Here is a 144,179-nt window from a genome sequence, read left to right as displayed (position 1 = left end):
CTTTTTAGTTCCTCTTCACTTTCTGCCATAAGGGTGGTGTCATCTGCATATCTGAGGTAGTTGATATTTCTCCCAGCAATCTTGATTCCAGCTTGTGTTTCTTCCAGTCCAGTATTTCTCATGATGTACTCTGCATATAAGTTAAACAAACAGGGTGACAATATACAGCACTGACGTACTCCTTTTCCTATTTGGAACCACTCTGTTGTCCCATGTCCAGTTCTAACTGTTGCTTCCTGACCTGCATACAGGTTTCTCAAGAGGCAGGTCAGGTGATCTGGTATTCCCATCTCTTTCAGAATTTTCCACAGTTTATTGTGATCCACATAGTCAAAGGCTTTGGCATAGTCAATAAAGCAGAAATAGATGCTTTTCTGGAACTCTTTTGCTTTTTCCATGATCCAGTGGATGTTGGCAATTTGATCTCTGGTTCCTCTGCCTTTTCTAAAACCAGCTTGAACATCAGGAAGTTCACGGTTCACATATTGCTGAAGCCTGGCTTGGAGAATTTTAAGCATTACTTTACTAGTGTGTGAGATGAGTGCAATTGTGTGGTAGTTTGAGCATTCTTTGGGATTGCCTTTCTTTGGGATTGGAATGAAAACTGACCTCTTCCAGTCCTGTGGCCACTGCTGAGTTTTCCAAATTTGCTGGCATATTGAGTGCAGCACTTTCACAGCATCATCTTTCAGGATTTGGAATAGCTCCACTGGAATTCCATCACCTCCACTAGCTTTCTTCGTAGTGATGCTTTCTAAGGCCCACTTGACTTCACATTCCAGGATGTCTGGCTATAGGTGAGTGATCACACCATCATGATTATCTGGGTTGTGAAGATCTTTTTTGCACAGTTCTTCTGTGTATTCTTGCCATCTCCTCTTAATATCTTCTGCTTCTGTTAGGTCCATACCATTTCTGTCCTTTATCGAGCCCATCTCTGCATGAAATGTTCCTTTGGTATCTCTGATTTTCTTGAAGAGATCCCTAGTCTTTCCCATTCTGTTGTTTTCCTCTATTTCTTTGCACTGATCACTGAGGAAGGCTTTCTTATCTCTTCTTGCTATTCTTTGGAACTCTGCATTCAGATGTTTGTATCTTTCCTTTTCTCCTTTGCTTTTCACTTCTCTTCTTTTCACAGCTATTTGTAAGGCCTCCCCAGACAGCCATTTTGCTTTTTTGCATTTCTTTTCCATGGGGATGGTCTTGATCTCTGTCTCCTGTACAATGTCACGAACCTCCATCCATAGTTCATCAGGCACTCTGTCTATCAGATCTAGTCCCTTAAATCTATTTCTCACTTCCACTGTATTACCATAAGGGATTTGATTTAGGTCATACCTGAATGGTCTAGTGGTTTTCCCTACTTTCTTCAATTTAAGTCTGAATTTGGCAATAAGGAGTTCATGGTCTGAGCTGTAATCAGCTCCTGGTCTTGTTTTTGCTGACTGTATAGAGCTTCTCCAATATTGCACGGGAACCTGGAATGTTAGGTCCATGAATCAAGGCAAATTGGAAGTGGTCAAACAGGAGATGGCAAGAGTGAACGTTGACATTCTAGGAATCAACAAACTAAAATGGACTGGAAAGGGTGAATTTAACTCAGATGACCATTATATCTACTACTGTGGGCAAGAATCCCTTAGAGGAAATGGAGTAGCCATCATGGTCAACAAAAGAGTCTGAAATGCAGTACTTGGGTGCAATCTCAAAAATGACAGATGATATCTGTTCGTTTCCAAGGCAAACCATTCAATATCACGGTAATCCAAGCCTATGCCCCATTAATCCTAGTAATGCTGAAGAAGCTGAAGTTGAACGGTTCTATGAAGACTTACAAGATCTTTTAGAACTAACACCCAAAAGGGATGCCCTTTTCATTATAGGGGACTGGAATGCAAAAGGAGGAAGTCAAGAAACACCTGGAGTAAAAGGCAAATTTGGCCTTGGAATACGGAATGAAGCAGGGCAAAGGCTAATAGAGTTTTGCCAAGAGAATGCACTGGTCATAGCAGACACCCTCTTCCAACAACACAAGAGAAGTCTCTACACATGGACATCACCAGATGGTCAACACCGAAATCAGATTGATTATATTCTTTGCAGCCAAAGATGGAGAAGCTCTATACAGTCAGCAAAAACAAGACCAGGAGCTGACTGTGGCTCAGACCATGAACTCCTTATTGCCAAATTCAGACTTAAATTGAAGAAAGTAGGGAAAACCACTAGACCATTCAGGTATGACATAAATCAAATCCCTTACAATTACACACTGGAAGTAGAAATAGATTTAAGGGACTAGATCTAATAGACAGAGTGCCTGATGAACTATGGATGGAGGTTCGTGACATTGTGCAGGAGACAGGGATCAAGACCATCCCCATGGAAAAGAAATGCAAAAAAGCAAAATGGCTGTCTGGGGAGGCCTTACAAATAGCTGTGAAAAGAAGGGAAACAAAAAGCAAAGGAGAAAAGGAAAGATACAAACATTTGAATGCAGAGTTACAAAGAAAAGCAAGGAGAGATAAGAAAGCCTTCCTCAGTGATCAGTGCAAAGAAATAGAGGAAAACAACAGAATGGGAAAGACTAGAGATCTCTCAAGAAAATCAGAGATACCAAAGGAACATTTCATGCAAAGATGGGCTTGATAAAGGACAGAAAGGGTATGGACTTAACAGAAGCAGAAGATATTAAGAAGAGGTGGCAAGAATACACAGAAGAACTGTGCAAAAAAGATCTTCACGACCCAGATAATCATGATTGTGTGATCACTGACCTAGAGCCAGACATCCTGGAATGCGAAGTCAAGTGGACCTTAGAAAGCATCACTACAAACAGAGCTAGTGGAGGTGATGGAATTCCAGTGGACCTATTTCAAATCCTGAAAGATGATGCTGTGAAAGTGCTGCACTCAATATGCCAGCAAATTTGGAAAACTCAGCAGTGACCACAGGACTGGAAGAGGTCAGTTTTCATTCCAATCCCAAAGAAAGGCAATGCCAAAGAATGCTCAAACTACCGCACAATTGCACTTCTCTCACAAGCTAGTAAAGTAATGCTTAAAATTCTCCAAGCCAGGCTTCAGCAATAGGTGAACCGTGAACTTCCTGATGTTCAAGCTGGTTTTAGAAAAGGCAGAGGAACCCGAGATCAAATTGCCAACATCTGATGGATCATCAACAAAGCAAGAGAGCCCCCAAAAGCATCTATTTCTGCTTTATTGACTATGCCAAAGCCTTTGACTATGTGGATCACAATAAACTGTGGGAAATTTTTCAAGAAATGTGAATACCAGACCACCTGACCTGCATCTTGAGAAACCTATATGCAGGTCAGGAAGCAACAGCTAGAACTGGACCTGGAACAACAGAGTGGTTCCAAATAGGAAAAGGAGTACGTCAAGGCTGTATATTGTCACCCTGCTTATTTAACTTATATGCAGAGTACATCATGAGAAATGCTGGGCTGGAGGAAGCACAAGCTGGAATCAAGATTGCAGGGAGAAATATCAATAACCTCAGATATGCAAATGACAGCACCCTTATGGCAGAAAGTGAAGAGGAACTAAAGACCCTCTTGATGAAAGTGAAAGAGGAGAGTGGAAAAGTTGGCTTAAAGCTCAACATTCAGAAAACTAAGACCATGGTATCTGGTCCCATCACTTCATGGAAATAGATGGGGAAACAGGGGAAACAGTGTCAGACTTTATTTTGGGGGGGCTCCAAAATCACTGCAGATGGTGACTGCGGCCATGAAATTAAAAGATGCTTACTCCTTGGAAGGAAAATTATGACCAACCTAGATAGCATATTCAAAAGCAGAGACATTACTTTGTCAACAAAGGTCCACCTTGTCAAGGCTATGGTTTTTCCTGTGGTCATGTATGGATGTGAGAGTTGGACTGTGAAGAAAGCTGAGCGCCAAAGAATTGATGCTTTTGAACTGTGGTGTTGGAGAGGACTCTTGAGAGTCCTTTGGACTGCAAGGAGATCCAACCAGTCCATCCTAAAGGAGATGAGTCCTGGGGTTCATTGGAAGGACTGATGCTGAAGCTGAAACTCCAATACTTTGGTCACCTCATGCAAAGAGTTGAATCATTGGAAAAGACTCTGATGCTGGGAGGGATTAGGGGCAGGAGGAGAATGGGACGACAGAGGATGAGAAAGCTGGATGGCCTCATTGATTCGATGGACATGAGTTTGGGTAAATTCTGGGAGTTGGTGATGGACAGGAAGGCCTGGCGTTGTGCAATTCATGGGGTGGCAGGGAGTCAGACATGACTGAGCGACTGAACTGAACTGAACTGAACTGATTTTCTCTTAGAAGAGGTGACTTTTTTTTTTTTTTTGTATTGGGGTATATCCGGTTAAAAATGTTGTGATAGTTTCAGGTGAAGAGTGAAGGGACTGGGCCATAAATAAAGTATCCATTCTCCCTTAAACTCCCCTCCCATTCAGGATGCCACATAACATTGAGCAGAGTTCTGTGTGCTATACAGTAGGTCCTTGTTGGTTATCCATTTTAAATATAGCAGTGTGTACTTGTCTGCCCCCAACTCACTAACTAACACTTTCCCCTGTTGCTTCCCCCTCAATCATAAGTTAGTTCTTTAAGTCTGGTAGTCTGTTTCTGTTTTGTAAATAAGTTCATTTGTATCATTTTTTAGATTCCACATATAAGGAATGCCGTAAGATATATATCCTTCTCTGTTTGACTTTCTTCACCAACATGACACTCTTTAGGTCTATCCATGTTGCTGCAAATGGCATTATTTCATACTTTTAATGTCTGTTTAATATTCCATTATATATATATATATATATATATATATATATATATATATATATATATATATATATATGCCATATCTGTCCACAGACAGAGGAGCGGATCAAAGTCGTCTAGCCAAAGCTATGGTTTTTCAGTTCTCATGTGTGGATGTGAGAGCTGGACTACAAAGAAAGCTGAGCACTGAAGAATTGGTGCTTTTGAACTGAGGTGTTGGAGAAGACACTTGATAGTCCCTTGGACTGCAAGGTGATCAGACCAGTCAATCCCTAGGAAGTCAGTCCTGAATATTCATTGGAAGGACTGATGCTGAAGCTGAAACTCCAATACTTTGGCCACCTGATGTGAAGAACTGACTGATTGGAAAAAACCCTGATGCTGGGAAAAATTGAAGGCAGGAGGAGAAGGGGACGACAGAGGATGAGATGGTTGGATGACATCACTGACTCAATGGACATAAGTTTGAGTAAACTCCAGGAGTTGGTGATGGACAGGGAGGCTTGGCATGCTGCAGTCCATGGGGTCGCAAAGAGTCGGATACGACTGAGTGACTGAACTGAACTGTCGATGGACATTTAGTTTGCTTCTATGTCTTGGCTATTGTAAACAGTGCTGCAATGAACATTGGGGTGGATGCATACTTTTGGGTCATGTTTTTCTCTGGGTATATGCTCAGGAGTGGGATTGCAGGGTCATATGGTAGGTCTATTTTCAGTTTTTCAAGGAACCTCTATAATGTTCTCCATAGTGGCTGCACCAGTTTACAGTCCCTTCAACAGTATAGGAGTGTTCCTCTCTCTACACACCCTCTCCAGCATTTATTGTTTGTGAATTTTTTGATGATAGCCATTCTGACTATTGTGAGGAGATATCCCATTGTAGTTTTGACTTGCATTTAAAAGTTGACATTTAAACATGTTCTTCAGTGATACATAGGGCCAACCAAACCCCTTCCCCCCACCAGGAAGTTCTGGTTCAGTTCTTTCCAGATTAACAAAACAAAGACAAAAGACAGATTGTAACAGGAGGGAAATGGGCAGGGCACAACTTTTGAAAGAATGACATAGCCCAAGGACACAACATAAACTGATTAGAATCAAATGAGTCCTGAGATGGCTGGCAAGTGACAACTTAGATTAGACCTTGATCCTCAATCAGCAAGCTAAATGACACACCCAGAGGTGCCAGGCTTTCCTCCTAGCTAAGTAGGTTAAGAATCTGCCTGCAATGCAGGAGACCTAGGTTCCATTCCTGGGTTGGGAAGTTCCCCTGGAGAAGGAAATGGCAACCCACTCCAGTATTCTTGCCTGGAGAATTCCACAGACAGAGGAGACCAGCAGGCTAGGGCCATGGAGTCACAAGAGTCAGACATGACTTAGTTACTAAAGCACCAAAGGTTCCATGACAGTTCTAAGGCACTGTCAAAAGACCAAGCAGTGGGCAGTGGCCCAATTCCTAGAAATCTCTACCCTTTCCCCAAAATAGTTGGAATAATCCTCCCACTCATTAGCATATGAAATTACCCAGCCTATAAAAAGTAACAACCACATTCCACTGCCACCTGACTTACCCTCTGTGATGGCCCACACTTTTTCTGCTTTGAATCTGAACAAATCCACTTCTTACCTATCACTTTGTCTCTCATTGAATTCTTTCTGTGATGAGACATCAAGAACCTGAGCTCATTAGGTCCTGAAACCAGATATCAAGTGTTTTGGCTGGGTTAGTCCCAGCCAGGTGGGTTCAAGCCCCAAGCAGGCTTTTGGCCAGGTTCAAGTCCCAGCACATGTGTTCAAGTCCCAATCTGAGGTAAATGGTTTCAATATCAAATTATTTCCCTTTGCTTTTTATCATTTCCTGAATTAATGATACTAAACAGGTGAACTGAAAGTTGATATGTTGCAGGATATTTCAAACCTCCATAGCACCAAATTTTAACAAGGAAAAATAAATATCTCTTTAACTTATAGAACACCAGAACTTACACAGGACTGGGGAAACAGACTCTGGGAGGGCACAAACAGAACCTTGTGCACACCAGGACCCAGGAGACAGGAGCGGTGATGCCACAAGAGACTGACCCAGACTTACCCTTGAGTGTCTAGGAGTCTCTGGCAGAGGTGTGGGTCAGTGGTGGCCTGCTGCAGGGTTGGGGGCACTGAGTGCGCAGTGCCTGCATGGGATCTTCATTACCTCCACCATAATTTGGCTCCAGGTAAATAACAGGGAGGGAACACAGCTCCAACCGTAAAAAAAAAAGTTGGATTAAAGATTTACTGAACATGTCTCTGCCCATCAGAACAAGGCCCAGTTTCCCCCTTAGTCAGTCTCTCCCATCAGGAAGCTTCCATAGGCTCTTATCCTTCTCCATTAGAGGGCAGACAGACTGAAAATCACAATCATAGAAAACTAACCAGTCTAATCACATGGACCACAGCCTTGTCTAACTCAATGAAACTATGAGCCATGCCATGTAGGGTCACCCAAGATGGATGGGTCATGATGGAGAGTTCTGACAAAACATGGTCCACTGGAGAAGGGAATGGCAAACCACTTCAGTATTCTTTTTTTGAGAATCCTATGAACAGTATGAAAAAGCAATAAGATAGGACACTAAAAGATGAACTCCCCAGGTCAGTAGGTTCCCAATATGCTACTGGAGATCAGTGGAGAAATAACTCCAGAAAGAATAAAGAGAGCCAAAACAAAACAACAACCAGTTGTCCATGTGACTGTGATGGAGAAAAGTCCAATGCTGTAAAGAGCAATGTTGTATTGGATCCTGGAATATGTTAGGTCCATGAATCAAGGCAAATTGGAAGTGGTCAAACAAGAGATGGCAAGAGTCAATGTCGACATTTTAGGAATCAGCAAACTAAAATGGACTGGAATGGGTTAATTTAACTCAGATGACCATTATATCTACTACTGTGGGCAAGAATCCCTTAGAAGAAGTGGAGTGGCCACCATACTCAACAAGAGTCCAAAATACAGTACTTGGATGCAATCTCAAAGATGACAGAATGATCTCGGTTCATTTCCAAGGCAAACCATTCAATATCACAGTAATCCAAGTAATTTAGCCAGCAACGTTGAAGAAGCTGACATTGAATGGTTCTATGAAGACCTACAAGACCTTCTAGAACTAACACCCAAAAAAGATGTCCTTTTCATTATAGAGGACTGGAATGCAAAAGGAAGAAATCAAGAAGTACCTGGAGTAATGAGCAAATTTGGCCTTGGAGTACAGAATGAAACAGGGCAAAGGCTAACAGACTTTTGCCAAGAGAATACACTGGTCATAGCAAACACCTTCTTCCAACAACACAAGAGAAGACTCTATACATGGCCATCACCAGGTGGTCAATACCGATTGATTATATTCTTTGCAGCCAGAGATGGAGGAGCTCCATACAGTCAGCAAAAACAAGACTGGGAGCTGACTGTGCCTCAGAACAGGAACTCCTTATTGGCAAATTCAGACTTAAATTGAAGAAAGTAGGGAAAAACCACTAGACCATTCAGGTATGAAAAGAAAGAAAGAAAGAAAAAAAGTGAAGTCGCTCAGTCGTGTCTGACTCTTTGCGACCACATGGACTGTAGTCTACCAGTTTCCTTTGCTCATGGGGTTTTCTAGGCAAAAATACTGGAGTGGAGTTGCCATTTCCTTCTCCAGAGGATCTTCCCAACCCAGGGATGAACCCGGGTCTCCTGCATTGTAGGAAGATGCTTTACCATCAGAGCCACATGGACCTAAATAAAATCCCTTAAGACAATACATTGGAAGTGACAAATAGATTCAAGGGATTAGACCTGATAGAGTGCCTGAAGAACTATGGACAGAGGTTCATGACATTGTACAGGAGGCAGTGATCAAGACCATCCCCAAGAAAAAGAAATGCAAGAAGGAAAAATAGTTGTCTGAGGAGACCTTACAAATAGCTATGAAAAGAAGAGAAGTGAAAGGCAAAGGAGAAAAGGAAAGATATACCCATTCAAATGCAGAGTTCCAAAGAATAGCAAGGAGAGATAAGAAAGCCTTCCTCAGTGATCAGTGCAAAGAAATAGAGGAAAACAATAGAATGGGAAAGACTAGAGATCTCTTCAAGAAAATTAGAGATACCAAGGGAAAGATGGGCACAATAAAGGACAGGAATTGTATGGACTTAATAGAAGCCGAACATATTAAGAAGAGGTGGCAAGAATACACAGAACTATACAAAAAAGATCTTCACAACCCAGATAATCACAATGGTGTGATCACTCACCTAGAGCCAGACATCCTGGAATGTGAAGTCAAGTGGGCCTTAGGAAGCATCACTGTGAACAAAGCTAGTGGAGATGATAGAATTCCAGTTGAGCTATTTCAAATCCTAAAAGATGATGCTGTGAAAGTGCTGCACTCAATATGCCAGCAAATTTGGAAAACTCAGCAGTGGCCACAGGACTGGAAAATGTCAGTTTTCATTCCAAGAAAGGCAATGCCAAATAATACTCAAGCTACTGCACAACTGCACTCATCTCACATGCTAGTAAGTTCAGTTCAGTTTGGTCGCTCCAAGCCAGGATTCAACAGTTCATGAACTGTGAACTTCCAGATATTCTAGCTGGTTTTAGAAAAGGCAGAGGAACCAGAGGTCAAATTGCCAACAGCCGTTAGATCATCAACAAAGCAAGAGAGTTCCAGAAAAACATCTATTTCTGCTTTATTGACTATGCCAAAGCCTTTGACTGTGCGCATCACAATAAACTGTGGAAAATTCTGAGAGATGGGAATACCAGACCACCTGACCTGCCTCTTGAGAAACCTGTATGCAGGTCAGGAAGCAACAGTTAGAACTGACATGGAACAACAGACTGGTTCCAAACAGGAAAAGGAGTACATCAAGGCTGTATATTGTCACCCTGCTTATTTAACTTATATGCATAATACATCATGAGAAACGCTGGGCTGGATGAAGCGCAAGCTGGAATCAAGATTGCTGGGAGAAATATCAATAACTTCAGATATGCAGATGACACCACCCTTATGTCAGAAAGTGAAGGAGAACTAAAGAGCCTCCTGATGAAAGTGAAAGAGGAGAATGAAAAAGTTGGCTTAAAACTCAGCATTCAGAAAACTAAGATTATGTCATCTGGTCCCATTCAGTTCAGTTCAATCACTCAATCGTGTCCGACTCTTTGCGACCCCATGAATTTCAGCATGTTAGGCCTCCTTGTCCATTACCAACTCCCGGAGTTCACTCAAATTCATGTCCATCAAGTCGGTGATGCCATCCAGCCATCTCATCCTCTGTCGTCCCCTTCTCCTCCTGTCCCCAATTCTCCCCAGCATCAGAGTCTTTTCCAATGCGTCAACACTTCGCATGAGGTGGCCAAAGTACTGGAGTTTCAGCTTTAGCATCATTCCTTCCAAAGAACATCCAGGACTAATCTCCTTTAGGATGGACTGGTTGGATCTCCTTGCAGTCTAAGACACTCTCAAGAGTCTTCTCCAACACCACAGTTTAAAAGCATCAATTCTTCGGTGCTCAGCTTTCTTCACAGTTCAACTCTCATATCTATACATGACCACTGGAAAAACCATAGCCTTGACTAGATGGACTTTTGGTGACAAAGTAATGTCTTTGTTTTTAATATGCTATCTAGGTTGGTCATAACTTTCCTTCCAAGGAGTAAGCGCCTTTTAATTTCATGGCTGCAATCACCACCTGCAGTGATTTTGGAGCCCCAAAAATAAAGTCTGACACTGTTTCCACTGTTTCCCCATCTATTTCCCATGAAGTGATGGGACCAGATGCCATGATCTTCGTTTTCTGAATGTTGAGCTTTAAGCCAACTTTTTCACTCTCTTTTTTCACTTTCATCAAGAGGCTTTTTAGTTCCTCTTCAGTTTCTGCCATGAGGGTGGTGTCATTGCATATCTGAGATTATTGATAATTCTCCTGGCAATCTTGATTCCAGCTTGTGCTTACTCCAGCCCAGTGTTACTTCATGGCAAATAGATGGAGAATCAGTGGAAACAGGGACAGACTTTATTTTTTTGTGTGCCCCAAATCACTGCAGATGGTAACTGCAGCCATGAAATTAAAAGATGCTTGCTCCTTGGAAGAAAAGTTATGACCAACCTAGACAGCTTATTAAAAAGCGAGACATTACTTTGCCAGCAAAGGTCTGTCTAGTCAAAGCTATGGTTTTTCCAGTAGTCATGTATGGATGTGAGAGCTGGACTATAAGGAAAGCTGAGCACCGAAGAATTGATGCTTTTAAACTGTGGTGTTGGAGAAGACTGTTGAGAGTCTCTTGGACTATAAGGAGATCCAACCAGTCCATCCTAAAGGAAATCAGTCCTAAATATTCATTGGAAGGACTGATGCTGAAGCCAAAGCTTCAATACTTTGGCCACCTGATGCGAAGAACTGACTCATTGGAAAAGACCCTGATGCTGGGAAAGATTAAAGGCAGGAGAAGTGGACGACAGAGGATGAAATGGTTGCATGGCATCACCAACTCAACGGACATGAGTTTGAATAAACTCTGGGAGTTGGCGATGGACAGGGAGGCCTGGCGTGCTGCACTCCATGGGGTAGCAAAGAGTGGGACAGGACTGAGAAACAGAACTGAAGTGAATTAACATATTACTTGATGTTCCAAAAAGGAATAGGTGAATGCTTTCTTATTAATGACTTTCTGGGGATTATTTGAATAATTGGAATGCTGTCTTTTGCCCTTCCCTCTTCACTTCCCCGCAAATTTCTTCTTATAGTTTAATATCACATCACTGAATTGACTGATTTATTTTCCTGTGGTTTAGGTATGTTCTAGTCTCATATCAGTGACTGTATTTTTACCTAGACTAAGCAAGGTTGAACACCCAATAAAATTAATGCCATTTAACATTTATGATATTCTAGTCCACTGTGCATATTTAAAAACCATGTTTTTTTATTAATGAAACTCCTGAAGCATGGACTGAAAAAAAATAAAGACTAGGCTTCCTCTGAAATTGGCTCCTGCTCTATTGCTTCTCATTTTGAATTATATTTCAGTAATCAAGAAACAAACAAATTGAACTTACACAGTATTTTATAACAATAAAAAGTAATACTTATTTAATATTTAATTTATCTGACATTCTATATAGCATTGTTCTACTTGAACATTAAAATTTATATTTCATAAAATATGAAATAACACTGGCCTAAAACTCATAATAATTCTCTGTAGAATTTACACAGCCTGCTTTTGGATATGGGTAAATTTTTCTTTCAATTTGAATTCTATTCCTGATTAATTAAAATCACAAACCTGAATTGGTGTTTTTTGTATACTCAAGTCTAGAATAGTAACTTTCCCATCTCTATGTTTCAAGATTTTTAGAAAACAAAATATGTAGAGAGTCCTATACCTTTCTAAAAAACTGGCACAATGTAAAATGTAAGGCATGCTGCCCTGAGCAGTGCCATTTAAATTTCTGAAATCATTCTCTCCTTCCTAATTTAACAGGAATTATGGGTTCTCTTTCTAGAAAAATGCCTGCACACAAAATTTTGCATTCAATTTTAGGGTATTCTCTAGTGACTTTCCTAGGGGCTTCCCAAAGACCTCCAAGTTACAAAACACTAGTCTGGAAGGACTGTTACTTTGCCTTTACTAGGTACTGTTTATAGCATGCTATAAAAGATTTAAAGTAGTTTATTTACCTTACAATTCACGTTAATAATTTAACAGAGCCTGTTTGAATAGTGGAGTAATAATACACTCATGGAGCTACAAATTAGTTAATTTATTTGGTAGTTGTCTCACTGTGGAGCTAGAATTAGACCTGGAAAATAACTCCTGAAATATGGTTTTAGCAGGTGCTGTTATTCACTTCACAAATATTTATGGAGCTTCTACTATGTACTAGGAATTGTGCTAGGCAATGAAGTAAAAAAAACTTGTAAAAACACACACACACACACTTTAAGGGTATGAAAACTTACATTGGGGTTAGAAGACAAGAGCAATAATGATACTAGATGATAGGTATTATCATAGGGTAAGTAAAGATGTCTAATAAAGTAAATAAGAAGGGCATCTGGAAGAGCAAATGAAGGCTTCCCAAATAAAATAAGAAACAGGTCAGTTCTGAAGGATGCATAGGAGTGAGCCCATACCTCTGACACATGTGCTTAAAAAGTCAGCCTTCTATGAAACCTATTACAAAAATGGCTGTCCTTCATTTTCTGCTCCCTGGAGTTAATATCTTCCAGTCATACACACAGACTCTGTTTATTTATCTATATATCTCAAAATTAACACACTTAATTTGCATTTCAAAGAGTTTGAATTTAGGTATTATCTTTTGATATCCTACTGATGAAGATTTTGCTCTCTTTAATCACCTTATCTTCAATCCCTTGCTCCTGGCCTTAGCACAAACCTATGCACATGTAAACACATCCTCCCATGCCATACCTCATCTTCCCATTTTGTCAGTATTTATATTATGCTTACATTATTTTGACCATGTAAATACAGTTATGTTGAGGGAGGAAAGGAATTTTCAGGAGTCAGGCAGAGCTGACTCCATCTTGAAAAAGAAGAAAACTTTTTGCACTTTCAGTGAGCTTTGGACTATGTGCCTAGTAGCACAGGAATAACATACCTACGGCTAAACTGGCCTCCTGTACTGATAAACACCAGATTCCATACCAAGATTTTCCATCCCCCAGAAAAATGTAATAATCCCCTATGTAGTCAATCACCTTTGTAATCTTTATGGCACCCATTTGTATAGGCTACAATGTATAATCAGCTGACCCTTCTGATTATGAATCATGGCTGTAACCTGATTGTATCTCCCTTTAACACTTTCTAGGCTAGGTTTAAGGAATTTGGGGATGTGGGCTTGAGCAGTACACTTAAGGTATAAAAGGTTTTCACAAAAGTCAGCTGGGGTCCTTGCCGAAGAGGAGACTCTGCCTTGGGCTCGCCGATGTAATAAACTGCACTTTACTATCCATGGCGAACTTCCAGATGGTCAAGCTGGTTTTAGAAAAGGCAGAGGAACCAGAGATCAAATTGCCCACAGCCGTTGGATCATCAACAAAGCAAGAGAGTTCCGGAAAAACATCTATTTCTGCTTTATTGACAATGCAAAGCCTTTGACTGTGCGCATCACAATAAACTGTGGGAAATTCTGAAAGAGATGGGAATACCAGACCACCTAACCTGCGTCTTGATAAACCTGTATGTAGGTCAGGAAGCAACAGTTAGAACTGACATGGAACAACAGACTGGTTCCAAATAGGAAAAGGAGTACATCAAGGCTGTATATTGTCACCCTGCTTATTTAACTTATATGCATAGTACATCATGAGAAACGCTGGGCTGGAGGAAGCACAAGCTGGAATCAAGATTGCCGGCAGAAATATCAATAACCTCTGATATGCAGATGACGCCACCCTTATGGCAGAAAGTGAAGAAGAACTAAAAACCTCTTGATGAAAGTGAAAGAGGAGAGAGAAAAAGTTTGCTTAAAGCTCAACATTCAGAAACTAAGATCATGTCATCTGGTTCCATCACTTCAGTTCAGTTCAGTGGCTCAGTTGTGTCCAACTCTTTGTGACCCCATGAACTGCAGCATACCAGGCTTCCCTGTTCATCACCAACTCCTGGAGTTCACCCAAACTCATGTCCATCGAGTCGGTATGCCATCCAGCCATCTCATCCTCTGTCGTGCCCTTCTCCTCCTGCCCCCAATCCCTCTCAGCATCAGAGTCTTTTCCAATGAGTCATCACTTCATGGCAAATAGATGGGGAAACAGTGGAAATGGTGTCAGACTTTATTTTTCTGGGCTCCAAAATCACTGCAGATGGTGACTGCAGCCATGAAATTAAAGATGCTTACTCCTTGGAAGGAAAGTATGACCAACCTAGATAGCATATTCAAAAACAGAGACATTACTTTGCCAACAAAGGCCCGTCTAGTCAAGGTTATACTTTTTCCAGTGGTCATGTATGGATGTGAGAGTTGGACTATAAAGAAAGCTGAGCTCTGAAGAATTGATGCTTTTGAACTGTGGTGTTGAAGAAGACTCTTAAGACTCCCTTGGACTGCAAGGAGATCCAACGAGTCCATCTTAAAGGAGATCAGTCCTGGGTGTTCATTGGAAGGACTGATGTTGAAGCTGAAACTCGAATACTTTGGCCACCTGATGCGAAGAGCTGACCCATTTGAAAAGACCCTGATGCTGGGAAAGACTGAGGGCAGGAGGAGAGGGGACGACAGAGGGTGAGATGGTTGGATGGCATCACCTACTCGATGGACATGGGTTTGGGTGGACCTGGGAGTTGGTGATGGACAGGGAGGCCTGGCGTCCTGCGGTTCATGGGGTTGCAAAGAATTGGACACGACTGATTGACTGAACTGAACTGAACTGATCTGCATTGTCCTTTTGAGTGAGTTTGTTTCCTGGAACGTGTGGCTAGAGCAATGTGCCAAGATACAATGGCCTAATCTTTGCTATACATTTTGCATCAATATTTGTCTGATTTGTATGTAGTTTTCCCTGTACTTAGTATTTTGTCACCTCTAAATGCTACCCTAGATATGTAAGTTTCCTCTGATGTTCAACACATTATTCTATCAAATTTCATCTCTGTCTTTGAGCTATCTGACCTATTCCAATTTGGATGGGTGGCTCTCTAGGTCTGTAGTCCAGTTGTCACGTTGGAACTGCCCTTCACCAACAACTTGGGATTTCAGTTGAATGAAAAATTATCATCTAGGAAACCATTCTAGATTTGATTTTCTTTTATGGCCGAATTTCCCTAGGATACATTTTCCAATGTCTTCCTTGGAAAGAGTACAGAGGAGGCAATATTTTGAGATTTTTGATATAAAACTGAGAGGGTAACAGGCAGGAAGGCCAGAGGTCTCCAAACAGAGGAAATAGGCTGCAAGTGTCAGACATTTTTTCTCTCTCTCTTTAGCAGCAGGAGGAAACAAAGGAATGTTAAAGAGTTTTCCCCCTTCTCTATACAAATTTAAAAAGAGGTTTCCCTTAAAATTCTGTGTTGCCATGATGACATCTGGCTCCACCTGAACTTAACTTTTCTCAAACCTTGAGCTAACCAATACGTTTTTCTTATGGAAACGTTTGTCTTAAGCTATGTTAATGAACTATGTATTTGCCCTAGACTGTGTCTTCAAGTCAGTTCCACCTAAGATTCAGAACTGACTTGACAAACCAGTATGTTCTACTCATGCATTGTTCTCCTAATCTATGTTAATGAAACTCTATATTTACTTGGAAACCTGCCTTTCTTCAAGATTCATGTCAACTGCTTTATGGCCTGGGATAACTCACCTGGTGCTAATGTTATCTCAAAATGCATGTTGTGGGTGAGGGGCCTGGTGCCACTCAGTTTTGAGTTTTGACACATCTCCTTTCTTTAATTAACAGCTTGCTAGTAGCTATGTAACATTCGGCTAAAGACTAGCAGGGACACACTCTCTCTGCCCCGTTCTGATGTCTATGTCAGAATCTTTCTCTATCTCTTTTATACTTTAAAGAAAAAATTATTATACAAAAGCTTTGAGCCATCAAGCCTCATCTCTGGCTCCAGATTGAATTCTTCTCCTCTGGAGGCCAAGAATACCAGCATCTTCGTGGTTTAGCAATGACCTTTCATCTTGGGGGATCATCTGGGATTCTTCAGGACAAGGTGAGGATGCTCAGAGGTCTAGTTCTTTGTTTTCCTAGCAAACACGTTTTCTGCTGTACTTTACTAACTTTACTAGCCAGGCTTCAGCAATACGTGAACCGTGAACTTCCAGATGTTCAAGCTGGTTTTAGAAAAGGCAGAGGAACCAGAGATCAAATTGTCAAAATCCATTGGATCATGGAAAAAGCAAGAGAGTTCCAGAAAAACATCTATTTCTGCTTTATTGACTATGCCAAAGCCTTTGACTGTGTGGATCACAATAAACTGTGGAAAATTCTGAGAGATGGGAATACCAGACCACCTGACCTGCCTCTTGAGAAACCTATATGCAGGTCAGGAAGCAACAGTTAGAACTGGACATGGAACAACAGACTGGTCCCAAATAGGAAAAGGAGTACGTCAAGGCTGTATATTGTCACCCTGCTTATTTAACTTATATGCAGAGTACATCATGAGAAACGCTGGACTGGAAGAAGCACAAGCTGGAATCAAGATTGTGGGGAGAAATAGCAACAACCTCAGATATGCAGATGACACCACCCTTATGGCAGAAAGTGAAGAGGAACTAAAAGGCCTCTTGATGAGAGTGAAAGAGGAGAGTCAAAAAATTGGCTTAAAGCTCAACATTCAGAAAACGAAGATCATGGCATCTGGTCCCGTCACTTCATGGGAAATAGATGGGGAAACAGTGGAAACAGTGTCAGACTTTATGTTTTGGGGCTCCAAAATCACTGCAGATGGTGGCTGCAGCCATGAAATTAAAAGATGCTTACTCCTTGGAAGGAGAGTTATGACCAACCTAGATAGCATATTCAAAAGCAGAGACATTACTTTGCTGACAAAGGTCTGTCTAGTCAGGGCTATGGTTTTTCCAGTAGTCATATATGGATGTGAGAGTTGGACTATAAAGAAAGCTGAACACTGAAGAATTGATGCTTTTGAACTGTGGTGTTGGAGAAGACTTGAGAGTCCCTTGGACTGCAAGGAGATCCAACCAGTCCATTCTAAAGGAGATCAGCCCTAGGTGTTCTTTGGAAGGAATGATGCTGAAGCTGAAACTCCAGTACTTTGGCCACCTCATGCAAAGAGTTGACTCATTGGAAAAGACTCTGATGCTGGGAGGGATTGGGGGCAGGAGGAGAAGGGGACGACAGAGGATGAGATGGCTGGATGGCATCACCGACTCGATGGACATGAGTTTGAGTGAACTCTGGGAGATGGTGATGGACAGGGAGGCCTGGCATGCTGTGATTCATGGGGTCACAAAGAGTGGGACACGACTGAGCAACTAAACTGAACTGAACTGAGCGACTGAACTGACTAACTCTAAGGTGTGCTTGTGTGAATGAATGACATGCCCTGGGCGAAGCAAGTTAGGAGCCCTGCTCTGCTGTTTTGAATGAGATGCCTCGTAATTACTGAAGGCAGCCTCAAAAAGGGGCACCTCATTGGGGGTTTATACCGACCTGCCAATGCCAAGGACATCCAACCTCCTTGTGAGGGGAGCAACCAGAAATGGACAAAGCATGTGGACCAAAGTCTCTTTTCTCGGTCAAGCTTTCTGGTCTCTCTGACAATTTCAAAACTTCTTGGGAATTAGAACTGCTAACCTCATCTGTCAGATCACAGATTTTCAAGGGACTTGCTGTCCATGATGTTACTGTGTACTGTCACTTATGTCCCAAACATGGATTGGTAGTCAGGAAGCGCCCAGCCTTGCTAAGAATCCGAAGTTCAGAAGCTAGATGGAGCTCAAGCTCCAAGAGCATCTCTCAGGTTAAAGATTACTCAGATAGGAAGTACAGCAGGCTTCTTCCTTTGGTAACACTAGCTTTTAGTGGGACCAGAGGAGGCTCTCCAGTAACTTTTGTCCCAACTACTCAGATATTCTTTCTGTGGAATCTTTGGGAATGAACTGAAGGACTGGGCCTAATAACTCAAGGAAAAAAAATCACTTTTTCCTCACTGGCCAGCCCTTCACCATCTCTTTTGCTATCACTTATACTCATGTGGTGACGCTTGGAAGGAACATTGTGGTTTTATGTTTGTATCGGTCTTATTGTGGTCAGGAATATACTCAGGGTCATACACTAGCACTCAGGTGATGAATGTTTTCCCTAGTGATCTTAGCTTGGGAGGCATTCTGGAAGGTTACTTTGATTGCACCCTGCGTGACATGAGAGGCAAGCAAGTTTTTAATGGTGAGAAACTGGACACTGGTCTGGGACGCCATCAGGTCTACCCCTGGTGCATCTCCACCCCATCTTGATCGTAGAGCCGGGAATTTCTCTGGGAATAGAGAAGTGGGCCAGTCTGTTATTACAAGCTCAAGGAGAGACGTGAAACCGGAATGTGCTAGCAAGTGGGAAAATGATATGCAAAAATGTCATCCTCATTTGGCTCTTATTTTACTGCTGCAGAGAACTAAAGAAGTTTGTGACCTGCTCCCCCCTACCCCATTCCACCCCACTTTAGCCACTTACTAAAAAGGGAAATTGCCCCTTTTCAGACAGTTAGTGAGGAGGGGCTATTCTTCTGCCTAGCACAGTGCCTAACTTCAAATCCAAGTTTGCATGCTCAGTTACTTCAGTTGTGTATGACTCTTCGTGACATCATGGACTGTAGTTCCCCAGGCTGGTCAGTTCATGAGATTCTCTAGGCAAGAATACTGGAGTGGGTTATCATTTCCTTCTTTAGTTACTTTAATAAGCCTAACAGTCTTCTGTCATTTCAACTAAAATATGTAACTTTAAATTCTGAAACATTTAAAAAAATAGTAGACCTGTACCTATTATTTAAATCAGTAACGAAATTTGTCATCTTTATTCAGCTCCTCACTTTTCTCTTTTAAAGCAATAACACATAAGATCTCTCCACCGTCACCCCTTCTTGCCTCCTGAGAAGTAATCATTATCCTGAAGTTGGTGTGTTTCTTTTATGCAGGAATGTAAACATAAGCACCATGTTACTGTTTTGTGTATTTTAAAATTTTAATTAAGTAGTAGACTGTTCCCTGGGTTGGGAAGATCCCCTGGAGGAGGACATGGCAACCCATCCCAGTATTCTTGCCTGGAGAATTCCTATGGACAGAGGAGCCTGGTGGGGTAGTCCACCAGGTCTCATGATTTGGAGACAATAGAGACTAAGCACAGCACAGCACAGCACAGCACACAGCAGACTGTTGCCAGACGTTTTGGAATTTACCTTTTTCACATAATTTGGGTATTTAGCCATGTTGATACATGTACATGTAGTTCACTCAACTACTACTGTGCAACAGTCTATTTTGATTTACAGAGGTGTTTCAGATTTTTTCTTTTTCAGAGAAGCATGAGATGGGATCCTCACCTTGGGAGAGTAGTAAGGGGTAGTAGGATGGGAAGGGAGCAGTGTGAGGGAGAATCAGACTGGAGATATGAACTCACTTGAGAAATACAATAATGCTGCTGGGTCCAATTGGGGTTTCTGGATATGAATGTGGAATTAAGCCTGTCCATTGGTATGATCTTCTCCAGCTAAGTCTAACGTACTCTGATGTAGAAAAAGGCAGACAGGTATTTGAGTTCAATGAGATGGAGTTTAGGCAAGTGAGAACAGTAGACAGGGGATCAATATTGTTTAAGGTTTTACTGGAGAGCAGTTATGATGGTTCACAGCATCAGAGTAAGGATGGAGGTAAATACAGAAGGGGGATAGCGTTGGTTATCTATTGCTACCTGTAACAGTTAATGTGTCAACTTGGCTGGGCCAGAGTGCCCAGATATTTGGTTAGATGTTATTCTGGGTCTATCTGTGTGTGTTTCTGAATGAGATTAACATTTCAATGAGTGGACAGAGTAAAGTAGATTGCCCTCCCTAATATAGGTAGGCCTCATTCTCTGGTGGTTCAGATGGTAAAGAATCTGCCTGCAATGCAGGAGACCTGGGTTCGATCCTTTGGTTGGAAGATCCTCTAGAGAAGGGCATGGCAACCCACTCCGGTATTCTTCCCTGGAAAATCCAGGGGACAGAGGAGCCTGGTGGGCTACAGTCCATACGGTTGCAAAGTCAGACATGACTGAGCAACTAAGCACAGCACAGAAGAGTAAGGCAGAATTCACTCTTGGCCTGCCTTTGAATTGGGACATTGACTCTCCTTCCTTCAAACTCAAACCCAGACTAGAACTTATACAATCAGGTCTCCCAGTTCTTAGGCCTTCAGATTTGGACTAGAACTACACCTTGGGCTCTTCTGAGTCTGCAGTTCACCAGCTGCAGATCTGGGAAATTGTTTCTCTGGAAAACACATCCTAAAACACTTCCTAACAATCCACCCCAAAAGGAATTTAGCAAGAGCTCAGCTAAGAGATTGTCTCTGCTGCATTTGAAGCCTGGAGTGATGGGCTTGAGAATCAATTTCAAGGTGGCTTCTTCACTCCATGTCTGGTATCTCACTTTCCAGTTTTTCCATGTGACTTTGGTTTTTCCAGCATGATCTCAGGGTAATCACACACCTTACATGGCACCTGGTATTCTAAGGAAGCAAAAGCTCCAGAGAGGAAATGAAAGCTGTCAGGCCCATTACAGGCTGTTGGAATTAGCAGTCACTTTTACTGTACTCTTATCAATCAAAGCAGCCACACTCTTTTCCAGAAAAAGGTAGAGAAATAAACTCCACTTCTTGATAATGGAGTGGCAAGGTTATACTGTGGAGAATATAGGATGAGAGATATTTTGCAGCCATATTTAGAAAACGTAATCACTGCAGGGATGATGGGCCATGGAAAAGGGTTGGTTGGAATGTAAGCTGTTCCAATAACTATGCTAAAGAACAGAAGCTGGTGGTCAGAATGAAGAGCTTTAAGTTGGCAATTTTCAAAGCAGATGCAAGTACTGGAAATGACAAAGGTCTACCACTTACCATGGAAATGAGGTGGCTGAGAAGGAATGGAGGAAAAGTTCACTGGAGATGAGGTGGTCAAGCAACCAAAAAATCAGAGGGTGGTGAATAGGTTAAAAATGATAATTCAAACAGGCCATTCCTTGAAGAAAAGTTTCTCTAACACAGATGCATCTTGGTCAGTATCTCTACCCTCACCTTTCTCTATAGCTTTTTCCCTGACAGCTGTGTTTTAACCCACTCACCTCATCCACAGAAAAACAGTGTAATCTAAAAAAGAAGAAAGCATATACTTGAACACCAAATTAGTTGACAGAACTGTTCAATTTAGCTAGTAATAGAAAAATTCATCTGCACATCAATATTTCAACTCTCGATGCATAAGTCATTTTTTTTAAGATCAAAAGTATGCAGAAAAATTTCCTGCTTGATGTTTAGATCAATGCCATGTATTATTTATGATGAAATCTTTTTAAATGACTTACCAATCTCCCTGAAGTATAGGCATAAAGATACACAGCTTCCTTAGACTTAATATCCTTTCTAATTATCTGGGATAGAAAGGAGGAAATAGTTTGTGGTGGGGATAGCCTTCTACAACCAAAATCAATTAATAGGTGGCATAGCACATAACTGGTAAATTGTACTGTACACTGGAAACACAGAATGTTTCAAAGACTATAAGAAGATCAATATCCTTCCCTAAACATTCTCAAGGTATGAAGGACATAATTGTTAAAAAGGTTCTTTATTTTAAATAATAAGAAATTCTAAGTAGGCAAATTCAGAATATTCATCCAAACCTTTATTGAGTGAATATTACATTGTCAATGAAACAAAAGTGAAGATGAGCCCTGGCTATGAAGCAAGGGATGCTCTCTCTTGTCTGCTTTTACTTCTTACTTCATCACATTACCTTCCCCCATCCCATGTTAACACGTCTCTTTGATCCTTAAAAGCTGTACTTTCATTTATTCAATTAACACTAGAATTAAAAAAAAAAAAAAAGCATAGTCAAGTCGAACAGAAAGCCATAACATCATGATATAAAAAAAGGATAACCAAAAGCAACCATACTCCAATAAAAATTAATTAAAAAAACGTGTAAGTACTGCTACAGTGTTATAACACAAACCCTGTAGAAACAAAGAAAAATCCATTTTGATTGGTAAAAGGGATGATATTCCCACAAAGTTGAAATGTAATTTTAACTGGTTGAATTTAAAGAATAAAATAAACAGACAAAGTCAGCATGTTTGAGAAATGCTAAGAATTCGAGTATGGCTAGAACACAGGATGAACAGAATCACAGAGGATAATATACATGATGGAAACAAGTTGTGCTGTATTCTGTAGGTATTAAAGGGTGATTACCGATTTCTGAGCTAGGAAAGTTAAGTGGTACACAAGTGATACAGCTAGATGTATAGTTTAGGTAAAAAACTTAACAGTGGACTCCGGGAAGATCCAAAAGCAGGAGATCCAAAATACAGGTACTATTAGTTAAGAAGTTCCTATAATAATCCAAGTAAGAAATAAAGTTGGTCAAAACCCCCAAATAAAATTTAACAGTTAACTGAGTTAGGTTGGAACACTCTAAACTGAATATACAAGTCAAGAGTATCTTAGATACTTGTAATATAGTAGTTTAAAGAAATACAACTAGTTTAAATTATTCCTGCTGCCGCTGCTAAGTTGCTTCAGGTGTGTCTGAATCTGTGCGACCCCATAGATGGTAGCCACCAGGCTCCCCAGTCCCTGGGATTCTCCACAAGAACACTGGAATGAGTTGCCATTTCCTTCTTCAATGCATGAAAGTGAAAAGTGAAAGTGAAGTCGCTCAGTCGTGTCAGACTTATAGCGACCCCATGCACTGGAGCCCACCAGGCTCCTCTGTCCATGGGATTTTCCAGGCAAGAGTACTGGAGTGGGGTACCATTGCCTTCTCCGAAATTATTCCTGAGTAAACTATAAATAGAAAATAACTATAATGTACACTTTATAATGACTTAAAAGGGCTATTTACATTTAGAGTATGTATTTTAAATATTATCAAAATGGAACTTAATATATCAACTTTATTAATTATACGTACATAATTTATACAAAAATGTTAAGGATTCCCCCCCCCATGGTTATAAGGATACCTCTGATTAACTTTTTTATAATTAGCTAACACACATTCATATGCAAATAATCACCATCCACTTAGAAAAACAATTAAAATACTATCTGCTGTGTAGTCAACTATTTATTGAGCACGACCTATTTTTCAGCACCAAAACACGTTTATTACCTTACAGAAATCAAAAAAACCATCCTTCGTCTCTTTCTTAGTTACCTCCCTAAGGTCATTACCATGTGCACGTGCTCAGTGGCGTCCAGCTGTTTGCAACTCCATGGGCTGTAGCCTCTCAGGCTACTCTGCCCAAGGAATTTTTTAGGCAAGAATACTGGAGTGGGTTGCCATTTCTTACTTCAGGGGACCTTTCCAACCCAGGGATCAACCTGCATCTCCTGCATTGGCAGGCAGATTCTTTATCATTGCACCACTTGCAAAGCCATGGTCATCACCACCTATCTATAATTTCTTTTAATAAAATACATGTAAGTGGGAAGGTATAATAATAAGTATTATTCTATTCTGGAATTTTAAAATGAGACATGCACACGTTTAAAGGTTATACATTTTAAATAGATATAAACTGTTAATTCCTAAAAAATATTTAAAAAATTAACCTCATTTTAATTTTTGGTTTATAAAAATAACTTTAATTGCAGGGTGTCAATTCAAATAACTGTGTATTATGATGGTCAGCTACATATAAGATATATATTCTTTCAAGTTTAAAGTACCTCTCCTAAGAACTAGGCTAATGGTTGATTCCTTATTTTAGTTCAACTGGAATAAAACCTAACAAGAGTATTTTCTGGTAAAATACAAAAAATATTAGTCGCTTAGTCATGTCCGACTCTTTGTGACCCCACGGACTGCAGACCTCCAGGCTCCTCTGTTCATGGGATTCTCCAGGCAAGAATACTGGAGTGGGTTGCTATTCCCTTCTCCAGGGGATCTTCCCAACCCAGGGATCAAACCTGGCTCTCCTGCATTGCAGGTGGATTCTTTACTGCTCGAGGCATCAGAGAAGCTGTATAATACAAAAAATTATAGCCCAAAGGTCAAGCAACACAGAATTTAATACACATTGAGAAGAACCTAACAGGTAATAGTAGAAAATTCTAGCCAGCATCTACTTTTGTGTAAGATTATCATTGTTCTATTAAAAAGAAACAACTATGTAAGAGATCTAGTTCAGTGCCCTCCTTCTACAAATTAAGAGACTGGGACTCAATCTTAAGTAACTTGTCCAAGACACATCTCAATGGTAGAATCAGGACTGATTCTGGAACCTGACTTCTATTCTGGGCTCTTGCTTACCATGTCTGTGTTCTCTCATTTTATGACTGAATCATATTACTTATTCACTAAGTTTTTACTTTAAATTTGGAAAATTAACAAGCAATGAAATGTCATCTACCCAACAATTCTCGAGTTGTTTTAAAAAAATGAGCATAATAAGAATAGGATGCAGTTCATAACATTAGAGCACTTGCTTGGCTTAAGGTTAAGAACTTTACACAGGAAAAAGTTCACTTTACAGAGAATTTGGTTTGGCTAACAGAAACCTTACATGAAAGTCACAAACCTGGAAACCTCTTAATCTATATCATAGTAACTTCATATGTCGTGAAATGGTTTTCTATAATCTTGACATTTTCTTCAGATAGCCAGTTTTCCTGTTTTAGCTGCCTTATAAGAGCTTCCAAAGACTTCAATCTCCCTAGAGTTTGTTGTTCCTGTAACTCAAGGAGAGTTATCTTTGAATGTAGTTTAGACACTTTCTGCCAAAGATGTTCCTTATTTACATCTTGTCTGCAGTAAGAATGCTCAATCTGTAAAACTTCTGTCTCATAGTCTACATCCTTATATGAGTCTTCGATGTCTATATCTTCTTCCATTTCCACTGTTTCTTTGGGGGCAGGTATAAAAGAATTAATCGCAGGTTTGGAATTTTCTGTAGGTACAAAAATGGCAATAACGGATTCTTTATCTGTGTTTAATTCTTCAACTGTTTGAGTAACTGTGCTGAGTATGAATGGATTTTCCTGTGCTGACTTAATTTCCACAGAATTATTTGTAAAGTGTGGGTTAGCAAGATGATTAGTAGTTATTTCAATCACTTCTTGGGTTTCTAAAGGCTGCTGAATGCCCTCTGAACTTGCAGTTGTCAAAGTAATAGTTGTAGAACTTAGATTCTCAAATGATGTGTGAAAACCACCTATACCCATGTCTTGGTTAACTGATGTTTCCAATATAGATTCTGGTTTTCTGGTACCTTGTTTAACTAGACTAAGAGTTAATATGTTATTTTGCACACTTTCTGCTTTTGGATCTGGTGGTTTTACCAAGGCAGATGATTCAAGTAATTCTGCATGTTCAGGGAGGAGATCTGTATTAACTGGATGCTTCTTTGGCTCATTTGATGCAAAAGATTCTTCTGACTTGGCTTTTAGGCATACTTCTTTCTCACTTTTCAATTTTTTCTTCTGAGATTTTTTTTTGGAAGGATCTTTCTCCTATAAAATAACATTTTCAAATTCTAAAAAAGATGTCCTTACTAGGCTTTATCCTCTTATTAGTTAGTGCTATTTCCATACAACTTTGAGTAGTATACTGACCAAACAAATTTAATTCAGTTAAAAAATGTTTTCAGTATGTTAACAGCTCAAAATGTATGTGAAAGCATTTTTTAAAAAAATTATGCATAATCAATATATAAAGAAAAATCTCAGATCATTCACAAGACTAGTAAAAAAATCTTAGATCATTAATTTACATTAAAAACTTAACCTGATAATTTATGTATGTGTTATCTTTGGCTCCTCTTAAGCTATGCTTCAGAATGGTTTATTAAAAAATTATCACTTTCAGTAAAAGTACACATGAGTTTTCCTTTCTTAAGTATGTGTTTTCCCAACAGTTATTTTTCACTCTCCTCCCCCTTCCTGACTATCTGCCACCCTGCAATCTGCCACCATACTCAGCATTAGCCCCTTCTCCCCTACTCCCTGCCTCCAATACCTGATTGTCTTCAGGCAAAGCAAATATTGTTGGAATTGCAGTTTGTTTCAAATAGCGAATACCCCATCTGATGTCAAGAGAGTCAGGAGTAAAATGGTCACTACACAGGAACTGGTATTTACTTGGAACCCATGAATCTCGTTTCATATTCTTTAACCATTTTTCAAGTCTTTCTTTGTCATGTAGAGGAAACCTGAAATTAAAAAAGGAAAACTTTGCTATATTTTAACAATAATGCCAGACTCCAGGCCTGTATATACAGGTAACCCAAGGGCCACAAAGACAACTGTTCCTACCATACAACAGCATCTTCATGACAACAACTGCCATATCACCTCTGCAGCAAAGAAAGCTAAGGTATGAGGTGTGCAGCCAAAGCTTTTGTCTGAGAAGTATAACTCAGGGTCCTTCAAGTAAAATATTTATGTTACTACAAAGGATAAAATCTATTCATATTTTCTATGGATTATGTCTCTTTTTCATTCTGTTGTATAGTCTGTAGAACTAGTAAAGAGTTTTGTTAACTAAAAAGTTCTATTCAAATATTCTTCATAGTAATATAACAAATCAAACCATTTCCTGTCTATAAGCAGCATTAAACCTAAGGCTTTTATATTAATATTTTTAAAATAAGGAGATGTTAATTCAAAAAATGGTTTAGCTAACATAAAAGGAATACTATATCTTATAAAACTACTAATATTCCATTCTCTTTACTGGAATCAGCCTCAATTCCAACCATCTATAATGTAGTCCAACATTTCTAGTCTTCTTTAGCTAGTGGTTTGGGAACTCTAAAATTCAAGTATTCAAGTTCTGAAAGAGAACTAAACATGTTAAGAGGGCAGACTCATATTTTATAATAGGAAACACATCGAAAAGACAAAGAAAGGCAAGAGAGTTCTTTATATATGTTGTTCCTGTACCAAATAGCCTGGATATTCAGAGTTGGCTCTAACACACTACATGTTTTAGGGTAAAATTTGGACTTGCTGCAGAATTTGACAGAAAACTTTATTCTACCAGTGTAAACAGGTTTGTATTAAACAACAGTGATTTATACTTCTTTTGAAGATTTTATAGGAACACAGTCCAAGACACATATAATAATCTATTTTTAAAAAGGAGTAACACAAAAGGTTCTCATACAAGAAGCAGCTGTTATACATTTCTCTCAATCACAACCATTTATGCTTTGTAGTAATAAGATCTTATAAAAAAATAAATATTGATAATGTAGTAAGATGCTAGATGAAAAGAATCTGGGTGCTTTGTAGGAAATAATTTTTAACCCTGATATCGTTCCACAGAAAAATCATATTATCTGCTTTTGGAAGTTTTTTTTACCATTAATACAATATTCATACACAGTTTGAAAAGTTTTTAACCTTACATATATCAGTAACTTATATTATAAATATGATAAACGTAATGAGAAAAGGCATTTAGTGGCAAAAAGAATTTTACTTTCAGAGGACTTAGAATAATCACTGGTATAAACTGAGCACTATATTCATTGAATTTCCTAATTAATATAAATTTATTTTGCAGCACGTGACAGTGTTAGCAAGAAAATTCTTCAAGTTGGATGCTATTAGGGGACTGAACACATGAAATTTTAAAAAGTCAATAAAAAGTTCCATTTCCAGCAAATTCATATTTTGAGGAATAAAAATCTATAATTGACTTTCTCTGGCCTTATTATTTTTCTCTCCTTAAAAATAGTAACTATGCAGTCTACAAGACTAAAGAAGTCCTAGTCTGAGGTTATGAGCCCCCCAAACCCAAGGCCAAATAAATATGGGAAACATGGTATTAAGTTCAACATGATTCTTTGCTACAAACCTCCTCAGAGCCAGTGACATTCATATACCAGAGTATGTTTATCCCCGTAAAATATCTCTGCAACCTGTGGAAGGGCTTCAAGGAAGATAACTGTAGAAATATGGCACATAGTGCAAATCATTTGGAGTTATCAGTTTTTTGTTTTTTTCCATTAGGTAAGATAATGGAAAGCAGCTGAGTCATTACTGAACAATGAGCTTTAGGTCTAAAGTCAAAAAAGCTTCACAAAATAGCTAGTGAAACTTCAAATTAACTTAAAGACACTCACATTAGAGCTAAATTATTTAGAATTCCACGGACAGACGAGCCTGGTGGGCTACAGTCCACGGGTCACAAAGAGTTGGACACGACTGAGCAACAAACACTTTCACATAAGAAATAAAGGAAATTATAGAATAGTCTAAACACGTTGATTTTTCACAAACACGAAGCATGTTATGAATGCCAAGTGCTATTTTATGTTTTTAGACGTTACGTGTGAATTCTGTACTATTAACGTGTCCACTTTACAGATGGAAGGTCTTGGGTAGCAGGGTTAAATAATTTACAGGTCGTTCAGCTACAAAGTGATGGAGCCAGGATTTGAACCTAAATCTGGCTTTGGAGCCGGGTATCTTACTAATAAGTAGTACACAATACTTCTTCCCTATTGTTCCAAGTAAAAATGAGTACTTTTGGGGTTCCTCAAAAAAATATTTCGTGGCTATAGTTATTTGGAATACATACAGTAATTTGGAATAAAATGGAATATTCCCTACTTTTCCAGAGTTCGCTTTCTGCCACTTCACTTTTAGGAAAGTTTGGTCTAACAGGTATTAGGGCCCAAACAAAATTTTCGCTTTTACAAAATAAAAGCAATTGCTTCCTCGCTTAGAAAAGGCTTCCTAGGAACGCTCTACGTTGGGAGAGCGGGGAAAACCTGTTAGCCCTTACTTACCTGCTCCCTGTACCAATGAAGAATTATCTAGAGCCCTGAGCAGGTGACAGATTATAATTCCGCCTCTGCCACAAAACTTTCAAGGTATGTTACCTTATCTTTTCTGAAAAGCCTGTTTTCTCAGGAGAAAATGGAATAACATCTACGCGACCTAACTCACAGGAGGTGTAAGATAAACTTGGAGGGCACCTTCCCATTCGGCACGTTTGATGCACCTGAAGTGATTCAGTTCAGTTCAGTCGCTCAGTCGTGTCCGACTCTTGGCGACCCCATGAATTGCAGCACGCCAGGCCTCCCTGTCCATTACCAACTCCCGGAGTTCACTCAAACTCACGTCCATTAGCGTTGTTCAATGAAACGAGGTCAGGGGAGGTGGGGAAACGCTCTGAAAACCAGAAGTGTCGCTCAAATTTTACCGCTTAAAATGCCCTATTAACACCCCCAACAGACCCCTCCCTATGCCTCGCCACACGCCCAGCGTCCTCCCTAGAAATGTCAGAACATTTCCAGGTAGACTCAACTCGCGCCTTCGCGCCCTCCTCCTGCGCAGAAATCAAACACTCCCGGAGAACCCAGGACAAATTTACAGAGCAGACAGGAGACGCCAAACCCTAACCCCAAACGCCACAGGACAGCGACCCAAAGGCAAGCTGAAGCTTCCGCGTTAGGGGCAACTTACGGGTAAAAACTAAGCTTCCGCTCTTTATTATTTCGTCCCCGGCGGTTCTTACAGCAAATCGCTGCGCAATAGCGGGGCATCCCTGCAGCGCTGCCACACAAGACCCAAGCCGCCAAGGGGCACAGGCGGGACTTCCTCACCGAGGCGGGGCTGGAGATCCTTGCTGCCCGAGGTATCGCGCCTGCGCCAGGCGGGGTGGAGTGGAAAGACTCGGCCACGCTGAACTCACTTCCGTTTCCGCCGGCTTCTGTTCGGCCCTTTAGGGGGTTGGAGCCGGAAGTGACGCATGGGCTGATCAGCAACAACAGTTTTCCACGTGCGCGTAGGGCGCCAGGGTCAGGTGGGGAGGCGGGAGCCAATAGAAAAGCGTTTCGTGTATGTCCTCCTGAGGTGCAGGCGCCCGCAGCTACCGGCCAGCCAGTGGGGAGCGGGCTGTGCGGGAAGGCGGTTGCGAGAGGCGTGTGAGGTCGGCGGACAGGAGGCAGTGGGCCCGTATCGGCTCACGGAAGCTGCTGAGGCCGGGGTGAAGGCCGAGCCGAGCGGCCGTGTGGAGTCGCTGGTTAGTGTCGCCGGTTAGGAGCAGCAGCAGCCGGAGGTTGTGGACGAGAGACGAGGCCGAGGTCTCGGGGAGGGGGGTTAGGCCTCGGTATCCGCTACGATCGCCGCTGGGGCTTCGGGCTGCCCGGTGTTCTTGAGGAAAATAGGGGAAAGGTGATGGCAGAAACACAGCGTAGTGCTGTTTGTCGTGGGGTTGTGCCGCGGGCTTTCTCGGGTGTGGGCAGCTCCTCTCAGGGCCGGACCCCGGGTGGGACCTCGAGCCCTTCAACCCAACGGCTGCATCTGGTCTGCTAGGGCGAGTATGGGTGAGGGCTGACGGTCTAGTCCAAGCAGTCACCGGTTCTGAGGAGAGACCCTCGGGACTGTCCGCCAGGTCCCTCTTAGGAATGAGGAGTCAGTATAAGGCAGTCAGTCTTCTAGGAAAGGATGGGATATTCACCTTGAAACTGTGAAATGAAGTTTATTAAACCAGGAAGGTACCTCTCTGCCAGTGTTAGACCCGCCCTTTGGCAACCGCCCTTTGGCACCGCAGTACACGCTCGGTTTGTGTTCGTTTAACCAGGAGTTTGTACTTGATTCTTGGTACCCGTGACTGTGACTAACTCTCTGGAAAGAAGTGATCTGTCTACTAATTACGTTTCAAACGGGCCACAGGAGAGGAAGGCAGGCAGTTTCCACAAACCAGAGTGTCTTTCGTCAGGCATGTTATGTCATCTTAGGTTTATAAGCACTCCTATATTCAAAAAACAGGATCAATTCTTTTTAAATCGCGAATCATTTAATCTGTAGTCTCGAGAATTCCAAGTTGTATTCTAGGTGGAAACTTCTTTGAGGTTAGAGAAATACTTTAATGACTCCTGAGAAGTTTGAAAGTAAATTTACCTTATCTGTAGTACAAACAATGAAAGTTCATTTTTTTTTTTTTTTTTGGCAGCCTTAGCAGAAATCCTAAATTTTGTTAATTACGAGTTTTTAACATAACATATATTCATGCTTTTGTATTAAATATTTGAGATCTTACAGTTTTTTTTTTTTTAAAGAGATTACGTTCTGTTGAGTTGTCAATATTATTGTGATACTGAGATTCTATAAGTGCAAGCCTTGGCTCCTTGAGATTCTATAAGTGCAAGCCTTGGCTCCTTTTGCCGAAATGAAAACTGAAAATTTCTTTGTTGCTGTTGAGTCATTAAGTTGTGTCTGACTCTTTTGCAACTCCGTGGACTGTCGCCTGCTAGGCTTCTCTCTGCCCATAGGATTTTCCAGGCAAGAATTGTGGTGTGGGTTGCCATTTCCTCTGGGGATCTTCCCGACCCAGGAATTGAACCTGCGTCTTCTGCTTGGCAGGCTGATTCTTTACCACTGAGCCATCTGGGAAGCCTGTTTCTTAAGGAGGGAAGGTTACTGCTAATTTAGACATATGGGGCTATTTACCATAGACATGTTTCCAGTTAAATTTTTTTAAACCCCTTTAGAATATACATCGGAGAAGGCAATGGCAACCCACTCCAGTACTCTTGCCTGGAAAATCCCATGGGCGGAGGAGCCTGGTAGGCTGGAGTCCATGGGCTCGCGAAGAGTTGGACACGACTGACCGACTTCACTTTCATGCATTGGAGAAGGAAATGGCAACCCACTCCAGTGTTCTTGCCTGGAGAATCCCAGGGACGGGGGAGCTTGGTGAGCTGCCATCTATAGGGTCGCAGAGTCGGACACGACTGAAATGACTTAGCAGCAGCAGCAGAAGCAGAGTATACATTCTTGAAGATTAGGATTCTTTCAAAAAGTATTTTGATTTTCCACCCTTTTTGCATTACTGCATTAGTGTACTTTAAATCCTAAAAGCTCACCCAGTTCCTTTTAAAAGAAAAATCTAAAGATTAATTCCATAATTTTTTTTCTTTTCTTTTTTAGGATATTAGAAATGGCTACTCCCCAATCAGTTTTCATCTTTGCAATCTGCATTTTAATGATAACTGAATTAATTTTGGCTTCCAAAAGTTACTATGATATCTTAGGTGTGCCAAAGTCGGCCTCGGAGCGCCAAGTCAAGAAGGCCTTTCACAAGTTGGCCATGAAATACCATCCTGATAAAAATAAGAGCCCTGATGCTGAAGCAAAATTCAGAGAGATTGCAGAAGGTATGTAAATGACTATTTCCAAGGTCTCAAAGGTATTAAGTAGTAAAGGAGAATGATAGGTAAGAAGTTTGTATGTATTTGAAGGTTTTGTGGGAGATGAGAGGTAAAGTGGGATGTATATGTAAATGTAATGAAAGTCTCAAGGCTGTTTTCTTATAACATTTTGATCCTGGATGTATGGAAGTATATACTTTTTTGGGCATTCAGATCTAAAAATGTTGAAAATGTATTATTTCATTCTTTTATTATTTATAACATCGCTTATTGTTTATGTTAGGAATTTTAGATACCTCAAATTTAAAGTTTTTATGAAGTATGGAGATTAAATATAAAACTATTGAGCATAAAAAAATTAAATAGATTTTAAATGTTTTTTTTTTCTTCCTCACTTGGTCTACATCTCAAAGCCACATTTGTCTTTAAAGGAAAAGTTTTAAACAAGTTTTGACTTAATACTAATTCCGAAACAGATTGCATCTCCTGAGCATTCAGTAGTTAATATTGGGTAGTGGTAACTGGGAGTTGGAGTTAAACATTTATTTCAGCTAGTAAGGAGGTGAAAAATCTGAATTCCTCTTAATTTGCTCATTAAATTCTTTAATGCAAGCAGTGATTTTTACACAAATAGTATGAAGAATAACTCTGAAATTGTTGCCCATATAATTATTTTTAGTAATGGTAGCATTTATTTAACATTTATTGTATAGATACTAGAGGCATAGCATACAGTGGGTAAGACAAAAAATCTCTGCCTTTTGTGACTTTTTACTCTTAGGCTTGTAAGCTTTCGTTTTATTTGTGCTGTGAAATCTTTTCATAAAATAGATAAATTTAAAAGGTTTGGATATATGTAATTTTGTTTCTCTTCAGTTACTAAAGTATTTTTATTTCTTTTCAGCATATGAAACTCTCTCAGATGCTAATAGGCGGAAAGAATATGATACACTTGGACATAATGCTTTTACTAATGGTAAAGGACAAAGAGCTAGTGGAAGTCCTTTTGAGCACTCATTTAACTTCAATTTTGATGACTTATTTAAGGACTTTGATTTTTTTGGTCAAAACCAAAATACTCGGTCCAAGAAGCATTTTGAAAATCACTTCCAGACACGCCAGGATGGTTCCAGTAGACAAAGGCACCATTTCCAGGAGTTTTCTTTTGGAGGTGGTTTGTTTGATGACATGTTTGAAGATATGGAGAAAATGTTTTCTTTTAGTGGTTTTGACACCACCAACAATGGACATACAGTACAGACTGAAAATAGATTCCATGGATCTAGCAAGCACTGTAGGACTGTCACTCAACGAAGAGGAAATATGGTTACTACATACACTGACTGTTCAGGACAGTAGTTGGTTCTTTTTCTGTTCTCATTAAACCCAATTAGGTGACTCCTCTTCAATATCTTTGATGCAGAAAGGATTTTTTTGTGAACTATTTTGACAAGTGCATGATTTCACTTAACTTAATATAGCTGTTAAATATATTTAAATTGTTTTTGACAATTCAACATCTAATTAGGAGACCAATAGCTAATTAATTTCCCTAATTAGACAAGGTTCTTTAAAAAAAAGATACTATAATTCTGCCTGGTCTTTTTTTCTCTACTTGTCCTTGGGCTTATTAACATGACCAATTTAAGGAAAGAATTGACTTTGCCTGATAAATATTTAAAGGTTAAACTTTAAAAGTTATTCTAGATTTAAATTATGTGAACATGAATGATTTTTTTTGAGTGAAACCTTTGCTAATTTAAAATTGCATGCTCTGTAGCATCTCTGACTTAGGTTGCAAAATGTATGTGAAACTGTATAATTCAGTTCAGCAAAGGATGGCAAGCAGTATCTTGTTTAATTTCCACTGAAAGCTTGAGAAAAGTATGGTTTAATATTTACCACAGAACCATGCAGAAGAATTGGAGTAAAGGAAATGATTGTGTTGCTCATAGTTTTTAAGACCAAAAGAAAGTTGAAAACTTAAATATTGTCAAGAGATTGTTACCTGTTTGATCCCTGGCTAATGATTTTGTAGTGTTAAAGTCATAGCTGTTTTACACATCTTTTCACATTTCTTAATTAGTTGTTGGCCCTCTAGGTCTTAGTGTGAATTTATGTATTTTTGTGTGTGTGTGGTTTTTCTTCTTTGCACTCATCTTTAGAGATTGACTAATACCTCATTCTGTTTATAAAAACAGCCAGTAATTTCTGTGCAACCTTATTATGTGCAATATTTTTAAATCCTAAGAAATGTGTGCTTTTGTTTTCAGATGGACTTATTTCTTTAGTTCTGCACTTGTTCCATGTTGTACTCCATATGAGTACTAATCCTATGGATACATATTAAAACTAGTAAATATCTCATACAGCTTTGTGAGTGAGAGAAATATAATATTTACAATATGATCTCTGTTTTCATTTTATTCTTAAAAGTCTATTCTGCAGTTCTGGAGGGTATATAAGCAATTGAGCTGCTAATACTGACCATAGACTATTCTAGAAGTTTGAAGATTTTGTTAATTATAATTTTGGTATATTTGCTTGCTAGGAGCGAGTATTCTTGCCACTGGTTCTTTCCTCTTCAGGCCTGGTTGGGAAAAAGCAGACTGCATGAACCTATATTTGTTAGTAATCATCTTTAATTTGAAATCTGTGAAGAAAATGAATGTATTATATTTATGTATCTTTATTAGTTCCTAAAAGTTATACATACTACTTTCATTTGATAATAAGAAAATCGCCTGCCTTGAATTTTGGTCTAAAAATTCTCTGTGGCCTATTAAACAGAAAAAGTAAGGCAAAAAAATAAGCAAAAAAAAATTTCAAATCACAAACATGAAGGATTATTTTATCTAGTTTTAAACATTCATTTGCTTGCCCCCCCCCGCCCCCCCTTTTTTAAACCTCCCATTTTGCTCCTTGGCATACTTTTTGCAAGGGAAAATGTACCATGAGTCATACACACTTAGGATACAAGCTAAATATAAAGAAAGATGCTTAGATAATCTAGGTATATGTGTGAGTAATTAGCTGTGTAAGCAACTAGAAATTAGACCAGTAATCAGTATAACAATTTCCTCCGTAATTTAGAATTTTTTTTCTTTATAGTTTGTATAGGTTGAATGTACAAAGAGAATGGTGAACTCCTGTAGTTATGCAATGACCAATATGATAGCTTAATCTGTACTCCCTATATAAGTCAACACAAAATCTGTCACCTTTTTTTCTTCTATATAAAATAGTAACATAACATGACTTTATGTTTTTCTGGAGCTAACTTGTGTAATTCTTCAAGTTTTGGGGATTGAGTATGTCTTGCATTGGGTACTGTAGTGCATGTGGTAAATTTGAAGTTCATTCGGTGCTGTAGATTGGTAGGCAGTTTTGTGCTCTAAATTTCAGATCCAATTCTGAGATCAGTTCCATGAAAATTTAGGTTGCCTAGTGGCTCAGAGGTTAAAGCATCTGCCTCCAATGTGGGAGACCCGGGTTCGACCCTGGGTCAGGAACATCCCCTGGAGAAGGAAATGGTAACCCACTCCAGTATTCTTGCCTGGAGAATCCCATGGACGGAGAGGCCTGGTAGGCTACAGTCCACGGGGTCGCAAAGAGTTGGACACGACTGGGCAACTTCACTTCACTTCACTTCACTTCAAGGTCAGTTAAGAATTTATGCATTCATGAAGTAGTTATTTTAATTTTTCTAAATAAAACCACACTAGGGGAAATGGTGCAGTGGCACCCTACTCCAGTACTCTTGCCTGGAAAATCCCATGGATGGAGGAGCCTAGTGGGCTGCAGTCCATGGGGTTGCGAAGAGTCGGACACAACTGAGCGACTTCACTTTCACTTTTCCCTTTCATGCATTGGAGAAGGAAATGGCAACCCACTCCAGTGTTCTTGCCTGGAGAATCCCAGGGACGGGGGAGCCTGGTGGGCTGCCGTCTATAGGGTCGCACAGAGTTGGACACGGCTGAAGCGACTTAGCAGCAGCAGCAGGGGAAAATGAGACCACTGTTGAACAGAATACAGAAATTTATATCAGGAATAGGTCTCTAAAATTTATATTGTTCATGTTAATGCTGGCACCTTCAGTTCCGTGTGACATACTGAATAAAGTCAGTCATGGTGGTTTCCCGCCTAGTTCCAATGACAGAATACGATGAAGCCATGGTTCAGTTGCTCAGTCGTGTCCGACTCGGCGACACCATGACTGCAGCATGCCAGGCTTCTGTGTCCATCACCAACTCCCAGAGCTTGCTCAAACTCACGTCCCTCGAGTTGTTGATGCCATCCAACTGTCTCATCCTCTGTCGTCCCTTTCTTCTGCCTTCAATCTTTCCCAGCATCAGGGTCTTTTCAAATGAGTCAGTTCTTTGCATCAGGTGGCCAAAGTACTGGAGTTTCAGCATCCGTCCTTCCAATGAATATTAAGGACTGATTTAATTTAGGATGGACTGGTTGGATCTCCTTGTGGTCCAAGGGACTCTCAAAGAGTCTTTTCCAACACCACAGTTCAAAATTATCAATTCTTCTCTGCTCAGCTTTCTTTATAGTCCAACTCTCACATCCATACATGACTACTGGAAAAACCAAGCTTTAACTAGACGGACCTTTATTGGCAAAATAATGTCTCTGCTTTTCAATATGCTGTCTATGTTGGTTATAGCTTTTCTTCCAAAGAGTGTCTTTTAATTTCAAGGCTGCAGTCACCATCTGCAGTGATTTTAGAGCTCCCCAAAATAGTCTCTTGTTTCCATTGTTTCCCCATGTATTTGCATGAAGTGATGGGACCAGATGCCATGAACTTAGTTTTCTGAATGTTGAGTTGTAAGCCAACTTTTTCACTCTCTTTCATTTTCATCTTGAGTTCTTTGCTTTCTGCTGTAAGAGTGGTGTATCTGCATATCTGAGGTTATGATATTTCTCCCAGCAATCTTTATTCCAGCTTGTGTTTCATCCAGCCTGGCATTTCGCATGATGTACTCTATAAATAAGGTAAATAAGCAGGTAACAATATACAGCCTTTCCCGATTTGGAACCAGTCTGTTGTTCCATGTCCAGTTCTAACTGTTACTTCTTGACCTGCATACAGATTTCTCAGGAGGCATGTAAGGTGGTCTGGCTTTCCCATCTCATTCAGAATTTTCCACAGTTTATTGTGATCCACACAGTCAAAGGCTTTGGCATAGTCAATAAAGCAGAAGTAAGTATTTTCTGGAACTCGCTTGCTTTTTCAATGATCCAACTGATGTTGACAATTTGATCTCTGGTTCCTCTGCCTTTTCTAAATCCAGCTTGAATATCGAAGTTCACGGTTCACGTACTGTTGAATCCTGGCTTGGAGAATTTTGAGCATTAGTTTGCTAGCGTGTGAGATGAGTGCATAGTTAAGATGTTGGAGTGCAGTAGTTTGAGCATTCTTTGGCATTGCCTTTGTTGGGATGAAAACTGACCTTTTCCCGTCCTGTGGCCACTGCTGAGTTTTCCAAATTTGCTGGCGTATTGAGTGCAGCACTTTCACAGCATCATCTTTTAGGATTTGAAATAGCACAATTGGAATTCTATCACCTCCACTAGCTTTGTTCATAGTGATGCTTCCTAAGGCCCACTTGACTTTGCATTTCAGGATGTCTGGTTCTAGGTGAGTGATCACACCATCGTGGTTATCTGGGTCATGAAGATCTTTTTTGTACAGTTCTTCTGTGTATTCTTGCCACCTCTTCTTAATATCTTCTGCTTCTGTTAGGTCCATACTGTTTCTGTCCTTTATTGAGCCCATCTTTGCATGAAATGTTCCCTTGGTATCTCTAATTTTCTTGAAGAGATCTCTAGCCTTTCTCAATTTATTGTTTTCCTCTATTTCTTTGCATTGATCACTGAGGAAGGCTTTTGTATCTCTCCTTGCTCTTCTTTGGAACTCTGCTCAAATGGGTATATCTTTTCATTTTCTCCTTTGCCTTTAGTTTCCCTTCTTTTCTCAGCTATTTATAAGGACTCCTCAGAGAACCATTTTGCCTTATGCATTTTTTTTCTTGAGGATGGTCACTGCCTCCTGTACAATGTCACAAACCTCAGTCCATAGTTCTTCAGGCACTCTCTCTATCAGATCTAATCTAAACGAAGCCATGAACATGCTTATAACATAAAATAACATCCAGGAGTTTTGAGGCATGATATAAAAGGGTATAAAGCAAAGAGCTTGAATTGAGAGGTAAATCTGAGAACCATAGTTAAGATGTTGGAGAAGCTTTTAAGTCTCAGATTTTTAGTGAAGAAATGGGCCAGAGCTCAATTATGTTAATTCATTGAAGAACTTCATTGGGAACTCTTGCCCTTTTGCTTTCAGGTAAACTGTTGACAGCTTTTTCTTAAGGTCAGAGACTCAGTGTAACTCTTCAAAGAAAAAGATTATTTCTGGGCAGGCTCCCCAATTGTGGGCATTGAGATGACATGATAGATTGAGCAGAGGTGAATTTTCACTTGGTGGTGGAGAGGGTGGTGTTGAATAATAGTAACACTCCAGTCCCAGAGTAAATAAAACCATATTTTGACATGTAGGGAGCAATAATTTCTGCATCCTGATTACATACTTACCTGCAGTTGCTTGCAGGTTGAAATACCCTGACAACTTACAAGAAACCATAGCTCCTATTGAAAAAGGAGCTGTAATGCAGGCATACGTTACTGTTGAAGAAACTGTTTTTCTCATCTATGCAAATTGAATTCCTTCATAAACACATACATATGCTCAAGGAATTCAGACATTTAAGGAAAACCAACAGTAGGGAATAGAAGCCTGGACATCAAACCCCGTATTTACTGGTTGACTATGTAGGCCTCATTGAGAAGGTGAATATACAGACTTGAGTTATATGTATGAAAGATGGAAATGTGTAACAAGTCCTAGGAAAAGTGAAGAAGCCGATATAGCTGGAGGTCACTGATAAGGCGGAGTAGTTGGAGATGAGTCTATAAAGATAGTGAGGTAGGTGGGCAGGACAGATCCTGTAGGGCTTTGTCAGCTTTTGTAAAGATTTGACAATGGAATGTGATAGCTGAGTTTTGAGCAAATAGATGACTCACTTTCATAGACTTTAGAAGGATCATACAGGCTGCTGTGTTGCTAGTAGACTGTAGAGGGGCAGTGGTGGGCTAGAGAGATCAGTTAGACTACCTTCATATTCCCGGATGAAAGATTAATGCAGCTCACACTGCACCAGTGGGAATGGTTGCCAGTAGTTGCCAGGATTATTTGCTTAACAATTGGATGTAGGCGTGAAAGAGGATAAAAAGATTATTCCAAGCTTAGTGTTTAGAGAACCAGAAGGACAGTTGTTGTTAACTTAAGATGGGGAAAGCTGCAAGAAGACATTTAAGGGGAAAGATGGGAAGTTCAGTTGGACATACAGTTTTGAAATAATGTATACACAGGGTTAGAGATAGGCCTGGAATTTGGAGAGAGATGAGCTGAAGATGTGTATTTCTGAATTGTCAAAATATAGGGAATATTTTAAACCACGAGTCTAAATCACCAAGGGAATATTTATAGATATAAAAAGAAACAATCCAAGAACTAAGCCCTCAAGTGCTCTAAAATTAAAGGCAAAAGAGCCCCTCCCCTCCCCCCAAAAGAAACATGAGGAGAAAATGAGGAATACACAACGATATCTCAGAAGAGGCAGCCAGTGTGTTAGGAGTTTTGTGTCTTGGGAGAAAGTGAAAAAAAGTTTATCAAGAAGTAGAAAGTGGGGCTTCCCTAGTAGCTCAGAGGTGAAGAATCTGTCTGCCAATGCAGGAGACACAGGTTTGATCCCTGATCTAGGAAGATCCTGCATGCCACAGAGCAACAAAGCCCATGTGCCACACCTATTGAGCCTGTGCTCTAGAGCCTGAGAGTCACATGCCAGTTTCAGTAGTTGCAGTGCCCAGGCTCTAGGGCACACAGTCTCAGTAGTTGTGGCTTGAGGGCCCTAAAGCTCATGGGCTCCAGGAGTTGTGGCACTCGGGCTTAGTTGTTCCATATCGAATCCATGTCCCCTGCATGGGCAAGTGGATTCTTAACCACTGGACTACCAGGGAAGCCCCACCATTAGAGATTTTTAAAGAAGACTGGGCTTTTCTCTTTGTACCCTGAACTGACAGCTGAATTTTTCAGTTAGGAATCAACCTCATCTTAAATGTTACAGAATCTTGGCATTGGTAGGTTTAATGTTTGTGGTTTCAACTATTTGGGACAGACTCCAAATTTCTATAATATAAGAATTTGTGATTTTTTGAGGTATAAAATGGAATTCCATGCCATATTAGTGTATTACTAGGTAGTAAGTAGACCTAGCCACCTATCCAATATCTACAAATCAAAGTATCTTTGAGTACCTCGTATTTATCATTGTGTAGGCATTTAAAGAAGGAAATCATATGCTAATGGTGTTGACTAAATTAGAGATATAAGTCTCTTTCTTCAAAGTTGAGGCTATTGTATTCTTTTTCATGTGAAGATTGGTTGCTACCATGATCCATTTACCGGATCAAATCTTTTGCTTTGATCCACTGCTTTCTATTCTGCCCCATCCTGCCACTGTCAAACCTCAATTTCCCTCATTTATTTGAATACCTGTTTTGAATTTTAACTACTGGCCTGGAGGGAGTCAAATCTACACCTGTTTTCAAATCTACATTGTTTTCACCTTCCCTCCACCAATCTATGCTGCTGACATCTCAAAGATGCTTCATGGTAGTCTTTTTTGGGTTATGACACATTATATAATTATCACTCACTAAATTAGCAGCTTAAAATAAAAAACTTTCCACTATTTAATTTTTTAAGCTTAATTTATTATTATTCAAATATAATTTCAAGTAATAATGATCACTTGAAAAATTACATGAGTGATTACACATATTAGGGAAAAGTCATTAAAATCATTCGCTGGTATTTTACAGTTTATTTTTAGTGACAATGAAATGTATTAACATGTTGGTATTATTAAAAGAGCAATAACATTTTCTTGTTTTAAATGAATTTTACTATTTTCTACATTATGTTTCATAATTAGAAATGGAATGAGTTGATGTTTTCTAATGCATAATTATTTGGTTATTTGTATTCATTCTTATCATTTAGATAATACTGATTCTCATTCCCTGACACACATCAGGAATATAGACCCACATACATTAGAGATGTAAGATACAGAGAAAAACATTTTCTTTCCTTTTCAGAGAGCGTTTTTGTTCCTTCACTCCGTTTCCTTCCCTGTTGTAGGTAGAGGTGCTATGTTAGTTGGAATAGGCTAATCTACTCTGTAATAATGTATCAGTCACATTCATATTCTTAAATATTGGAATAATATCAAAATAAATATGCCTAATGACTGTATTACTTAATGCTATATTTAAAAAAAAGAATAGCTGTAAACTGTGTTATTTGTGTGTTCAATGAAAATAAGTATGGGAAACACTAGTTTTCTTTATTCCCCTGAAGTGAAAGTGAAGTCGCTCAGCCATGTCCGACTCTTTGCGCCCTGTGGACTGGAGGAGGACTTTGCGCCCTGGAGGAGCCCACCAGGCTCCTCCATCCATGGGATTCTCCAGGCAAGAATACTGGAGTGGGTTGCCATTTCCTTCTCCCGGGGATCTTCCCGACCCAGGGATCGAACCCAGGTCTCCCGCATTGCAGGCAGACCCTTTAACCTCTGAGCCACCAGGGAATCCCGTATTCCCCTAAGACTTCTCAATTATTTTTTTACATGCATAGCTCCGAGAAGCAAATATAGTTTGAGGCAGTTCTAAAATCTATGATCAAAAAACTCTTTTTCTAGGAGCATCTCTCTGGACCAATTAAGTAAAAGAATTCCATGTAACACTCTGGAAACTCTGGACTACCAATACCTTTAAATCTAATTAAAGAACACACTTTTGTGGAAAAGACAAACTTTAAAACACTTTAAAAGTTTTCCATAAATAAGTGTTAGGATTAATGTCCCTTATAGCACTACTATGGGCAGTAGAGAAAATTAATTAGAAGAGTGATTTGAAGAGACAGCCATGTCATTGAAAGTGTAAAGCACATGTGTATAGTATTACTTTGCTTTTCTTTGTTATAAACATTACAAAGCTCTGGATTAATGTTAGATTTTGGTCATCAAGATAGAATACATATGCTTAAGAGATACATTATACATAGTAATGCACCTTAAGGGATCCAAGCCTAAAAGTCCTCTTTTTCTTATTCTCAGAATGCCCACTGATGTCTCTGTGTTGGTTTGCCACATGGAAAATGACATAAAAAATATGCATATAATAAACTAGTATTGGAGAAATCAGAAAATTCACCTGGATGGAAAAAAAAAAAAAGCGCAAAGATAAATGCATCCATGCTCATTCATAGCTGGCAATTTTCCTTCTTCATTGAGAAAATGGAAGAATTCTGAAAAGAACTCTCCAAGTTTCCTATCATCTTCTATAGAGGCTGCTCCACTTCCTCTGCCTTTCTATGAGCCCACTACCATCAGTAAACTCCCTATGTTCCCTCCTAAAGCCAACCCCTCCACCATAGACTGGATCACATCTCTCAGAACATTCAAAAATATTCTTCAGAAATTCTTCCCTCTTGTTCCTGTTATCAGTTTTTTTGCTTTCCATTTAATAATTCCTACCAGGAAACAAACCTTTTGCTAGTTCTATGTTAAAAATTTTTTTTTCTCTTGACTCTACTTTTCCAACCAGTTGCTGTCTAATTTCTTTGCTCATCTTTGTAGTGAGACTTCTTCAAAGAGTTTCCATTCCCACCAGAACTCTCTACCAGAACTACTCTCATCAGGGTCGCTGATGAGCTCCACATTGCATATCAATGTCAAATAACAAATAAATTGGCCACTTTTCAGTCCTCATCTTTACACACAGTTCAACATTCTCCTCCTTAATATATATCTTGGCTGAGCTCCCAGAACACCAAACTCTTGGTTTTTCTTATTTCTCATTGATTGCTTCTTAGTTTTCTTTGCTGATTCTTTTTTCTCTTCTTTGTGTCTTTTCAGTCTTGGTTCTTCCCTCTTCTCTTTCTTCTTCTTCCTCTTTCTTTCCTTCCTTTTTCTTCTTCCCTTCCCCTTTCATATGTTACCTCTCTTCTCTTCCTCTTTTTGTGATTTTAAAGTCATCAGTATAACTGCCACTTACAAATTTCTGTCTCTAGGACAACTCTTTCTCCTAAACTCCGACTCATATATTCAACTATCTACAGCTCTCTTCAGAATATCTAAAATAGAATTCAAGATATTCCAACTCAAGTCTGCTTCATCTCAGCTGATTGTCAATCCATCCTGCCAGGTGCTCAGGTTGATTCTTGGTTTCTCTCTTGCTCTTGCAATCCCACCGCATAGCCAATTCTACTGGCCATACCTTCAGAATCTTTTCAGAATCTCACAACTTCTTATCACCCTAATATTAATAACACCATCAGCTCTCACATGGATTAGTGGGGTCAAAGTGTTGACTAAAAAAGATGTACAGCTTGTGAGTTGCAAGTTAAGTTCTAGTTGGGGCAAAATGAGGACTGCAGGCTGGGAAGCAGCATCTCAGATAGCTCTGAGAGAATGCTCCAAAGCAGCAGTGGGTGAAGGTGAATATATAAGGTTTTGGTGAAGAGGGAGTTCAATACCATGAAGCCCTCATTTTAAAAAGACTTTTTTGTTGTTTTTAGTCATGAGGATGAAATCCCTTCATAACCATGAAGGGATTTAGTGCTTCTCTAGATATGAGGAGATGGAAGGATTGAGATAATAAAATCTGTTCCTAAAAACATCCAACTACCCAAAGACTTTTCCCACTAGGGATCCAATCAGTCAATCCTAAAGGAAATCAGTCCTGAATATTCATTGGAAGGACTGATGCTGAGGCTGAAACTCCAATACTTTGGCCACCTGATGTGAAGAACTAACTCATTGGAAAAGCCCCTGATGCTGGGAAAGATTGAAGGTGGGAGGAGAAGGGGATGACAGAGGATGAGATGGTTGGAAGGCATCACTGACTCAATAGACATGAGTTTGACCAAGCTCCAAGAGTTGGTGATGGACAGGGAAGCCTGGTGTGCTGCAGTCCATGGGGTCGCAAAGAGTCAGACATGACTGAGCGACTGAACTGTCCCACTAGATTCCCTGGAGCACAGAGTGCCTCACTCCACCCTGAAATCCCTCAGGGATTGTTGAAGGTCAACAGCCATAGCAGCCCTGGGTTCAATCTTCATAGAGGCAGATGGCAAAGGCCTCTGTTGTTCAGTCATTAGCAATGCTCTTGGTAAGTGCCAATTTGTAGTTGAAAAAGGTATATTTTCATTCTTTTTTCCTTATAATGTGTCATCAAATCAGCAACTAAGATTATCCTTTTAAAAGGTAAGTCTGAATTTGACGTTTCTCTGCCTAAAGTTTTCTATGTACTCCATTGTCATTCACAGTAGAAGCTGGTTGTTGTTGTTTAGTGGCTCAGTCATGTCCTACTCTTTGTGACCCTATGGACTGTAGCCTGCCAGGGTCCTCTGTCCATGGAATTTCCCAGGCAAGAATACTGGAGAGGGTTGTCCTTGCCTTCTCCAACAGTAGAAGCTAAATCCTTTATAACTGGCCACAAGGTCGTGCACAATCAGCCCATCCTCCTCCTTAACTCACTAATTTTATCTTCTACTCCTTTTCCCCTTGTTCACTCTGTTCCTGCCAAGCTGGACTTCTTAATCTTTCAGGAACGTGCCAGGCACACTTCCTTCTTAGGGCTTTTGCACTAGCCCTTTCCTCTCTTTGGACCACTCTTTGACCATACGGCCGACCCTTTCACCTCCTTTCATTCTTGGCTCAAATGTCACCATTTCGTTAGAACCTCCTGGGTCATCCTATTTAATATTATGAAGTGTCCCTCCTCTACCTTCCCCATTCCTTTCATCTCTTTTTTTCATTTTTTTAAAATGCCCTCTTATTTGCTTACTTATCATGTTGTCATTTTTCTTCTTGATAGAATATAAGTTCCATGAGGATAGGAATCTTTGTTTTGTTCACTCATGTGTCTTGTGTACCTAGGTCTGTGGCGGGCATAGAGTGGATACTCAGTATTTACTGAATGAATGAATTAGACATCTCAATAAGATGGCATATCACAGCAATTTGATTTTTGGAAACATTGCAGTATCTTTCATTTATCTCTTAGAAAGGGGTTAATCTGAATAGGGACATTTTGATTATACCAGATAAATGACATCTATTCATAAAAACATTGAGAATCTAATGTAGTCATCCAGTGGATTTTTTTTTTTTACTAAATGATAACATCTCTTTTGCTATTAGTTTTTTCTCATTATTTTTCTTTCAGACATTATAGTGTTAGAAAGTAATATTCTGTTCAAATACCATAGTCTCAGCTGTCAGAGATAATATCTCATAAGAAATTATTTTTGAAAGGAGACAAAATTAGTTTATATATTGATACAGTGGATCTTTAGATACTCAGAAAACTAGGACATGGCTCCTCACTTATAAGAAGATCAAAGAGGAACTTTAAAAGAACTTTTACTAAGCTAAGAAGTTAAAATCAGCTGTTAACTCTTTTTATATAGACACTCATTACTGAATGGGAATATGTGAGCTTTTCTTTCAAAAACTTTGAAAATGATAAATCTTCCTTCTTGAAACCCCTTTGAGCTGTGTGCGCAGGGACATAAATGTGCAATTTAAGTTTTACTTTAAAGCTATAATAATGGTGTACTGAAAATATCTCCTACGTGGTAATTAGAAATAAACAAAAGAATTCTATCTTTTTCAGCGCTTCTGGAAAATTTTAAAATTGATCATAAAATAAGTCAAAGGAAATCTCAATGAATTCATGTTTGGAAAATGTATAGGATGTGCTTTCAGCTGAGACTGTTAACAGGAAAAATGATGTCAACCTCATGCTGCCAAGGGCTACATTATGGAAACAGAGAAAGGGCTTCCATGGAGGAAGTTTAGATAAACAGATCCAGAGTCATTTATCCCTGGATCCAGCTATGCCTAAAGCCAATACTTCCCCTGGGGTCTTCGTTATGTGAAAAAAACAACAAAAAAGTCTTTTTATATTAGTTAGACTGAGGTAGTTGAGGTCTAGCAGCTGTCACACAAATCCTTCATTGAGTGTCAGGAGCAGTGAGGAACCACATTGGGTAGTCCCAGAGAAGAAAGGGGAGGACAGGAAGACAAAGAAAGCATGTGTGTGTGTGTGTGTGTGTGTGTGTGTGTGTGTGTGTGTGAGAAAGTCGCTCAGTCATGTCCGACTCTTATGCTTAGATAAAAAGGTGAATGTGTGCTGGCCTCATGGAGAGAGGGATCCTCTGAGACTGGAAGGTAGCAAGTGTGGCAGATTAAAGACGGCAGAACTTCCCCTCCCACTTAGTTGTCCTGGAAGACTTCATGGAGACAGCACATGCAGGTCTGTGGTTTGATCTCCTTAATAATGTTATGAAGTCTCAGTCTCAATGGCATTATTGTAAGCCCCGTGACCAGTCCTGTAGTCAATGTAGACTGCTTCCCCAAAATTGTGCTGAGGCATGACAGGGTTAACCAGTTGCCCCAGTATGCCATCAAATATTTTCATTTTCACTGAGTTTCATGATGTAAAAAAGACGTTTGAAAGCACTAGAGAGGATTACATTGTGGGACTTCTCTCATAGTGTTTGTAGTAGATAGAGTAATGGTCTTCCCAAAATGTTCATGTTAATTCCCAGAACCTAAGAATATGCTCAGGTAGGTGACAAGGGAGCATTAAGGTTGAAGATTGAATTACAGTTGTTAATCATCTTACTTTTACCTAAGGACGTTTCCTGGATTATCGAGGAGGGCCTAACGTAATCACAAGGGTCTTTGAATGGGTCAGAGGGAAGCAGAAGAATAAGAATCTGAGACTATGGTGTTCTGAAAAAGATTTGTCATTGCTGGAGCAAAGGGTTACTCATCAAGGAATGAAGGCAGTTTCTACAAGGTTTGAAAAAGGCCAGAAAATGGATTCTCCCCTAGAGCCTCCAGACTGGAACACAGGCCTGCCAACTCCTTGCTTTTAGCCCAGTAAAGCCCATTTTGGACTTCTAACCTCTGGGACTATGAGATAATAGATTTGTATTTTAAACTACTAAATTTGTGGTAATTTGTTCCAGCTACAGTAGGAAAATAATACAGGGTCCTGTAGAGGACAGAGGCTCAGTGCTTGATGGAAAAATAAAGCAGCAGAAGGTGGATGATGAAGACAGATGTGACTGAGGGCCAGGCCTGCCCCATTTTGCTGTCGCCATCTGAGTCCTGGGATTCTCATACATTTCTCAGAGGATGGCAAGGTGCACCAATAATGGTATTTACCATCCCATCAGCAGGTAGGTAGGAAATCCAAACCAGATTTAATTTTATTTGGAAAATGATGTACTGGTATCAGAAAATCATGGAACAATGAAAATGTTGTTTATCAATTGTATAACATCAATTTTGAATTTTGTTCATTTATACTCTTTTGAAGTCACTTTTTGAACTAATTACTAGTGTCAAGTCTTTACAACTGTGTCTATAAAACCCCTAATTGTGCTTTTCCTGGAGGATTTCTACTGTATGAAGTTCATGCATTTCTCCCTTTTGACATTATTTTCACCAGCAGTAGCATGGAAAATCCCATGGATGGAGGAGCCTGGAAGGCTGCAGTCCATGGGGTCGCTGAGGGTTGGACACGACTGAGCGACTTCCCTTTCACTTTTCACTTTCATGCATTGGAGAAGGAAATGGCAACCCACTCCAGTGTTCTTGCCTGGAGAATCCCAGGGATGGGGGAGCCTGGTGGGCTGCCGTCTATGGGGTCGCACAGAGTCGGACACGACTGAGTGACTTAGCAGCAGCGGCAGCAGCACTATTCCATCTTTGTTGATAATCATAGCCAAACTTTTATGAGTTCGTTTTTTCCCTGGTGGCTCAGATGGTGAAGAGTCAGCCTGCAATGCAGGAGACCCAGATTCGATACCTGGGTCAGGAAGATCCCCTGGAGAAGGAAATGGCAACCCACTCCAGTACTCTTGCCTGGAAAATCCCATGCACGGAGGAGCCTGGCAGGCTATAGTCCGTGGGGTTGCAAAGAATCGGACATAACTGAGTGACTTCATTTTCCTTCTTTTCCTTTTTCAACTTGCACCCACTTTGAGCAGTAGCCTACTAGTTACAAATCTCATCTCTTCTATTTTTTTTTTTTTTTTGCCTTGAAGCATTTGGGTTATTAGTTCCCCACCCAGGGATCCAACCCTCACCCCATGCAGTAGATGTGCTAGGTCTTAACCAGAAGCAGGGTGGACCAGCAGGGAATTCCCTCATTTCTTCTATTCTTGGCCTGTCTCTCCCACCTCAGTGAACGCTCTTAGGCCCAAACCCTCCCTCTTCCATCCTCATTTCTGAAGACATCCTGTTGTTATCTTAAAAGGCACTAATCATCATGAAAGATCATGAATTTATCCTCTCTTAGGATTCTAACTAGTCTTCATATTCTTTAAAGCCCACCCATTCTCTGACCTTTACTTAATTTTCTTCTGTTAAGCGACCAAGCATGTATGCATCATTTGTCTATCAGTTTCTCAAATTTTTAAATCTATTTGAAACAGCTTCTGCAGTTTCTGTTATATAATTAAAATGCAAAAGCAATTCAATGTCATTTCAAATGGAAACATATTACCAATTGGGTTGATAAGCTCATATATTGGTGATACCAGGTCACATCTTTTTTCTTTTCCCAAATACTTTGAGTAATGATAGGAACTCTCAGACATTTAATTTTACTTATTGACTGTGTCTTGGGTGATCAGGTGCTATTTTTCATATATTTTAAAGTATTCAATATTTTCCACATTAAACTGTAACATATAGAGTAACTGCAGTCTTTATTCTTGCTATTATTTCTTATAAAAAGCAATTTAAATATATTGATTGAATTGTAGTTTAAAATGTAGTCTTTGTTTTAATTAGATGGGTTAAAAAATATATTTCATCCAAAGGTGAAAAGACTTTCTTCAAAATGATTGTATGTTTCATTTTTTCCCACTATTATTAGAAACGAGGAAAAAATTACCTTTATTCTACTTAACCTACTGCCTGAAGGAGAAATTTTTTTCATTTATTTTCTCTGATGCATTAGTATTTGTGATACAGCAGAAGCTGGAACATTACAAATGTTTGTAATTGTTTGCTTTGCTGTAGGGAATATAATGTTGTTAATATCTATTACTGGACTAAATGAATGAATTAAGTAGCCAGAAACAAATATGATTGTCAAGCATGATTTAGTTGGCATATAGCTTTAACAGCTGCCAAATTTAATATGGAGGGTGGAGGAGGGTTTCATAACATTTGCAAGTAACATTTGCAATGTCAGACACCTCCACTTTTCCACTAGATGGAGGCCTTGCTTTGCTTTGAAGCCGTGGACCGCCTGGGTGCTGCAGTGTGTTGTAAAAATGAATAACATCCTACGGGCTTTTCTTTTTCCTTCTGTGTTCCATTGCTCTATTTTAATTGTTAGCTATCATCTGTGCCTTGTGCAAGCTTTTGGCCTTTGGAGTGGGCCATAAGAGAATGAGAGGATTAAGTCAGAAGCAGGGAGAGCAGGAAAATCAGAGGTTAAAACTGGTTCTACCACAAGTTGCACTGTGAGGAAGCTGAGGTATTCCTTTATTTCCTCCCATTTTGCTCATCAGTATCCACTACCCTGCTTTTGGACACACAGGATACACGAGGCCTCACTTCCTTTGGCATTCCTGATATATTTATCAAGACACCTTTTCAGTGTCTTGTTTCTTCATAAGGATTTTGATTCATATTTTGGTTCTTCTAATACTGTACTCATTGTTCCTACTCACTGTTCCTTCTGTGCTAGAAACTTTCACACCAACCATTTCATCTCATTCTCACCAAAATTCTATGAGGGCAAAGGTTATCGGCCATCTCTCAGCCAGATGGCTGTTAGCTATTCTGGCACTGTAATTTGCTAAAAGATTTTCCAAACTGATGTGCCATAGCTGTTTCCACAATGTTTCGATGTGTTCAATAAACTTGGAGAACATGGTGATAGACACTATAAAGAACCATGTATTCATTGCAGAATTTCCCTGAGTCTTTAACAATGACTCTGGCTGTGAGAAGTCTTCACTCCCTCACCTATTAATAATATTTCTGCTCCATGAGGGTGCTGGTCTTTCTTATGTGTCTGGTGTCTAAGGACCTCCAGGTATAGAACATTCTTCTTGGAGATCAACTGTCTTCATTAAAAATATTACTTGGGGTAACTCCAGCTCTAACTAGCATCCTCATGGAATTATGAGGAAGCAAGGGATTAGGAGTTAGTGAGATCTCTAGGAGAGCAGGTAAAACTTTGCCATCCTGGCAGTGAGTAGGATGGAAGCTACCAGCTGCAGCATCTCTTTCATGTCACCTTTCATTGCATGTGTATTAAAAAGTGAGTACCTCCTGGTACTTCATCAGGTTTAGACCAGTGGTGTTATAGAGGAGAATTCTTCTCTATCACCAGTTCCTGGATTATGGATTACATCTTTCATTTGCTCCAAGTTTTCTCATCTAATGGTTCATATTTATTGGAGATCATGAATATTAACACATACCTTTTAATCTAAAAGTTACATTGTATAATATATTAATAAATACTAATGTTTCAGTAAATTAAATATTCCATGTCACAGTGGGGCTCGTAGATCTGGGGAAAATTAAGCCACAAGTTTTCACAATTCTCCAAGGATAAGGATCTTCAGAGCTCTGCCAGCAGAAACGCTGGAGTCAGCCTCAGATGAAACCTGATACTATTACCCCACTGATTTACCTGACTTGGTGCTGGTCCCACTCCCTGGCTCTTTTCCTGTCTTTCAGTGATTTTTTAATCACAGGGACCTCTTGACTGTCTTTGGCTCTGACCTTTGGTCAGTGCCTAGTAGCTCAGTCGGTAAAGAGTCTGCCTGCAATACAGGATCCCTGGGTCAGGAAAATCTCCTGGAGGAGGAAATGGCAACTCACTCCAGTATTTTTGCCTGGTAAATCCCATGGAGGGAGGAGCCTGGCATGCTACAGTCCAAGGGATCCCAAGGCTTGAACATGACTTAGTGACTAAGCCACCAATGTAGTCACATATCTCGTTGATTGAATCTTGAGACAGAAGACTGAGATTTTGAGTCCTTCTTTCCTCAGAAGACCTCTACGCTGCTTACACAAATTTGTTCATATGTTCCAGCATCCTTCAGGAGTTTCCCCTACTATTATTTGCCACAACCTCCCCCCCACCCCAACCTACTTGTGTATTATTTATTTCACTTCTGCATCATTGAACATCTAATCGAAAGTCCAAAACAAGCAAACAAAAACCTCTTAGAACACTAGATGCAGCTCTTGCTTTTGCTTCAGAGGAAGGCAGAGGCTTCAAAGGCTGGTAGCAACACAGTAGATATTGAGTACTACCAGCAAAGGGCAGATGTGCTAAGACAAGATGAAGCCTGGTTCTGATCCCATTTTCCAATGCCCCCCTCTTGACTGGGAACTGGGAACTAGGGGGCCGAGCAAGAAGTTGAACGGAAGCCATTGGAGGAGTCCCTCAGCATCAAGAGAACTACAGAGAAGAGGTCCTGTGTATGAGTGCATGTGTGTTTCTCATGAGGAGTGATTTCAGAAAAGTCTACGAAAGCCTACCACCAAGCAATTCTCTTTGGCCAACTGCTCAACTCATTGAGCTCCAAGGCAAAAAAGACAGCTGGACCCAGACTTTCCTTCCCGCTCATCCTTCTCCTCTCACTTTGGTCTCCCTTGAAGGGCTCCAGAGGGTAATAGCAACTACAGAAAGGAAGATGAAGTGTTCCACCATATCCTGGGCTTCCCACTCCCAAGTTTCCTGATCTTAGGGCTGCCTAACCTGCAGATGGAACAAGTAGGGGCTGGGGTGGGTTTGGAGGAAGTAAAACTGAATAAAGAATAAAGTTTTAGTATTGAATTTGGCAAGATATTCTATTGCCCAAAATGCTTAGAGGGGTTAAATATATATAATATAAAATTTACCATTTTAACCGTATAAAAGTGTACAGTTCAGTGACATTAAGTACATTCACATTGGTGTGTGACTGTCGCCACTATCCATCTCCAGAACTTTTTCTTCATCTAAAGTCTATACCCGTTAAATGATAACACCCCATTCCCCCTTCCCCCAACCTTTAGTAATCACTATTCTATCTGTCTCTATGATTTGACTATTTGGGTATACTCTATATAAGTGAAATCATACAGTATTTGACCTTTTGTGAATGACTTATTTTACTTAGTATAATGTCTTCAAGATTCATCCATGTTGTAGCTTGTGTCAGAACTTCCTTTTTAAGGCTGAATATCATTCCATCATATATATATATACCACAAGTTCATCTGTTGATAAATACCTGGGTTGCTTCCGCTTTTGGTTGTTGTGCATAATGCTACTATGAACATTGGCCTACTGTTGAGCTCCTGTTTTTGATTCTTTTGGGTATATACCTAGGAATGAAATTGCTGAGTCATACAGTAATTCTGTTTAATTTCTTGTGTAATTGCCAAGCTGCTTTTCTCTGTAGCTGCACCACCTTACATTGCTACCAGCAAAAAAGCACAAAGATTCCAATTTCTCTACATCCTCACCAACAAGACTTTTTATTACCTATGCTGACATGAATATCTGCAGGACCAGCCCATAATTTCTTTTCAAGGACTCAGAAGAGCAAGTGAAGGATTGAGTGGAGTGTAACAAGGCAGGACCCTATGGGGTCTTCCCAGAACAGATGCCTCCCCTCGTCCTCTGCTGCTTCTCTTCTCCTAAGTACCTAAGATTGTTGAAATGCTGTAGTCATTGTTATGTCTGACTCTTTTTGTGTACCTTTGCATAATCTTTGCATATTACCTTAGTCCCTAAGATAATAGCATCTAATGCACATTTCCTGAGTTGTTTCACAGAAACTAAAGCCCCCACCAAAAGGAAGATGTTAGCTACTTGATGACAGTGCGCATAGCCCGCAGGCCTATTGGAAACTAAGGATTGATAATGTTAACCCCTGTGACACCGCCCTGTTACCTCACAATCAACCAATCAGGGAATCGTACACAAGTTGATCACTGACCCTGGGACTCCCTTCCCTCATCTGGGCTTTGAAAATGCTTCCCAGAAACCCATGGGGAATTCAGGTGTTTTGAGCACTAGCTGCTCTGGACTCCTTGCTTGGTGCCCTGAAACAAACACTGCAGTGTTAGTAAACAGGCTTCATTGGGGAGAAGACCCAAGTTTTGATTTGATAACCCCAGTGGCTCAGTGGTAAAGAATCTGTCTGAAATGCAGGAAATATGGGTTCAATCCCTGGGCCAGAAGGATCCCCTGCAGAAGGAAATGGCAATCCACTCCAGTATTCTTGCCAGGAAATCCTGTGGATAGTGGAGCCTGGTGGGCTACAGTCCAGGGGTCACAAAAGTTGGACATGACTGAGTGACTAAACAAGTTAGCTACTTTTTACTGCTCTCTGCACCCTATGGGGCCTGGTTTGGAAGCAGTCAGATGGCACTGACAATCAGGAAGTAGCTGAAGCTGGTTCAGTTTCCTCCATCAACAAAATCCTGAGGCACTGGCTTTTCTCCTTAAAAACTAAGAACAAAGGACTTCCCTGTTGGTCCAGGGGCTTAGGCTCCAAGAGCCCAATTCAAAGGGTTTCAGCCTTGGTCAGGGAAATAAATCCCAGATGCTGCAAGAGCTCCTATGCTGTAATTTAAAGATCCTGCATGCATCAATGAAGATGGAAGATTCTATGTGCTGTAACTAATAGTCAAATAAATGAATAAAAATAAATATTAGGAAAAAAAAAAAAACTGAGAATGCGGAGGGCCAGAGCTCTGGGCCATATTCCACCATTTTTTATCTTCTGTGCCTACAGGTGAGCAAAGTGAGTAAAACCAAGGCCTGCAAATGAGTTATTTATTTTGTACAGATTTGTCCTTCTTATTCTTCTCAAAAATCAGTATGAAAAGATGGGAAGAGTTACAGAGCCAGACCTTCACAACTCAGAAATTATCAATCCTCATTTGCAAGCAGTTAGTTTTTGTCTTCTTTTATCATATGGCTAGTTTTGTGGTCAGAATGAAGACTACTGAAACCTGCAACATAAATGTTCATGGATTCTTTTCCTTTCATTGTCCAATTTTGTCTTCCTATCGAGCACAGTGGCACATAGGTGCCATCTCCTATTTCCTCAGCTTTATCAATGGTAGAAATTAGTCCTAAATTAGCCCTTTTTATGAGCTTACTAACTTCTCATAAAATGTGTTGATAAACTTCTACAGCCATGGTCCACATTTAAGCAATAAAACTTAGATGAAATGAGCATTTTCTGGCATTAATAACTGAATGAAGTAGCTAAGGGCCCCAGGTGAAACCAAGGGTTCCCTATCCAGCATTAACCAGCAACATTAATTCATAATCCTAGCAATTATCCTTAGCACTTTGCAAGCATTAACTAGACCTTATACACTTTTGTGAGGCAGATATTGTTTACTCTATTTTTACAGATGAGGAAATGACCTTAAAAAGACCAAGAAGCAAATTGCTTAGAGAGTATCTGACTATATCTCTGATTTTCCAAGTTATATGGTGGGGAAAAAAACAGGGACAAATAGATGGTTTCTCTTTCTCTACCTTTCCTTCCTCAACTAAAAGGCTAATTGGAATTGCAAAAAATATTTTTGAAACAACATTATTATTATTATTTCCTTTTTGCCCAGGTCTTTGAAGAATTTAGAAATCAAAAAAATCTCTTTCTATAATTAAAATGTGAAGACAAAAGCTACGTGTAGCAGAAAAACATCCCGTTAATGTGATTTCCTTGTGGTGGATTGACAAGTTCAAAGCAGAAATGTATGTTGCCATGGCCACCAGATCATATTTGCTCTGCTGGTTCATTTGACTTAGCTGCTGAAGAAGGAGGGTAGCATTCAACCAGGAATCACTGAGCATTGTTAGGATAGATCTGTAATTTTTATGTAATACTTTCTCTTTATAGATCTACACAGATCACAGCTGCAAACTGTTTACAGTCACTTTGGGGGCAGAGTTTCAGAATCTCACAGGAATATAAGCTGCAGAAGGGGGCACAGGAGGATGCCTTTCCTCCCTTCTCAAACATCTCACCCATAACAGACTATAAATAAATATTTGTCAAAAAGATGGGGGATGGATGAAAGGATGACTCATTATCATGCACCAGCTGCCTGAGTTAAACTTTCGGTTGATGGGAAGGGAGGTTGGGAAAAGAAGTTGCCATAAAAAAGAAAGGGGAGGGAAAGGGGGATGCCAGGAGAAAGAAGGAAACAGACTCTCTGGAGCGCTTTGTAATCTTTCGGACACAGGGGGTGCAGAATGAAAGTTCTCCTTCTGCAGTGACAGAGGAAGAGAGATTAAGAGCAAGTGAGAGAGAGAGAGACACTTCCTAAGACCACTGAAGTCAAATACACAAAAAACAGTTAAATATTATGAGCCCAACGATGCTCCCCACCTCCTCCTCTCTTCTTTCACTAGGTTTACAGAGTCTGATAGTAAGCGAGAAAAGGGTGGAAGCTTACTCTCTGGAGGGACAGGAGTGGTTCCCTGGTGCTGAGCCAGAGTTTGAAGTTTAGCTTCATTTGTTTCAACTTATCAGGGCTAGGTGACTTTCATTTTGAATTATACGTTTTCCTTGCCTGATAAATGAAGCCTCCTGCCAAGGCCTTTGGATCAGGAAAGGCTCCTGCTCCTCATATGCAGGAGCAAGCATTAGCAATGTGAAATGATGGTTCCGGAATAGCAGTGGAAGTAGCAATATTTCATGGTGGTTTTCTCCCTCCCTTCTCTCTGTGTTCAGCATTGTCTAAGCAAATTCTGGTGATGTCTTTTGTGTCTGCATGATGCTTAAGTAAGCAAAAGGCAGGATAAAGTAAATGTCTTCCAAATCTTCATTTATCACGAACACAGACTGTAGTTTCAGCTCTTCTGCTCGATACAAGTAAGCTGACAGATGTTTATCATCTGCAGTAAATCTTATGACTGACATAGCTGTTGAATTTGTACCTCTGTTTTTCCTGGGGAGGGGTAAATTGTGACATAAAATCATTTGATGTTAATGCTCCCTGTCCTTTCTGCTTCAATTTAGCTCCAAGGCACACATTTTCAGAGCTCTAGTTGCTAGAGGGCTAATGGCTGGGCTATCCCAAGGTTTGGGGTATCCTGGTCTCAACTATCTGTTGAATTCCAGATTATTTTTCTCCCTTTTCCTCAACTTCCTTAACCACCACCTGCCACCAGTTACATCCTTTTCTCAGTTATTCCTTGACCCTTGCAGATAACTGTTTGATCACATACTAATTCATGTGCTGTGCTTAGTCACTCAGTTGTGTCCGACTCGTTGCAACCCCATGGCCTCTAGCCCACCAAGTTCCTCTGTCCATAGGAATTCTCCAGGCAAGAATATTGGAGTTGCCAAGAATACTGGTTGCCATGTCCTCCTCCAGGGGATCTTCCCAACCCAGGAATCAAACCCAGATCTCCCACATTGCAGGCAGATTCTTTACTGTCTGAGCCACCAGGGAAGGCCATAGTAATGCATAACAAGTATTAATGGATGATAATATTAATAGAAAGGAGTATAATTTCTCAAATGTTTCCACTAAAATCTTAAATTCACTACAGTGAATGAAAATCTCTAATGGGGCTGAGGGATGTAGGGTGAGAGGCAGGGGTGTAAGGCTGAGGTAAGAAAAGCAAGAGAGAAATTGCTTTAAAAATCTATTTTAAGTTATTTATCATTTAGGTTACTTAATGCTCCTGGCTTCCTTGGTGGCTCACAGGTGAAGAATCCACTTGCAATGCAAGAGACCCAGACTTGATTCCTAGGTGGGGAAGATCCCCTGGAGGAAGAAATAGCAATCGACTCTAGTATTCTTGCCTGGAAAATCCCACGGACAGAGGAGCCTGGCTGGCTATAGTCCATGGGTCACAAAAGAGTCGGACACGACTTAGAGACTAAACAATGCTCTAGCCTATCTGAAATTCCCAGCAGAAAACACTCTATACATACCTTGTCCATCCTGTGTGTGTGACTGTGTGTGTGTGTGTGTACACATGCTCAGTTGTGTCTCATTCGTTGCAACCCTTTGAACTGTAGCCTGTCAGGCTCCTCTGTCCATGGGATTCTCCAGGCAAGAATACTGGAGTGGATTACCATTTCCTCCTCCAGGGGATTTTCCTGACCATCATGTGCTTTTGCAAACTTCCAGCACACTGCTGTGTACTTTTGAAGGTGAGTAGGGATAAATCTTTAATTTAGATGAGTAAATTTCTGTTATCATTTATGTCATCCTTTAAACATTCTTATTAGTATTAATACAGTATAAAAGTAATATTTTTTTAACCTCAAATAATGTAGGAGAATATCAAGAAAAATGACTCCTCTTCTAATTTCATTCTTTTTGGAGAAAATCACTAATAATAATTTGCTGGCTATTTTTTTCAGAATTTTTTTCAAGTAAGTGCATATCATTATATGATCTATAATGTATTATAAATTAGTTAATTGTGCCTGTGTTTTAGCTTTAATCAATACCTTAGGGCTGATTAGTTAATCTTTGATATATGCTAATCAAGGTTAGGGTTCAAGGAATGGTCAGTTACCATTGAAGTTCTAATCAGAAGGCCCTACTTCAGAGAAACTAGTTCTCCAGTTGTTTATTTCTTATTTTTTAAATTAAAATTAAAAAAAAAAAATTTTTGTTACCCCAGATGGGACTCAAATATTTATTTTTTAGCATAATGGATGCTAGAAATAATATTCCCTTAGTAAGATTATTAATGTTTGAAATATGTGAATTGATTAGAAATATTATATTGGGTTCCCCAGAGGCTCATGAAGGAGACCCAGCTTTGCTCTCTGGGTCAGGAAGATCCCCCAAAGAAGGGAATGGCAAACCACTCCAGTATCCTTGCCTGGAGAGTTCCATGGACAGAGGTGCTTTGCGGGCTACAGTCCATAGATTCACAAAGAGTTGGACATGACTGAGTGACTAACAATTTCTTTCACTAGGTTTAGGATTTTGTTCTGTCTTGTGGGACAATTCTTTGAGCTAAGAGAAGTAAGTGTGATTTTATTTGTACCTACTAATAAATCTTTGTCTTCTGAGCTAAAGTTCTTGTGAGACCTGCTTTCATTGTACCAGATACCCACAGTGGGGACAGTTGTGGAAGAAGGATCCTTTACTATCACCTACTTCTAACCTTTAGAGCCTACCATTCTCTATGAAAAAGAACCTACGATTGTGAACAAGTGGGACTGGGTCAGTTCCCAGCACATCTGTGTATGTCCTTAGATGCTTAGTTGTGCTGACTCTTTTTGACTCCATGGACTGTAGCCCTTCAGGCTCCTCTGTCCGTGGGGATTCTCCAGGCAAGATACTGGAATGGGTTGCCATGCCATCCTCCATGGATCTTTCCAACCCAGGGATTGAATCCAGATCTCCCGCATTGCACGCAGATTCTTTACCATCTGAGCTACCAGAGAAGCCCCAACACTTGTATAATAAGATATATGAATAATAAGTAAATAGATTTAAAGTATATACTCATTAAAAAAAAGAAATGGAGTCATAAATATATACTCTTTGCTCGAGATAGTTTACTGTTGTTGAAAGTGAAAGTGAAAGTTGCTCAGTCGTGTCTGACTCTTTGTGACCCCATGGACTAAACCATCCATGGAATTCTCCAGGCCAGAATACTGGAGTGGGTAGCCTTTCCCTTCTCCAAGGGATCTTCCCAACCCAGGGATCAAACCCAGGTCTCCCTCATTGCAGGTGAATTCAACTGCTGTTGAATGAATTCTAATCTCAGGAATTTTGGGTACCTGAAGGATATTAATGAAAGAGATCTGGGGGTAAGATGGACTTTTACAAATCTTGTTAAATTTCTATTACATAAGTGCATATTTGTCCTGCTGATGACTTGAGTTATCTTTTCAGCTCAGGCTAGGCATTTTAATCTATTCACTTATTTTCTGATTTTAATAGTAAAATACATTAATCATGGAAAGATTAAAAAATTACAGAAGAAATAAAAATCATCTCTAATGGTCTTATTTGGATATAACTGTGTTATTGACAATTTGGTGTGTTTCCTTCCAGTGTATGTGTGTGTATACATCTGTACAGATATACATACAAATAAAATCACACTGTAAGTAGTTTTGTGTTATATTTCTTTCACTTAGAATTATATAGTGAACGTTTCTGCAAACCATTAAAATGACTTGAAAACATAATTCTATAATTGTCTAATAGTTATAGATGGACCATAGCTAAATCATTTCCCTGTCATTGGACACTTACATATCTAGATTTTTTGTTTTAATATTATCATATTATGACATATTTTAGACATAAAGATTTGCCCTAATTTCTGAGACTAGATTCTCGTGTATAGTTTGGAAACCAGTTTATACATGACCTATTTCATCCTTCTCATTCACCTGTTATGCTACAAAAATAAACAAAAAGAAACTCTGTGATCTCATACTCTGTCATTTAGAAATATTTGAGAGGCTTTTAGAGAAAAAAATTAGAATGTTCTAAGGAACGGTACTGTTGGTGTTGCAAGCTATGCTTTTGTTTTGAAAAATGAAAAAGCCACTTTATTTTCTAACGATTAGTTTAGGAAGCATGGGTTTAGGATTCTAGTCTGATGTAACCATCAGAGTAGCTCCTTGCTCAGCAACATTCTATCCCAGTGGATCTGGGTTGTCCTGCCGTTATAGTGCCATCTAAAGCACCAGCCCTTCAACCACTGTGCGCAAATGATTCCTCCCTTCTTCATTTCTGGTTTTCTGTTTTTTTTTTTTAGGGGAAACAAACATTTCAAGCTTTTGTGTGGCCCCCAGCAGGTGCTAGTGGCATTCAGGGAGCAGGCCAGCCTCAAGCTCTACAAAGGAGGAGTGAGGTGGTGCTAGCCATCTTGCTTAGCTGAGAAGCAGAGAGAATTCACAGCTGTTCACTGCTAGCCCTCTCATCTCAGGAGTCTGTGAAGTGGCACTTTCCATGGACTCAAAGTAGATGTTAGGAAAATTTTTGGAGTCCTCTCACCCTGGAAACTGCTAATTAAAGTGCCACCAAGATGCTTGCATTGGCTCTGAGCTGGTTACACATACATTTTAAAGAACTGACCTCTCCCCTTTCTGTCTCTTGTACCCCATTGTGAGTGCTCTGGGTGGTCAGCAAATAATAATTGATAATAACTCTCTCCTATTCTTTCAGACCCCTACAGAAATGCAAATCGCTGCCTTCAGAAGAAAGCACACAGGCATATGAATTTTATGTGAGCAGGGATTACCAGTGAGTCATGCTTGATGTTGTTGTATAAACTATTCAGGTGGGAAGGCTAACACTGCAATACGGGAACACGATGGGGAGTGTCTTTTTTTCCTGAATGTTCAATTATCAGAGAGCACACAGTACACACAAGTCCCAATCCACAAAAACAGACAATTACATAAAATGTACGCCAAAATCTCCACAGGGAGGAAAACTAAAGTCTTAAAAATCAAATGGTTATCACAATGCAGAAGAGAAAAACTCTGGAAGGTGGTAAGCAGAGTTAATACCTGAGAGGGAGCCAAACTCATGCAGATGTGTGTTATTTATGCCCTTAATTGTTATTTCCAGTAGGTTCCTGGCTGCCAGTGCACATGAGTGAAGTGCTGTAAAATAACAGATGTCACACATCACAAGAACAATAGGGAGTCAACATAAACAGCAGCATAAATCTGGTTACCTTAGGTACCAGGGAAAAAAAGGGAACATAGAGAAAAACGGATGAGCCTGTGGCTGTAATTTATAAAACAAAAGATCCCATACAAATATGTTCTATACTAATTATATACCTGCGTCAAATACACTAAGAGACAAGTCATCTTGGAATGAAACCTACTTGGGTAACAAAGTTTCCCTTCATTCTTAAAAGGACAAAAGAAAGGGGAGAAAGAGAATGAATGAGAGGGAACAGAGAAAGAGAACCAAGTCAGCCAGTGCCATTTTGTAGAGAAAGGCTTGTGGGATGTAAGAAAAAGACCAAGAAGAACTGGGATGTAAATTTTAAAACATCATCAATGATCCGGCAGAGAGATGTTCCAATAAGGCTTACAATCTAGCACCAAATAATGATGCTGAGAACACTACAGACTGAGATAGTTTACAAAGGCTTAAGGGAGCTCAGAGGCTTGAACCAAAAAAACAGGAAAAAAATTCAGGATACAACTGAGAAAAGTGAACACACACACACCTGGGGAACAAAATCTTAAGTAAAGATACCTATTTGGAGAAAACCTGTGTAAAGCCTGGATGTGGAGTGAAAGCAGGTAGCAAATACTATCAGAATTGCAAAGTATTACAACAGCTCCAAAAGGTGAGAGTTCCCTCTTGGGGTTTTTAATGCAGAGGTGTCTCATTATGAAGCATTGACAAAGGAGCTTATGTCCCTCTTTACTAACAGAGTGAGATCTTCACTACACAGCTGACCAAATGAACCTTGTTCACAGTACAGAGTGCACTGGGGGTCATGTGAATATGTACACGTGGCCAGAACTGTTCTGATTCTATCACTTCTAGTCAAACAATTTAACAGAAATTTGAATATACCAACCTATAATTTTCAGAACTTAAGGAACTATGTAAGAATAATAGCAGTTACTAAATACCAGGCATTGCTGTAAGCACTATACATATTTAACTAAATCCTCATAACCCTCCAAATAGGTACAATTGTTCTCCTTGTTGGATGGGGAAACCAGGGTGCAGAGCTTAATGAAATATCCCAAAGTCATACATTTTAATAAATGGTGATTCTGGAATTCAAACCCAGGAAGGTTGTCCCCCAAGTTCTTGTCCCTTTAGCACTACACAGAACTTCTGTCAGTGGGTAGAAAAGGAGGCTTACTCCATAATTCCTATCAGCTTGACAGATAAACTTTATCTCTGAACAGGACTGGAAAAACTGACAATCCAGGCCCAGCCTATGCCATTCATCCTCATGTTTGCCTGCGTGTTACTTCACTCCCAAATATGTGGTTCCCCTTCCAAAGGTGATCTAAATGGTCTGCCAAGACATAACTCAAAGATTAAAATTTGTGCTCCAGCACCTGGATTGTTTTCATCTTGGCCCACTGAGCTGTGATAGTCTTCAGAGACATAAACATGCTGGAGACTGTGAAGAGCCTGCATAGATCAAAATATCCCTTGTGGCTTTAGTCATTTAGTTGAGAAATTAAAACTAGTTAATTTTAGAGTGTTATTAAAAGTAATTGAAGTAATACAATTTTTGAAACACTCCACACAAGCATACATAAACATGTATTATTTATGAAACATCGGTTTCTTTGCAGACATTCTTTGTCACCCTGGAATTGTGAAGTACAGATAGTTGACCCCATAACAGTGTTGTGAAAGAGTCAATAAAATTGTATCAAAGAATACTGGGCTGCCATGGTTCTATTCTGCTTTCCTCCCCATCTTGAGTCTCCCACCATGAGTCAGGACTTTTTATTAGACAACAGAAGCACACTGCCTCTGAAAGAGCATCTTCATTCAAACCCTTGTGCAGGGACTTCTTTAGTGGTTCCGTGTTTAAGACTTCACCCCTCAATGCAGGGGGTGCAGGTTCACTCCCTGGCCAGGGAGCTAAGGTCCTACATGACTTGCAGCAGAAAAAAGAAAGCAAAGACAGAAGCAGTATTGTAACAAATTCAATAAAGACTTTAAAAATGGGCCACAGTAAAAAAAAAAAAAAAAAAAATCCATGTGCAGAGCATGGTGAGTATCTTGTAACTGATCACGTTCCCCTCCCTGTGTTGGCACCTGGGAATCTCAGAGTCAGGGTTCTAACCCAGCCTTGACAAATGTTGCTCTTTATTCTCTCACCATCTTTCCTATTCTTAACGTTTGTCCAATTTCTTGACTTATCTATTATTTTACTGTTATGGGCTGAATTGCTGCTGCTGCTGCCAAGTTGCTTCATCGTTTCTGACTCTTAGCAACCCCATGGACTGCAGCCTACCAGGCTCCTCCGTCCATGGGATTTTCCAGGCAAGAGTACTGGAGTGGGTTGCCATTGCCTTCTCTGACTAATATTTGTATGCTGACATCATAACTTGCAGTACCTCAGACTGGGACTATGTTTGAAGAGAGAATCTTTAAAGAGGTAACTGAGTTAAAATGAGGTCATTAGGGTGGTCCCCAATCCAATATGATTGGTGTCCTTTTAAGAGGAAATTTTTACACAAACATGTATAGAAGGAAGATCACGTGAAATTCACAGAGAGAAGATGGCCATCTACAAGCCAACTAAGGAGAAAGTAATCTGAGTTGTGAGAAAGTAAATTTCTGTGGTTTAAACCTTCCAATCTGTGTTGCTTATGTCTGCCTCTTATGGACTGAATTATGTCCCCCACAGCCAGGAAGACAGGCCCTACCAGAAACCAGTTCTGATGGCATCTTGATCTTGAATGTCAAGCCTCAAGAACTATGAGAAAATTAAATTCTGCTCATAATTAAATTCTGCCTTTGTTTCTCTGAGTGGGGCTTAGGAGTAAAGTCAATGGAAATGAATCCTGCTTTTGAGAAGAATAGGGCAGATGGACCAGAAAACTGAGTCTGAGCTTCACCTGGGCACTGCTGTGTTTGGGGCTTTTCTGCCATCCAGTGCAATGGGCTGAATATTTGTGTCCCCCCAGATTCGTATGTTGAAATCCTAACCCTCAGTGTAGTGGCATAAGGAGGTGGCATCTTTGGGAGATAATTGGGTCTCAAGCCCTTATGAATGGGGTAAGTGTCCTCATAAAAGAGGTGTTTGCTCCCTTTTTAGCCACATGAGGATGCAAGGAGCAGTTGGCAGTCTGCAGCCTGGACAAAGTCTCTCATTAGAACCCGCCCATAATGGTCCCCTGATCTAGGGCTTCCAACCTCCAGAACTGTGAGAAATAAATATCTGTTGTTTGTAAGTCAAGGCACACAGTCTACAGTACTTTGTTACAGCAGCCCAAACTAAGGCACACAGGAACTGCCTGAACTTAGCCTCTTCAACTCACGCATGGGAACCTTAGCCACGAGCCAGCCAGGCATGATCCAAAAAGACTTGTTTTAGTGTGAATCTGTTGCCAGCCACATCCACCCTGAACCAGAGTGTCTCAATCACTAGAAAAATCTTCTTTGGGACTGGGAGAATTGAAGATTAGACAGACTTCAGGCTTGGTACTGCTTATTGATTCTTTCACTTCATCTGAGAAATATCTTTCCCCCTTTCAAGAGACTGAGATTGAATTCTCAATTCAGTAGGTTTATGTGATGAGGTCAAAAGGATTATGCTCAACATTTTATCCTTGCTTCATGTCTCCTGGCTCATGCAGAGATCATCCAGAGTGAGAGGCTGGAAATAAGTTGATAGAATTAAAATGTAGCATGTGGCATATCCAGAGGAAAATAAGCTCTAAGACAGAATTGTGTACCTAATTCTGCCTACTACAGGTGTCTTCAATCAATCAAGTGAGATATCTGATATAGATGCATGCATGCTCAGTCCTGACTTTTTGTGATCCCATGGACTGTAGCCCACCAAGCTCCTCTGTCCATGGAATTTTCCATGCAAGAATACTGGAGTGGATTGCCATTTCCTACTCCAGGGGATCTTTCTGACCCAGGGACTGAATCCATGTCTCTTGTGTCTCCTGCCTTGGCAGGTGGATTCTTTGCCACTGAGCCACCTGGAAAGCCCCACTTGATATAGGTATTTAAGTATAATCATACTTAGACTTGTTATTTAGTTATATGTATTTATTATTTAGTATAGATAAATATTTATTATATATATAGTATAGAAAGAGAGAGAATGAGAGAGAAAAATGAGAACTTTTTGAAGGGATTCATCACAGAATATATTGACTTAGACATGAGGATGGCTTCTACGCAATATCAGGGTAGAAACAGAAAGCAGGGCAGGCAGGTAGGCCTCCAGGCAATGGAAACTGTCTGGCTATCTTTTACAGGCTCTGCTCCTGGAATGAATGTGACCCAAATTTTATTTATTTATTTATTTATTTGAACTATCTTTGAATTCTTCTTCTCAGTGTTCAAAGTCCATGGAGAGAGGGCTGCATTTCATGAGTTGGTGCCAAATCTGATAGGGGTAAGGTATAGTTCGACTAAGACTTCACAGAGAGGTGAAGAAGTAATTTTTCTAAAAGGAGTTAGGCTAACATAAGAAAGAGGGAATGAATCCTGTTTAGCAGAACAATAATAACAATAATGACAACAAATGTCCACTAGCTTCTGAATCCTTCTTGCTTCCTCAGAGCTGGTGATCCATCCAGGGTGACTCCCTTTCAATGTGTTTAAGGCTGCTCTTGGCACCCTGTCTGAGAGACGATGAATACCCCTTGCTTTGAAATCTACATACCTGATCATGCAGAGTTGTTAGCGTTATTTAAGCTCTGGCCCAGAGCATAGCTTTAAGGACTTAACTACCATCTGCTGATGTTCAGGGCATAGTGCTTTTTTCCCGGGTGCTCTGAGCAGCATATGGGATCTTAGTTCCTCGATCAGGGCTAGAACCTGTACCCTCTGCATTTGAAGTGAAGAGTCATAACCTCTGGACAACCAGACCAGTTCCCCAGGGCACAGTGCCTCATTACTATCTTCCCCACTGCACTGGATGCCTACTTTGCTAGTCTGTGAAGGAAGGAAGCAGGGCCCCATGGAGCTGCCCCTCTGCATCTTACCTTGTGTCTGTGTACTTGCTGCTCTCCTGTTGGACAATCAGACTACTGTGCCCCAGGGCTAGGTGATGAGAGTTTTCAACTCCTCTTGCTGGCAATGGCATTTAGTTTTGGGTTAGTCACAGCCTGCCCACATCATGAAGGCTAGCAGATGTTACTTAGAGAAGGAAGAAGATTCTGAGAGTTCATAGTACTCCTAGGAATGATTTTTGTCAAATTAATTAGCTGTCACTTTGAAGGGAGGTGAGGCACGGTAGTGATAAACTATGGGTGGCTAGGTACTAGCAGGAAGTGTACAGGAAGGCTGCCTTCACAGGTGCCCGAGCAGCCCCAGGAATGCAGGGTCTGGAATGGTAGGGCTTCCTCTTGTCACTGTCAGTTTTTATGTTCATTCTCACCCCTCAGCACTTCACCTCCCTTAATAAGTATCCAGAATCGTCATGCTCTTTTTCAGTTCCTGTTAGAGCAGACAAAAGGTAGCTTAATAAACACCCACACATACCAAGGTGCTAAGAACTGGGTGAACTGCTTTTCCAAGGGGAAACTGCACTTTTAAATGGTAGAGAGATTTATAACACAATGGAATCAATTCTTTCGGTGGGATTTAATTAACATAGTAGTGGAGAAGGCAATGGCACCCTACTCCAGTACTCTTGCCTGGAAAATCCCATGGACGGAGGAGCCTGGTAGGCTGCAGTCCATGGGGTCACTAAGAGTCAGACACGACTGAGTGACTTCACTTTCACTTTTCACTTTCATGCATTGGAGAAGGAAATGGCAACCCACTCCAGTGTTCTTGCCTGGGAAATCCCAGGGATGGGGGAGCCTGGTGGGAGCCTGTCTATGGGGTCCCACAGAGTCGGACACAACTGAAGCGACTTAGCAGCAGCAGTGGGGAAAATATCATTGGAAAATGGGAGTCTTCTTCATATCTTTAGAAATATACCTTATTGACCATTTCCTGATTCTGAACATGTGCACCTTTAGCTGGGGGCCATGTAGCTATTGTGAAGAGAGGAAAATAACACTGATCAAGAAAAGGGGCCCAGGGCTTCCCTGGTAGTCCAGTGGTTAAGAATCTGCCTTGCAACACAAGGGACACAGGTTCCATCCCTGGCCTGGGGAGATCCCAAATGCCGCAAGGAAACTAAGCTTGTGTGAACCACAACTACTGAACCTGCACTCTGGAACCTGTGAGCCTCAACTACTGACGCCCGTGCACCCTACAGCTTGTGCTCCACAACAAGAAAAGCCACCACAATAAGAAACCTGTGCACCACAGCAAAGACCTGGGCCAGCCGAAAATAAATTTAAAAAAAAGAAAATGAAAAAAAATGGTTCCCAGCTCACTTTGGCTGCAAACAAGTTCTGTGCTTCAAGGGAAGGGCTAGTGGAAGAAAACCTGAAAAAGCTGGTTTGAGTAGCATTTAGCTAACAAAACACCTTTCTTACCTCTCTTTAATCCCAGGAGAGATCACACTTTTTATAATCATACAATAGACCAAACCATCAATATATTCTTAGAAAGCCTATGAAGATTAGCCATAAAAACTAGTTAAGGGCAATGATTATACTTCAACTTATTTGTTGAAGTATAATCCACCTTCACTTATTCAATTCTTTTAGCAAACATTTATTGAGTGCCTACTATTTGCCAACATCTTCTGGATCATCGAAAAAGCAAGAGAGTTCCAGAAAAATATCTATTTCTGTTTTATTGACTATGCCAAAGCCTTTGACTGTGTGGATCACAATAAACTGTGGAAAATTCTGAGAGAGATGGGAATACTAAACTACCTGACCTGCCTCTTGAGAAATCTGTATGCAGGTCAGGAAGCAACAGTTAGAACTGGACATGGAACAACAGACTGGTTCCAAATAGGAAAAGGAGTACGTCAAGGCTGTATATTGTCACCCTGTCTATTTAACTTATATGCAGAGTACATCATGAGAAACGCTGGGCTGGAGGAAGCACAAGCTGGAATCAAGATTGCCGGGAGAAATATCAATAACCTCAGATATGCAGATGACACCACCCTTATGGCAGAAAGTGAAGAAGAACTAAATAGCCTCTTGATGAAAGTGAAAGAGGAGAGTGAAAAAGTTGGCTTAAAGCTCAACATTCAGAAAACGAAGATCATGGCATCTGGTCCCATCACTTCATGGCAAATAGATGGGGAAACAGTGGAAACAGTGTCAGATTTTATTTTTTTGGGCTCCAAAATCACTGCAGATGGTGACTGCAGCCATGAAATTAAAAGACGCTTACTCCTTGGAAGGAAAGTTATGACCAACCTAGATAGCATATTCAAAAGCAGAGACATTACTTTGCCAACAAAGGTCCGTTTAGTCAAGGCTATGGTTTTTCCAGTGGTCATGTATGGATGTGAGAGTTGGACTGTGAAGAAAGCTGAGTGCCGAAGAATTGATGCTTTTGAACTGTGGTGTTGGAGAAGACTCTTGGGAGTCCTTTGGACAGCAAGGAGATCCAACCAGTCCGTCCTAAAGGGAATCAGTCCTGGATATTCATTGTAAGGACTGGTGTTAAAGCTGAAACTCCAGTCCTTTGGCCACCTGATGCAAAGAGCTGTCTCATTTGAAAAGACCCTGAATCTGGGAAAGATTGAAGGCGGGAGGAGAAGGGGACGACAGAGGATGAGACGGTTGGATGGCATCACTGACTCAATGGACATGAGTTTGAGTAAACTCTGGGAGTTGGTGATGGACAGGGAGGCATGGCGTGCTGCGGTACATGGGGTAGCAAAGAGTTGGACATGACTGAGCGACTGAACTGAACTATTTGCCAGGCACTATGTTAGATGTTCTTTCCTGGTGGCTCAGATGGTAAAGCGTCTGTTTACAATGCGGGAGACCGGGGTTCGATCCGTGGGTCAGGAAGATCCCCTGGAGAGTGAAATGGCAATCCACTCCAGTACTATTGCCTGGAAAATCCCATGGACAGAGAAGCCGGGTAGGCTACAGTCCATGGGGTCGCAAAGAGTCGGACACGACTGAACAATTAGGACTTGATGCTAGACGTTAATCATTCTATATGATTAAGTTATAGTTCCTCTGCTTAGAGAGCTCAGAGTCTAGTGAAGGAGACAGATGGGCACACAGTAGTTTTAAAACGATATGTGAAGTGCATTCTTAGCTGTAAAAGTAAATTGCTCATATAATTGAAGAGAAAGAACGAATTCTGTCTAGCTTTAGACACAGTCTGGCATTTGAGCTGGTCCTTCAAGGACAAGAAGGTTTCTGAGTATCTCATTAGCTCAGCATCCTGAATATAGCAGTTTAATAAATGTCATTGTCTAACAGTCTCCGAGACGGAGGAAACTAGAATTCCTTGAAAGTTGAGTTCATTGTTGGTTCTCTCAGTTTTTGCTTGGACTGAGGTCGAACCAGTTCATCTCATTCATGAAACCCCTGTGTGGTTCTAGTGTGGCGTCATTTGATCACATAATCAAGGTTCCTTAGGTTATCATACAGATACCAAAGGAAGATAGGAGTTGAAAACTGGATGTATCATATATGCAAACACACTTAGGTGTTGAAATTGTCATTTCTCTCTCTTTTTTTGTTCTTTCACTTTTTTTAAGTTCTCAGTCTTGAAACCACTCTCACAACCCCAGTAATTTAGCCCAAGTTCATTCTGATGGGTGAATGAAATGTGTTGCTGTCATGGCACTTAAACTGCCACAGCTCCAGAGTTGCAAATTGTAGATTTTATAATGAAATTTTGATTAAACTGGGATTTCTGCCCCCTCCCCCCCCCCCCCCCCCCAGCGATAGCTATCTGTTAAGTAGTTCAGTATTTACAAAATAAATGGTGAGAAGCTCACCACACATTCTCCGTGTAGTTTTAGCGACTTCATTTTTAACAGTAACAATCATACTATTCTGAACTATTGAATTTCTTTTTTTCAGGCACTCTAAAAAACTAACAATTGAATGTTTGAAAAAATTTATTGATTGGCTGCTCCTATCAGTTGTTTTTGTCTGTATCTAGATAACGACTTGGAGAAGGAAATGGCAACCCACTCCAGTGTTCTTGCCTGGAGAATCCTAGAGATGGGAGAGCCTGGTGGGCTGCCGTCTATGGGGTCGCCCAGAGTCGGACACGACTGAAGTGACTTAACAGCAGCAGATAACGACTTATATCTAGGTGAAAAGCACACATTCTACAAACTATCAGGCATTTCAAAAGGATACAAAAACAATGAGAGGAATGAATCTGTCAATTTCTATTAAACTTGATTAAACCTTTGCTGTTGACTATCGGGGGACTCTTTTTGATGTCAAAAATAGTAAAATTCTAATTTCCACCACAAGGGGGAAGTAGAACACTAAAATTGTAATGAAATGGCGGCTAATGAAAAATGTAGTGCATTTGTGTTAAGAAGAAACGTAATATGTTGCACAAAAAATGAGAACTTAAAAAAAAAGTTGACTAGAATTTAGTAATCTCTGTGGCTTCATATTCACATTAATTTCAGCTCCTTCATATATGTGTGTGTGTATATAAATATTTTTAAAGAATATTTTGAAAGTTGAAATCTCTTTTTCAATAACTCTATGTACTTTTTGTTGTGCTGAGTCTTCACTGCAGTGGGCTCTTCTCTAGTCGCGGCAATTGAGGGCTCTCTCATTGTGGTGTGTGGACTTCTCTTACTGTGGAGGCACGTCTTATTGAGGAGCACAGGCTCTAATAGGCACTCGGGCTTCAATAATTGTGGTTTCCAGGCTTTAGAGCGCAGGCTCAGTAGTTGTGGCCCACTGGGCATAATTGCTCCTCGGCATGTGGGATATCCCCGGACCAGGAATTGAATCTCTGTCTCCTGCCTTGGCAGGCGGATTCTTTACCACTGAGCCACTAGAGAAGCCTTAGCCTCCTTATATTTTGTAAATTTTCTACCAATTTCACCTTTGAGCTAAATATATGGCTTACGAAATGGACAAAGAAAAGAAATAATAATTATCAGTGAAGGGAAATACTTCACTTTTCATCTTGAATGATAGCGTGTAAATTCTCAAATATTTTGGGGGTGATGATCAATTTTTTTTTTTTTAAACGGCTGGCTGGGAAGTATATATTTTTGAGGTTGCAACATCAATGGAAAATAGATCAGCCAAGTGGTTGAATAATATGGTTTAGTGTTTAAACAGAGCCTACACTTCTTTGAAAAGGTAAATGTTTAATCTGTTTTTCTGGTCTTGCTTGTAGTTCAGGCAAGCTCTTGTCAAGTCTGATTACAGATCCTCTTCCTTCAAGAAATATTCCTGATCTCGTTCCACCTTAAACAGATGACTTTTCTTTAGTGTGCCTCAGAATCCCCTGGAAAAGTTCTGAAAACAGATTGTAGCGTTCTTCCCCCAGAGTTTCTGGTTTGGTAAGTCTGGGCAGGGCCTGGAGAATACGTACTTCCAACAAGTGCCAGGTGGTGCTGATGTTGCGAGTCTGAGATCACACTTGGAGAACCATAGTTCAGCATATATTCATTCGGTTTATGCTTTCAAATATCGTCACAGCAAAGCCTAAAGAATGTTACCCATTTGTTATGCTGGAATTTGGTTTGGCTCAATATTGTTTGAAACCAAGTGGCTGCTGACAGTGGCTCAGGAAGTTTCCTCAGCTCTGCAGTTGGATATATTTATTAGGATTTGATGTGAATACTGTCCCGCATCTTTGGGCATACTGGTTAATCAAGACATTTTGTGTGTCTATATTGTTTTTCTGAGCACACTTGAAGTCACTCGAAGAGGGCTGAACCTTTTGTCCCGTGATTGCCCTTAGAGGCCCCTAAAGCTAATTACAGTGTTTGTTCTATAGCATATGTCTGCTGCTGCTGCTGCTAAGTCGCTTCAGTCGTGTCCGACTCTGTGCGACCCCATAGATGGCAGCCCACCAGGCTCCCCTGTCCCTGGGATTCTCCAGGCAAGAACACTGGAGTGGGTTGCCATTTCCTTCTCCAATGCATGAAAGGGAAAAGTGAAAGTGAAGTCGCTCAATCGTGTCCGACTCTTCTCGACCCCATGGACTGCAGCCTACCAGGCTTCTCCATCCATGGGATTCTCCAGGCAAGACTACCTAAACCTTAATAACTGAAGAAAAGTTGAAATATCAGTTCATAGGCTACTTAGAGAGTAATTCTTGCCAGAAACACTAATACTGATATAAAGTGAGAATTAGGGAAGGATTTAGTCTGAGTCTTTCAGCTTTTCTATCTATAATCATTAGTTAAATTAAAATCCTTAGTTGTCCATATTTCTTTATTTTTTGCCTCAGTGAAAGAAAAACATGAGCCAAAACTGTGCTGAGTATCAATAGACTTCTAGTTGTTTTGATCATGGGTTTAGTGGGTAAATTATAGCCATGTGGTCTTTAGCCTTCCAGAGTAAGATGAAAATAGTCACACTTCTGATTCACTTTGCTGTAAAGCAGAAATTAACACAACATTGTAAAGCAATTTTACTTCAGTTAACAACAACAAAAAAGAAATAGCCACACTTACCTAAACAGATCCATTTGTAAACATAAAGTGCTATAAACATATTTAGTAAAGAGAATCAATTCCATATTATAGATTTGACAGGTCAGAGCTATTTTTTACAAACCACACTTCTAGAAATAGAGGAATTATAAGTAGAAATGCATGGATCCACTGAGGACAATATAACACAATGGCAACTGCTTAAAGATACTGAAGATTAAAGCTGGCTATTTACCAGCATGACATAATGGGTGTAAGACTTTATATGGTACATGTTCTAATTGCTTAACAAATCAACACAGGAAATGCGATTAATCTGGTAGGTACACTCTACCACAGATGCTTTGATTCACAGTAAGTAACACATCCTTCAGAGGTTCTAGAAGTATGTGTAATCCCTGCAAAACAAACTGAGATTCCAGTTTCTAAATCATCACTGTCTTCTCTCTAGCCTTGGTGAAAGTACAGGATATCCCACAGGTTGTATGAAGGTACTGGATTCTCTAATATTCCAATCCTAGCTTCAGGGCACAGAATAAAAAGGATTCTTTTGTGAGGGCCCCTGTGAGAGTGTTTACAAAATGTTTTGAGCTCCTCAAATGAAGGCCTGATATTCCACATGTTGGTATGTTCTTCAAGCAAGATTTTGGATTTTTTTTTCAAGTGAAGAGTTCTGTTTGACCTGCAGAATTTGCTCTTGAATGATCCATGCTTACCAAAATGGCTATTTCCAGTTACCCCTTTCTGATGGCGGCTTATAAATATAGGTGGTTAAAGCTGCTGGATGAGGCTGAGCACAGGCTTCCAAAGCAGCATCACACACCTACCTGCTGTCCCGGCTGTAGGGTTCCACAGCTTAAAGACTGTCCACTGGCTGCTTTTGCCCCTCCCTTGATATTTGGCTGATTCATTTCAGTTTCATGCTCATTTTTGCTGTTTCTTTTCTTCAGCCAGTGCTCCTAAGGGGTTCTGGCAAAAGCACAGACCATGAAGTTATATTGCCTGGATTTGTCTCTGATTCCACCACTGGCTTTCTGAGTCTCGATTTTCTCTCTTTCTAACGTGGGGATGTATTGTATGCGTGATAAGTCACTCAGTCGTGTCTGACTCTTTCCGACTGTTTGGACCATAGCCCACCAGGCTCCTCTTGTCCATGGGACTCTCTAGGCAAGAATACTGGAGTGGGTTGCCATGCCCTCCTCCAGGGCATGTTCCTGACCCAGGGATGGAACTCATGTCTCTTATGTCTCCTGCACTGGCAGGTGGGTTCTTTACCACTAGCGTGCCACCTGGGAAGCTCACAATCAAAGGTCGTCAAGATTTGCTGAGATAGGGGACTTTCCTGGTGGTCCAGGGGCTAAGACTCTGCTCTCCCAGTGAAGAGGGCCCACGTTCAATCTCTGGTCAGGGAACTAGATCTCACATGCCACAAGTAAGGATTCCACATGCCCAAAGAAGATCAGATCCCACATGATGCAGTTAAGACCTGGCACAGCCAAATAAATAATTTTTTTTAAATGTTAAAAAATATTTGCTGAGCTAAACACAATTCCTGACAAATATTTGTGCTCACCATATGCCAGTTGTTGTTACGACTAATTAGGTATTGTTTTTAGCTCTGTTACTTTGGCTGCATGATCTGTGCTGCTTTCTCCTGCTTAATTCTGTGGCACTGATGTCCTGTCCAGCTTTTCTTGAGCTGAGTGCATCCTCTGCTTGTTTTATCCCTTGCTTCCTCTCTTGGAGTTAGGAGAGCCTCTGCTTTCCTATTATCACCAATATCACTATGCTTCCATCGCAGATAACAGCAAGCATTCCTCAGATTTCATCACATAAAGGACCAAATGGGCAGTAGAATTGACCCATTGGTTTTGTCATCTGAATAAACAGATGATCACCTCCTGAAAGATTTGGCTTTAGAAATCATTATTCATGGGATTTCCCTGGTGATCCAGTGGCAAAGAATCCATCTCCTAATGTAGGGGATGTGAGTCCAACTCCTGGTTGGGGAACTAAGATCCCATACGTTGTGAGGCAACTAAACTTGTGCACTGCAGCTACTGAGCCCAGCTCCTATAGAGAGCCTGTGGGTTGCAATAAGAAAAGCTGGTGCAACACAGTGAAGACCCAGCACAGTCAAATAATAATAATAAACATTTTAAAGAGAAGTAACCAATATTCCTTATCACTGTGGTTAAAATGACTGAATGGATTGTCCCACTCACCACTCATTGATTAATTGCTGGTATGACCTCAGAATTCCTATCTTGTAAACAATTATTTCAACCCCAGCAAAATAGACATAGAGTTCTTTTGTCTCCAGCCAAGTTTTAGGTGTAACCATTATGTATTTTAATTGTATGCCTTCTTTTAGAGAAACCTCATTCAGTTGACTAGCTTGAAATATTTTCTGTACCCTAAAGCCAACTCATTTTGCTATTCTGTAGGTCAGAGAGGTCAGGCTTCTGGGGTCTGGAAGAGGCAGGCGCCAAAGCTCAGAGAATTAATTTCCTGCTCATACAAAACTAGTGGATGGAGGATTTCCTCCTTGTGAGGCTTTGTAGGACAAATTTTGGCACTCTAAAGAATTGGCAGAGATAAAAGTAGGGTCAAATAATGAAGAAAATTGTACACTGTGAACAAAAGGGCTTAAAAAAAGATTTTTACCTATGGAATAAGGTATAGTGATGTGGTTCTATTTTCAGATGACTCAATCTTAGCTTGTCCTTCAACAATGAGTAAATGAGGAACTTCAACCTACATTAATGTGAATACCTGTGCTATATCACTGTAACCAATAGTTTGTTCTTTTGTCCCACGAGTGAGCTGAACACAGAACCTTACTTCAATATAAAATGTACCGATTTTGTTGGATCCTATTGCATTCCCATGCTGTTAAAAAGTCTTTTCATGTTCAAATTCCACTGTGTTTTCAACGTCAGATTTTTTTCTTTCAAAAGGAAAAGGGTCCCCTGTGGAAGTTTATGAAAGCTGACACATTTTCTTGTAAAATATCCTTCTGAGACCATATGGTTTATTGGTAAGCACATATTTTTGGACCTTTTAAAATAAGTATTATGAAATTAATATGAGATATTTTTAGAAAAGTGAATGCTATTGACTCAGTAGGGCAGAATGCCTGTCTTCTTTGTGGTTGTTACTCTTTATAATTCCCTGTAAAAGGCATTTGCAGATAATTAAAAAAGGTATTTGGAGCAAAAATACTTATCAAAAGAGGTTATATAACACATGCACGGCAGCCACTTGTCAAAATTAAATATACCCATTTCTTTTCCCCCCCCCAAAGCCATTAGATCTATTACCACCTAATTGCTTGGAAAATTCATTTTCTTTTTCTCAAATCACAGCCTTAATTGAGGTCTGAAAGCTCACCAAGTGCCTCTTAAATCACTAAACCTAACTTTTTTTTTTAGTTCTTCTATAATTTATCTTTGTGGCTGAGGGCATATTTTTTTTCCTTTGAGACAGTTACGGCAGTCAGAACTAGGAGAAAAACCTCTTACTTTGAGAAATAAGAAAACATGTCTCATGTTTCTGATAATGTACGTTGAGGCCAAGAGTTCACAGCAAAGTGAATAGATATTGATGCAAGCATATTATTTAATCACACTGACGCCAAGAGATTTTTAACCAGTTTATGTGAGTATTTTGTTCTCAATGTCAAGGTGAGAAACACAAATTTCTTCTTCATTCTGGCTATGGAAATCTGCCCTTCATGTAGCAGTCATCAAGAGTACCATATGCAATACTACAAAGCAATTATCCTCCAGTTAAAAAAAAATTTTTTTAAGTACCATAGGTACTCTTACATGTTATATGCTTATTCCTTATATGCTTGTTCCTTGTCATATAAACCCTGAAGAATGTACATGACAAGAAATAATTTTCTATGTATTTTGCAGATTTTTAAAAAAATTCATTTTTATTGAAGTATAGTTGAATTACAATATTGTGTTAACTACTGCTATACAACAAAATGACTCAATTATATATATATATATATATATATACACACACACATATATGGACTTCCCTCGTGGCTCAGACAGTAAGCGTCTGTCTACAATGTGGGAGACCCAGGTTTGATCCCTGGGTTGGGAGGATCCCCTGGAGAAGGAAATGGCTATCCACTCCACTACTATTGGGTGGAAAATCCCATGGACAGAGGAGCTTGGTAGGCTAAAGTCCATGGGGTCGAAAAGAATTGGGCACGACTGAGCTACTTCATTTCTTATACACATATGTATACACACATTCTTTTTCATATCCTTTACCATTATGGTTTATCACAGGCTACTGAAAATAATTCCCTTTGCTACACAGTAAGAGTTTGTTGTTAATCCATTCTGTATATAACAGCTCAGATCTGCAAAATAAACCAAAGCTAAAAATTATTTCTTGGGATTAGCCTGATACAAGAAATAATTTTGAGGTTTGATTTATGATATATCAAGCATCAATGGTGATTCAGTTCAGTTCAGTCCCTCAGTCGTGTCTGACTCTTCATGACCCCATGAATAGCAGCACACCAGGCCTCCCTGTCCATCACTAACTCCCAGAGTTCACTCAGACTCACGTCCATCAAGTCAGTGATGCCATCCAGACGTCTCATCCTCTGTCATCCCCTTCTCCTCCTGCCCCCAATCCCTCCCAGCATCACAGTCTTTTCCAATGAGTCAACTCTTTGCATGAGATGGCCAAAGTACTGGAGTTTCAGCTTTAGCATCATTCCTTCCAAAGAAATTCCAGGGCTGATCTCCTTCAGAATGGACTGGTTGGATCTCCTTGCAGTCCAAGGTTCCCTCAAGAGTCTTCTCCAACACCACAGTTCAAAGGCATCAATTCTTCGGCGCTCAGCCTTCTTCACAGTCCAACTCTCACATCCATACATGACCACAGGAAAAACCATAGCCTTGACTAAACGGACCTTTGTTGGCAAAGTAATGTCTCTGCTTTTGAATATGTTATCTAGGTTGGTCATAACTTTCCTTCCAAGGAGTAAGCGTCTTTTAATTTCATGGCTGCAGTCACCATTGCAGTGATTTTGGAGCCCAGAAAAATAAAGTCTGGCACTGTTTCCACTGTTTCCCCATCTATTTCCCATGAAGTGATGGGACCGGATGCCATGATCTTTGTTTTCTGAATGTTGAGCTTTAAGCCAACGTTTTCACTCTTCACCTTCAATTTCATCAAGAGGCTTTTTAGTTCTTCTTCACTTTCTGCCATAAGGGTGGTGTCATCTGCATATCTGAGGTTATTGATATTTCTCCCGGCAATCTTGATTCCAGCTTGTGTTTCTTCCAGTCCAGTGTTTCTCATGATGTACTCTGCATATAAGTTAAATAAGCAGGGTGATAATATACAGCCTTGATGTACTCCTTTTGCTATTTGGAACCAGTCTGTTGTTCCATGTCCAGTTCTAACTGTTGCTTCCTAACCTGCATACAGATTTATTAAGAGGCAGGTCAGGTGGTCTGGTATTGCCATCTCGTTCAGAATTTTCCACAGTTTATTGTGATCCACACAGTCAAAGGCGTTGGCATAGTCAATAAAGCAGAAATAGATGTTTTTCTGGAACTTTCTTGCTTTTTCCATGATTAGAATATCTAAATTGGTGTCTGAAACCAGAATTAATTTTAATTATATGAAATAGATGAGAATAAGTGTGACTTTAAAAATGAATATAGAAGTAATCGTTCAGTTTAAGGTTGTTAGTTTAAGGAATTATTTTGGGAAGCTACAGACAGATTTGAAAAAATAAATCTATTTTTCAAAATATTTTTAAAAACCCTGTGTCAGAATTGCTTGAAAGTTGGTTTATGACCTAGTTTGCCTTATTTATTTTTTAAGAATTTTAAGATTTTATTTGAGCAAAATGAATCAATTGGAATTGGGCAGTGTCAAACCTTTTCCTATTGTTCATGGGGTTCTTAAGGCAAGAATGCTGCCTTAAGTGGTTTGCCATTCCCTTCTCCAGTGGGCCACATTCTGTCAGAACTCTCCAAGACCTGTCTGAGTTGGATGGCCCTACACCATATGGCTCATAGTTTCATTGAGTTAGACAAGGCTGTGATCCATGTGATTAGTTTTGGTTAGTTTTCTGTGATTGTGGTTTCCATCCTGTCTGCGTTCTGATGGATGAAGAGGGTTGTGGAAGCTTCCAGATGGGAGGGACTGGCTGTGGGGTAAACTGGGTCTTGGTCTGGTGGCAGGATGGCTATGCTCAGAAAATCTTTAACCCAATTTTCTGCTGATGGGTGGGGCTGTGTTACCATCCTGTAGTTTGGCCTTAGGCCAAACTTTGGTAGGGGTAATAGCAGTAATAGAGACCTTCAAAAGGAGCATGCCGAAGCTCCCAGGACTGTTATTCAGTGCCCCTGACCCTACAGCATGCCGCTGTCAACCCATGGCATGGGGGTTGACAGCGGAGACTCTGGACCCTCTGCTGGAGACTCCTGGACCCTCACAGGCAAGTCTGGCTTGTCTCTTGTGGGTCCTGGTGCACCCAATGTTTTGTTTGTGCCCTCCAAGAGTCGGTTTCCCTAGTCCTGTGGAAGTTCTGTAATCAAATCCCACTGACCTTCAAATTCCCTGGGGATTCTTAGTCCCTGTGCTGGATCCTCAGGTTGGGAAATCTGTTGTGGGTCTTAGAACTTTTGCCTTCTTTGATTGTTCTCCAGTTTGTAGGTTGTCTGCTCGGCGGCTCTATGGTGGGGCTAATGGCAACCTCCTCCAAGAGAACTTATGCAACACGCCACGCATCCCAGGTCTGCTGCAGCCAGAGCCCTGTCCCTGCAGCAGGCTACTGCTGACCTCCTCAGGAGACACTCAGACACTCAAAAGCAGGCCTGGCTTAGTCTCTTGTGGAGGTCACTGCTCTTTTCCCTGGACCTTGGTTGTCCATAAGGATTTGTTTGCACCCTCTGAGCATCTCTGGCAGGTATGAGGTTTGATCTAAATGTGATTTTGCCCCTCCTACCATCTTGTTGGGGCTTCTCCTTTGCCCTTGGATGCACGGTATCCTTTTTTGGTGGGATCCAACATTTTCCAGTTGATGGTTGTTCAGCAGCTAGTTGTGATTTTTCCAGCACAAGCTGGAATCAAGATTGCTGGGAGAAATATCAACAACTTCAGATATGCAGATGACACCACCCTTATGGCAGAAAGTGAAAAGGAACTGAGGAACCAAACAACCTCTTGATGAAGGTGAAAGAGGAGAGTGAAAAAGCTGGCATAAAACTCAATATTCAAAATTCGAAGATCATGGCATCCAGTCCCATCACTTCATGGCAAATAGATGGAGAAACAATGGAAACAGTGAGAGACGTGGGCTCCAAAATCACTGCAAATGTGACTGTAGCCATGAGATTAAAAAATGCTTGTTCCGTAGAAGAAAAGCTACTACAAACCCAGATAGTGTAATAAAAAGCAGACATTACTTCGCCAACAAAGGTCCATCTAGTCAAAGTTATGGTTTTGGCCAGTAGTCATGTAAGGATGAGAGTTGGACCATAAAGAAAGCTGAGCACCAAAGAATTGATGCTTTTGAACTGTGATGTTGGAGAAGTCCCTTGGACTGCCAGGAAATCAAACCAGTCAATCCTAAAGGAAAAAAATCCATCCTGAATATTCATTGGAAGGACTGATGCTTCAGCTAAGGCTCCAATATTTTGGCCACCTGATGCAAAGACCTGACTCATTACAAAAGACCCTGATGTTGGGAAATATTGATGGCAGGGGAAGGGGACAACAGAGGATGAGACGGATGGCATCACTGATTCAATGTACATGAGTTTGAGCAAACTCCAGGAGATGAAGAACAAGAAAGCCTGGGGTCCTGCAGTACACGGGGTCGCAAAGAGTCAGACATGACTGAATGACTGAAAAACAGCAAGTGTCAAATGAAAAGTGGTTTGGAGCTCAGGGAGATAGTTTTCTAGGGAAAAGGGAGAAGTTAAAGAAATTATTGATTGGCTACAGCAAAAAGCTTAGTTGACTGTAATTGGTGTCCTTAGTGTTTTGATTTCATTACCTTGAGGCATTTACAGGCTTAGATTTTGGTTTGCTTAAACAGGCCACTAAGGCATTACAGTCACATCAGTGTAATGGCTTCCCTGTTTAATTAATTAAACAATTCTCCCCTTTTGGTCGTCCTCTGATACATGAGATATTGACCGAAAATGTAGAGTTAGTGTCACTCTCAGTCACCATCAGATCTAAGCTGCTCTTGTCTCACTGTGAAACTCATAGGTTATGATGTCAGATCTGTGGAAGAGATTGTTTCTGCTGTTGATCTTGATTGTTCTCAAGCATACTGAGACCATCTAATGAACTACTGGTGACTGTGGACATTCATTTAAGACTTTTGGGAGAACACAGTGCACCAGGGACAGACACTTCAAGGATAGCTGTTAGGAGGATAATACCAAGACACTGATGTATACTCCTTAGACAGAGCCCCCATGAACCAAACCAGTTGTTAGCAAATAAATTAAGGAATGTACCTTAAGGGGAAACAGCCTGTTTTAGTCAAGCGGTTTATTTATTTCCTCTATTTTCTACAATACCAGAGGTGTTGATCCAGGTAGAGCAGAAGGTATTTACTATGGCACAGACTCTTCTTTGTTCAGCCAAAAGCAATTCTATTACCTAAAACCACTTTAGCAAGAAAATATAGGCACTTTTGCTGTGCAGCGATGGGCTTAGCAGTAGATTCAGCAATAGTTGCCAGATTTAAGGAGCTCTGTTTTCTCATGCATTAACAGAGAGAAAAACTAAGTTGTGAAAAGGCAAAAGGAATCAAGCTTTTATATTGAATAAGGATCTTGACCTCTGATTTTGGGAGAGCTGTCTACCTCAAGATGCCATCTGCTTCTGGGGAGGAACTTCCCAAGACAATTTTAATTTTAGATCTCTAGCTAGTGTGCAGTTCAAGAGTCTAGAGAGCCCATTTGTAATTGGGGGATGTGGACCCAAAGTTCAAGTTCTTGAAGTTTGGCTGCTTTCTGGGTTATTAGGCATATCTGGTATTGTCCTGCCAGAGAGGTTCAAGGGCAGTCTTTGCTCTTAAGGATTCCCACTCAGAAAGGGAGAAAACTGACAGTGTTAGTTTGGAGACTTGTAGCCAGATATTTGAGGATACTGGAAGAATCAGGATCTAGTTTGGTTTATAGATATATAACAAAACCTCAAAGACAATAAATGGAACTAGAATCTGATATCCACAGAACTGTATTATAATTCTCTACTGAAATATATTTTTTCCCTCACAATCACCCTCAATTCTGTAACAGAGAAAACATGAGCTTATCTGATTTTTAGTGAATCTAGGTAGAATCAAAGTAGCATATTCAGTGCTTATAACTCTAAAGACATGCCTACTGTAATTAAACCAACAAAGTTTAGCTTTTATCTTAGATCATGTGAACTTGAAAAACATTTGGGTTAGTTTCTATTTCTGAGAGAACATGATTAATTTAAAATTTTGTCTTCAAGTAAATTAAATAGAACTCTTGACATATTAGTTTTGGCAATATCATCCAGAGGCAGAAAAATTTCATGCAACTATAACATACATACAAAGGCATACAGACACATTGATTTTATAATTTTTGCTTTAAAATGTTATCCATGAGGTGCAACAGTGCAAACTGTGGTTTATAAAAGAAAGGCTGGTTGTGTTTCTGGCAGAAAGAATAAATTAAGATTACATGTCAGATGGCTAAAGCTTTTACTAATATTTGTGAAAAAGGCTTGAGACTTTTCATTCACCTTGTTTCCAAATAGTTTATTTTTTCTCTGATAAAAATTCTTTCATAAATTTGCATTTTAAGAGATGGAGCTGGGTTCCTAAGGAAGACCAGGTAGAACATTTACAATCTCAAAGGACAGAGAAAGGCTGTAAATTTCTCCAAAAGGACTTTTGTTTCCAAAATTCAGATGTTTTACAACATCTACAAGCCTTTTGAGATAAATAGGGAAGTTGAGGGGATTGGTAAAAAGATAGGTAGACTTTGAATTGTTGCTAGAGCTGCATTTTTGTTCTGGTAAAGACTCAATTGTAAGACAAGTACAATTGTTTTAATTCCTCAAAGAATTGGGTTGTAACCTAAATAATTTCAAGATGCTGACCCTACCATCCAATCTTGCATTATTCTCAATTTTCTCTTTCATTTCCGGGAGAAGATTTCCAACAAAAATGGAAATCAAAAGACTCCTACATTCTAGATTTAGAGCCATATTTCTTTGGAATGTTTAGTAATCCTTCCACAATGGCTTCAGAATGGTTTTCTTTCCCTCTGGGTGCGTAGATTCATTTTAGCTTAGTTCAGTTCAGTTCAGTCACTCAGTTGTGTCCGACTCTTTGTGACCCCATGGACTGCAGCACGCCAGGCCTCCCTGTCCATCAATAACTCCCAGAGTTTACTCAAATTCATGTCCGTTGAGTCGGTGATGCCATCCAACCATCTCATCCTCTGTCATCCCCTTCTCTTCCTCCAACAACACAGGTCAAAAGCATCAATTCTCTGGCACTCAGCTTTCATTATAGTCCAACTCTCACACCCATACATGACTACTGGAAAAACCATAGCCTTGACTGGATGGACCTTTGTTGGCAAAGAAATGGCTCTGCTTTTTAGCTTAGTAGACAAGGTCTAAAAAAGAGTTCTTATCAGATTCTGAATGTCAGCTTTCAATTAAGTCAATTTCTGACCAGAGAACTACTTTATTTTTTTTTTTTTGGCAAGAGAACTACTTTAAAAAATAATCCTCTTCAATATATTGTCTCACATTTTACCTGAGACAGAGAGTAAATATTCTTGACAGGGGTTCCCCAGGTGACTCAGTGGTAAAGAATCCACCTGCCAATGCAGGAGACACAAGGAATGCAGATTCAACCCCTAGGTTGGGAAGATCCCCTGGAGGAGGAAATGGCAACCCACTCCAGTATTCTAGTCTGGAAAATCCCATGGACTGAGGAGCCTGGTGGGCTACCATCTGTGGAGTCACAAAGAGACACAACTGAGCAACTAGGCACAGCACAGCTCAACACAGCACCTGGACACGAGAGGGGTCTCCAGTGAAATGCAAACGTTACTCCTCTTCCGAGATCTAGAGCCACCCCCAAAGATAACTGAAAGAATGACTTAGACAATTCCCTTGAGAGCTGGGAATGGTTGGTAGGACCCTAGCTGCAAATGGAGTACAACCCACATTTGTATCTGGCCATATTTTGGGGCCCTACAATCTGATGGTAGCCAGGCCAACCTCTCAGGATACACAGTGAGACAGGAAGGCAAAGGGAAAGAAAGGGTCAAGAATCAATATTTTTCCTTGCCAATCCTAATTTGGGGAAAAATGAACTATGTAAAATTTTAGCTTCTTCTTTTGTTGACTTAAAAAATAGTCACAACCTAAAAGCTGAGTCAGTAAAGTCAAGTAGAAGCATGCAAATAAATTCACAGGCACAGAGGATCCATGTTTAAAACAATTAAGGTAGCTATGATGCAACACCAACAATTTGAATGGCTCTGACACAGTCAAAATATAATCTTAATTATTCAATGAAATCCTGAAGCAAACTCTTGCTAGTCTTGGTATACTGCTAAACACTAAAGTAGCAAGTTTTCTCATGGTTTTAGCTTAGTTCAAAGAATTTTTACACTATTAAGAAAAAATTAAAATATTGCCCCTTTTAAAATTTATGTAGACATTTAATTAGCTTTATTTACAGAGCAGTAATTTTTTTTAGTCTCCAATGATGCCTAGATGACATCATTAAGCAAGAATGCCAGTTTAAAAGAAATCTATGCCATGTGCATTCGTGCTCAGTCTTGTCCGATTCCTGGTGACCCTGTAGAGTGTAGCCTGCTAGGCTCCTCTGTCAGTGGAATTTTCCAGGCAAGAATACTGGAGTGGGTTGCCAGTTCCTCCTCCAAAAGTTGAGAGTTATGTTTTATTTGGTGGGAAGTTTTAGAATTTCAAGGCTGGGAAACAGCATCTCAAGTAATCCTGAGAGAACTGCTCTGAGGAGAGGTGGGGAGGAGCCAGATTATATAGAAGTTTTACACAAAGGGCAGGTAATCTGAACATCAAAATATTATTGTTCTGCCCATAGCCGAAATGACGCCAGCTCAGAAGTTGCCTAAATTCTACAAGTTGCGGAAGCTGGTCTAGAAGCTGCTGAAAGAGAGCAGTGAGGAAGGAGTATGGTAGATATCATTGAAAGACTCTGGGAGGATGGGATCCAAAAGCACATGATACAGGATGGCCAAGGAAAGCTCTCTGACTTTCAGGATGGAACCAAAATCACGTTCCGCTACCAGACTCTTTGCAATGATAAGGAGAACACCATGCTGGATGACAGCCGGCCAGGGGGCAAATCATGGAGCAAACCATGGAGCTCATCATTGGCAAGAAGTTTAAGTTGCCCCTGTGGGAGCCCATCCTGTACACCATGTGGGAGGGGGAGATCGCTCAGTTCTGTTGTGACGTCAAGCATGTGGTCTTATATCCGCTATTGGCCAAGAGTTTACTCAACATCGAAGCCAGCAAGGACCTCCTGGAGGGCATCACCTAGATGCAGGAGCACAATTCCCTGGGCCATGCTGATCTGGATACCCTGCAGCAGAAGGCCTAGCCTCTCATCTTTGACATTGAGATGCTTAAGATGGAGAATCCTGGCACATATCAGCAGGACCCATGGGCAATGACAGTTGAGGAGAAGGCAAAGGCAATGCCAGTCATCCACCAGGAGGGCAACTGGTTGTACCTCAAAGGCCATGTGAAGGAGGCTGCTGCCAAATACTATGAGGCCATCGCCTGTGTCAAGAACCTTCAGATAAAAGAACAGTCTGAGTCCCCTGACAGAATCCAGTTGGATCAGCAGATCACACTGCTGTTGCTCAACTACTGTTAGTGCAAGCTGATGGTGGAAGAGTATCAGAAGTGCTGGGCCACTGCTCCTCCATCCTCAGTAAGTATGATGACAAGGTCAAGTCCTACTTCAAGTACATCAAGGCACATGCATCAATGTGGAACACTTAAGAGGCCCAGGCTGACTTTGCCAAGGTGCTGGAGCTGGGACCCACCCTGGCGACTATGGTGAGCCCTGAGCTGTGGATCTAGGTGCAGATCTAGCTGTGAGCCATGCCTCTAAGTGCAGATCCCTCAGAAAGACAAGGAGGACAAGGCCTGCTTCTGGCGCATCTTCCACCACTGACAGGGCCCTGCTGGTGTGGTCACCCTGTCTGGTCTGCTGCTGCTGACAGCCCGCCTGCCCCCGCTAGTTAGTCATGCTTCTCTGTATGTGTGCTCAGTCACTTCAGGCATGTCTGATTCTTTGCCATTCCATGAACTGTAGCCCGCCAGGCACCTATGTCCATGGGATTCTCCAGGCAAGAATGCTGGAGTGGGTTGCTGTTCCCTTCTCCAGGGGATTTCCCCAATCCAAGGACTGAACCTGGATTTCATGTCTCATGCAATGGTAGGCGGGTTCTTTACTACTAGTGCTACCTTAACTCCACTCACCACTAGCTCTTCTCTGTATATAAAGGCCTTATTTATCTCTTAAAAAAAGTATTGTTAAAGAAAACCAGATATCCCAAGTTAAGGATTTTAGTGCTTGTCTATATATGGGAAGCTGCAAGAATCTGACTCACTGAAATCGTTCCTTTCATGGCCACCTCACCTGGTACCCTGTATTTTTCACATCCTGAGCTCTTTTGGAGCTTACTATAGGGAGTGGCTGCAATCTGATGGCTAGTAGGTATTCTTCCTGAGTGCCCTTACGACTCACCAGCTCACATTGGAGGGCTGTAATCGCTGATAACTGTGAATCCCTGTCTACTGATATGGCAGGAAATATTTTATTTCACACTAGACACCACAGAGAGAGATCTAGGGGAGCTGACTTTGGTGAGAATTCTCATCCTTTCCTGACCTCTGCAGTTTTCCCAGTATCCCATTTGCAAGTCTCATCCTGGTCACCAGAAACTATAAAGGAAGAAAAATAGTTTCCCCTCTATTCTTTATAGTAAGTGCCTGAGTGAAACTCCTTTGTCTCTAGGGAAACTATGTAAATTGATAAGCCTATCTAAGATGATTATAGAACTGGAGAGCACAGGGAAGAAAACATTGCTTTAGACATAGCATTTTCCACACATTTTTGACAATTAACAATACCCATTATATACCCTATGTCCAAGGTAAGAGAAACCCAAGTAAGATGGTAAGTGTTGCAAGAGGGCATCAGAGGGCAAACACAATGAAACCATAATCACAGAAAACTAGCCAATCTGATCACATGAACCACAGCCTTGTCTAACTCAATGAAACTAAGCCATGCCATGTGGGGCCACCCAAGATGGGTGGGTTATGGTGGAGAGGTCTGACAGAATGTGGTCCACTGGAGAAGGGAATGCCAAACAACTTCAGTATTCTTGCCTTGAGAACCCCATGAACAGTATGAAAAGGCAAAATGATAGGATAGGATACTGAAAGAGGAACTCCCAGGTTGGTAAGTGCCCAGTATGCTACTGGAGATCAGTGGAGAAATAACTCCAGAAAGAATGAAGGGATGGAGCCAAAGCAAAAACAATACCCAGTTGTGGATGTGACTGGTGATAGAAGCAAGGTCCGATGCTGTAAAGAGCAATATTGCATAGGAACCTGGAATGTTAGGTCCATGAATCAAGGGAAATTGGAAGTGGTCAAACAGGAGATGGCAAGAGTGACCATTGACATTCTAGGAATCAGCAAACTAAAATGGACTGGAATGGGTGATTTAACTCAGATGACCATTATATCTACTACTGCAGGCAGGAATCCCTCAGAAGAAATGGACTAGCCATCATGGTCAACAAAAGTGTCTGAAATGCAGTACTTGGATGCAATCTCAAAAATGACAGAATGATCTCTGTTCTTTTCCAAGGCAAACCATTCAATATGACAGTAATCCAAGTCTATGTCCCAACCAGTAACACTGAAGAAGCTGAAGTTGAACGGTTCTATGAAGACGTATAAGACCTTTTAGAACTAACACCCAAAAAAGATGTCCTTTTCATTATAGGGGACTGGAATGCAAAAGGAGGAAGTCAAGAAACACCTGGAGTAACAGGCAAATTTGGCCTTAGAATACGGAATGAAGCAGGGCAAAGACCAATAGAGTTTTGCCAAGAAAATGCACTGGTCATAACAAACACCCTCTTCCAACAACACAAGAGAAGACTCTATACATGGACATCACCAGATGGTCAACACCGAACTCAGATTGATTATATTCTTTGCCGTCAAAGATGGAGAAGCTCTATACAGTCAGCAAAAATAAGACCAGGAGCTGACTGTGGCTCAGATCGTGAACTCCTTATTGCCAAATTCAGACTTAAATTGAAGAAAGTAGGGAAAACCACTAGACCATTCAGGTATGACCTAAATGATTATCCCTTATGATTATACAGTGGAAGTGAGAAATAGATTTAAGGGCCTAGATCTGATAGATAGAGTGCCTGATGAACTGTGGATGGAGGTTCATGACATTGTACAGGAGACAGGGATCAAGACCATCCCCATGGAAAAGAAATGCAAAAAAGCAAAATGGCTGTCTGGGGAGGCCTTACAAATAGCTGTGAAAAGAAGAGAAGTGAAAGGCAAAGGAGAAAAGGAAAGATATAAGCATGTGAATGTAGAGTTCCAAAGAATAGCAAGAAGAGATAAGAAAGCCCTCCTCAGTGATCAATGCAAATAGAGGAAAACAACAGAATGGGAAAGACTAGAGAACTTTTCAAGAAAATTAGAGATACCAAGGGAACATTTCATGCAAAGATGGGCTCAATAAAGGACAGAAATGGTAGGGACCTAACAGAAGCAGAAGATATTAAGAAGAGATGGCAAGAATACACAGAACTGTACAAAAAAGATCTTCATGACCCAGATAATCACAATGGTGTGATCACTCACCTATAGCCAGACATCCTGGAATGTGAAGTCAAGTGGGCCTTAGAAAGCATCACTATGAACAAAGCTAGTGGAGGTGATGGAATTCCAGTTGAGCTATTCCAAATCCTGAAAGATGATGCTGTGAAAGTGCTGCACTCAATATGCCAGCAAATTTGGAAAACTCAGCAGTGACCACAGGACTGGAAGAGGTCAGTTTTCATTCCAATCCCAAGGAAAGGCAATGCCAAAGATGCTCAAACTACAGCACAATTGCACTCATCTCACATTCTAGTAAAGTACTGCTCAAAATTCTCCAAGCCAGGATTCAGCAATATGTGAACTGTGAACTTCCAGATGTTCAAGCTGGTTTTAGAAAAGGCAGAGGAATCAGAGATCAAATTGCCAACATCCGCTGGATCATTGAGAAAACAAGAGAGTTCCAGGAAAACATCTATTTCTGCTTTATTGACTATATGGATCACAATAAACTGTGGAAAATTCTGAAAGAGATGGGAATACCAGACCACCTGACCTGCCTCTTGAGAAACCTATATGCAGGTCAGGAAGCAACAGTTAGAACTGGACATGGAACAACAGACTGGTTCCAAATCGGAAAAGGAGTTCGTCAAGGCTGTATATTGTCACCCTGCTTATTTAACTTATAGGTAGAGTACATCATGAAACGCTGGGCTGGAATCAAGATTGCTGGGAGAAATACCAATAACCTCAAATATGCAGATGACACCACCCTTATGGCAGAAAGTGAAGAGGAACTAAAAAACTTCTTGATGAAGGTGAAAGTGGAGAGTGAAAAAGTTGGCTTAAAGCTCAACATTCAGAAAACGAAGATCATGGCATCCGGTCTCATCACTTCATGGGAAATAGGTGGGGAAACAGTGGAAACAGTGTCAGACTTTATTTTTTTGGGCTCCAAAATCACTGCAGATGGTGACTGCAGCCATGAAATTAAAAGACGCTTACTCCTTGGAAGGAAAGTTATGACCAACCTAGATAGCATATTCAAAAGCAGAGACATTACTTTGCCAACAGAGGTCCATCTAGTCAAGGCTATGGTTTTCCCAGTAGTCATGTATGGATGTGAGAGTTGGACTGTGAAGAAGACTGAGCGCTGAAGAATTGATGCTTTTGAACTGTGGTGTTGGAGAAGACTCTTGAGAGTCCCTTGGACTGCAAGGAGATCCAACCAGTCCATCCTAAAGATCAGTCCTGGGTGTTCATTGGAAGGAATGATGCTGAAGCTGAAACTCCAATACTTTGTCCACCTCATGTGAAGAGTTGACTCATTGGAAAAGGCTCTGATGCTGGGAGGGATTGGGGGCAGGGGGAGAAGGGGATGACAGAGGATGAGATGGCTGGATGGCATCACCTACTCGACGGACATGAGTTTAGGTAAACTCCGGGAGTTGGTGATGGACAGGGAGGCCTGAAGTGCTGCGATTCATGGGGTTGCAAAGAGTCAGACACTACTGAGCGACTGAACTGAACTGACCTGAAGATGATTAAAACTTCTCTACTTGTGTACACTGTAATTCAATATTATCTTTGGTAAAGTTAACCTACTTATTTAGCCTCAAAACAATTTTACTCACCTGAGGCCTCACACTGCACCCAATCTAGTTTTAAATTGGACCCAGTCCAGATTATCTCCCATTTCTAAGCTGAATTTAGTCTGATCCCAGACCGAGTCTAACTCTGGACAGCTTCTGGACCCTACCCAGAAAAACAAATGCTCAAATATAGTCTGAAAACTCATAATTCAAAAGCTGTGGAGCTTGGATCCAGGATCCAGAAAGAACTTACCAATCATTTCCAGAGACAGTGAAATCAAGGGGCTCACGCAGTCCTATGCCTGGTTGCTCATTGCTTTGTGGGCCATTGGGGGTCTCCTTTGGTTCCCTTTTTGGACACCAGAACTGTTAAAAGATAAACAGATGCATATTGAAAAATGCACAAAGAGATTGCACAGAATGGAGCCCATTTGGGCAATGCCAAACTGTAAATGGTTAGAAGTATGCCCTATTACTGTAGTTACATTTTTATTATTGAAAGCAAGCAGGCCCCTGTAGGGGCTCCTGGGCACTGGGAGACTTTCTGTTCCACCCCTATAACCTTCCCTGAGTTCTGAAGGGCAGATTCAAAAAGTTGCTAATCCAGGAAGGGAAAGGATTCAGAGTCAAGGGAGGAGCAGCCAAAAAACATAGTTTGGCTTTGGGGCAGGGTCCTGGTTCTACCTCAAAGGACACACATAACAATATCCTTAATCCCATTTATAGAATTAAAACCCAACAATGGAAGTTGTCAGCATTCTCCAAATGGGAGAAGACCACCTGAGGCTAGACTAATGGAACCACAGAAGCTCATTAATAAGATTAACTGAAGCCAGATTATAGGAGGGCTGGCCCTACTCACACCCTAATCTTATCTGCAACCTTGCCCTTAAATTATTGCTATAAAATTCTTCCTCATATCCTCCTTAGCTGGGAAATAGCTTTCAAGGGCAGAAGCCCTTTGTATCCCCTTTAACTTGGCATAGCAATAAAGCTATTCTTTTCTACTTTACCCAAAACTCCATCTCTTAGATTCCATTGTGCACCAGTGTGCAGAGGCTGAGTTTTCATCATCACTACTGATGGTATTGCCCTGTTTAGTTCACTTACTCTAGTCATCAAATTTGACTCAAGAGCCTGAATTTTTGTTAGCAGAGAAATTTACGAAGACATGGGATAAGTAATTCCAAAGTATTCTATTTAGCAGCATCCTCTCTGGAATGGCTATGTGCCTCTTCTACCCCAGGATAACTCAGATTTAAAAATGGGAAGAAGGAAGCTCAGTGATTAATATAAATCACTTTTATGTAATCTTCACCAAAGTCTTATGAAGCAGGTATTATCCTTGTCATCTAGATGAGGAAGCAGAATAAAAATGTTTAAGTGATTTAAATGCCTTAGAACTAGTGTAGAATTGGGACTTACCTGGCACTGAAGTTCTTCTCTTTATTATACTCCCTATTATTTCCTTCCATGGTGACAACCTCATTTTGGAATAAGTTCTGTTGTGTTTGTGAAAGTTTACATTACTTTTTTTTTTTTTCTTTTTTTTGGGGGGGGGGGTGGTGGGGCAATGGGGCTGCAGGCATTGCCTGGGTGAGCCTCCACAAGGAAGCCCTGAAGTCCCTCCTGGCTCAAAGCAGCCCCAAAGAGAGCTGGGAGGTCTGCAAAGTCCATGCTGGCATTGTGGTCCGAGATCGCTCGAATGAGCCCCCGGCTGGGGGCCGCTCCCCACAGCACAGTGACCACAACCACAGGAAGCGGGAAGGCCGCAGGGTGCATGGCAGCGGCAGGAGAGGCGGAGGGGGCCGCGTCCGGATAACAGGAACAGAAACGGAGTTCTGCGCCCTCTCTGGCCCTCCTTCAGGATCCCAGGGGTCCAACCACCCCCAGGTCCCACTTCCCAGCTACATGGGGGCTCGGGGAAGGACCTCCGACTCGGGGAGTGAGGTACCCAACTAGTCTATTGGAGCTGGGAGGGAGAGACTAAAAATAATCCTTTTCTGGTATAGTAATAAAACTGGGAAAGGGAACGGAGACCAGCACAGGTGACAGAAAAACTTCTGGAAGGGTGGGGGAGCTCAAAGGGGCGGGACTTCCGGCCAGGTGGGCCGTCTTCCCATCCCCTGGAAAAGAGTTTCCGGCAAAGAAAGTCAGGCCGCTTCCAGCATTGGACGCTCACGACTAAGGACTTCCGGTTCTGTCCTCCTGGCCGCCGCGGTACCTTCAAGTCTCGCGAGAGGCCTCAGCACCTTTCCCCCCCACCAGCTGACATCTTCCTGTATGTCTACATTACTTTTTAATTATGTCACATGCATTATCTATGTAAGCCTGGGCCAGTGCATAGGAGACATTTTCTAATAATCTGTTTGTGATTATGTGGCTTTGAGCAACGAAGAAAGGGAAAGAAATGCAATTTTTTTTATACATAGCAAGCACTGTGATAGGAAGCCAAATAAAATTGGGCACTGTTGACAGTAATGATGTTTTACCTCCTAGTGTTATAAAAATTTGCCTCATTAAACAAGATCAAACAAATGAGCCAATAAGAAGGAAGCCTCTTTTCTAACAAGCAGGCTTTAAGAGAAAGTAAGCCAATGAGAAGTGAGTTTCTGGTGTTAATAGACAAACTTTGGGGAAGATGAAACGGAAAGGATTCAGGCCTCTACTTAAAATGATGAGCTTGAAGACAAAAGAATCCATATGAAGTAATGATTCCAGGATGAGAAGTTTAGGTGGTGCGCATCCTGCTTGCTTAAATGATTTGACTTTTGAAAAAAACAGAAGTAGGAAATATGTAACAATCTACATATAGTTCAAAAGAATAATCTTGGCATGTATCATCAAAAAGTTCTAACATGTATACACTACTTACTATGTACCAGGTAGGGTAACCAAATCATCCTGGTTTGCCCAGGACTTCTCAGCTTTAGCCATCCCTGGTGGCTCAGATGGTAAAGCATCTGCCTGCAGTGCAGGAAACTGGGGTTCGATTCCTGGGTTAGGAAGATTCCCTGGAGGAGGGAATTGTAACCCACTCAACTATTCTTGCCAGGAGAATTCCAGAGACAGAGGAGCCTGGCGGGTTACAGTCCAAGGGGTCACAACAAATTGGACACGACTGAGTGACTAACGCTTCACTTGCTCATTAAAGCTTTAGCATTGAAAATTCTGCATCCTGGGACCATTTCAATCCTAAAAAATCAGGATGATTGGTCACTGATGCCAGGTTCTGTTCTAAACATTTTCTATTTAGTAACACATTTAATCTTCACTAGACCTCTGTGAGGGAGGCACTATTATTATCCCTGTTTTACAGGTGAAGGAAATGCTTGCAAAGAATGGCTAAAAAATATCCCTATCCAGGCCCTACCTAGACTCTGGTTGTTTTTCAGAAGTTCCCCAGGTGATGCAAATATGAAGCCAGGAGTTTGGCCCTGAACCAGATCAGGAATTCCATAATGAGGGACTATGACCTGAAATTGCTGAACATCCTTCTTGTGTCTGTTGTAACAGGAACCCAGGACACAGAGGGCATGGCTGCCACGGCTTAGTGGAGACTGTTGCCCCACACTTCTAAGTGGAATTAGCCACCTAGAACAAGTGCTGAGTGGGGTCTGACATCATCTTTCCAGAAGGAAACTCAGGCCTACAGGTGCAAGTTAAATATTTGTCAGATTAAGCTTGTTACAAGTATCTACATCATCAAGAGGATGTAGTTCTTTAAGAAAGGAAGGAATCATCTCTTAGTAGGTATACTAAAGGAAGTTTTCTACTTTTGCCAAAGTGTTAGTTGCTCAGTCCTGTTCGACTCTTTTCGACCGCATGGACTATAGCTGGCCGCTTTTGCAATAGGGTGATACCTGGTCTGCAAGCACTGCGGACATAACTTGCTTAGGGAAGTGACACCTTGTCTCCCACCATTCTTTTGACTTCACTTACAGCAAACCTCAGCTCTCTTACTACTGGATCGAGTGTTCATTGTCTGTTTGATATGACCTTCCTCCAGTTGAAATGTATACACTTGTACAGGCTCTAGGATTTTATTTTTGCTTCTGTCCTCATTTGCACTAATGAATGCCTTCTGCGGTAGCATGGGTACCATCTCCCAGTGGTCACGTGGAACCAGCCCTTGCTGAGCCTGGAAAGAGCTGGCCAGGCTCTTCTCTTTGCTGCTTTGCCCACCTGGAATGCTTCTATTTTTCAGCTCAATTTACCAGCTCGTGCCCACCTAGGCTCAACAAAGGCCGAGTGAAGGCAAGATGCCCTGCTTTCTGCAGCTTTTGTTGGTCTCCTTGTCTTTTGATGTTGATTGAGAGCTGCCGTATTCCAAGAGGAGCCCTTTGCCTCTCTCTGACTTCCTACCTCTCCCACCTTCTCTGAGGATTTAAATAGATCATAGGCAGAAGTTAATTGAAGATAAAAGTTTACAGTTAAGCCAGCAGGTTGTAGCACAATATCTGTATAATCTAAAGTAACTGGGGCTCTCTCAGGGTCATTGAAATGAACAGAGATATTCTTCCAATGCATTTTTAAAATGTAGATAAATTGTGTGTCATATAAAATGCATTATAAAAGGTTCCAATTGAGTCATTGGATTAAATGAACCTTTCAACACCTCTCAGAGGAAAGGAGATTGTATTTGGTGTGATGAAATAGTCACTGCTTGGCTTCACACTTAGGTGATGCAGTGATCATGAGGGAAGAATTTACTTAAAACAAAAAAATAAAAGAAATAAACTAATGAATCCCTGACTTTGTATCAGATATTATTATTTTTAAAAGCCATAACTTCCAAGATATTCTCAGGAAGAAAAATGATATTTAAAAGCTCTTTTGTCCTTTGACCCATTATTAAGATAGTATTTAATCCTCCCCAATACCCAATATCCACTACAGCCTATTAAAAAATTGATTACTCATATGCTAAAAGCTGTCTGGATTTCTCTCATCCCTTCAGTAACAAGTGTTATGTAAATTCTGCTAAGGTTAAGATTAACAGGAAGCCAGAAGCCAATTTCTGACCAGTGAACTAATACAGAAGAATGAGAACAGATATGATTAGTATATTAGCAAGGGTTTAATTCTCTTCATTCTTTGGTTATCTTTATTCTGAAGCTATGTTTTAGAATACTATTTAAGAGCTCCAGTTTGCAATCCACTTAGATTGTCTCGTATTTGGAGAAGAGTTTAAGGTCACTCTTAGAGATACTTCATTTCATTTGCATAACATTGTACTATTACCTTTATAGAGAATAACTAATGAGAGACTATTGGAAGGTGGAGATATTGAATACTATCCTTGAAACTGAAAAGGAACTTTAAGGCTGAAAACAGTGAAGCAGGCAACTCCATGAAGGGCAGTTATGAGGTTTACTGTGGGTAATAACATACAGGCAAGACTGAGTTGAGAATGATCCAGGGACGTACCCTAAAAGGGGTATGTGAGCATGCTAAGTTGCTTCAGTGGGGTCTGACCCTTTGTAACCCTATGGACTATAGCCTGCCAGGTTCCACTGTCCAGGGGATTCTCCAGACAAGAATAGTGGAGTGGGTTGCCATGCCTCCTCCAGGGGATCTTCCTGACCCAGTACAGAGGGACTTAAAGGGGCCAAAGCTAAAAATAGAATCTGATTGCTAAGGAAGAAACACATCTGCATGACAAGAACCAGGGGCTTTTCCTTCCACCGAGGGTCTCATGATCATTAATCTTCTGGTTTTCATATCAAATAAAGGCAAGGGTAAAAGCTGATGAGGCTTGGATGCACTTCTTATAAGGATGCTAACGCTCAGCCACTCAGAAGGGAAGGCACGGTGAGTCTAAGAAGGAGCTGACAAAATGGAATCAGTGTGGGTCAGCTGCACAGAGACATCCCTAATCTTACACTGCTTAAATCCCAAAGTCTACTTCTCTCATGCCTTTGGCTATCCTCATTTCACTGGCAGACTCTTTTTGTGTCTTGACCTTCCCACTGATTAGTGTGTGGCATCCTCAGTTTGCTTTTCAATTTAAAGGTAATATTTTGCTCACATTTTCTTGTTCCTCACTTGTATATATGCACCATAATTATTTTTCTTAAAATGTAAAGTATCTAATGTAGGGGCCTTGCACCTGCTAAATGATGCTCTTGGATGGTAATGATGATAAACTAAAAGAAAGAAGAAATCAAATTTGTATATGTTAAAATAGTTACAAGAAACATTGAAATCTTTGCATACAATTTATATTATCATGTATAGCAGAGCTTCTTGAAAACAGTATCATAGATGCTAAAAAGTTAAAATTTATAAACATTTTTTTTTCCTTCTTGGAATCTTCCATTCAAATTTTTATTGAGCAACTACACTGTACTTCATATTGACTTCCCAAGCAGTCTTTTTATTTCAGTCTTGGATAGAATCCCAGATTTTCTTAAGCCCCAGGGGTGAGGTGGAAGAGTAAATTATTAATAAAAAATTATTCTGGCATGCCAAGAGTTGCTGTCGCAGAGTGGAGGTGACCTTGCAGCTGAGTATCACATGATAGACCGCTGTACCAGGACCAGATGTTCATTGAGAGATAAGATGGGCTTAAAAAGAATGAGGCTTTAAGGAGACCAAAAGAGATCAGGTCATAAATCCCACCAGCCGCCAAACTTAACAGCAGATGCTAGCAGAACAACCTGGGACAGGCCCAGTGGTACTTCTGTGTTTGTTAGTCCAGAGAAAAACATAAGGACAGAGAATATAAATCCCAGACCTCCCTGCTCTACTGTCAAGAGGGCATAGGAAACACATTGCATATACCCAGATGTCTCTTTGGGGATGAGAAGGCTGAGAGAGAGCATCTGAAAGACTAGACATTTATCCAAAAAAACACCGAGTTCCCTAGAGAGAATTAGATTAATTAATAAGAGAGGAATAAACTCAGTTTTTATCACCACTCAGCAGGTGGGTGCTAATGACGAAGATTAGATTGGTTACAGACAAAGAAGCTGAATTTTCTCTACACATTTTTTGTGCAGTGAGGGAAATTTGGGAACCCTCTGTTGTGTGTGTGTGTGTACATCTATTATTCAGGGAAGATCCCATTTCAAAACCCAAAGAGGAAGTAGTGAATATAGAAGGAAAAATTTAGAACTGGTTGTGGGTGGTTCTGGCAAGGAGTGACCAGCATTCCACATCGTTATTCATGAGCATTGCCAAAATAGAATGAAACAAGGGCTAGCCAGAAGTAAAAGCAACACCCAAAGGGAGTATTATCAACACAATTTGGGCAATTATGAATGACTTTATTTAAGAAGTGGTCTTTGAGGTGTATCCTGAAAGATGAGTAGAATTTCAGAAGGAGACTGTTCAAGGGCTCCAAAGCAAGGGAGTATGAAGCATGCTTAGTGAAAAACGAAATGTCCAGTGTGTGCAGGGTGTAGAGAACACGGATGGAAGCAGCTGACAAGCGTGGCTGAAGGGGCAGTGTGGGGCCAGGCTGGGAGACCAGGGCATTGGGCTCTGCAAGTGACTTTTGTTCACCTTATTCTCCTGCTGAAACTTCTCAGTTCTTATGCATGTTCAGTCACTTCAGTTGTGTCTGACTCTTTGGGACCCTAATGACTATAGCTCACTGGAACTCTCTGTCCATGGGATTCTCCAGGAAAGAATACTGGAGTGGGTTGCCATGCCCTCCTCCAGGGGATCTTCCTGATCCAGGGATAACACACACATCTTTTGGTTCTCTTGCATTGGCAGGCAGGTTCTTTACCACTAGTGCCACCTGGGAAGCCCATAGACAACAACTTTATATCCTAGAATAGGTTTAATAATGTATCCTGCCAGATGTTCTATGGAAAAAGTGGTTCCAGGTCAAATAAATCTGGCAAATGGCTTACATCAAAATTTCCTCTTGGACAGTCGTAATACACATTTGTATATTAAAAGCTCTGAGAAATCCTGTGGCAAAGAAGTCCTTTTATTATCAATTATTTTAACCCAGCATTTCCTGGATTTTATTAGATTCTAGAAGCCTTTTTTTTTTTTTTTGGTTTTTAAACATCAACCCCACTTTTTTTTTTTTTTTTTAATTTTCTTTATAAGTAGAGGAGGCTTTTTCTTTTGGACTTAAAATTCTCTAATTCCTCACATAAAATTTGCAAACTCTTCATGATCTGGTCCTCTTTGTGCAATGAACTTCCTTTGCACTAGCATTTTCTGAGCTACTGTATTTCTCAAGATTCACCTGTTTCCTCTTCTTTAGCAACTTTGTTCTTTGCTGAACAGGGAAGAGCCTGTTGATAATTTTAGGTAGGGCTCCACTGCACTTTTTATTGTATATCTTTACCATGAGTAATTTCCTTTCCTGTACTTTAGTCCCTTGAGAATAGAATGCACATCTTATTAATTTCTATATTTCCATCTTCTGAGATAGTGTCTGACACAGCAAAGACTCAATTTATGCTAAATAAATGAATAATTCCACCTGGTCTCTACAAATTGTTCTGACAGAGGTATGGGTGATGAATTTGAGGAGAAAAGAAAGTGGAGGCAAAGAGACTTGTGGGAACCCACTGCAGTTGTAAGAGAGAACTTAGACCTGAACTACAGTAATTGCAATGGGGATGAAAGAGTGGGGCTAAGTTTTATTGAGCATCTGTTATATTCCAGGCACTAAATAAGCTGTTCGCACATCTTTATCTGATCCTCACCAGCGCCTGTTTTATACAGGTCAACCAAAAGAGTACTCAATTACACTGCTCTCTCCTGGGAAACCTCCAAGGGCTGGTCTGTCAACAGTTCTCTCAGCAGATGGAACCATGCTGTGTCCATGTGACCTGACCATGGTAGCCACACGAGTGTATCGAGAGGAGCATCAGTCTCCAAGGCAGCCATCCACAGGCTGAACAGTGGTCTATAAGAGATGGGGACCAAAATCTGTGCAAAAGCAGAGTTTTATTTTGATTAAGAATTTGATCAAACCTTGTGTTTTAGGCAGCTTAAAAATGAAACAAACATACAAGAAAGGATGCAGTGAGTAGTGGAAGCGGCTGAAAAGGAATACATGAAGAAATTGCTTTAGAATGAAGGCAATAATAGAAGTAGGAGGTTAACAGGAGTCATAACATGAGGAGTAGAGAGAAATTAGTTGGTGGTTGAATAGAAGGAAGGACTTCCTTGGTGGCTCAGTCGGTAAAGAATCCACCTGCAATGCAGGAGACCAGGGTTCAATTCCTGGGTCAGGAAGATCCCCTAGAGAAGGAAACAGTTACCCACTCCCATATTCTTGCTTGGGAAATCCCATGTACAGAGGAGCCTAGAGAGCTACAGTCCATGGGATAGCTAAGAGTTGGACATGACTTACAACCAAACCACCACCACCCAAACTAGAAGGAAGCAGGTGGATAAAAGGAGAGAGAGAGAGATTGTCATCATTTTGCAGAGGTGCTAGTGTTAGGAGAAATGAACTCTCATCTTCAGGTGAATCTGAGTCCTCATGGACCCTCAGAACAGTACCTGCCCTGTTCTGAGTGATGATGAACAACGTGCCGATTATCAGGATGGTGACTGACACAGTTTCCTTTTCATCTTTATAGTATCTTTATATGCAGTAATTGGAATGTACCTTGTTTTCTTAAACCCAAGAGCGCCCAGCACAGCATTATCATTCTAATTTTTGTTGTAAGGAAACCAAGGCAGAAAGAGACTAGCTATTTTGCTCAAGTTCATAAAACTAGCAAGCACTGGAGTCAGGAGCAGAAGCCAGATTTGTCTGAGTTGGAGCCGATATTATATCTAACTCAATACAAAGCTTCTGCCAGCTGGAAGGCAGAGAATGGATTCAAAAAACACTGCAGAATTAGCATCCATGGTGCTTGGTGACCTAGTAACTGTTTCATTTGCATATCATTAAACAAAAGGTCTTAGAATGTTTTTTTCCTCTTCGCCCACATTTTTCTTTTAACCTCCATTTGTGCTGTGGGAAGGTGACACAGAATCACAGACTCAAAGTGCTGTGATGCTGGTGAGTCCGATTCTTTTTGCTATTTTTAAAAAATTTCTGAAACACTTGTGAATTTACTTTGGCTTAACAGCAGAGACTTCTTAAATATAATAACTCTTGATTTGGGGTACTGATGAAAAGAGAAAGCTTTCCTGCTGCTCACCAGTCTAGATTGAAGACTGAAGCACAGCACGCACCCTCATGGAATTCACAAAAACGTTCCTTGCTCTCCACCACTGCAATAAGCTTTTTTGTTATTGTTGACGAATCCTGGCCTAACCCTTGTTCTGCTTTCAGAAAGGATTCCACTAGCCTTCCTCTAAGGGGACTTTCAAGTGAATTTTATTCGTTCCGTCTCTACAAATTTAAAGACAAATGAACAAGACACAAGGTGGTCTGAAGTTTATCCTGTATTAGTTCAGTTCAGTTCAGTCACTCAGTCGTGTCTGACTCATTAAAATATATTTGAGGCGGGTGGGGATGGCATGAAGGATATGGGGGTAAGCAGTATGCCTTCTATAGTGTTATGTGAGGGAAAATGTGGACCAAGACAGCATCTGTCCTTCCTAATACATCATAAGCTCCGCAAAGTCAGGGACCAGTTCTCTTTTTGTCCATCACTATATTTCCATCTCTGGTGTAGTGTCTGCTGCCTCTTATGGAATGAATTGTGTCCTCCCAAAATCATATGTTGGAATCCTAATCCTAAGTGTGACACTACTGGGAGACGGGCCTTTGACAGAGGTGATTAAGATGAAATGAATTCATAAGGGTAAAAACCTAATCCTATACATCTGTGGCCTTATGGAAGAAGAAGAGAGACCAGAGATCTCTCTTTCTCCAGCACAAAGGAAAAGCCATATGAAGACACAATGAGAAGGCAGTCATCTGCAAGCCAGGAAAAGGGGTCTCACTAGAAACTCACCCTAACAGAACCTTGACCCTGGACTTCTAATCTCCAGAACTGTGAGAAAATACATTTCTGTGGTTTAAGCTACCCTGTCTGTGGTGTTTTGTTATGGCAGCCTGCATAGATTAACTCACTACCCAAAAAATATTTTTGGAAAGGAGAGGAAGGGAAAAAGGCAGATAGTAGAAGAGAGCTGACTTTTCAACTGACAAGATAATATGGTCTTTGGTAAATCATTGTAAATGTCTCTACTTGAGCCTCTATTTCCTAGTAGACAAAATATAGATGAAAAATGAGACCCATAGTTTAGGGTCATGTGGAGGAGTAAGTAGGAGAGTGTATGTAAACTACATAATACTATTCAAGTACTAGGTGCTCTTATTTAAGAAACTATTTTCCCCCAAATATCAGTCATTTCAGCAAAGGGACTAACTCTGATGTTTTACTGTAAATTAATGAGGACTTCTAGACTGCAAGGCCTAGAAGCACTCTTTATTTTTTGACTATGGAAATAATGAACAAATAATGAAGTCTGTATTTAAATGATAAAATAAAAAAAAATTAGGGAATAAAAAATATAGTTGCTATCTTTATTCAACCTCTCTAGCTGTTTCTTTCCATGCCTTTCAAAAACTAGTACGTATATGAATAAGCAAAGCCTGTAACATCTTCTCAACTCCCTTATATTTTAGTGGTATCATACTAAAATTTGTATAGCCCTCTCAGCATTTACATGCTGTAAATGCTATTCACAAGTGAGGGGTAGTACAAGCAATTCTTTGTTATCTAGTATTACTGTCTTCCTCCTGTTCCTAAATCCTTTAAAAAGGAATAAAAGCGATGAAAAAAATTGCCAAGTGCTACCAAACTGTCAGTAGACTTCTGGTGAAACCTTATGTGTCGCAAGAAGTGGTGTCCTAGAATGACCTTGTGCTGGTGTGTGATAGCCAACCCTTGTGTTTTTGACATCTCTTTTCAACTCGATGCCATGATGGCACACTGATAGCTTGAAATTAGCCATATAGGCTTACTTGCTGCTGCTAAGTCACTTCAGTCGTGTCTGACTCTGTGTGAACCCATAGACGGCAGCCCACCAGGTTCCCCCATCCCTGGGATTCTCCAGGCAAGAACACTAGAGTGGGTTGCCATTTCCTTCTCCAATGCATGAAAGTGAAAAGAGAAAGTGAAGTCGCTCAGTCATGTCCGACTCTTAGCGACCCAATGGACTGCAGCCTACCAGGCTCCTCCGCCCATGGGATTTTCCAGGCAAGAGTATTGGAGTGGGGTGCCATCGCCTTCTCCACTTATACCTTAGCAAATGCTAGGAAACTTGGCTTTCACACCCTCTCCGTTGAAGACCCACTATTGTTAAACATTTATCAGCAGATAAGAAGTGACTGTAAGTGACCCTCAGGCCCACTCAGGGTGGCCTGGACAATGAACCAGCTGAGACCTGAAACAGCATGTCTCTCAGAGCAGGGATGGGGAGTGAGGAGTGTACAAACTCAGCTTCCATGGGACTTCGGGCTTCCTCTTTCCAGAAGAGGGAAGACACTTGTGTGCTCTGGAAGTCTCTAAAGCTTGGTGTTTGCAGGTAGATACCATACAGGTCTGATAGGCCAAAACAGACAGCCTGGGGCTGGCAGCCTGTATACTCCCTCACTGCTTTCTCTTATTGATCCTGTGAAAAAGGCAGAATAGCACAGTACCATGCTCTGCAGTGGAACACAACCTCCTCCCCTCCCCGCACACCAACCCTGTGCCATCCCCTCAGCAGAGCCCTGGCCTTAGTGTGACTTCCTGTGAAGTAATGGGAGCCATGTCATCTAGCACTGTGCAGTCTGTCCTGCAGTCTGGTGCTTGTGAGATGGGACACCAAGACCAGCAACAGAAAGAAAACAAGCAAACCGAAAACAACACAAAAACTCCAACAACTTTGAAAGCTATGGTAATGGAACCTAGTCATCCACATAGCACATTTGGGAATAAGTTCTAAAAGTTGCCTGGCATTCCAATGGGTAGGATTCCATGCTTCCACTGCAGGGGACCTGGGTTCGATGTCTGGTCAGGGAACTAAGATTCTGTATGCCATGTGACAGGCCAATAAATAAAAGCTGTTTGCTTATTAAATTTTTCTTATTTGTTATTTGCTTTTGAACCATTTCACACATTTGCTCAGGCAGGGAGGGTTCTTTTGCAAACTGATGAAGTCCGATGGGTCCAGAATCCAGTTTCAAGAAATGATGCTATCAGTTCACTAAGGAAGGATGAGATTCTGTGGGAGCTGACTTTAGGCTATGAGGTCTCATTGTTTTATTCATAAAACAAGTGCTAACTTATTAATATTCAATGGGGATTTACCTTTTTGGGTAAATAAGGTCACTAGAGAACACTTATCTAAAATAGCCCTTTGTGTTATCAAACTTCCTTGGAATCCAAGTTGCTAATCAAAAAGTTGTGAGGTAAGAATGAATATATGAGATAATGGTAAAATAAATTGAGTAGGCTTGAAGGGTATTTCTTTCAGATTGTGGCAAAAACTAGAGAAATCGCTCCTGCTTTACTGCTGACTACATATATCTAATGATTCGTATTGCAGGTCTCTCTGAATAAACCCAAGCTCATTATTATTCATCAACTTTCTGTTTCTAAACTTCATACTGAGTACCACATCATTTTGTTTGCATTTATTACGAGCATGTGATTATCCAGGTTATAAAAGGTCAAAGCTCAGGCTACAGTAATATTATATTTGGATTGGAGACCTTAAGGAAATTCAGAAACACTGTAGTCTCCTGCACAACTCATTTCAAAGTGTCTCTCAAGGGTCACTCCTTTAGAAGGCTAATCACATCCCTCCCTTCCATATTAATTAATATAAACTTCAATTTTACAGAGAATGGTTTTTCTGATTTGTTCCCAATTTCTCTGAATGACTTGGGGTATATTATGCACTAATTATTAAAAAATGCAAGGGGACCAAAAATACCATCTTCTCTTTCCTTTACTGGGGCTCACCTGAGACTGGGATTATAGTGATAATCTTGCATGTATGTGTGACAATTAGTATGTGTTTAGGATTTTAAAATTTTTACCGAAATGAATAAGAGAATCTGAAATAAATGTGTCAGTGTATTACAGTAACACACAAAATCACTTGGAAAAATGAAAATCTAAGAAAAATAAAAGCACCCATCCATAATTTCCCTCAAAATTATTCTTACAGCAACTCTACCTTGGCTCCAGCTCAGGCTAACACTGTTAGGAAGTGAATTCCATCCTGATTCAACCCCTGCTGCTGCTGCTGCTGCTGCTAAGTTGCTTCAGTCGTGTCCGACTCTGTGCGACCCCATAGACGGCAGCCCACCAGGCTCCCCGGTCCCTGGGATTCTCCAGGTAAGAACACTGGAGTGGGTTGCCATTTCCTTCTCCAATGCATGAAAGTGAAAAGTGAAAGTAAAGTCGCTCAGTCATGTCTGACTGCTAGCGACCCCATGGATTGCAGCCCACCAGGCCCCTCTGTCCATGGGATTTTCCAGGCAAGAGCACTGGAGTGGGGTGCCATTGCCTTCTCCAGATTCAACCCCAGTTGTGTATTTTATGGTACCAAGGGTTTTACTCTCTTGGATTCCTAAAATCAAGATGTGCTACTTTCTGTGTGATATGTGAACCACTACCTTCAGAGAAACACTGTTACAACTTGTTTTCCCAGTGTTTGTCAGTTTTAAATTTGTACATGTACAGTCTGAACATAAATAAAAGAATTTGTCTGCCATCAATGACTGGATTTGGTAGCAAACATTAATTTTTTTAGGCTATTTTTTAATTATCATAAATAGCAATTTAAACTTTTTTGAAAGACACATCAGAACTCACCTTCACCTCCTGGATAAACTTCAGTTTGATGCAGTAAATTCTGTGCTTGATTCATATTAAGACTGTAAATATTTTTGAGAACTCTTAATTAAAAAAAATACATTGTTATTTTAATGGGGGAAAAATTTCAAGTTGAAGTCTGTTTTTCTAAAGAAAATGATTTTGATTTTGAGAAATGAAACTGTCCTGTCATTTGGAAGATCAATCTATCATATTTCTCAAGGAGAAAAGTACAGGTTTTCTTACACATGTCCCTTTTGGAATTAGTGGCAAAATTGATGTCTTTGTTTCTTAATGCCGAAGTCAGACTGGTATAGGCAAAATGGCTCCTGCATTGTATGCCTCTTCTCTCCTCCTTAAAATGCTGGGCCTAATTAAAACTTAAAGATGAGAGTCAAGAAAATAATTATACCCTGCTCATTGTTCTTGCCAGAGGGGGAGTTGTAAGTAAACAAAGGAGAACCCAGAGCTTTGAAGCTATAATAGGATTTCTCCTGTGTGCTTTTTCCTCTTTGTATAGACATTAGTTGAGGCAAATCTCATTTCACTTAATAACTGCCTGGATTAAGGAAGTTTTTGAAGACACTAATTTACATAAAGTAAGCTGATTTGAATAATTGGTGCTAGTTTGCATATTGAAAACAAAACATACATCTGCAATTTTATAAAAGATTTGGGTTTGATTGGCATTGCCTCAGGTGTTTCTTCTTATATCAATGAAATTAAAGTTTCCTTACTATATTTATGTATCAGTGGAGAGGGCTGAAGGGAAATTTACATACAAATAAATTCTTTGGCAACTAATTACTAGGCACTTGCCTAAAAGTCTGTACTGCTTAAACTTACAGAAATATGAAAGTATAGTTCAGATTAATTCCTTTGAAACTAAGGATTTAATGTTTATCTTTTTTAAATCCTAAAAGGTGTGAACAGTGTTTAATGGCAAAACTGGATACAAAATAAGAAGTACTTTATATCTGAAAGTAAAGTAATTTTTGTAATAATCAAATAAAATTGCATAAAAAGTGTTTCACTCAATTTTATGAAAGAACTAAAAGGTAATAATAATGTATAGTCTATGTCTAGAGTTTCATATCATTTGGCAGAGGTTTCTGAGCTTTTCCTGTAAATAGGACTTTTAGTATCTGATAATTTTTTCACTGGGTTTCTCTGGTGGCTCAGTGGTAAAGGTTCTGACTGCCAATGCAGGAGATGCAGGTTCAATCCCTGGGCAGGGAAGATCCCTTGGAGAAGAAAATGGCAACCCACTCTAGTGTTCTTTCCTGGGAAATTCCATGAACTTGAGACACAGAAGAATTGGACACGACTTACTGACTAAATAACAATTCTTTTTCACTGCATCTTTAGGCCAAAAGACTCATTTAGTAGATCTACTTATTGAGTATTTAGGTCCAAATAACTTAAGGATTTATATCCTAACATCATAGAAGCTGGTTGGAAAAACAATATTGTTTTTTTTTTTTTTTTTAAACAATGGTTTTTTTCATTCTTAAATATCCAGTTATTTACTATTGTGTGCATGCTAAATTACTTCAGCTGTGTCTGACTCTTTGCTACCCTGTGGACTGTAGCCCACCAGGGTCCTCTGTCCATGGGACTCTCCAGGCAGGAATACTGGAGTGGGTTACCATGCCCTCTTCTACGGGATCTTCCTGACTCCAGGGATATTTCATGTCTCCTGCATTGACAGGCAGATTCTTTGCCACTAGCACCACCCAGGAAGCCTCCTTATTGCCAAATTCAGACTTCAATTGAAGAAAGTAGGGAAAACCACTAGACCATTCAGGTATGACCTAAATCAAATCCCTTAAAATTATACAGTGGAAGTGACAAATAGATTCAAGGGATTAGATCTGATAGAGTGCCTGAAAAACTATGGATGGAGGTTCCTGGCATTGTACAGGGGGCAGGGATCAAGACCATCCCCAAGGAAAAGAAATGCACAGAGGCAAAATGGTTGTCTGAGGAGACCTTACAAATAGCTGTGAACAGAAGAGGAGTGAAAGGCAAAGGAGAAAAGGAGAGATATACCCATTCAAATGCAGAGTTCCAAAGAATAGCAAGGAGAGATAAGAAAGCTTTCCTCAGTGATCAATGCAAAGAAATAGAGGAAAACAATAGAATGGGAAAGACTAGAGATCTCTTCAAGAAAATTAGAGATACCAAGGGGACATTTCATGCAAAGATGGGCTCAATAAAGGACAGAAATGGTATGGATCTAACAGAAGCAGAACATATTAAGAAGAGGTGGCAAGGATACACAGAAGAACTATGCAATAAAGATCTTCATGACCCAGATAATCACGATGGTATGGTCACTCACCTAGAGCCAGACATCCTGGAATGTGAAGTTAAGTGGGCCTTAGGAGCATCACTATGAACAAAGCTAGTGGAGGTGATGGAATTCCAGTTGAGCTACTTCAAATCCTAAAAGATGATGTTGTGAAAGTGTGCACTCAATATGCCAGCAAATTTGGAAAAGTCAGTAGTGGCCACAGGACTGGAAATGGTCAGTTTTCATTCCAATCCCAAAGAAAGGCAATGCCAAAGAATGTTCAAACTACCGCACAATTGCACTCATCTCACATGCTAGTAAAGTAATGATTAAAATTCTCTAAGCCAGGCTTCAACAGTACATGAACCATGAACTTCCAGATATTCAAAGCTGGATTTAGAAAAGGCAGAGGAGCCAGAGATCAAATTGCCCACATCCACTGGATCATCAAAAAAGCAAGACAGTTCCAGAAAAACATCTACTTCTACTTTATTGACTATGCCAAAGGCTTTGACTGTGTGGATCACAACAAACTCTGGAAAATTCTTAAAGAAATCGGAATACCAGACCACCTGACCTGTCTCTTGAGAAATCTGTGTGCAGGTCAGGAAGCAACAGTTAAGACATGGAACAACAGACGGGTTCCAAATCGGGAAAGGAGTATGTCAAGGCTGTATATTGTCACCCTGCTTATTTAAATTATATGCAGAGTACATCATGAGAAATGCCATGCTGGAGGAAGCCCAAGCTGGAATCAAGATTGCTGGGAGAAATATCAATGACTTCAGATATGCAGATGACATCACCCTTATGGCAGAAAGTGAAGAAGAACTAAAGAGCCTCTTGATGAAAGTGAAAGAGGAGAGTGAAAACATTGGCTTAAAACTCAACATTCAGAAAACTAAGATCATGGCATGTGGCCCCATCACTTCATGGAGATAGATGGGGAAACAGTGAAAACAGTGGCAGACTTAATTTTTTGGCCTCTAAAATCACTGCAGATGGTGATTGCAGCCATGAAATTAAAAGATGCTTACTCCTTGGCAGGAAAGTTATGACCAGCCTAGATAGCATATTAAAAAACAGAGACATTACTTTGCCTACAAAGGTCAACCTAGTCAAAGCTATGGTTTTTCCAGTGGTCATGTATGGATGTGAGAGTTGGACTATAAAGAAAGCTGAGCTCTGAAGAATGATGCTTTTGAATTGTGGTGTTGGAGAAGTTACTTGAGAGTCCCTTGGACTGCAAGGAGATCCAACCAGTCAATCCTAAAGGAAATCAGTCCTGAATATTCATTGGAAGGACTGATGCTGAGGCCGAAACTCCAATACTGGTCCACCTGATGTGAAGAACTGACTCATTTGAAAAGACCCTGATGCTGGGAAAGATTGAAGGCAGGAGGAGAAGGGGAAGACAGAGGATGAGATGGTTGGATGACATCACTGACTCAATGGACATGAGTTTCAGTAAACTCTGGGAGTTGGTGATGGACAGGGAGACCTGTTGTGCTCCATTCCACTGGGTCACAGAGTCAGACATGAATGAGTGACTGAACTGAACTGATGTGTATGATTGTGCCACTGCACAGATTCTCAAACCATGGAGTAAAGTGGACCTACTGTTCTCATTTCTTGTTTTATATTGATTCTTTTTTTTTAGTTCTTGGTTTTTATCCCAGTAACTGCTAAAAATATTTCACAAAGATATGACATCATTGCAATATAGACATATATTAAATCATTATGTTGTACACCTAAAGGGGCTTCCTAGACAAAGAATTCACCAGCAGGAGATGCAGGAGAGGCAGGTTTGACCCCTGGGTCAGGAAGATCCCCTGGAGTAGGAAATGGCACCCCGCTCCAGGTTACAGAGAAATATTTGCCTGGGAAATTCTATGGACAGAAGTACCTGGTTGGCTACAGTCCGGGAGGTTGCAAAGAGTCAGAGATGACTGAGCAACCGAGCATGCACTCATGTACACCTAAAACTAATACAGTTTATGTTAATTATAATACTAATATGTTCAGTCAGTTCAGTTCAGTTCAGTCGCTCAGTCGTGTCCGACTCTTTGTGACCCCATGAATCGCAGCACGCCAGGCCTCCCTGTCCATCACTAACTCCCAGAGTTCACTCAGACTCTCGTCCATCGAGTCAGTGATGCCATCTGGCCATCTCATCCTCTGTCGTCCCCTTCTCCTTCTGCCCTCAATCCCTCCCAGCATCAGAGTCTTTTCCAATAAGTCAACTCTTCGCATGAGGTAGCCAAAGTACTGGAGTTTCAGCTTTAGCATCATTCCTTCCAAAGAAATCCCAGGGCTGATCTCCTTCAGAGTGGACTGGTTGGATCTCCTTGCAGTCCAAGGGACTCTCAAGAGTCTTCTCCAACACCACAGTTCAAAAGCATCAATTGTTTGGTGCTCAGCCTTCTTCACAGTCCAACTCTCACACCCATACATGACCACAGGAAAAACCATAGCCTTGACTAGATGGACCTTTGTTGGCAAAGTAATGTCTCTGCTTTTCAATATGCTATCTAGGTTGTAATTGTATCTAAATAAAACTGCAAAAAAATATGACATCAAAAGGAATGTATATGTTGAAACTGAACTATCTCAGAGCTGTTTTCTGCATGTATCTGACAGATGTCACTGTGTTTCCTTTGAAAATTAAAATATCCTGTGGCACCCTTACTAATTTTCTGTGCTCCCATGGGTGGCTCTGGAATTTGAGAAGGGCAGTATTTAGGACAATATATTTTTGAATGTTTTATAATTCATCTAAATTTTAACTATCTAAAGCTAAATTTCTTGTTAGTGTTCTCATTTCTTGAACTGACTGATAGTCATTAACTACTCAAGGAGGTACTGGCTGTATTCATATTCTGAATAAGCATCCATCTATAATAATGATTACAATCTATTTCAGGAATAATGACAATGTTTTGCATGATAAATATTTGTTGGAAATGTTGACTTATTTTAACTTTGCAGAGAAGCAGTATATAAACAACCTTCCAGTGGATCAGAGACTGGGATGGATCCAGTGGTAGAATGGAATAAATGACCAGATGAAAGAGGGATACTAGAAATCTCCATTTCCTATTTACCTTACTTAGTTTCCATGCTCAGATAAGGCAATGGCACCCCACTCCAGTAATCTTGCCTGGAAAATCCCATGGACGAAGGAGCCTGGTAGGCTGTAGTCCATGGGGTCGCTAAGAGTCGGACACGACTGAGCGACTTCACTTTCACTTTTCCCTTTCATGCATTGGAGAAGGAAATGGCAACCCACTCCAGTGTTCTTGCCTGGAGAATCCCAGGGATGGGGGAGCCTGGTGCGCTGCCATCTATGGGGTCACAACTGAAGCAACTGAGTAGCAGTTTTCATGCCATTGCTGTCTTCTGATTTGTTTGGAATTTTTATCCTTGTAATCACTCTTTCATGAATACAGGAAACAAAGAGCATGGGTTCAGACAGTGTTAAACATCTCATCTTGGAGAATAGTGGGGAAGAATACAGTGGACTTGGTGTTCTACCTGTATTGTTACCTGCACTTGAGTATCAGTTCAGTTCAGTCACTCAGTCGTGTCTAACTCTTTGACACCCCATGGTCTGCAGCATGCCAGACTTCCCTATCACCAACTCCTAGAGCATGCTCAAACTCATGTCCATTGAGTTGGTGACGCTATCCAACCATCTCATCCTTTGTCATCCCCTTCTTCTCCCACCTTCAATCTTTCCCAGCATCAGGGTCTTTTCTAATGAGTCAGTTCTTCGCATCAGGTGGCCAAAGTATTGGAGCTTCGGCTTCAGCATCAGTCCTTCTAATGAATATTCAGGACTTATTTCCTTTAGGATTGACAGGTTTGATCCCCTTGCATTCCAAAGGACTCTGTGATGTTCTCCTACATCACAGTTCAAAAGCATCAATTTCTTGGCGCTCAGCTTTCTTTATGGTCCAACTTTCATGTCCATACATGACTACTAGAAAAATTGTAGCTTTGACTGTAGAACTTGTAGAGAGTTGTGAGGACTGGGTGGAGGACAGGTGAAATTTAAAGTGCAGATTTAGATGTAGAGTGGATCAAACATAAAACAGGTAAAAGCAACATGAGGGCAAGAATAAGCTTTAGGTTAAGGGAGGATGGAAGGAAGTGTTATCTACACATTAAGCATGCCCATTCAAATAGGGGACACTGGATTAGGAGAGGATCAGCTATTTCCAGTTGGTCGTGAAACAATTCCATTGACTAGCCCTTAAATTCTTGACTCTTAGAACTAATAGTGTGCTAGATATTCTCATACATAGATCTTTGTGCACATCTGTGATATTTTCTTAGGACAAATTTATAGATATGTATGTTAAGACTTTTGGTACGCTCTGTCAAAGTATTCCTCAGAAAGGTAGTAACGATGCAAGGTCCACCATCAATGTATGAATATGGACACCAGAAATGGCAAGTTCCATTTCCTCTGGCAAGCTCCACTTAGGAGAGAGAGGGCTTCCCAGGTGGCGCTAGTGGTAAAGAACCTGCCTGCCAGTGCAGGAGATGCAGGAGACTCTGGTTCAATCCCTTGGTTGGGAAGATCCCAATGGCCACCCTCTCCAGTATTCTTCCCTGGAGAATCCAATGGACAGAGGAGCCTGGTGGGCTACAGTCTGTAGGGTTGCAAAGAGTTGGACACAACTGAAGCAACTTAGCATGCACTTAGAAGAGTTATATCTGTATATGGCCACAAATGGGGATTCTTAAGGCCAGAAGCTGATTCACTGACAAACACTAGATTTACAATAAAATTTTTAAAAATAAGCAAGATAGACTAAGAATGTGGGTTTATCAATACTGCCCAGCATCTGTGAATACTCCACAGTGATATTCTGGGTGGGTGGCCATTTCCTTCTCCAGATATTCTGGGTACAAGCTCTAATTTCTCAAGAATGGAGGTATACCAAGCCAGAGTGGCTGAAGGAGTGGTCTGTCTCTGGTTTGGTCTGGATATTTTTACTTTGATTAACAGTAATTTACTGTTTTAACAGTCATTTACTTTAAAAATGACCCCATTAGTTTTGCTAAAAAATCTTACCTGCTTTCTAAATTTTCCTATCCTTGTGAATAGAACTACTACCTCCACATCTGGCCAAGCCAAACCTGGGAATAATATAAAAATACCACTTTAACCCCACACAGCCCCAGCAGACAATTATTTTAACAATTACTATCAATTCTATTCAATCAATATCTTCCAAACATACCCCAATTCGAGTGCTGTTCTTTCTACCTTTGTAATTTCTTGCTCCCTAATGTTCTTGCTACCCTTGACCTTATATTGACGCTAGAGTGAAACTTCTAAACTGTGTGTCAGATCATGTCATGTTCTTACTCAGGATTTTTTGGTATTATTGCCTACAGAGTTGAAACTAAAGCTTATAGTTAGCCTTACAGGATCCTATTAACCATAAAGCCCATTGTTATGTCACATAGGTGGTGTCACCAAATACCCACATGTTGGTCATGGTTTTCATCCTGAACCTTTTGCCTTCAGCCATTTGAGGGGCCATAACCTGACTTGGGCCTTATTCTTCATGCTTTTGGTGCATGATTTATCTTCTTAGGTACAGCTGCTCTTTCACTTTCCCATCTCTTGCTCAGCACAACATCTCTGGCTTTGACCTCTTGGTGGCTCAGATGGTAAAGAATCTGTTTGCAATATGGGAGACCCAGGTTCAATTTCTGGGTTGGAAAGATCCCCTGGAGAAGGGAATGGCTACTCACTCCAGTATTCTTGCCTGGAGAACCCCAAGGACAGAGGAGCCTGGTGGGCTACAATCCATGGGTTTGGAAAGAGTTGGACATGACTGAGCAAATAACACTTTACTTCCTTCACTTCATGCTGCCCTGCTACTATTGAGAATCTCCCCTTTTCCTGGTTGCTACTGTGGAAATAAAGACATCAGAGTTCTAGTAGCATCAGTGCAGGATTTCAGAGCAAAACTCTGTCCAGAGCTGGCCCACAGCCTAGGGAGGGCAAAACTTACCAGAAGGGGTTCATTTGCTTGAACTTCTGGATTAAGAGTCTCAAAAACTCTTAGCACCAAAACTAAGGCCTGCCATGTTTGTTAGAGGCAAAGTTCCATCTCAAAATTCTGTCTCATTTGTGGTTTTTCCAAGAAAGCTATCATAGGAGTGCTGTAGAGAGAATGAAGTTTTTAATAGAATTCCTTCTGCAGATTTAGAAAGAATGGTATCTATTTGCTAAATTATTTGCAACTGAGAAATGGCTTCTGATTTGAAAAAGCAGGAAAGCACTACATCCTGAGTGAATCTTCATCTACTGATAAGTAATAAGGTGACAGCTGAATTAAGCTGGCTACTCTAAACTCTGGGAGTTGGTGATGGACAGGGAGGCCTGGCGTGCTGCGATTCATGGGGTCGCAAAGAGTCGGACACGACTGAGCGACTGAACTGAACTGATGCTGAAATGTAATTGGTTAATGAAAAGAAACAAAAACATTGCTGATATAAATAATATAGACACATATTTATCTTATTAACATACTTCATAATGTTTCTGATTAAAGGAAATATACAAAATAAGTTCTAGGAAAATAAAAATTGACATTACTGTTATTTACTTAAATAATTTGACTAAAATATTTATAGTTGACTTATTGAGTCTAAGGTGCTTTGCTGCCAATTACATCATGTTTGATTACCTTTTGCATGAAAATAATAACTTAAATTTTCTTATGTGCATGGAAAATGAATACATATAGTAAAATAAAACAGTGCTGTGAAATGTGTAAGTCGGCCTTACAAGAATCAAACTTGCATTTATGTCTTTGTTATAGTTTTTAAAATTATGGTATGTAGCCTTTTGAGGTCAGAAAGGCTTTTATTGGTCTTCAGTCATACGGTGTATGAAGAGATGAGGATGATTTAATTGGGAAAGTGTCTGAGCTCCAAGCAGACTCGTAGTGCCTATTTTGTCAGGGAGGCATGTGGTGGAAGGGCATAAAGGAGTCTCAGAATGGAGAGAGAAGGCAGTAGGCATGTAGACTCAAATCCCAGGCAGACCATAAAGAGATGTTCTCAAATATATGCAAGTGTATGACCTACATTGTCATTGAGTATTGAATAGATATTCACCAGATTAACACTTAATAAAACATCAAAGAGTAAGAGATTCCATTTTTTTCTTGGATAAAGAGAGAAAATGTTTATGTTTAGGCGCATGTTATGAAAAACGCTGTGAACTTTATCCAGATTGAAATTACTGCCTCTCACTAAGAAAAGCTTTCACTGACACCCCATCTTGAATAATAACAAGCATATTGTAAAACCCATCCAACTGATAAATAGTTTTTGGCTTTTAGGAGCATTTTCAATAACATAAAAAGATTGGAGTGAAGTGGAAGGGAAGCCATCTGTTTCAGTGTTGAATTTTAATTTTCCATTATTAATATAACAATTAACAACTGATAATTATTCCAGATAAAAAGCTGTATTCTTAAATATTTAAAATGAGACAAGTGGGTGGGTGGGTTGGATACCTTTGAGGTGATTTGGATCAATGAAACTAGAATTTAATGGTTATATGGTTTGTGTTTCTTGTTAAATTCTGGAATGGTACTGGCATATAGAATGGTGTTAAATTAATTTCTTTTTTCACTCTTGTTTTCATGTAATTTCCCACATTATACCCTTTGCTATAAAACATGCCATGTTCAATTAAGGTATGCTAGTATGTTGAAGTATTTTTCAACAACTCTGTTGAAATCTCATGAATGAGGTCAGCTCACAGGGTCAAACTAATACATGCTAAATGCTTGTATATAATTTTTTAGCTTGAGACAGGCTCAGAGGCATTTATTTGACAAACTCCTGAGAACAATTGGTTCTCCAACAACCTTAACAAAATAGGTTTTTTGAGAGTAAAATAGGTCCTGTTTCATTTCTTTCCTGTACCTCATTTTAAGTAGCATCTTATAACAATCCTAATTTTAAAGTTACTTCTATTCACCCAATGAAAGTAATGTGTTTCTTTTGATCCTTTAGGTTCCTGAGTCTTTAAATTGCTTTAAATTATTTTCTCAAACTGTCACTGTTAATCATGCACATTTGTTTTGCCTTATGCTATTAGTAGGATGGAATTTACCAACTTCTTTGCATGATCCTGTTATACTGATACACTTAACATCTGTCATAAATGATTTATTAAGATTTAGTGAAAATTATATTTCAACATATTTAAGGAGCAAACTTCACTGAAAACAAATGTTTGACACACGTTTCAGTACTCTCCAAGCCTTTCTAATTATAATTAAGATATAATTTCATTTCATTATTATTTGGAGACCCAAGCTGTCAAAATTTATCGTTTCTTTTATGCAGCATTTCCCACTTAAACACATTCAGGCAACTTTCATTTTATTCAGATACGCACAGGATTTTGGTGGCAATTTCTTTTTCAGAACAAATATATGTTTCAGAGTATAGATGATTTTGTGATTTTCAAAGTAATAGACAGGCCAAGTTTACAAATTTAACCCAACAGATGGAACACATAGACACACACAAAAAATTTGATACTCATTTTTTTTTCTTGATATTGCTCACACCAAAACTTATTTTATCCAAACATATACAATCACTTGGGTCACTGAAGCTAATGTAGTAAGTCCAGCCTTTTATGTTAAAGCATTAGCTTAGTGGATTAATATGTCTGCTCTGAATAAACAGTGCTCTTGAGATGTTTCAGCCTGTGAGTTCAATAAATTTACTAACCCCCTGAAGGTATTAGGCTTAAATAGAGTTCAGCTCTCTCAGGACATCAGCCTCACCAACACAAAAGCAAGCTTTGTAAGGGTCATCCATTGCCTTTCTTTCCCCAAGCTTCCCTTCCTTCCTCGACTATGCCCCTACTTGTTTTGGGAGACTTTGTGACTAAGGAGACAAGTCTTACACGTATATTGTGTAAGGTTTGTAAATTTAATTCGATAATTAGTGACTAGAATAGGCTGCCATGTCCAAATGCCAAAAGCTCATTTAACTTTGGACAACTCAATTTCTTGGAGCCTGAGTGTCCTCATTCTCACAATAAGGGCAGACTTTATATATGTTAGTGGGTAAAGGAATATCTTTGGAACCACTAGGGAGGGGTGGGTAATGGGGACAGCTGAAACAGGGTCAGGTTCATTAAACACTCAGCAAATATTAGCTATTATTATTATTAAAATAAATGTGCAACAATTTTCCATTGTCAGGGTATGGACAGCACAAAATTGCTATACTAAGGCAGAATACAAGCAACACAGGACAGAGGCTTATATTAGAAAGCAGCCCTATTTCAGTATTAATAAATGAAATGTCATAGGTTTGGTGGCGTTTAGTTTTAAAGAGCACACCAACGGAAACATTTATAAAAATCCTTCAATAAATGTTTGTTGCCAAGCATACTTGAAAAATCATCAGAGAGAGACTGAAAATAACCTACAATCTTTTTTTTTTTTTTTTTTTTAAAGCAAGATTTCAATCTGGAGGTCCATGAATGAGATTTTCTCCTCCATGTATTTTGCTTGATTGTCAGGATGGTTTTAAAAATTAGTCTGAAATGAAATGAACTTATCAAAACTTATGGGATGCTGTGAAGGCAGTGCTTAGAGTGAAATTTATAGTGCTGAATACTTATGTTAGAAAAGAAGAAAAATTTTAAGTTATTAATCCAAGATTCCACCTCAGGAAACTAGAAAGAGAAGAGCAAATTAAAGCCAAAATAAACATAACAATAGAAAAGCATTAGAACATAAATAAAGTTGAAAATGAGAAATCGATAGAGAAAATCAAACCAAAAGCTGATTCTCAGACAAGGTTAATAAAATCGATAAGCCTCTAGCCAGTCTATGGAAAAAAAAAAAAAAAAAGATGCACATTACTAATACCAGATGTGAAAGAGAGGAAGGACATGACTAGAAATCCCATGAAAATTAACATAATAAAAATAATAAAAGAATACTATGAATAACTCTTGGCTCGCTAATTTGATAACCTAGATTAAATGGACCAATTCCTTAAAAGACCCAATCTGCTAATACTTAGACAAGAAGAAATAGATAATCTAAATAAGCTCATATTTATTAAAGAAAAAATCAATAATTAATGACCTTCCAACACAGAAAGCACTAGGCCCAGATGGACTTAGCAGCAAATTCTACCAAACATTCAAGGAAGAAATTATACCAATTCTCTACAATCTCTTTCAGAAGACAGAAGCAGAAAGAATACTTCCTAACTCATTATGTGAGAGCAGAAAAAACAAGCTGCAGAACAGTCTTTCTCGTGAACATATATGCAATAATCCTCAACAAAATATTAGCAATTGAATCCAGCAATGTACACAAAGGATTACACATCGTGACAAACTGGAATTTATCCCGTGTTTGCAAGCCTGGTTCAGCATTCAAAAATCAATGTAATCCATCACTTCAACAGACTAAAAACAAAACATCACACGATCACATCAGTAGATGCAAGAAAAGCATTTGACAAAATCCAACATCTGTTCATGATAAAAATACTGTAAATTATGCATAGGGAGGAACTTTCTCCATTCGGTAAAGACTGTCTACAAAAACCTTCAGCTAATGTCATATGCAGTAGTAAGAAACTCAAAGTTCTCCCGCTAAGATAAGGTACGAGGCAAGGACGTCCCCCTCTCATCACTCCTTTCAACATCATACTGGAAGTCCTGGCTACTAAAATAAGGCAGGAAAACGAAAGGTATACAGACTAGGAAGGAAGACATAAATTTGCTTTTGTTCATAAATGATGTGACTGTCTATGTAAAACATCGAGAAGAACTTGATATAAACCTAAAACTATTCTAAAAGAAAGGTTTTAAAAAATACCTCCGTAATATAAGTAGTCCATCTTTCATGATAAAAAATGAATTTGGATTACTTTACTCCAGTTTGTTAAACACTCCACTACTCTCCAGTGCTTAAAAATTGGCAAGGTTTACAACTGTATATACCTGTAGGGGATTTGTAGCTTATTGAGTCCATGCTCTCTGAGAATCAAGCATTTGTATTGGTGGTGGTGCTGTGCTCAGTTGTGCCCAGCTCTTTTCAACTCCATTGCCTATAGCCCACCAGGCTCCTCTGTAGAAATTTTCCAGGCAAGAATACTGGTGTGGATTGCCATTTCCCACTCCAGGGGATCTTCCTGACCCAGGGATGGAACCCACATCTCTGTCATCTTGTGCATTGGTAGGCAGATTCTTTACCACTGCGCCACCTGGGAAGCCCTCAGCATTTGTATTAAGGGTCCTTTTATCCTGTGACAGAGATGTGTATGAAAAGAGTGATGCTTAGCACCAACAGAATGCCCTGCTAAATTAGGAAGAATTTTCCACAGCAAACCAGAGAACACTGCTTTAGCCATGGCTTAGTATTTCCATTTTTGAGGGGGAACTAGAATTTACTGTAGAATTTTCTCTGTGGAGTATCTACGGATGCTTAGAAATATTCACTGGGGCTTCCCCAATGGCTCAGCAGGTAAAGAATCCACCTGCAATGCAGGAGACACAGGAGATGCAATTTGATCCCTGGGTTGGAAAGATGTCCTGAGGAGGAAACCCACTCCAGTATTCTTGCCTGAAAAAATCTCATGAACAGAGGAGCCTGGCAGGCTATAATCCAAAGGGTTGCAAAGAGTTGGACATGACTGAATTACTAAGCATGCATGCAATTCTTAAATTAACATTATTAGTAAACTTTACCTAATTTTTACTTTTTAGTGTAAATCTGGTGCTTCTTAGTGAATTAACTTCTGGCCTTTAAAAGGTGGCCAAATCCTTCTTCTCATTGTCACTGTCCTGGGTGGACCCTGCCTGAAGATTCCAATGCTATTTCTAGTGTTCATTCTCATACTGATGGTAGACTTTGTATTGTTATTACCTTTCTGAGGAATCCTTTGGAAAGTGTATCAAAAGTTTTAACACACATATAGTCTAGGACCTAGCAGTTCTCTTTCTAGAAATTTGTCATGTGGAAATTATATATCTCGTACACAAAAAATATTTTTGAGGATGTCTAGTACACTATTAGTTAAGAGTGAAAAATCAGTTAAGAGTGAAAAGTCAGTTAAGAGTGAAAAATCAGAAAAATCTAAAGGTCCCCAAATGAGTAGTTGTTAAATAAATTCTAGTTTGGTAATTTGGAATTTTCTTCAGCCATTAAAAATATTTATTAGAATATTTAGTAATATGGAGAAAATATTTATAGCTAAATATTCCAAGAAAGAAGAATATTATAAAATAATGTGTATGCTATGGTTTCATTGGGCTCCCTGGTGTTTCAGACAAGTAGAGAATCTGCCTGCAATGCAGGAGACCTGGGTTCCATCCTTGGATTGGGAAGATCCCTTGGAGGAGTGCATGGCAGCCCACTTCAGTACTCTTGCCATGAACAGAGGAGCCTGGTGGGCTACAGTCCATGGGATTGCAGAGTCAGACACGACTGAGCGATTAAGCACACACACACATATGGTTTCATTAGAGTCTTTATAAAAGCAAAAATAGGGCTACAGAATAAGTTTCGAAAAGTGCCCCAAAATGTTAACAGTGGTTCTTTGGGTGGTAGGAATATGGTTGATTTTTATTTCTTTTATGTGCTTTGCTACATTTTCTAAATTTTATAGTTTTGAAATGAGATTAATAATAAAAATATTTTAAGAGGCATTCTAATGCTCTGATGGTTCAAACTAGGCTAGCAGCACCCCTTAAAGACTAGTTTCTGTCTATGTCCCCTCCCTGAACCAGAGGACTTGGGCATCAGATCTCTGGAGGGCCCTTTCATCAACATGGCCTAATTCTCTGATTTTAAGATAATCATGATTTGTAGATCTCTTGTCATCTCAAGCAACTTTTCAATTGGAGAGGAATTGGAAGCTTTTCACGGTCAGAGCTAATGGTCCATGCCGGTACTGCTGCCCTGTAGAATAATAATGCTTTTAAGGAGAACATTCTCTGCTGTGATGGTTAAGTGTGGGCTTGTTCTCTTCATTTTAGGAGGAGTGGCTCTAATTTAATGCTTCTGAATGATATTGCAGTGAATGGATATTTGTTCTTAGAAGGATCTTTTTAATAGGATCATTGCCTTGGAAGCAATGTTCCCTTGGAAACTGCTTGATGTCTGTCTGGGCAGCAAGAGTATTAGGATTTTTAGAAGTTGGGTGCATGTGAATTCATATTGACATGGCCGAAGACAAAACAAATAAGAGAAATACATTCATATCCTAAAAACTCAAATTAAATTAAAACATGTAACTGTATTTTTCAGAATAAGCAGATAATGAGAAGAAACATTTAATTATTGTAACTCTTTCAAATGTTCACATGGGAAAATACACTAACTAAAATACACAATTCCCAAGTTCACACTAGTTTGCAAATTCTTTCTTAGCCTCTATGCTCTGGGTTATATGAAGAAATTAACATATGTCACTGCAAAGTTGCTTTCTTGGCACCTGAGCCCTTGCATATATGAGGGATGTGGGAAAATAAATTAATATAAAACTATTAACATCTACTGCTTTTATGGGTATTGTGAAAGGAATAAAAGAAAGCTTACATGTATTAGATGGCATAGACAGATTGTATAAGAGATACGAAACATCATTTTGGTTAATGTGTTCAGACCATGATCTATAGCCGATAAACATACCTGTTAAGCATTTAAGGAGATGTTGGAGAACATTTTCTTCATCGTCTTGAATGATCAGTGTGCATATGTTTCAGGGGACAGGCAATGGGGCTTGAGCAGATAAGAAATCAATTCTAGAATATCCTCAGATTGCCCAAATCCCACTCTACCCTAAACGGTAGTATCAAAATTGATGGAGGAGAAGGGGGTCCAATGGTTATGTGAATTTTGAAAAATTCCCACATTCTTGTTTAAAAACCAAGCCGTTTAGCTGTCTATATTTATGAATGAAAATATCAGTGCAGTTAAGTGGCATGATATAAAATTGCCAGGCTAGTTTTTGAGAAAACTGAGATTGATGGATGAAGTATTTTAATTTTTAATATAAAAATTAGAAGAGAGGGGTAGGATAAAAGCCTGAATGGATTGAACAAATAGCTTCTCAAATTGCTTTACATGCTCTGCCCCCATTTCAATCCAATGCTTTACTTGTCACCTATTGATGGATTCAGTCATCATGACTGTTACTGACCCAACTCTGTGTCATAGCTGCCCCTTTGGTAAAGAAATGAGTGATCTTTGAGAAAGTGCTCCCTATGATGTCAAGATGGAAACCTAATTGGAGGGGCTAAAGTATGTGGAAATGAGCAAAAAGAGACAAACAGAGATAGACTATTGTTTCTAGAAGTTATCACTATAGAAGAGTGATAGTGCTAGTTGAGTACTAGAGAAAGAATAAAACCCTCTATGGGGTGTGGCAAAAAAAATTCATGGCTAAAATTGTAGAATCTTTCTATATGAGGTTGATGCTATATATGAAATTACCTTCAGATTTTTGCTACAATAACACTGCATAACAAATGATTCCAAAATCTAGTGGCTTTCAATAACAAGCATATATATCTTTCTAATGGGCTTGTAGGTCATATCTGACTGTGGGCTCTTCTGGGCTTGGCTGGGCTTTGGTGCTGTAGTGGAGTTGACTCTAGATGAAGGCGTGGAAAATTTACCTGTGCTAACAGAAAGGAAGGTGGAATAACTGTAGCCATCCGTCTAGTCAAAGCTATGATTTTTCCAGTAGTCATGTATAGATGTGAGATTTGGACTGTAAAGAAAGCTGAGCACTGAAGAATTGATGCTTTTGAACTGTGGTGTTGGAGAAGACTCTTGAGAGCCCCTTGGAGTGCAAGGAGATCCAACCAGTCCATCCTAAAGGAAATCAGTCTTGGGTATTCATTGAAAGGACTGATGCTGAAGCTGAAACTCCAATACTTTGTCATCTGATGCGAAGAACTGACTCATCGGAAAAGACCCCGATGCTGGTAAAGATTGAAGGCAGGAGGAGAAGGGGACGACAAAGGATGAGATGGTTGGATGGCACCACCAACTGGATGGACATGAGTTTGAGCAAGCTCCGGGAGTTGGTGATGGACAGGGAAGCCTGGCATGCTGCAGTCCACAGGGTTGAAAAGTCAGACACGACTGAGCAACTGAACTGAACTAAACTGTTGATGGAGGTGATGGCAATAGTATCTAGAGCTATTTATCCTTCTCTCAGAGATACAGGAAGCAAAGTTGAGAGTTAAGATGAGAACATGCTGGAATTTTGAGGTGAAAGAAAATGTAATTGAGTGCAGTAGACAAATGCAGTCTATTCACTGGACAGAACTAAAGATCTTTGCAATTAGTGATCATGATTTAAAGATACAGCAAATTGCTTTTCTCCAGCCTCTTGGCTTCATGGGTATCAGGACAGAGCAGGTGGTCAGTTGATTTAAACTATGATTAAAATTTGCCAAGTAAGATTTATGAGATAAGAAGAGCACAAGAGAGTTGAGGGGGAAAAAAGGGAGTTGAGGTTTTGTGCAAAAGAGGAATAATGGATTGTGGATTCTAAACTACATAAGAAGAATATTATCTACATGAATAGGATGTGGGGAAAAGGTCCTTGTTGGGAATGGGATATTAGAGGAAAGAGGTAGAAGGGCAAGAGGTGGTGGTGGGAGAGCAGGGTGCCTGCAGTTGAACTTATGAGGGAATTGCTATTATTGGTAACGAGAAGGTAACTGGGTTAAGTGGCAGACAAGATCATTGGAGATGAGCTCAAATGGACTGGAAGGATCATCAGGGGATCTATTGAAATCACCAAGAACAATGACAAGTAGAGTTCTGGAACTGACAGTGAGTTAGGAGCTTAAGTCTTCAAGGAATGGGGAAGGACCTGGGTCTGTACATAATTTCAACAAGGAGGGGTTGCTGCAACAAGGGTTGATACTCTGATGAGTTGAAGGGAAGCCATAGCACGGAGAAGGCAATGGCACCTCACTCCAGTACTCTTGCCTGGAAAATCCCATGGACGGAAGAGCCTGGTAGGCTGCAGTCCATGGGGTCGCTAAGAGTTGGACACGACTGAGCGACTTCACTTTCACTTTTCCCTTTCATGCATTGGAGAAGGAAATGGCAACCCATTCCAGTGTTCTTGCCTGGAGAATCCCAGGGATGGGGGAGCCTGGTAGGCTACCGTCTATGGGGTCACACAGAGTCAGACATGACTGAAGTGACTTAGCATAGCATAGCATAGCTTGGGGGAGGGCCAGGTCAAGTTGAGTATATTAATGATACAAGGGATTTTGCTGGTGATTGATTGGGGGTTCCTGGGGAATTTGGGTAGGTTGGAGATAAGTTTCTAAAAGGGTAAATCCACAACTATCTGAGAAGAGATGAAGGCATTTCTAGGCAAGGAGTGGGGATAGGCTTTTTGAGGTGATCAACAAATCAGGAATAGGAGGCTGTCTGTCTGAGTTACAAGGCATTGAGACAGTCATAGTTGGTGTAGTGAGGGATCAGAGTTGTTATTACTCATAGAACATCAATTTGGACACCTTTCTCTTCAAGTCAAGGACAGTATGGAAGTGGAAGAAGAGGGGTTTTATCTAGTTCTTATAGAGCTCTGGGGCATGGAATTAGGGTGGTGTGGTGTGTGTGGCTGAAGTAATATCTAATGTTAGAATCATCTCACATAATCAGTTAACCAAGGCTGTGTTTTCAGGGTCTCTAGGTTTAAAACATGGAGCTCTTTTTCCCTCATCATAATGCTTTTTTTTTTTTTCCCCTGATTATGTCATAAAACCTATAGGTCAGTAGCCATGGCAATTGAATTTAAAAAAAAAAAAGCAACAAAAAACAAGTATTGAGAACATGCATACAAGACAGATTATAGGACTAGTTTATCTAATTTAACTGTTAATGTATCCATTCTTTATTTACTGTGTGGGAATATGGTTGGGTATGATACTGTTAGAACTCAAATTTCCTAGAAGATAGAAAATGTACCTAAAATATTTAATATGAAAAGAAAAACTTAGGGCCATCTATCACCTTCTTTCTGTTTCTGTAATCTGGTGAGTTTTCTGTCTTTTTTTTTTTTTTTAAGATAGTCTTCATGGGGTTTTTCATAAGATCCTGCAGAATAATAGGCTTGAAGAAATCAATTTTACATATTTCATGTTGCAAAATCCTCTTTCCTCCAATTCAGAGAGATAAAAAATTGATGAGGTCATTTGGCTGTTTCACAAAAGAAATTTCCTTTATTTTGTTTAACAAATAGAGCATAAATATACTTTATTTTTACAAAGTACACTTTTACAGTTACTTTACTTACAATGGTTAATTTTATGATAGAATTTAAACTTTTTGCCAACTTTAATTTATGATGTTAAAGTGTTACATTTGAGTACTTTGCTTAATTGGCTTCCAGAGAATGACAGACGGGCATGGCTTACGTTAATCAGCTCTGAATCTCTATGGCAAATTTTCTTTTACCTTATTAATTTTATGCTTAGGAGCTGTCAGGAAATAGTATAAATCCCTTTGGGAATCCCACATTTTAGAGAAGCAAAGTGTGGAAAGATAATAAACTATAGCTCCTTGACACTTATGCTCCTCTACGTTGAGATTCTTGAATAATTATACCTTTACTGGTTGAGAAGCACCACTCTACTGTGTTCAAAAATGAAATATATTTCAGGTCATCAACAAGCATCCTTTATTTTGGAGTCTTGGGATAGTGGTTGCAAACACGCCATTCATTTGTTCCTTTGTTTTTCCTGAGGGAAACCACATCAGATTTTGATTTCTTCTGGACATTCAATGGAGACAAAAGTGACCACTAGCAAGAGGATAGAACTAAATGTCTTAGTCCATTTAGGCTGCTATAACCAAATACTGCAGACTAGGTATTTTGTAAACAATAAAAATTTATTTACATGAGGAATTAAAAAAAAAAAAAGAAAGTTGAACTCATAGAAATGTAGAATGGTGGCAGTCAGTGGGCAGGGGTGAGGGAAAGAGAAAGGTTGGTAAAAGGGTACAATCTTTCAGTTAGAAGAGAAATAAAATCTGAGAATCTAACACATAACAGTGACTATAGTTGATAATACTGTATTGTATGGTTTCCCCTGGTAGCTTAGTGGTAAAGGACATGCCTGCCAAAGCAGGAGATGTCAGTTCGATCCCTCATCTGGAAAGATCCCCTGGAGAAGAAAATGGCAACCCACTCTAGTATTCTTGCCTCAGAAATCCCATGGACAGAGAAGCCTGGTGGGCTACAGTCCATGGGATCGCAAAAGAGTTAGACATGACTTAGCAACTAAACAGCTGTATTGTGTAATTGAAATGTGATAAGAGTGGAACTTGTGTTCTCACACACACACACAAAAGATAAGTACGTGCGTGGGGTGATAGATTTAATTCAATGGTGAGGATCATTTTACAAGGTGTATGTATCAAAGCACCATCGTTATACACTTTAAATGTATTACAGTTTTGTCAATTATACCTCAGTAAAGAAGAAAAAGTGAAAAATGTATTAATAGTGGTGATGACTATACCACTATCATTCAATTCTGAATATAAAAATCTAATTGTGCACTGTAAAACGGTGAACTTTATGGCATGCAAATTATATTTCAGGTAAAAAATTTACAGACGAAACAAATATTTATATTTGCTTTATTCAAGGCATTGATGGTACTGGGGATTCATTAGTGAATGAATAAAGAGAGTGGAGCTTGATTCTAATGTGAGAAATTCTGGTGGACTTCATAGTTCAAAGTATTAGCAGGAGGTGGGGTGGGGTGGGGTGGGGTAAGTGTGGGGTGAATGTGTATGTGTGTGTGTGTGTTTCTGTGTCTGTGTGTGTGTTAGTCCCTCAGTCATGTCTGACTCTTTGCGACCCCATGGATTGTAGCCTGCTAGGTTTCTCTGTCCATGGACGTCTCCAGGCAAGAATACTGGAATGGGTTGCCATTTCCTTCTCCAGGGGGGCGTGGGTATGGGAGATGAAAAAGACCTAACAAAATTGTGGGTGGGGGGAAAGGAATCAGGAGAGGAAAATGGAGCTAAAAAACTGGTAAAAAGGATTTTTTCTTGGGAGAAAATACTTTTTTTTTTCTGAAACAGAAAAAACAACAAACAAGCAAAATATAGGCTTAGCGTTTATAAAATTTTTAGGTAAAAGTACAAGAACTTTTTGGTGTTTTTGTTGGGTGGTGTTATATCTGTAAAGAATGATGGAATTTAATTCTTATATTGAATTACTTTTTGTGCAAATAGGAGAAGACATCTGTTTCATAGTCACAGGACTTTAGCACACTTCACCCTTCTAGAGTCTAGGCATTTAGCGCTACGGGCACAGCTGGAAATTTCTACCTGGGTAGCTGTCCTAGGACAAGTCTATCTTTACCACCACAGCAACCGACACACAATTTCCAGCCCTCTATTTGGTCTTATTTTTAGGTTGTAAATGTCTGCAGGAATGACCTCTGCATTTTCAAGTGCCCTGTGTCCATGCTTTTCATAATAGCTGAATAAATATTTGATGCATGATCAAACTTTGTTAACAGCTACTTCATTTCCAGAAGAAGAACGAATGTGAGTTGCCAGGGTATGTATTCTACCTAGTACTTCAGTTAGTAGTGGGATAAGGCAGAGTATTGTACCTTTTATTTAAGCTTATAGTTGCACAGTGCAACCTTGTGATTAAGTGAGGGAGGTAGGTTGGAAGGGAGGCTCCTGGGTGGAAATATCCTAAAAATCCACAAGAGGGAGATATATTGCCATTGAAGTAGAGTGTAGCTAATGAGATACCAATCCCTAACTTTTCAGAGCACAATATTTTATGATATTTCCCTTGTTGAAAATAAGAAAAGGGTAGGCTTTCTCAAGTTTGGCTTTTCAGTTTTCTTTTGGGATGGGAGATTAGATTTAGGAATTCTCAGTTATTTGCAGAGTCTTGGAATATGCATGCTATGTCAAGGTTTATGATGCATCAACAGCTTTGATGAGCACATTTAAAGACTTTAAGGATGTTTTTGACCTGATTGTGGCTCTTTCAAGGATGGATTGCAAAGCTGCCTTTTCTCTACTTCCTCTTTTCATTTCTTTGGTGGTGGCAGTGGGGAGTCAGTGCTGGCCAGAGTGGGTTTTATTTATTTATTTATTTTTAATTTTTAAGAAAAGATTTATTTATTTACTTACTTATTTGTTTCTTTTTGGCTGCCCCAGGTCTTCACTGTTGAGTGTGGGCTTTCTCCAGCTGTGGCCGGGGATTGCTCTCCAGTGGTGGTGCACAGGCTTCTCATCACAGTGGCTGCTGTTGTTGCAGAGTGTGGGCCTTAGGCCACCGGCTTAGTGGTTGTGGCTCCTGGGCTCTCTAGAGTGGGTGTTTAATAGTTGTGGCGCGTGGGCTTAGTTGCTCTGCAGCACATGGGATCTTCCTGGATCAGGGATCGATCCTGTGTCCTCTGCATTGACAGGTGGATTCTTAACCACTAGACCACCAGGGGAGTCCCCAGATTGGGTTTTACCTTCTTACTGAGAAGTGCCCTCATGACTCTCACTGTCTCCTTTGGGCAAGATGTCTCAGCAGAATGAATCATTTTGGTTTTCAGTGGCCTTTACCTACCAAGAGGCAGAGCTGAGCTCTAGGTAGCTATAGAAGAGGAATGAAAGGAAACTTTATTTTAAATAGCATGTATCTGTACTTTGAAATTCATACTGTTTGCCTGACCTCCTCATGTTTATGTGGTCAATGGGGCAGAAACCCTTTATTTCAAAAGAATTTTTGCAACATATTACTAGGTTACTTACAAGTTTTATTTGCTGTCTTTTAAGGAAAAAATTTTTTTTTAATTTTAAAATGATATAGGCTAATGATACTGTTAGTGTTTGCCTCTCCTGAAGACTCCCTAATTCTTAAACCTATTTCTTCCTTTATCTTCCCATTTCCTTTTATAGCTTCTTATTCTCAATATTCTTTGAGTGGTCTTTTCCTTCCTCCCACATCATTGCTGTCCAGGGTTAGGTCTGTGGTCAGCCTCTTTAATGACTGCTCTGTTGGGTACAGGTTGAGAGCAGAAGCTGGGTTCATATTCCCGCTCCAGCACTGTGTGTGGCCTTGGGCAAGTTGCTTAAATCATATGAGTCTTGGCTCACAAACCACAAAATAGGGATAATGATAAAACCAACTTCACTGGATTTATGTGAGAATGAGATCGGTTAATACATATAAAGGGCTTAGAACAGGGTCAGGCACATCAGAAACACTCACGGTTGGCCATTATTATTGCTTTTGTTTATTATTGTTTACTGTTAATCTCATCCACCAGAGACTCTCCTTGCAGGAGCTCATACACCCAAAATCTCAAGCATTCCCTTTATATCTTTTATGAGCTCTAGACACATTTCCTAGCACTTTCTGGACAGTTTTGCAGGGGCTGCCCACAGGGTATCTCAAACAACATGCTTAGAAGTGAACTCATCATCTATCACTCACCACTCCTTGCAAACCTGCTTCCTCTATTCCCTCCTTTAGTCAACAGGTCATTTCTTATCTCATAGCTGAAGCCACGAAACAATGAGTTATCCTTGCTGTCAATCCTTTACCTCCAACTCATTGGATTACCAAGTTATGTCAATGGCCCTGTTTAAACTGCTGGGCATACACACTGAGGAAACCAGAAAGGAAAGAGACACATGTACCCCAATGTTCATCGCAGCACTGTTTATAATAGCCAGGACATGGAAGCAACCTAGATGTCCATCAGCAGATAAATGGATAAGAAAGCTGTGGTACATATACACAATGGAGTATTACTCAGCCATTAAAAAGAATACATTTGAATCAGTTCTAATGAGGTGGATGAAACTGGAGCCTATTATACAGAGTGAAGTAAGCCAGAAGGAAAAACACCAATACAGTATACTAACGCATATATATGGAATTTAGAAAGATGGTAACGATAACCCTGTATACGAGACAGCAAAAGAGACACTGACGTATAGAACAGTCTTATGGACTTTGTGGGAGAGGGAGAGGGTGGGAAGATTTGGGAGAATGGCATTGAAACATGTAAAATATCATGTATGAAACGAGATGCCAGTCCAGGTTCAATGCACGATACTGGATGCTTGGGGCTGGTGCACTGGGACGACCCAGAGGGATGGTATGGGGAGGGAGGAGGGAGGAGGGTTCAGGATGGGGAACACATGTATACCTGTGGTGGATTCATTTTGATATTTGGCAAAACTAATACAATTATGTAAAGTTTAAAAATAAAATAAAATTAATTAAAAAAAAAAAACAAAAAAACTTCATCCACACTCAAGCCCTTTATTACTATAGGGACCTTGAACCCATCTCTTTGCCCTTACTCATACTACTTTGTTCTTCCCACTTCATCCAGAATGGTATTTCACAAATAAAAATCTGATCCCCTACTTCCTCAGATTAAAACTTTCCATGTTTTTCCTAGCTTTCAATGTTATATATAGTCTGACTCACAAGATCTTTCATTTCCTGGCCCTTGCTTGGCTCACTGTGCTGAGCTATTGCTTCTCTTTGTCACACAGAAAATGTTTGCATTTTGTCCTGGGAACATAAAGAAGAAACCTCATTAACCATGCAGCGGAGAAGGATTAGTATCTAAATACCTGTGTTTAATAGAGATGCTAGCATTTAGTAAGTATTAAATATATGTCAATATTTTTTATAAATAAAATCTGGACTCTATGAATGGGAGTGCTTTCTTGCTCATGACTTTAAAACTGTCCTCAATGTGTTGATTGGAATCAGCATGTTCCTCAGCATAATTAAAATGTGAGAAATGTTTCTAGCACATCAGTAATATAGACACTTTCAAATAATGTCTGAGGAAATGCAAACTCAAACTTACAAATAGCCTTTTACATAAACACCACTCAGAGGTGCATTTTCTCCTTAATGCATGTATATAGCTTCCATTAACGTCCTTTGCCTTGGTGTTTAGCTTTTATTTTTATGTTTGTTGTATAAATCTGAGTCTTGACACTTTAATGGAAAGATCTCGGTTTGTGATGACATCATATCAAATGTAAAATAGAGATGGTTGCATTGTTTGGAAAACTTTCATCTGGGAATGTTTATCTATAAACTTGAAGAAAAATTATTTTAAGCCAGTGACAGTCTGCTTCTCAAAGGAACCTCCTCCAGTTCATAGATCCTGCATGCTGCCTTCACCCCTCCAAATTATATTTCCAGATAACTTCTTGTGGGTAGCTATAGAGAAAATGGCTTATTATTGCCCAATTCCGCTGAAAAGGCCAAGGGCTCAGTTGGAGAGAAAGGCAAGAATACTGTATGACTTCTAGAGGAAGGGGCTGATGTGCTGCAGGGAAGGAGTGAGAAATGGGTCAGGGGAAGGACTGGACTAGTTAATTTTATTATTATTATTGGTGTAATGTTTGGCATATAGTTGGTATTTGAGAAACCAGTTTGGTGAGACTTTGTTTCACATCCTGTAATCTAAACCTTTTCATACTAACTTCAGGCAAGTTAGAGGTTTGAATATGACAGAGTTTCCTGGATTTCCTTATGTTCTGAGATTCTGAAAAATTGGAGGTGGGCATAAATCTGGAGTCTTCTCTCAGTTCTCTTTTAGGGCTCCTTGAGAAAGGATGTGGCTATTGGATCCTGCTTGTCATAAATGGAAGTCTGGAACCCTGCAGTCTCCCTAAGTTGTCTTCACTCACTTCCCACCCCACCTATCTATAGTATTTAGCAACTGCCCCGATGATTGATGTGTGGCTTTGACCTTCATGCTGAATTGTGACCATGACTTTTTATTCTAGTACTTTGTTCGCTGGATCAGACAAAGGCTGAGAGTTTTTTTATCCCAGGATAATACCGCTTGAACTTCAGTGGCTACTTCAAGGATCGTAGAATATTGAGCTGAAATTTAGATCATTGTCCCCTTATTAGTGAGGAGGACACAGGCTCACAGATGGGAAGTTCCTTGCTCGAGATGGGTTTAGTAACAGAGCTAGTCTGGGAGCTCATTTACCTGATTTCCAGCACAGACTTTTCCTGCCTTGCTCCATTCCATGTATTTCTCATTCTCTCTCTCTTTCTTCCATTTCTTCTTCCTTTCTCCCTTCTATTTTATTTTTGTCATGTGGGAACACTTTCACAGCATAGAAGACAATATTTTTTATATCATAAAAGTCCTAACAAGCATCTCTTAAATGACCACCTGATATTATTCAAAGGCGTAATAAGATGGAGTTTATTTTTTGAGTGTTTTATTCACTATTTCTTGTGTGCTTGGTTGTGTTCGACTCTTTGCAACCCTTTGGACTGTAGCCCACCAGGCTTCTCTGTTCATGGGATTTTTCAGGCAAGAATACTGGGGTGGATAGCCATTTCCTCCTCCAGAGGATCTTCCTGCCCCAGGGATTGAACCTGGGTCTTCTGAGTGTCTCCTGTATTGCAGGTGGATTCTTTACCACTCAGCCACTGGGGAAGCCTTTATTCACTATTGTGTGTGTATGTGTGCGCTCAGTCGCAGCTTTCTCGATATCAGAGAACTGAGTCCTGACAGTTTTGCTTTCAGACTGCTCTGTCAGTGATGTTGGTTTGTTCTCCTTTTTGGTTCATTTTTTTGTAGCTGATGCTCTGGTAAGGGCAACTCATCGCTTTGTTCTTAGTTCAGCCTGCTCTCTCGTGTCACTTAATATCACTGTGACACTTCTTTCTGCTGACAGTTAGACATTAACATCAGTAATTACTTTTCCTTTTAATTTAAAAATGTTCCAAGCATACAAGAGATAGTAATAGAAATCTATATTTTCCACCATCCAGATTTAGTTCATATTAACATTTTGCCATAACTTCTTCAGATACTTTTAATGAAATACAACATTCCAGATAACATCAGAAAGCTCCTTAACCCCCAAATCTTCTCAGGAATAAATATTGTTAATGTGCGCCTACTTCTTTATATTATGTCTCCAAAAACATTGTGTTTTTAATAATTTACATGAATAGAATCACTGTGTATGTGCTTTTTTGCAACTTTTCTTTTTTACTCAAAATTAGTTTCTTTAGATATATTCATACAGATACAGCAGTTTGTTTTTATGGATCCTGTTATGTATATTTATGAAAAGCATCATAATTCACCTATCTTTTCCACTGTTCCTAGATATTAAAACTACATTTAATTTTTTCTACTATAAACCATTCTGCAGTGAACATCTTTGTCTATATTTTTTATGGGGTATTTGTGGGAGAGACTGTCTGGTATCCACTTAAGAATGAAAATTTTGGTTTGTAGCTTATATTTAATTTTGCTAAATGTGCTGAATTAATCCCCCAAGTGGCTTTCCAGCTGTCACTCTTCCCAACAGTCCATAAGAGTTCACATTTCCCTACATCCTCTGTTGCAGTAACTGAATACTGTTCTCCGATAACTTCCTGGTCTCTGCCTTCTAAGGCATATAGTGGCCTCATACTCTCCCACACCCTTTGAAATTAGGCAGAGCCAGGAGATTGTTTCAGGCAATAAAATGTGAGCAGAGCCATAAGGGCCAGTGAGGCATTCATCACATTTTCTGGACTCTGCCTCAGTGAACTCTAATGATCCACATGGTGAGTACTTCTTTGTACTGGGTTGCAGTGAGAATAACATGGAATATAAAGTCTCCAGTTGACTGAACAGTAAACGTTAACTATGAACTATAAGCAAATCATTGATGTTTTATATCAGAGATTGGAAAACCATATCCTGTTGGCCAAGTCTGACCCACTGCCCGTTTCCATAAAGTTTTATTGGAACACAGTCATGCCCCTGTATGTATACCTCATCTAGACAGAGTTGAAGAGTTTAGACAGAAACCAGATGAAATTCACACATAAAATTCCATAATTTTTGTTAACTGTATAGAGTTTGCAATCATCACTAAAATCCAGGTTAGAGCAATTTCATCATCTCCAAAAGTTTTCTCGTGCCCATTTGTAATCAATCCTTAACTCCCATTCTTAGACCCAGACAACCACTAAACTGCTTTCTGTCTGCATGAATTTTTCCTTTCTGGACATTTTGTACTTTTGGAATCATGCAAGTCGAAATGGAATCATGTAATCTTTTGCATTTGTCTTGTTGCACTTAGGATAATGTTTTTTGAGATTCATCCTTGTTTTAGAACAAATCAATGGGTTTGTTCCTCTTCATTGCTGAATAGTATTCCATTATATGGTAATTTTACATTTTGTTTATCCATCCACAAGCTGATGGAAATTTGATTTGTTTATACTTTGGCTATTATCAATGTTGTTATAAACATTCATGCATATGTCTTTATAGGGACATATATTTTAAATGGGTGAATTTCTGGGATTGGAATTCCTGCATAAGATGGCAAGTTTACATTTCACTCTTAAAAAAAACTGCAAAACTGTTTTCCAAAGTACCTGTGCCATTTCACATTTGCACCAACCATATATGAGAATTCCAGTTTTTCCACATCCTCACCAACATTTGATGTTATCTGTCTTTTTGATTATAGCCATTCATGTGGGTGCACAATAGTATCTCATTGTGATTTTAATTTTCATTTCACTAATTACTAATGATGTTGAGCAATTTTTCATGTGACTTTTAACCATTCACATATTTTATTTATGAAATACCTATTCAAATATTTTGTCATTTAAAAATTAGGTTGTTTTTTCTTATTATTTAATTAAAAGATCTTTATGTGTATTCTGAGTACAAGTCATTTACTAGATGTATGATTTGCAAATAATTTCTCCTGGTCTGTGTCTCTTTATTTTTTTTAATAATGTTTTTTGAAATGTGAAAGACTTTAATTTTGATCAAGTCGAGCTTATAATTTTTCTCTTTTATAGATCATGTTTTTGGTGTTGCTTCTAAGAACTATTTGCTCAACTCAAGGTCATGACAAATATCTTCTATATTTTCTTTTAAAAATTGCAAAATTTTAGCTTTTACATTAAGGGCTATGATCCATTTTGAGTTAATGTGTGTGTATGGCAACCCTAGTGGCTCTTACTTCATACCTTTTGGAGTGACTAGTGGAGGGGAAGGGAGTATCAGGGGTGAAAAACTGGTGCCTTAGAGTTTTATTTAAAAGAAAAAAGGAGGCCAGTCAGAAGCCAGAGAACTTTTTCCCCAACTTTCCAAATATGAAAATATGAAAGATTTAAAGTAGGAAAATATATTCCTTCTGTGAAAAATACATTTTAAAACATTATCAGTGTTTATATTGCAAGCAAGAAATGAGAGCTTATTCCTCTTATGTGCATAAAGTTGTGGATGTTTGAAAAGAAACTAATTGAAGCTTATGCAACCTTATCTTTCCTTCCTGTTTTACGGACTTCAAGAGCATTAGGCAATTCCAGAGAGACTTAAGTTTTCTTCAAAGATTTCAGGACATAACTCAACTCAGCAAGGAACACTTTGATAATTCTTTCATAAAATGAGGGGAACACGAAATGTCTTTGAGTAGGACTAACAGCGTTCTCTGTAGAGATTTAATTGTACACGTGGAGATAAGCTTGCTTTTCTTTCTAGCTGCGGCAACCTGGGAGCAGAGTGGGAAGTTACACTGCGCTTACTTAGCTGCAGAATTATGCAGTTATGAGTCAGCATTTCCCCCACTGTCCCTACCACAACCCAAAGGGGCAGGCATCAGGGTCAAAGTAACAATAGCAACATCCAGAGATCCTCATAATCTCCCTCCACCAGGAAAATGCTCTATCTTCCACTCTCCGCACGTTGCTTTCCTGCTGGGCAGAGTCCCTGGTCCTGGCCCCACCTTCCATGAAATTTTCCTGTGTTTAGTGTTGCTCTGCTAGCCAGAGTGGATTTCATGGTCAAGGGCTGTCTTGTAGGCTCCTCCACAAACCCACAGGCCTTGGATTCAAACAGTCCAGCAGACTTGGCTTGAATCCTGGATTTCCTAATGGCTCCCGGTGGCTCAGATGGTAAAGAATCTAGCTGCAATGTGGGAGACCCTGGTTCTATCCCTGGGTTGGGAAGATCCCCTGGAGAAGGAAATGGCAATTCATTCCAGTATTCTTGTCTGGAGAATTACATGGATGGAGGAGCTTTGTGGGCTACAGTTCGTGGGGTCACAAAGAGTTGGACATGACTGAGTGACTAACACACAGCATGACTGTGGACAAATCATTTGCCTTTTTCTTTGGCTGCACAGCATGGCAACTGAGATCTTAGTTTCCTGTCCAGGCCTCCTGCAGCGGAAGCACAGAGTCTTAACGACTTGGACCACCCAGGAAATACCCATTTGCCCTCTTTGAGCTTCAATTTCCTCTTCTTTAAACAGGAAATAGTAACACCCAATCTTCAGGATGTCTATGTGGATTAGAGATAATGGGAAGCACCTAACACACTGCCTAGCTTGATATAACATTTCTTAGCATCACTCATCTTTTTGAGTATGTACCTGAAATGGTAGCCCCCCTCAAAATCCAAAACAAAACAAAGAACTAGTGGCAGTATTTCAAGTACATTTTCTCTCTCTTCCCCCTTTCCTTTTCCTCCTTTCTTCCTCCTCCTCTCCCTTACCTGTGACAAATGTCATCAGTGTTGCAGATGTTTCGATGAAGACCTATGTGCTCTGAGTCTGAGCCACTGTCATTGTCACAAAAATCTCTCCTTGTTGGCTAGCCATTATTGTCACCAACTCTACCATCCTGTGAGCCTAGAGAGGGAGTTTACCTATCAGAACTAGCAATACCTTTCATTTCAGGGTAGTGTTGGCTGAAATGTTGCCAGGGTTGTAAGGGATAAGACTTTAGAGCACAGTTTGGGAGAATTCAACGTATCAACCCCCTAGATATGGCCTCTTTGCTGCTGCTGCAAATCCCAGTTCAAGCCACTATCATGTCTCTCCTGGCCAGGAGTCTCCTTACTGCTGTTTCTGCTACTACGTTTGAACTCTATAATGTATACTATATTTTGCAGCCAGAGAGATCTTAAAACATAAATCACAGCATGCATTATCCTACATAAAACCCTCTAATTGCTTCCCACTGCTCTTAACATAAAGTCCAAACATAAAGTCCAAACTCTGTCATGCTTTTACAGAGTCCTATATACCTGGCCACACTAAAGTCTCTGCCATCATCCACCACTTATATTTGCTGTGCTCTAGCCACACTGAATATCTTTTTGTTCTTTAGCCAAGTTAAAATTAGTATTTTCACATGTGCCATTTCCTTTGCCTAGAATCCTCTTACCCCATGTCTTTCATGGCTATCTTTTTTTCTTTTATTTAGATTAAGCTCAAATGCCGTGTCTGCAGAGAGGCCTTTCCTGAATGCCTGATCTAAAGAGGTGTCTCCAATCCCCTAGTCTTTTGCTATTGCACTATCAATGTTTTAGTCATGAATTTATGCTTGTATTTGTTTTTTGTTTGGTGTTGGTCTCCCCTAACTAGTATGTTAGATCCAGGAAAAAGAGACCTTCTCTGTCTTCTTCACCCCTTTGTCATCAGTGTATAGAACACCGCCTGAGATGTAAAGGACTCAATAAACATTTGTTAAGTGAATAAACAGATATCCATCCAGAAACAATTTCTCCCCTTCAGAAAGAACTTCTGACCACTTCCAACTGCTCAAATGTTTTGCTCCATGATTTCTCGCTCTTGCCTTTGAGGAACATCCCTTCGCCCTCCGCTGGAGAGGAGTTCCTAGTGGAGGGTGGTCTCATTCTTTTGAAATCTAGGTAAGGTCCCTCCTGTCCATAGTCTGAATTCTTTTAAATAGTGACAGTCTGGTGTTCGATGAATTTGGATGTCAAAGACAGAATGTTGAGCTGTGGAAATCAGTTGGGTTAGTCAAGAACACATAGCTAAGGCATGGAGGAAAACCAGGTATTGGGATTTTGACTGGTGGGAAGCTTTGCTCAAGAAACCATGCTGTGAGATGGCCCAGGGAGAGTGGTATAGATGAATTCTAGATTGGGACTATGGATTCCTGAGGCCATTTCTTATGGAAGCAGAGCATGTATTTAATGTCGCCCATCTAGATTTGTTTAAGGAATTCTAATGCTGTTTATAGAGTCCAAGACTCCTTTGGAGGACCTACCTCAGTCAAGTTTTTCATGATCACTTTGTATCTTCCTTTCTGAGGAAGGCTGCTGTAATCCTTCCCACAGTTATAGCTTTACTGTTCTCTAAAGTACTGTCCAAATATTATGGCCTTGGAACAATGGAGAAATGAGATATTTTATAATCAGATTTTCAAGAGAGAGCCTTGGACTCAGTTTTCAGGCACACAATCTTTTGGTCCAACCATTGCTTGTTTGTGAGACATCTTTGCCTGCCATCTATAGGATGTAATTATTTGATGCAATACACAGAGATGTCCCTTAAGAAAATGCAGTACATATAAATCTGAGCTAGGTGAACTCTAATATATACATTAGAGGTAGCTATATCACAAAACAGTAAATAGCAGATACCACTGATGATTCAAAATAATATTTAATTTAAAGCAATAAGATCATCCCACACATTTATGGCATAAAATAAAGAACATGTATTAAAAAAAAAAAGCCATCATTTCTCCTCAAATATTCATAGGCTTTTCTCAACTTTGCCATATATAGAGAGTATAAATTTTGGTTGGAGTCATTGTTTGGCAAAGCCATTGTTTGTTCAAGACAGCAGTAGAGACATCAATTTCCCTCAATTTTCACATTGAAAGGTATCACCCGGAAGTCACGACTCCCCAGAACTACCTTCTCTGCACGAGGCATTGTCGTTTGTGCTTGCTATAACCGTGGTAGGTGCTATTATGCCTGTCCATGGGGAAACAGACAGAATAGCTGATTTCTTACAAATGTGGCTGAGGCTTCATAAATCAAGTCTTGCTTTTTGAATAACAGTCATACCTCTTATTTCAAATCAAAAGCCCAGCAGGTTTTTAACTTCACCAATTTTCTTGGTGAGAAGGAAGCTAAACAATAATGTGTCCGTAAAAGTATGAGCAAGAACTGTTACCCTAGAGTTTTGCAGAAATGGAAAGATGCAAGAACACTGAATTTTTTTGTTGTTGTTTTGTTTTTGACATGTTGGGAAAGTCTGTAGACAATTTTGGGTGTGAAAAAAATTGACTAAGAAGTGTAAATGTGCTCTGCTGTTCTGGCCTCAGAAACATGTTTGTACTTCATTTTAACCTCTCTTTCCTCTATTTTATAATGACTTTGTTTTCTGACTATAACCTGGCTGGAATTCTCCAGGCATGACTGTATTAGAATTAGATTAGTAAAAAAGAAAATTACACCAAGAAAAAACTAAAATAAAGTGTCATTAGTTGTTATTAATATTCTAATAGTTACTTATATTCATTCAAATGAAAATTCATATAGGATTTGAAAATGACCATGGAGGAGAAAGATTGTTTTTATAATGAAGAAAATATCCACTTAAACCCACTCCAGCATTCTTGCCTGGGAAATCCCATGGACAGAGGAACTTGGCAGGCTACAGTCCATGGGGTTATAAAAGAGTCGGACATAACTTAGCAACCAAACAACAACAAAACCTCCCAAATTTCCTAAATAATTGATAGAAATTTAACCATGTATTTTCCCTGAAGTAATAGGTTGACAAAGTGTTTCAGTTGATATATCTTGTCATATCCCACAGAGGTCTGTAAAAAATGTTGAAGAATTCTGGAAACCTTCTGGAATCATTAGTGTTTTTTTGTTTGTTTGTTTTTGTTTTTTTAACTCCTGCTAAGTCGCTTCAGTCGTGTCCGACTCTGTGCGACCCCATAGACGGCAGCCCACCAGGCTCCCCTGTCCCTGGGATTCTCCAGGCAAGAACACTGGAGTGGGTTGCCATTTCCTTCTCCAGTGCATGAAAGGGAAAAGCGAAAGTGAAGTCGCTCAGTCATGTCCGACTCTTCGCGATCCCATGGACTGCAGCCTACCAGGCTCCTCCGTCCATGGGAGTTGCCAGGCAAGAGTACCGGAGTGGGGTGCCATTGCTAGTGTTTATTAATGTGCATTTACAAATTAGAAAAAATTGATCTCTTCCTTGGGATCAACCTACTACAACTGTTTAAAAGCAGTGGATCCATATACTCTGAGGATTAGAAATAGCAGGTGTTGGAAAAAGAGGGAGAAGTTGTTTTTTTAAACATATTATTTGTTTACTTATTTCCGTACTGGGTCTTCATTGCCGTGTGTGGGCTTTCTCCTGTTGTGGTGACTTCTCCCGTTGCAGAGCTCAGGCTCTTGAGTGTTGACTCAGTAGTTGTGGCACACAGGCTTAGTTGCCCTGTGGCACATGGGATCTTCCTAGACTAGGGATTGAACCCATGTCGCCTGTATTGGCAGGCAGACTGTTAACCACTCTGAGCTACCAGGGAAGTCACGAGAGGGAGTAGTTTTAAGATTATTTATTTTTTATCTGCTGCCCATTAGAATTAACTGGGCAGTTAATAAATCTCAATGTTAAGCCCATGTGCGTGCTCAGTCACTTCAGTCGTGCCAGACTCTTTGTGTCCCTTTGGATGTAGCCCACCAGGCTCCTCTGTCCATGGGATTCTCCAGGCAAGAATACTGAAGTCAGGTGTCATGCCCTCTCCAGGGGATCTTCCCAACCAGGGACTGAACCCTCTTCTCTTATGTCTCCTGCCTTACCAGGCATGTTCTTTACTACTAGCACAAGCTGGAAAGCCCCAAGGCCACACCTCAGACCAATTAAATCAGAACCTAAATAGATGCAAATCAAGGTAATTCCAGTGTGCAGTCAAAGTTGACAACCACTGCTTTGAGAGACTCTTCATTTAAACAGCCCACTTGAATTCTCCCTTCTTTGAATTCTTTTTGCTTAACCTATTTTCACATGCCTTTTTTTTTTTTTTAACTTGAAAAATATGCTGCCTGTGGTCATGAGGTGTGTCTTAAAGGAATTTTATGTATAATTATTTAAACCACCTCTGATATAAATAAATACTTTCAATAATTACTGGGCTGCAGTCTAACATATTTATAATGAATCATTTTTTCTCCTCCTAGATTGCTTAAATATGTTTCAAAATTGTTAAGATACAATCCAGATGCCTTATAATCTAGTAATCCTAATCTGTCATCTTTGGCACAGAGTATATGGGAGAATATGTATCTGTGTGTGTGCATGAACGAATATACACATAAGTTAAATTCTGCTGAAATGCCAAAAAAGAAAGAAAAGGAAGTCGCTCAGTCGTGTCCGACTCTCTGCGACCTCATAGACTGTAGCCTACCGGGCTCCTCCGTCCATGGGATTTTCCAGGCAAGAATACTGGAGTGGGTTGCCATTTCCTTTTCCAGGGGATCTTCCCGACCCAGGGATTGAACCCGGGGCTCCAATATTGTAGGCAGACGCCTTACCATCTGAGCCACAAAGGGAAGCCACAAGGGAAATGCCAAAGCAGCATATTAAATAGTAGAGGGAAAGCTGGTTTAATTATCCTGTATTACTGACAGCCACTTTTCCTGATCTTATTTTTTTCTACTCAGTACAATAAGAGGCTTATGTTTTTATTAAAATGAATAAATATGCATCATCAGTATATCTTTTAATTCCTAGGATATCTTAGATGAGTTAGGTTGGTGATTTAACTATATAGTATGCCATTATATCCAAATTTGAAAACAAAGATTATGACATCCATATTTCATATATGGACCAGATAAGACTCTAGACTCTTAATGAAAATATCTGTCTCTAGATTTCAGCTGAGCTCAAATGAGTTCAAATGGTGATGTGACCTACCTCTCTCTTGATTAGTGTAAAAGGAAAAGTTGAACAAACCTTTTTGAAAGAATCTCCCACTTTCACACTTTGCTCTGAATACAGAATCAAGCTTTTAAGTGTATAAGTACAATGATATTTAAAAATCTTAACAGTTAACCAGGGCATTGAGTGAGTAAATGCAGCTCAACCTAGTGGTTCCTCTACTCAACTTTGTTTTCATTTTTCTTTCTTTTTTCTCCTTTAGCATGATTCATGGTGAATCATAGTTATTTGAAAAACTACAGGATTAACAATTTATGATTTTCATTATATAAGCTGGGGGTATTTATCATTTTTATGATATGGGAACCCTAATAAAATATTTCTGCCTTATTGACTATGCCAAAGCCTTTGACTGTGTGGATCACAATAAACCGTGGAAAATTCTGAAAGAGATGGGAATACCAGACCACCTGACCTGCCTCTTGAGAAACCTGGAAGCAACGGTTAGAATTGGACATGGAACAACAGACTGGTTCCAAATAGGAAAAAGAGTATATCAAGGCTGTATATTGTCACTGTGCTTATTTAACTTATATGCAGAGTACATCATGAGAAATGCCATGCCGGATAAAGCACAAGCTGGAATCAAGATTGCCGGGAGAAATATCAATAAACTCAAATATGCAGATGAAACCACTCTATGGCAGAAAGTGAAGAAGAATTAAAGAGCCTCTTGATGAAAGTGAAAGAGGTGAGTGAAAACATTGGCTTAAAGCTCAACATTCAGAAAACGAAGATCATGGCATCTGGTCCCATCACTTCATGGGAAATAGATGGGGAAACAGTGGAAACAGTGGCTGACTTTATTTTTGCGGGCTCCAAAATCACTGCAGATGGTGATTGCAGCCATGAAATTAAAAGACGCTTATTCCTTGGAAGGAAAGTTATGACCAACCTAGATAGCATATTAAAAAGCAGAGACATTACTTTGTCAACAAAGATCCATCTAGTCAAGGCTACAGTTTTTCCAGTGGTCATGTATGGATGTGAGAGCTGGACTATAAAGAAAGCTGAGTGCCGAAAAATTGATGCTTCTGAACTGTGGTGTTGGAGAAGACACTTGAGAGTCCCTTGGACTACAAGGAGATCCAACCAGTCCATCCTAGAGGAGATCAATCCTGGGTGTTCATTGGAAGGACTGATGTTGAAGTAGAAACTCTAATACTTTGGCCACCTGATGTAAAGAGCTGGCTCATTGGAAAAGACCCTGATGCTGGGAAAGATTGAGGGCAGGAGGAGAAGGGGACGACAGAGGATGAGATGGTTGGATGGCATCACTGACTCAGTGGACATGGGTTTGGGTGGACTCCGGGAGTTGGTGATGGACAGGGAGGCCTGGCCTGCTGAGGTTCATGGGGTCGCAAGGAGTCAGACATGACTGAGCGACTGAACTGAACTGAACTGAATAAAATATCCAATTAAGATTTTTCAAAATTAATTAACTGGAAGATTCTATTGTTCTTCCTTGTAAAGTTTTGTCTGAGAAGCTGGCACTTCTCAATTTTCTACCTACCATGACTTAATTGCTATAAAATAATGTCAGAGCCTACTTTTAAGGAATGAAGAGGTTAAAGAGCTTTTTTTTTTAAATTTAAATTTATTTATTTTAATTGGAGGCTAATTACTTTACAATATTGTATTGGTTTGCCATACATCAACATAAATCTGCCATGGGTGTACATATGTTCCCCATCTTGAACCCCCCTCCCACCTCCCTCCCCATACCATCCCTCTGGGTCATCCCAGTGCACCAGCCCCAAGCATCCTGTATCCTGCATTGAACCTGGACTGGCAATTCATTTCATATATGATATTATACATGTTTCAATGCCATTCTCCCAAATCATCCCACCCTCACCCTCTCCCACAGAGTCCAAAAGACTGTTCTATACATCTGTGTCTCTTTTGCTGTCTCGCATATAGGGTTATTGTTACTATCTTTCTAAATTCCATATAAATGCATTAGTATACTGTATTGGGAGGGATTGGGGGAAAGAGGAGAAGGGGATGACAGAGGATGAGATGGCTGGATGGCATCACTGACTCAATGGACGTGCGTCTGGGTGAACTCTGGGAGTTGGTGATGGACAGGGAGGCCTGGCATGCTGTAATTCATGGAGTCGCAAAGAGTTGGACACGACTGAGTGACTGATCTGATCTGATCTGTAATGGTGTTTTTCTTTCTGGCTTACTTCACTCTGTATAATAGGCTCCAGTTTCATCCACCTCATTAGAACTGATTCAAATGCATTCTTTTTAATGGCTGAGTAATACTCCATTGTGTACATGTACCACAGCTTTCTTATCCATTCATCTGCTGATGGACATCTAGATTGCTTCCATGTCCTGTCTATTCTAAACAGTGCTGCGATGAACATTGGGGTACACGTGTCTCTTTCAATTCTGGTTTCCTCAGTGTGTATGCCCAGCAGTGGGATTGCTGGGTCGTATGGCAGTTCTATTTCCAGTTTTTTAAGGAATCTCCACACTGTTCTCCATGTGGCTGTACTAGTTTGCATTCCCACCAACAGTGTAAGAGGGTTCCCTTTTCTCTACATCCTCTCCAGCATTTATTGCTTGTAGACTTTTGGATCGCAGCCATTCTGACTGGCATGAGATGGTACTCATTGTGGTTTTGATTTGCATTTCTCTGATAATGAGTGACGTTGAGCATCTTTTCATGTGTTTGTTAGCCATCTGTATGTC

The 144,179-nt window shown here is 40.1% G+C and overlaps 2 protein-coding genes, 1 long non-coding RNA gene and 1 pseudogene across 8 annotated transcripts; 3 read left to right on the top strand and 1 right to left on the bottom strand.

Annotated features, from left to right (window-relative positions):
* Positions 1-22,163: 22,163 nt before the first annotated feature.
* THAP5 (THAP domain containing 5) lies at positions 22,164-30,210 on the bottom strand. 6 transcript variants are annotated; one of them, XR_011566250.1, is made up of 5 exons: positions 29,985-30,118; positions 26,524-26,716; positions 25,088-26,018; positions 24,477-24,529; positions 22,164-22,365 (listed from the first exon to the last, which is right to left on the bottom strand). XR_011566250.1 is itself a non-coding variant. In XM_070787833.1 (4 exons), exons 1-3 carry the CDS (start codon positions 30,062-30,064, stop codon positions 25,104-25,106), a joined length of 1,188 nt encoding a protein of 395 aa, XP_070643934.1. In that variant the 5' UTR covers positions 30,065-30,118; the 3' UTR covers positions 22,164-24,529; positions 25,088-25,103. The 6 variants fall into 6 exon arrangements, 4 of the variants coding, with proteins under 4 accessions (XP_070643934.1, XP_070643935.1, XP_070643936.1 ...); XR_002180535.2 differs by having other exon boundaries at positions 24,477-26,018; XM_070787833.1 differs by having other exon boundaries at positions 22,164-24,529.
* A 162-nt stretch (positions 30,211-30,372) lies between these two features.
* Positions 30,373-35,949, top strand: DNAJB9 (DnaJ heat shock protein family (Hsp40) member B9). Its single transcript, XM_019958758.2, has 3 exons — positions 30,373-30,543; positions 32,454-32,680; positions 33,579-35,949. The coding sequence occupies exons 2-3, from the start codon at positions 32,464-32,466 to the stop codon at positions 34,031-34,033; spliced, it is 672 nt and encodes a 223-aa protein (XP_019814317.1). The 5' UTR covers positions 30,373-30,543; positions 32,454-32,463; the 3' UTR covers positions 34,034-35,949.
* A 49,320-nt stretch (positions 35,950-85,269) lies between these two features.
* Positions 85,270-86,188, top strand: LOC109557896 (AH receptor-interacting protein pseudogene; annotated as a pseudogene).
* Positions 86,189-92,370: 6,182 nt separating this feature from the next.
* LOC139182718 (uncharacterized) lies at positions 92,371-143,849 on the top strand. The gene is made up of 4 exons (XR_011566249.1): positions 92,371-92,845; positions 104,671-104,840; positions 136,957-137,014; positions 142,014-143,849. It is a non-coding gene; the product is annotated as an uncharacterized lncRNA (long non-coding RNA).
* Positions 143,850-144,179: the final 330 nt, after the last annotated feature.

The sequence above is a fragment of the Bos indicus genome, chromosome 4 (genome assembly GCF_029378745.1).
Source record: "Bos indicus isolate NIAB-ARS_2022 breed Sahiwal x Tharparkar chromosome 4, NIAB-ARS_B.indTharparkar_mat_pri_1.0, whole genome shotgun sequence".
NCBI classification, from domain to species: domain Eukaryota; kingdom Metazoa; phylum Chordata; class Mammalia; order Artiodactyla; family Bovidae; genus Bos; species Bos indicus.
Note: the sequence above shows the minus strand (reverse complement) of the source record. Positions and strands in the feature narration are given on the sequence as shown.

Bases quoted from the DNA above. Each gene is read 5' to 3' on its own strand.
- DNAJB9 (XM_019958758.2), top strand. From the start codon at position 32,464: ATGGCTACTCCCCAATCAGTTTTCATCTTTGCAATCTGCATTTTAATG. The intron at 32,681-33,578 runs GTATGTAAATGA...ATTTCTTTTCAG, and splicing joins ATTCAGAGAGATTGCAGAAG to CATATGAAACTCTCTCAGAT.
- THAP5 (XM_019958757.2), bottom strand. From the start codon at position 30,064: ATGCCCCGCTATTGCGCAGCGATTTGCTGTAAGAACCGCCGGGGACGA. The intron at 26,717-29,984 runs GTAAGTTGCCCC...TTTTAATTTCAG, and splicing joins CGGAAGCTTAGTTTTTACCC to GTTTCCTCTACATGACAAAG. The intron at 26,019-26,523 runs GTATTGGAGGCA...GTTATTTTATAG, and splicing joins CTTTGCCTGAAGACAATCAG to GAGAAAGATCCTTCCAAAAA.